This window comes from Prionailurus bengalensis, chromosome C2, assembly GCF_016509475.1.
Source record: "Prionailurus bengalensis isolate Pbe53 chromosome C2, Fcat_Pben_1.1_paternal_pri, whole genome shotgun sequence".
NCBI lineage: Eukaryota > Metazoa > Chordata > Mammalia > Carnivora > Felidae > Prionailurus > Prionailurus bengalensis.
In genome coordinates, this window is record NC_057350.1 from 15,961,016 (window position 1) to 16,065,252 (window position 104,237).

A 104,237-nucleotide genomic window follows, 5' to 3' on the forward strand; every position below is an offset into this window, starting at 1 on the left:
AGCTCAGAGCCTGGAGCCTGTTTCAGATTCTGTGTCTCCCTCTCTCTGACCCTCCCCCGTTCATGCTCTGTCTCTCTCTGTCTCAAAAATAAATAAAAGTAAAAAAAAAAATTAAAAAAAAATAAATAAATGTTAAAAAAAATTTTTAAAGAAGCATTAAGAGAAGGAAAAGAAGTTCTTTGAAAGTAAGAACATGAGAGGTGCTTGGCTGGCTCAGTGCATAGAGCATGTGACTCTTGGTCTGGGGTTGTGAGTTCAAGCCCCATGGGGGATCTATAGTTCACCTACCAAAAAATTAAGCACATGAAAGTCGAAATGAAAAACTTGATAGAAAGGGTGGAAAAGAAAATTAAGGGCCCACTGGCAAGTAGAACAAAAAGGTACAAAGAAAGAAAATGGAACACGGGAGTGGGGGAGATAAGGAAATTAGAGGACTAGACCCACTTTCAGAAAGGGAAAAAGTAGAAAACGTACTTCAAACTTAATGGCTTTAGTTAAGATCTGGAACTAATTAATCATGGGTGATTAAAGTACATAATGGCAGAGAAATAGGAATGTATGTTCATATAATGGATGTGAGGTTTTTTTATGAAGGAAAAAGATAGATTAATTTTGCATTTAAAGTAAAACGTCTGGACCCAGGTTATAATTTAAGATAGTAAAGGAAAGAAAGCTGAATGAGTACAAGTTGTAGAAGTTTTGAAGAAAAGTAAAAGTGCGCTCAAATTTATTGAATCAAGGAAATGTAAATCAAATACACAACATCGTGTCACTTTATATGTCATTGTCCTGAAAACCTCTTAAAAACAGCATGGCTTACTGGCAGGAGTGCAAGAAAAACACACAGCTGTGCATTGCTGGATTAATGTCTTCTTGGAGAGCAACCTGACAACATCAACTGAAATTAAAAATTCTGTATGCCCTTTCACCCGGAAGTCCCGCCCCTGGAAGTCTACCCTGCAAAAAATGAAAGCAACAGTACAGAGAGTATACGTACAAGATTATTTGTTGGAGGGGTGCCTGGGTGGCTCTGTCGGTTAAGCGGCCGACTTCGGCTCAGGTCATGATCTCACAGTTTGTGTGTTCGAGCCCTGTGTCGGGCTCTGTGCTGACAGCTCAGAGCCTGGAGCCTGTTTCCTTCAGATTCTGTGTCTCCCTCTCTCTCTGCCCCTCCCCCACTCAAGCTCTGTCTCTCTGTCTCAGAAATAAATAAACATTAAAAAAAAAAAAAGATTATTTGTTGGAGCATGGTACATAATGGCAAAAATGGAAACAAAATGAGGGCCCATGAGCAAGAGAAAGCTAATTCAATCACAGTACTGTCATACAAGGGATTATTATACAACCATTCAAAAGAATGAGCTAGAGCAATGCCTACGTGGCTTCGTCAGTTAAGAGGCCTACTGTTGATATTGGCTCAGGTCATGATCTGGAGGTTGTGATGTCAAGCCCCGAGTAGGGCTCTGCGCTGACAGCAGGGAGCCTATTTGGGGTTCTCTGTCCACCCCTCCCCTGCTCCCATACTCTCTCTCTCAGAAATAATTTTTTTTTTTTTTTTTTTAAAAAAAGGATGAATTAGAGCCATTGAAGCTGGCTTGGAGGGATTATTCCAGAGGTTGTTGAGTTAGAAAAACAAGATGCAGAAAAGCATGTATAATACAATTTCTTTGTGTAAAACATATACATACTCCTAAGTAGGCTTATACATAGCTATGTTTGAATATGATTATGTGGGCATGGAGAAAAATTTGAAAGAATGCTTTTATTAACATGAGTTGGTAGCAGGAACAGTGGGGAATGTGGGGAATCTAAGAATGGGGAGAGAAAAGGCCAAGCCAAAAAAGAAAGGAAATTTACTTAAATACGGAGGCAAGTTTTGATCATATTTATTCATTTATACATAGGTATATGAAGTTTTTTTAAGTTATATGGAAAAATATTGTTTTATTTTCAACAAAGGAAGAGCATTATTTGATACAATTAATTGTCATTTTGTGAAGCACAGTCTGAAGAGGTAGACGTGTTTCCAAAGACGTACGATGGCCAGCAGGTGTGTGAAAGAGAAGGCATGAACACCTCCAGGAAGACCGAGAACCATCAGCGAGAAAGGCCTTCTTGAAGCACAGAATTCCCCAGGACAAGCTCTACTTCCCGTGTTGGAGTCCTAGAGACAGAAAGCAAAAGATCTGGACTGGCCCAGAGGCTAATCTGTAACTTGGTCCCACCACGAGGCCAGGACCAGATACCTGTGTAAAAATCAAACGGCCCCTGGGACAATAAGAGGAAGCCAGTGAGAGCTCCTTCCCTTCTCTTCAAGAATCACGCACTTCTCAGCATGAGAAGTCCAATCTCCAGACCCCTGTGGGTGGTCCTTCATGGGACCCAGAGTTTGGCTGGGGAGAGCTGGTTATTCACAAATAACTATTAAGTGTATTGAGTCAGAGGCAGAGACAGGCCGGTGTGCCACCACGAGATTGATCAATGAGTCGCCAAGGCATGAGAAGACTGTAGGAAGCACCGGTTGAGAAGCCGCATGCAGAAAGAGAATCTCCACCTCGGTTAATGAGGATTAGCTGGAGGACATGGTGTGGTTCATAGCAGTCGTACTTTCGGGGTGATGCTTCCTGGAGTGCTGTAATTAGAGATGGCCACACACACATTCTGTCATTTAGGCAGGTCAACAAATACGCAGTCCTTTCCTGTGTGTGATTCCAAATACTCCCGGCTCAGGACAGTGTCAAGTTTCTACGCAGGACTTTTCTAATCCAGACAAGCTTTCCCTTTGAGCAAAGAAGGTTCTCAAATTCACGGTATGTGGGTAAGGCAGGTCAGCACAGAGTGGAAAACAGCAAAGCTCGCCTCCACGTGGAGGAGTTGATTATTGTTCAGACCGCTGTGCAGTTGGAAATAAAATGACCGCCATGGGAGTCCCAATGCAGACCACACACAATGGGAAGGGAAGAAGGGAACACACTTAACTGTGGAAAGGGGTATGTTCTGCTGGGACAATGAGAGTTTAAACATAAACCATAGCTCTTTGCTGAGAGGAGACCTGGAGGATGTTTCTGGAAGGAGAACAGAAAGAACCTCAAGGGAAAATAGTGTGCTGTTTTTAAAGGATCATCTGGCACAGTGCTGATGCTGCTGGTTCAAGGACCACCCTTTGAGTAACAGGTCCTTGGGGGACACAAGCCCTTGCACAAGATTGATTTGCAAAAAAGAAAAAACATGTGTCAGAAAGAAAAACATGTAAATACACAGCATCATGGCTGGAGTTTGTGCTGAAGGGAGCTCAGCACAGTAGGCCCGTTGGGCTGCAAAGCCATGAAGGATGAGGATAGAATGGCCCTTTTGAAGTAACTTGCCCCACAGTAATAAGTTCCTAATACAAAGGAATTTGGCAAAAGTTCTTAAGAGGAACATACAGAAATAGCCTCATTACCTTGATTTTGTCATCTGACCCACAGAACTCAGAGTCAGTTACCAAGAAAGCAAGCAAGAGATGCCCTGTGCAAAAGAAGAAATCAAGGAGCTGCTTCGTGTCAAAAACGAACCCAGAAATGAGAAGAGGAAGTACATAATACAAAGCCCACCCCCGACTTGGTCAATGCCAGGCTAACGGTGGGAGTGAGTCCCCGCAGCACAGTTTTGATCCCACCAGACCAGGCCCACTCTGTGCTCCCTGGACCACTCACTGGTCAGAATGGGGGCAGGCGACGAGGCCATCATGAAAGCAATGGACATTCCACAGGCAATCAGTGTGTTCTTTGGGCCCATTCTTCTTTGGGTCAGATCTTTAACTTATTGTGAGTGGCCTTCAAGGCACCAGGAATCCAGGGCAGTCCAATGTGTTCTGGCTCCCTTCCCTGAGACTGGTGCAGATTTGGAGGGGAGGAGGAAATGATGGAAAGTGGGAAGTGATTTGAGGTGGAAGCAGTTGGAGTTTTGTTACAAGGAGCCAAGCTGCCCTGACACATTCCCCAGTTGCCTTGACAAATTAATGTGCTTTTGAGAGGGTTTAGGCTCCTTTCGCTTGGAGAGCCACTTTGTACAAATATGCGGTCACATAATTAAGATGATTTTAGCTGCAAGTAACCAAAACCCCAACTCAGAGAACTAAAACAGTAAGAAAATCTGTTGGGTATAAGACAGAGTTGAGGTAGGCTAGTTCCAGTATGCGTTAATTCAGCGGCTTGATGACTTCATCACAGACCCAGTGTACTAATCAGGATGCTCCAGAGGAAAAGAACCACTAAGATTCACAGAGATATATAGAAAGGAATTATTATAAGAAATTGGTTCATGTAATTATGGAGGCTAAGAAGTCTCACAATCTGCCATCCACACGCTGGATGCCCATGGGAGCTGGTGATGTAGTTCTACTCTAAACCCAAAGGTTTGGGATCCAGGACAGCCAGAGATGTAAGTTCCGAACTCAGACTCAAGGCCCAAGAACCAAAAGCACCAGTGGCCAAGAGCAGGAGAAGATCCATATCCCAGCTCAAGCAAGACAGCAAATTTGCCCTTCCTCTAACTTTTTGTTCTATTCAGGATCTCAGAAGATTGGATTATGCCCACCCTCATTGGTGAGGGTGATCTTTACTTAATCTACAGATTCAAGTGCTAATCTCTTCTGGAAACACCTTCCCAGACACATTCAGAAATAATGTTTACCAGCTATCTAGCCACCCTACCCCAGTCAAGTGGACACATACAATTAACATCACACTCAGGTTTTTGCTTCTTTAAGCTCCCAGCTATTCTCACTGTGTTGGCTTTATCCTTCAACTGACTCCTGTCATGATCACAAGATGGCAGTAACTATTCCAGAGATCATAGCTAGATATGCCAAAATCAATACAAAGAAGAAAATGTCTATTTTTGTCTATCTCTCTTAGGAATCTCTTCTATATTCCTCTGTATTACATATCTACACTTGTGTTTAAAAAAAAAAAAACTAAAAACAAAAAACATTACTCCAAAAATTAACACTTATGGCAGAGATTGGCAAATTTTCTTTCTGTAAAGAACTAAATAATAAATATCTTTGGCTTTGTGGGTCACATAAGCTCTATCACAATTATTCAACCCTGCCATTGTAGAGGGCAAGCAGCCATAGACAATATGTAAATCAATACACATACTGTGTTCCAATAAAACTTTATTTACAAAAGCAGATAGCAGGATGGATTTGGCCTTCAATTTATAGTTTGCCAATTCCTGGCTTAAAACAACAAATATCTGTTGCCTCACACTGTTTCTCTAGGTGAGGAATCTAGTTGCAGCTTCACTGGGTGTTTCTGGCTCAGAGTCTCTCATGAGGTTGCAGTCAACCAGTTGGCTGGGACAGTGGTCATCTGAAGACCTAACCAAAGCTAAAGGATCTGCTTCCAAGATGGCTACTTCATATGGTTTTAGCAAGAGGCCTCATTAAATGTACCTCTCCATAGGGCTGCTTAAGTGTCCTCACAACATGGCAGCTGGCTTCCTCCAGAATGTGAGATCCAAGAGAGAGTAAGGAAAAAGCCATGATGTCTTTTTATGACCTTGTCATACATATTTTGCCATATCCTAGTCTTTGAAATTGAGTCATTTGCCCAGCCCGCACCCAACAGGCAGAGGATTAGTGTCTCCCTTTTGAGGGGTCAAAAGATAAAAACAAGATGATGGCATCGATTCAGTCTTGATGTCTCAGGCCAAGTCTGCTCCATTTCTAATAATTGAGAACTAGTCTTATTCCTGAGGCTTGTTTCTACGATGTACTTGATTTCTCTGTTCCCTGGGCCTCAGTTCATTTACATGTGCTCCTGGGAAACAAGCCACAGGTCTGCCATGCATGGTTGTACAGTTTGAATGCTGTGTAAAGGGCCCAGATGAGATTAAAAAAATTGGGGCTGAAATCCAGCCTGCACTCAGCTCATCAAGCCTTGTTCCCTGAAGGAAACAACTTTTGTCATTCTTTTGCTTGGAGGGGCCACCTCTGCAAGGATCTACATAAGGTGACTTACGTGCCTGGGATATTGATTTTGTACATGATTTGTCCCCAATCTTGGTATATTTGTCTGTTACTCTAGCCTGTTGAGATTTATTAGGATCCTGGCTCTGACATTCACCACCTTCCCTATCTCTCCATCACTTTCTTTTTTTTATTTTTTTAATGTTTAGTTATTATTTTTGAGAGAGAGACAGAGAATGAGCAGGGGAGGGGCAGAGAGAGAGGGAGACACAGAATCCTGAGCAGGCTCCAGGCTCCGAGCTGTCAGCACAGAGCCCGACACAGAGCTCGAACACATGGACCACGAGATCATGACCTGAGACAAAGTCAGACACTCAACCAACTGAGCCACCCAGGTGCCCCTGTCCATCACTTTCTATGTCAGTGGGTTATATATACCCAGAGAATACACGAGACAATCCTTTCAGGTTCAGGTTTAGACAAAAACAAACTTCTATTTCTAGGAATTGTTTTGTTTTGTTTTGTTTTTATGTAGAGAAAGAAAAAAATTAAACCTTACTATTAGTTGATTAATGTTGGCAGATGTTTATAAATTAATATTGGTAGATGTTTAAAATTTATAAATAAACGTGTATATTGAGGTAGATGCTGTGAAGTTTTTATAGATGCATGATCAAGAATTGCTTTGTATATCATCTAAGTCACTGATAAAATTTTAAATGAGGTCAGGCTGAGAACAGAACCTAGAGATGAACATTGATCCTATAGGCTGTCTGGGTAACATTACAATTTGACCAGCATCTAACCCAAATCAACCATTATGTAACCCTTATGTATGTACTGCATGCTGGGCAGCCTCTAAGATGATCCCCAGTGATCCAACCTCCTGCTTTCACACCCACGTAAATGACATTCTGCACAACATATCACGCAGCTTTGTAAAGACCCTGAGCCAGACGTGTCCAGCTAAGCCACCCCCAGATTCCTGACCCAGAGAAACTGTGAGATCAAAAATGTTTGCTGTTTTAAGTTGCTAAATCCAGGGGTTATTTGTAACATGCAATAGATAACTAATACACTTTTCTAAAGGTTTGTAATAGGTATCTCTAAACTTGCAACATCCAGCAGCCCCACAATCCAGATATTATCGTCCTGGTTTCACAGATGAGGAAACAGAGGCTCAGAGTATTTAAGTGACTTTCCCAAGTTTAAAACAGCTAGCAAATGACAGGATTCAAATGTTAAATCTGGTTTGGCTCTAAAATCCACACTCTCTCCACTAACAAGAAATGATTCCCTTATCTAGCTCTATGACCTTGGGCAAGTTACATCAATCTCTTATTTTCCTCATCAGCAAAATTAGGAACTGAAACAAATTCTTCATTTCTAATATTATACAATTTCATCCCCCTCCTCTGCTTCATGCACAGCCTAAGAAGCAAGCTAAAATAATTTCTATACTAAGGAATGCCTGGGTGGCTCAGTCGGTTAGGCGTCTGACTGGCTCAGGTCATGATCTCACGATTCATGAGTTTGAGCCCCACATCAGGCTCTCTGCTATCAGCACAGAGCCTGCTTCGGATCCTCTCTCTCTCTCTCTCTCTCTCTCTCTCTCTCTCTCTCTTTCTCTCTGCCCTTACCCCACTCATTCTGTCTCTCTCTCTCTCCCTCTCTCTCTCAAAAATAAATAAATAAATAAAAACATTTAAATGATTTTTATAGTAGATAATGTTGGGGGTGAGAGGCAACGGTTTGAAGGTCACTTGATTTAGCTGAAGAAATACATAGAAGTCAAAACCCACTGAGGCTTACATCTCCATTGTTTATGTAGCTGATGCCAGCAGCTTCTCTGATGTCCCAGGGCTGTCACTCAGAGGATAGAAGGGGGACGAGGTCTATTTCTTAGGAGGAAAGAAAGAGGCTTCTGCTCTAACAGAGATCCCCCAGCTGCAATAAATGTAATGAAAGTAATAAAACTTATACATTTGCTGTAACTCAGTGTACACATTCTTACTAGAGCGATGTGACAGAATGTGTGAAACAAAGCAGGGAAAGAAGCAGTGTGGTCTCAGAGAGGGACGCCATGATGAACAGTGTGATAACGGTAGATGTATTTACATGTTCCGAGATGCTGCTTTACCTCATCATACTTTGCTATCATTTTTACTGGCTTTTTCTGTGTTCCATTTTGACTCTTCCAATCTGTCCCAGTGTGCCTTCAAAAACCAATATTTTCAGCTAAGCCTCAAACCCCAAACTGTGGAAGCCACTGCCCTAAGCCCTAGGACAATGGCCCTACTTGGTCAGAATGGGGATCCTTCCAGGAAAAGCCACTTCAAAACTCCATTCACTGCTTTGGCATCTTTGAAAGTTAAAGGAATAGAAAACTTCTACTTTAACCCGGTGAGGAGACTACGGTCCTCATAGCTGAGGGTGCAAAGTCCAGATAAACAAACAGGTAGGTAAAGTTAGATAAAGATACATATAGTTCCTCTCTTCCTCGATGGAAGGAAGCCCAATAACAAATCTCTCTCAGGGTTCAATAGTATTTGGCAAGACAGTCTAGTTGGAAGTCTATGGACTTTGCTGTCTGATCATTCATTAGCTTCTTCAATGGCTCTGCCACTTAGCTAGGTGAACACAGACAAGTTATTTGCCTTCTCTGAGCCTTAATTTCCGCTTTTGCAAAAATGAGGGCATTACGAGACTTCCCTCATGTATCACTGTGAAGGTTAAAGAAGACAGAGCAGTGCACAGTGGTGCAAATAGTGGGAATTCAGTAAATGTTAGATTTTCTTCTTTTGCATGCTTTTTTTCTCTCAGGGAATGTAAATTTTTAAAATCACCATGACTGCTCTAGGAAACCATATATACATGCAAAGAATGGAAACAAGGAGATGAGTCGGAAGGCTACTGCATTTGTACAAAAGGGGTTATAATAATGGCTTGGACTCAGGGTATCAGTGGAAAAGAGGAGAAGTGGGTAGGTCTAGGATGTGTTTTAAGAGTTGATAGCGCTTACTGTAGGGCACAAAGAAAGAGAAAAACCGCTGTTAGAATTTATATTTAGCTTACTTCATCCCAAAGAAAGGGAACTTGACCCAATTCTGTCTAGATTAGTGTTGTCCAATAGAACTTTCAGGGATGATGGAAATGTTCTTTGCAGGCGCTGTCCAATATAGTAGACATTAGCCCATAAGCTTATTGAGCACTTGTGGTGTGGTTAGCATGACTAAGGAACTGATTTTTTTTATTTAATTTAATATTTTTTATTACTTTTTTTATTTTAATTCCAGCATAGTTAACATAACAGTGCTATATTAGTTTCCAGTGTACAATACAGTGATTCAACAATTCTATACATCATAACTCAGCGCTCATCAAGATAAGTATACCCTTAATCCCATTCACCTATTTCACCCATCCCCCCATCAGCTTCTGAACCCCCTTGAAATTAAGCATTTTTCTTAAAGGCACTATGGCCAAGTTTATGTATTTACCATATTGCACAGTGCAAGTCTAAGTAATATACTCCCCAGATGGTTCCCCCCATAATCCCTTCAAATTATACTGACACAATTTACAGAACCTACAATTTGCTCTCACATACACTCTTATGATCCTATCCAGTCTTAACTACTTGACTAGTTTCTACTGACTGAGGTAAAACCTAGAAAAAATTATCAAGATTCCACTACTTCTGCTAATCTCAATATTATAACATTAATAGGTAACCCATTTTTATCAACTGTAAGCATCATCATAAAAATTCTATCTTTACATGTTTTAATTAAGCTGGAATATTACTCTTCTGCCTAAATTATGTGAAATCAAATACTGTGGAAACTATGTATCATGTTGCTTGGCCATGGTGCCTCTAGGAAAAATGATTAATTTCAGGGGATTCAGAAGGACAGCTATGACCTAAACAAACTGGTAATAAATCTCACTGTCTTCTAGCCTAAGAACTGAAGTTGTCATCATATCACAGGTACTTACCAGGCATCTCAAGGTTGACTTACAGGGAATTGCAGTGGTGATTGTTAACATTGAGAAATGTTAATTTTGTTTACCTCATATTTTATTCATAATAGTAATATTTCCAACTTCCTTTTCTCCTTTCTTCCTTTCTTTTCTTTTCTCATTTTCCTTAGGTGAGTTCCAAATATCTGTTGGCTACCATTTAGTCCACATACACGCAATGTGTTCAAAATCAAACTTATCATCTAAGCTGCATTAAAAGTCCAAGGTCTTATCATGACAGGCACACTCCCTCCATGTTCCTACTAGTTGCTTGTGAATATTTATTCTGGTTCTGCCTGCCCCATATCACTTTGCCCTTTTTTTCTGCTAATTGCATCTCCTTTCTCTCTCAGATGATATCCCTGTCCCCCCCCTGTGATTTTGATGGTGCAGCCGATCACAGTACTCCTCCTATTCCCCAGCTATAATCAGTGGCCTAGAATGGTACATGATGTGATCAGAGTTCTTATCTGAGATTTTATACACATCCTAAAAAAAAGGGAGACCTCGCTTTTCTTCATAGTAGCTAAATGAGATGCTGTAAACCTTGAGCTAATCACGCCTCTACTCATTCCTTGTCATTCCCCAACCATCTGGAGGAAGATCCTCTGAAAGGGAAGAAGCTAAGGCCAGCACATAACAGGAGGTAGAGGACAATAAGAAAGCAAAGAGACAGGCCTGATGGTTTCATTCCTCTTGAGGCCAACTTCACTGATGGACTTCCCAACCCCATAAGCTGGAGGGAGGAAGATAGGAAGGGCTAGAAATGGGAAGGTGAGTCAAGAGAAGTGACTTAGTCAAGACAATAAATAGAGACATCTGAACTAGGAAGGCGGCTGTACATATGAGCATGGGGGAACAGGGGCACCTGAGTCCTTGAATGCATCTCCCTCCAGGAAACTGTAATGTACTGGCTGTGCCCCATCTCTGAGGTAGGGAGGCCTGCCAGGCCCCACATAGATCACACAAAGGATTTAGACCTGGAGCCAGACTCCTCGACTAGCTAATATGAACTTTGCACCATTCAACAAGTAAAGACACTGTTTTGCTCTATTGACTAAGCAAAGAAGCCTATCAAATCAACCAGTGCTTATTGATGGAATTGTTTCCAGAAATGGTTCTGAAAGTATGGTCCCTGGACCAGCAATATCAGCATCACCTGGGACGTTCTTAGTAATTCAAATTCTTGGCCATCACCTCGGACCTTCTGAATCAGAAAATGTGGGGATGGGGCCCAGCCATTTGTGTTTGAATAAGCCTCCCAGGTGATTCTGATGCATGCTTAAGGTTGAGAGGCACTGCTCTAGAGGAGAGTTTCTCCAACTCAGCACTATTGACATTTTAGGACAGAGAATTCTTTGCTGTGGGGAGGTGTGTGTTGTAAGATGTTTAGATGAGTCTCTGGCCTCTACCTGCTAGATTCTAGTACCAGCCCCCTAACGTGAGACTCCAAAATATCTCCAGAATAAATCTCCATTGCTAAATATCCCCTAAGGGGACACAATTGCCCCCAGTTGAGAACCACTGCCCTATAGTAACAAGTATGGCCTAGACTGGTCCAAACCTAAATCATGATATATAAACAATCATGTCAATAACATATACGTATTCAAGCGTTCACAGGTATGTGACAATGTGACATAAACTAAGGTTTGAAGACTTTATAGTTTACAAAGCGCTTTCATATGTATGGCATTTGTTCCTCACGTTAATCCTACACAGAAGATAATTATCGTTCTTGTATTAGTGGTAAGAAAACTGAGATTCAAAAATGTCATTTGATGTGCCCAAATTCACTGTCTACTAAGTAGCAGAGCTGGAACTCAAACCCAGATCTTTCCTTTTCATAGACAAAGAGAAATACCTTATTAGAAGGGTTATAAAGGGAATATTTCTATCCTTGAAAAATATTGCTTTTGGAATAAATTCAATATTAGCTGAGACATAATAGGTGTAGAAATACTTAAGCAGAATGTTCAATATGAAAAATGTGCTGTGTATGAACAAGTAGGGTAAGCCCATCCATAAACAGCATGGGCTGTTACTTAGAAATAAAATCCTTGTGACAGTTTGCATGAGCCTTAGAGATACTAGGGAGATTTACACTCAAATCAGAGAAGTAAAAAATAGTACAGCTAAACAAAGTCAGGAATATTCTTCCTCCCCTAAACCACATCTTCTAGGAGAAAGTGAAACAGAATCAGAATCATTGGCCAAAGGAGAAAAGGAAAGAGAAAGCCCAGAACACCAAAGAGCCATTGTCCCCCTGTGACCCAGGTCCTTGCAGAAGGAAGTGTTGTTCAACCAGCATTAGGTTCCTAGGGAGCAGTGTGCAAAAAGCCTGCAAAGCTCACAGCTTCCAGAGAGTGGATGTGATACTCATCCCTCAGCAAGCTGGGGATTTCCATGGGCACAGTAATAGACTTTGGCTTCTCAGTGAGCATCCAATCACCAACAGCCAACTCGCTGACCTTTGGACGGTCCTCCAACAAGGCCAAACTTGTTACAGAGCACAAAACTGAAATTCTAAATAAAGATCAAGGCCAAATCAAAGTCACAATGAGACAAATGACCCCAAAGAAACCTTTTGATGTCAGTTCTTTTTTGCTCTGAGAATTTGAAACCTCTTGCCTCTTCTTTAGAGAGGATTATTAATGGCCCTATAAACTGGAGTTTAAATCTGGAAATATTTCTAATCAGAGGAAAGAGCACTGGGCCTGGAGTCAGACGGCCTGGGTTCTGATCCTGGATGTTCAATGGAGAAGCCAATCAGCCTCCTTTAGCCTCAGGTTTGGGTTTTATTTTTTTCCATAAAGCAGAGAGATGTGATTACAGAAAGCCTAGGATTCCTTCCATTAGTATGATTCTCCTCTTTACCAACAGCGTAAACCTGCAGTTAATATGCCCACAACTTGGGAAACACCATGGGTAAAGTTTAAAAAGCCAGGCATTAGAGTCACTGAGACCTAACACGAAGTCCCAATTCTGCCATGTTAGCTGGGCCACACAGGACAACTCCCTAACCTTCCCATCCTCAGATACCCCATCTTTAAAATAGAGGTGATGGTAATAGTACCCAACCCAAAGGGCAATTGTAACCTTTAATGTTTATTTATATTTTTGAGAGAGAGAGAGAGAGAGAGCACTCAAGTGGGGCAGGGGCGGGGAGGGAGGGACAGAGGATCCAAAGAGGGCTCTGTGCTAACAGCAGCAAGCCCGATGCAGGGTTCAAAATTGAGAACTGCAAGATCATGACCTGAGCCAAAGTCGGACACTCGACACGCTGAGCCACCCAGCTACCCCCAGGTCTACTATACCTTTTATTTTTTTTTTCAACGTTTATTTATTTTTGGGACAGAGAGAGACAGAGCATGAACGGGGGAGGGGCAGAGAGAGAGGGAGACACAGAATCGGAAACAGGCTCCAGGCTCTGAGCCATCAGCCCAGAGCCTGACGCGGGGCTCAAACTCACGGACCACGAGATCGTGACCTGGCTGAAGTGGGACGCTTAACCGACTGCGCCTCCCAGGCGCCCCTATACCTTTTAAATGGAAGCCTACAGATAAACAATTAGCACACGATCCTTGGCACAGAGGGAGTATAAAATAAATGGTAGTTGTTTGAAAGTGGACACCCAGAAAAATAAAATCGAAGGCTTTGATTAAAATCTATACCTCATATTGTTGAGGCGCCTGAGGGGCTCAGTCGGTTGGGCATGTGACTTCAGCTCAGGTCATGATTTCGCACTCCGTGAGTTCAAGCCCCATGTCGGGCTCTGCACTAACAGTTCAGAGCCTGGAGCCTGCTTCAGATTCTTTCTCCCTCTCTCTCTGCCCCTCCCCTGCTTGCACTCTGTCTCTCTTTCAAAAATAAAGTAAAAACATAAAAAATTTTTTAAACTATACCTCATGTTGTGACAGAAGATATTAGAGCCACTTAAAAAGTGACTAAGAAATATTATTTACATTCTATTAAAAGTCTCTCAGAACTGGTAGATAAAAGTCTCTCAAAGGAGCACAGTCCATTCTCATGTTTCCTGCTTCCTAATTAGTAGATTATTAAACATAAAGGGTTCCTGCATACATAGCACCATTTTGTAATACACTTTTAGTTATGGATACCCCCCTACCCCTCCCTCACACACACACACAAGTGAGGAAAAAAGGAAGCCCCAAGGATGCAGCAAAATTTTTTTTTAAAAAGACTAAGTTCATGAGGGAGGATACAGGCTTGATGATCCTAGCTCCACGTAAGGAAAGGAAGACATCAAGATTGATTTTTCTATTAGCAAAAAGGTAATAGAGGTATGCCTTTTACATATTCCATTTTGTAATATTTGGTAGAGGAAAGAAAAGAGAAATTGTACCTCTCTCACCTCTTTTTATTGCATAAGTTTTCTTAATTTTTATTATTGAAGTTGAGTTCACATGCAATATTACATTAGTTTCAGGTGTACAGCCTAGAGTTTTGAAAATTCTACACGTTACACAATGCTCAGCACAGTAAGTGTAGCAGCCATCTGTCACCATATAGCATTATTATATTATTGACAATATTCCCTATGCTGTGCTTTTCATCTCTGTGACGTATTCATTTTATAAATTGGATATTTGTACCTCTTAATCCCCATCACCTATTCCACCCATTTTCCCACACGCACACCCCTCCCCTCTGTCAACCACCGGTTTGTTCTCCGTATTTATGAGTCCTTTCCTGGTTTTTGTTTGTACATTTGTCTTGTTTTTAGATTTCACATGTAAGTGAAATCATATGATATTTGTTCTTCTCTGTCTGACATATTCCACTTAGCATAATACCCTCCAGGTCCATCCATGTTGTCATGAATGACAAGATAACAGTTTTTCATCTTATAGAACAATTTGTTCTCGGTGGGTCAGGAAGTCTTTGAAAGGACATAAATTGAGGAAAGTGCGCCCTCTGCAGGCTGTTTAGTAGAATTTTAAAAGAAAAAAATAAGCCCAGGGAAGGAATCTGTAAAAATCTTGTAGAATGAATAAATGAATGAATGAATTACGTGTCACATTATTGCTTTTACAGTTTCCACCATGGATTCAATAATGATGAAAATAAAGGCAAGGGGCTCCTGGATGGCTCAGTTGGTTAAGCGTCCAACTCTTAATTTCAGCTCAAGTTATGATTCACAGTTGGTGGGATTGAGCCCCGCATCAGGCTCCGTGCTCACAGCATGGAGCCTGCTTGGGGCTCTCTCTCTCCTTTGTCTCGGTCCCTCCCTCTCTCTCTCTCTTTCAAAATAAATAAAATAAACTTTAAAAAAAAAGAAAAGAAAGGCAAGAAAAGAGGTTTGATAATGTAGAAACTAGTTATTAGGTCATGCCAACTCTTTCTACTTTTCTTCCCTCCTGCCTTTATCCCTCCTTCCTTCTTTCCTTTCATTTTTTTTTCTCTCTTTAACTCTGAGCCCTTCAGACACACCTTTTATATAAATCCTGTGTAAAGACAGAAGCCATAAGGTCAAATTCAACTTAGAGATGCATGCTGCTTATTTCTGTACAACGCCTTCCTGAGGTTAATACCTCATTCATGTTTCCAAGCCCAGCCACACAGACAAGGTCAAGACACAGCGAGACCACAAACATTCACCAGCTACAAACTTAATAGGGTCTAGTGCATCATGGTAAGCAGCCCTCAACTTAGGAAGGGGTTATCCTGTTCCAAAGGCAGCTTATACACTGGCCGTTTACAATTGCAAAACTTTTTCTCATTTGCTCAAGGGCAAGCTTGAAAATATACAAATACACATTACACTAATAACACCATTATTTCTACTCTGTCAAATAGTAGTATATCAGTATTTTTCTTTGGTGGGGGGAGACAAATATAAGGCTCAACTTGGTATCTCAGGAGCCCATCCTCCTTTCCCTGAACAGTATGAGCAGCTCTCATAGCTCTTGGATTTAGAGATGAGAGGTACATACCTCTGGGATACCTATGGCAGATACCTTGAGCACCAGTGTCTTGTTAGCTTTCTATGTTGCCAAAAAAGGGAGCTCACTCATTGGTACAACTACACCCCAAGATTTCTAAACTAGAGAAAAAAGGAAACAAAGGGAATTTCTCATCTTAGTGACATCAAAGAAAGCAGAACTACAAAGAAAGAAAGAAAGAAAGAATTACAAAAGGTAGATTGCCCTGCCTTCCCCAACACACACACACACACACACACACACACACTTTTCCTTGTGTCACCAAAATTCATCCATAAATTGGTCAATTGTAGGCTAAGACTGTCTGTAATGATAATAATAACTGGGCTTCAGTAGCCTCAAGAAATATAGCATTAGTGTTATGGAATATATTTCCTATTAGCATTTTTATTATTTGCAGTGTAATTTATTTTAAAACCAATTTAATTCCTTTTAACCTATCAAATAAAACTAGCATGGTTAAATTAAACTTTGCAGGGTGTGAAATAACTTAAGGAGAGCTTCAGAGAAGGAGATTGGGAGAGCCCAGAAATTATATTTATTTCTTACACATAATTCAAGACATGATGAAAATGTAACGCAAGGCTGCAAACTTGTACACTTTTTGTCAAATACAGATTACATATCTTAAAATAAACAAATGCAGAACAATGCAACAAAGATGTTAGCATTTGTTAGTTGGTGTTTCCTGTGCCTATATTTAAACTTCTTAAGCAAGAATATTTAGAACAGCCTAAATTGTGTGTCTGAACATTTCAGCTTTGCTTCCCATCAACTACTGAAAAAATGAAAGCATCTATCTTGATCAGAGTTATTAGAACATAAGTGAAATATTTTCACAGTTTTGCTCTCTTCTGAGTGCACAGTCTTGAAATCCAGCACTTTTGAGCAATATAGGCACTATTTAATAGTGGTTCAGAAAAAAAGTGCATAGCGGTTCAAAAAAGAAGCTCTGAACCCACTCAATTAACTTAGTAGATTAAAACACAACCAGAATCCCCCTCATGGGCATCTAAGTTTTGTTTTCACTATAACCTTTGTATGAGTCCAGGTTTGATGTAAAGAGATCTATTAATCCATGTCATAGCACAGTGGTTAAGAAAATGGGTTTTGGAATTAAGCCTGGATAAATCCTGCATGCGTCTTTACGATTTGTGTGGCCTAAGACAGATATCTTAACCTCTTGATGGTTCAGTTTTCTTACTCTGGAAACTGTAGTTCATTCATTTATCCAATACTTACCATGTGCCAAGCACTGTTGTAAGAGCTGGGAACATAATAATAAAGAGCATGTGTGGTCCAAGTTCTCAGGAAGTTTACATTAGAATGGGTGGGGATAGAGAGTTTTGAAATTATCATGAACATTGTCAGAGAGTATTTGGTGTTAGGATGAAAATAAAGCATAGTGACTTGAAGGATGTATCCAGAGGTTCTTTGGATGGAGTTGTTGAGCTAGCCCTCTCTGGGAGGTGAGATTTCATCTGGGACCTGAATGACAAGGTGAGGCCATCTGTGCTGAGGTCTAGGAGAAGAGATGTCCAGAGAGAAGAGCTGGTAGAAAAGCTCTAGGGAGGGAATGAGGTTGGCGTGTTCCAAGAGCAAAATGAGGCAGAATGAGTGAAAAAGAAGCAGGATGTGAGATAGAGACAGGGAAGATCATGCCGAGCCTTAGAGCTCCTGGTTTAGGGTCTGGCTTTTGTTTGAAGTCCAATGGGAAGTCACCAGAGGATTTGCATCAGGGTGGTTGCAAAGATTAAATGAGATAACCTCCATGAAAGGCTCCACGCAGCAAACTCAAGGCACGTAGTGAGGACTCACCTGGAAGTGATGTCGTCATCATCATTGTCACATGAATAACTCTGACACATGATACCGTAAGTGAGGCCCAAAATGTTTATTCCTATAAAAGTCAGGGTCAAGGCTGCAAACTTGTATACTTGGTGGCTCAGTCAGTTAATCAACTCTTGATCTCAGCTCAGGTCTTGATCTCAGAGCCATGAGCATTGGACTCTGCACTGGGCATGAAGCCTACGTAAAAAGAAAAAACAAAGTCGGGGTCAGTTTATTGTAAGATTAATTGAGAAAAGGGCCTGATCAGAGGGTAGAAGTCAATTGCCAAGCACCATAAACTCAAATTCTCATTATAATGAGGCTTCTCATTTTTGTGCAGCCTCTTTTACTGTACTGTCTTTCTCATCATGACTATCATCAATTAAACTGAGGTCCAATCTTAGGCCAGCACTTTTCACCATCCTTGACTTTTGCCATCTGGAGTGAAATGAAAATGTGTCTATGGCAAAATCAATCTGAAGGAGCAATACTTAATGCTATGAAATGACATAAACGTTCGTTAATTTCTTCCAGAGCATCGTTGGGTAAGTGGACTTTCTATTTCCCAGGTTTGGTGACAATGCTTCTACCCATTTCCCAGAGCTGGTAGGGAGCAAACACTTAACTGGGCTGGGAATATCAAGAAGTCCAGTTCAAGTTGCACACATGGGTGTGCCAAAGAATTATTTTTTTTTTCCTGGCCACACTTGACCATCTGTGCCCTCTCTTTCTGTGACACCACCATATAAAGTCATCCTTACTATGTGGACCATTTAGTTTACTAAATCATGGTTTATTTTTTCCTCAGGGTATCACATGCTATTTTAGAGAAGGTTTTCAAAAGGTCTTAAATGACTTGGCTGGAAACTGGTTTTGTATTAAAGGAAAGAACCTTAGAGTTTCAATCGGCACTTCAACAGACGACTAACCTCACGCAGATTGCCCACAGTTGACCAACAACGATAGTTGGCTATGAGACTTCTGGGTTCACTTCTCTCTGCTGCTTTTCTACATTTTTCATACCCTATTTTTGATGAAAACAAGACTGTGGCTGAGGGTCTTATGAGGAAGGGGTGGGGAGAGGTCCGCCATACGGTAAGGTCTGTTGTCACATCCCATCTGACTACTAAAGGTGCAATGATTGAACGACTTGGTCTCTTCACATGCAAGTGATGCTAACTACCCCAGTTGTCTTTCACAAAGAGTGGTAAAGAGTTAGGGGTCTACATCAAAGCCATCACAGCGCTGCTTCAAACAACATACTAACCAGTCATTAGCATTCGATACTGTTAACCATAGTCACATTTCACTCATATATAATATGGGGGGGAATGAGGTTTTCTACAGACATGAATTTTCCAGACAAGTGAATCTTCCCCCCATCAAGGATCAAAAGATGTTTTTTCATCATTTTTGATAGAATTTAAATGTATTTTACATATTCAACAACCACTTAAACAAGATGCAAGAACCATTATTTGTTTTGTCTTATTTATTTATTTATTTATTTATTTATTTATTTATTTATTGGAAGAGAGAGTGGGGGCAGGGCAGAGAGAGAGACAGAGAGAATCTCAAGCTAGCAGTGTGCAGCCTGATGTGGGGCTCGAACTCATAAACCATGAGATCATGACCTGAGCCAAAGCCAAGAGCCAGTCACTTAACCGACTGAGCCACCCAGGTGCCCCTGTTTTATCTTTTAACAGCCAGTGATCGCTGGAAGCATAACACACTGCTGCAAAGGGATGGCTTCACCAGATAGCCCCACTTGACCTCCTCTGTTCCTTCACGTCTCCTTTCAGCATATCAGCTCCTAGGGCGCCTGGGTGGCTCAGTAGGTTAGGTGTCCAACTTTGACTCAGGTTATGATCTCTGGGTTTGTGAGTTCAAGCCCCATATTGGGCTCACAGCTGTCAGTGCAGATCCAGCTTCAGATCCTCTGTCTCCCTCTGTCTCTGCCCTTCCCCCACTCGTGCTCTCCCCTCTCCCTATCTCAAATATAAATAAACATTTAAGTATGTCAGGTCCTTGTCCGTCTGGCTATTATCTGTCACTCCTCACTATTATCAGTAGGACTGACTATTAGCTTGTGCATTCTCACACCTGTTCCCATTTGCCGTGTGTTAGAACCTGGGCTATGGCACAAAGTTTATGGGAGTGAGTGGCATTTTGGGACAATAATTTTCAGTCCAAAAGGCCCCAGCTAAGGGCCTAAGAGTCATTTCATTTCTTAAATGAGAAGAAAGTGGTGGACTTGAGGTTGCATTTTCCTTGCTAACGTGTTTTCTTCTGTCCTTTGCAATGTTTTGGCACCACTGGAGAGTCATCTGGAGATAAGTGACCGTGTAGTATTGCATTTTCCAAACATATTTCCCGTATCTTTCATTTATGCATAAATTATCTTATTCATCTCAGAAACTTAATTTTGGGGCGCCTGGGTGGCTCAGTAGGTTAAGCATCTGACTCTTGATTTTGGCTCAGGTCATGATCTCACGGTTTGTGGGTTCAAGCCCCACATGGGGCTCTGTGCTGTCAGCTTACAATTCTCACTTTCTCCCTCTCCCTCTGCCTCTCTCTCAAAATAAATAATAAACTTTTTAATAAATAGAAAGTTAATTTCTAAGTGTTGTTAGGTTGCATTTTCCTAAGTTGTCAAAAAGATTCCTGTATGGTGATGTAAGGGGATAGATCTTTTAGAAGGGATTCTTGGTAGCCATTACCCTGCTTCTTCATCAGGATCTCTGATGTGATTTAACTCTGGCCTCAGTAGTACAATTTGGCACAGCCTGAAGAGTGAATATCTGTGAAGGAATAGAAAACAGTTAAATCAAATAGCAATGAGAACATGTAATTTCTCTAGCCAACCACTACATAAATAGACACATGGATCCGTTCTTACTTTTTTCTCCCTGAAACTGACCCTAATGAAAATCCTAGTGGAAATCACTGCAATAAAAATAGCCAAAACATTAAGAATAGGACAAGCAAGCATGACGATGGCTGCTAAGCATTTGAACCATCAAGCGTCCTTACTAATCCAACCACAAAAAATAAGTACTGCCTCATGGGCTAAGTACCCAAAAGAAACCAGGGACCATCTAATATGAATCAATCAGTGTGGGTACCTTGAGGAAAAGAATTCTACAATGTTCCTTTAGCTCCCCTTATTATTTTTAACAGAATCTATATATAGTAATGTGAGAGGTTCTCAAGCTTGTTTTATACCTTGGTATTGTCATACTCGTTGTTGGTTGTTTCTAGCAAAAATTGTAAATTCTTCTCCCTAAATCAGTGGCGAAAAAAAAATTCTGAAGTGAGACTTCTAACCCCTTTAATCATTCTCAAACCATGTGTAAGTTCATAAACTAGCACGTTAAATATATTTTTTTTATCCCATTTCATTCCGTAAAGGATTTGTCGTGGCTTATAAGAGCAAACAAAATCAATATTTTTTTTTTTGAAGTTGAGACAGTCTGGGCAAAAATAGAAAGAACAAGCAAGAAAATAATAAAACTAAGTAGTGGAGCACCTGGGTGGCTCAGTTGGGTAAGCAGCTGACTTTGACTCAGGTCATGATCTCACAGCTTGTGAGTTCGAGCTCCACATCAGGCTCTCTGCTATCAGCATCCTCTGTCCTCCTCTCTCTGCCCCTCCCTGCACTCTCTCTCTATCTCTCAAAAATAAACAAACATTTTTTTAAAAATTGAAAAATTGAATAAACAATAATCAAGTAGTAAGAGTAGTATACAAAATGGTGCACCATTGGCCCCTATGGTTGGCAAAGCCAGGTTACACGTCTGGCTCAAAAATTCCAGCAGTTTAACACAACAGTTGTAAGACTCATAGAGGACATAAAATAAAAACAATGGTTGAATAATGAGATAAGTTTTCCTGACAAGTCACATAAAAAGGAAATGTAATGGGACGCCTGGGTGGCTCAGTCAGTTAAGCATCTGACTTTGGCTCAGGTCATGATCTTGCACTCCGTGAGCTCGAGCCCCGCATCCGGCTCTGTGCTGACAGCACAGAGCCTGGAGCCTGCTTCAGATTCTGTGTCTCCCTCTCTCTCTGACCCTCCCCCGTTCATGCTCTGTCTCTCTCTGTCTCTAAAATAAATGTTAAGAAAAAATAAAAATAAAAATAAAGGAAATGTAATGAAATGTTTGACATCCACAAAAACAGGCCTAGAGAAAACAGTCCATTACATTTGGCTGTGCCTTTTGCTATTTCTTATTATAAGACAATGGCATGATACCAAAATGCAATTTGTCAAACTCAGTTCTCCAAAGAACTAGAATTTTGATGGTCTGGCTTGATCCAATGGCAAATTTATTATCTAAAGGAGAATGAGCTGCCTGGTATTCAGGGGATTTCTCTCAAACATAAATTTTTGCAATTAGGCTTCTGATAAGGATAAAGGATGATTAAAAGTTAGATTCTCAAACTAGAATTCCAAGGTGCAGATATTCTGTGTAGCAAAATAAAGCAGAGAAAACTGAAGAACTAACCAATACCCAAGTACCTTTAGAATGGACTAATGTCGTGCCTGCAAAAAATCTCTGAATTCACTTCAAAATATAAATAAATGGCAACGATACCAAGGCTCAACAACACAAAGAATGACCACACTAATTTTTTTTTAATTTTTTAATGTTTAATTTTGAGAGAGAGACAAACAGAGTGTGAGTGGGGGAGGGGCAGAGAGAGAGGGAGGCACAGAATCTGAAACAGGCTCAAGGCTCTGACCTGTCAGCACAGAGCCCAACGCGGGGCATGAACTCACAGACTGAGAGACTATGACCTGAGCCGAAGTCAGACACTTAACTGGCTGAGCCACCCAGGCACCCCAACCACACTAATTTTTAGCTTGAATCTTTTCAATACAGATATTACAATCATTCACTGTGGCTCAAGAAAAAGAGAGAAAAATCTGTAAAACACTGAAGAAAACTTTAGTTCAAGTAATAATGCTTTCTAGTGAATCCTACAAAACAAATTCATTCTGATATATTCCTAAGATGACTTTGCTGAGTAGAATTATTGAATACAAAGCCAATGAATGTTGGAAAACTCTTACCAAAAAAGATTATTAGAGTTTGAGTGGCTATGGTAGATTGACTGCACCGTTGTCCTCAGTTGTCAGACTTCTTTGCATCTACACTCTCTGATACTGTCCTTCCATACTGATTCTAGACTGGGCCATGTCTCCTACTTCAGCCAGTGAGATAGTAGCAAATTGGACAAAGTGCTTGCACATTTCTGCTTGCTCTCTTGGAACCCTCCATTTCAACGAGCACAAGCCCAGGTAGCCTGCTGGAGGATGAAGCCATGTAAAGCACAGCTGAATTGTTCTAGTTAACCTCTTAACCTGCTGACTCCCAGCCTACCCGCCAGCTGACTCTCTAGATACATATGCAGTCCTTGCCCTAATACAACAAAGCCTGGCCCAGTTCAGCCAAGGTGCCTAACCAGTCCTGTATGTGAGAAGAATGATAAGCGGCTATTGTCTTAAGCCACTAAGCTTTGGAGTGGTTTGTTATTGATAATGGATGAAGCAATCATTAACTGCTACAGTGCCTGAATTCGAGCTATTCTTTTATGTCGTATTAGAAAATAGGACCAAGAGTTGGTAAAGTCATTTCTTGAGCTTGGTACTATCAGTAGGTAATATTTCCTACTTTTATTCTCAATGGGAGTAGGGAGGGATTCAATTAGTTCATCCAAAAGCAATATTGAATATTAAGAAATGAGTAAAAAAGAGGGGCACCTGGGTAGCTCAGCTGATTAGGCATCCAACTCTTGGTTTCAGCTCAGGTCATGATCTCTCGGTTTCCTGAGTTTGAGCCCTACCTCGGCCTCGGCAGCTTAGAACCTGCTTGGGATTCTCTCTCTCCCTCTCTCTCTGTCCCCCCACTCACACTATCTCTATCTCTCTCAAAATAAATAAAAATTAACTTAAAAATAAAAGAAGGGGCACCTGGGTGGCTCTGTCGGTTAAGCGTCCAACTTCGGCTCGGGTCATGATCTCACGGCTCGTGAGTTGGAGCCCCGCGTCAGGCTCTGTGCTGACAGCTCAGAGCCTGGGGCCTGTTTCGGATTCTGTGTCTCCCTCTCTCTCTGACCTTCCCCCGTTCATGCTCTGTCTCTCTCTGTCTCAAAAATAAATAAACGTAAAAAAAATTTTTTTAAAGGGGCGCCTGGGTGGCGTAGTTGGTTAAGCGTCCAACTTCAGCCAGGTCACGATCTCGCGGTCCGTGAGTTCGAGCCCCACATCAGGCTCTGGGCTGATGGCTCAGAGCCTGGAGCCTGTTTCCGATTCTGTGTCTCCCTCTCTCTCTGTCCCTCCCCCGTTCATGCTCTGTCTCTCTCTGTCCCAAAAATAAATAAACGTTGAAAAAAAAATTTTTTTTTAAATTTTTTTTAAAGAAAAGAAAAAGAAATGAGTAAAAAGAAAAGAGGTTCTCATACATCGCTGCTTCACTCATCTTTAGATAATTGTTTAATTGATCAGGAAACTGTTCTTCCAAACCCAGATCTCTACATTGGTAATTAAGATGCAAATTCTATGGAAGATTCAGGACTGGGTCCAAGGTTGTACAGTTTAGACTACAACTGGTTCCTAGCCTCAAAGCCAAATACTGAGTAAGGATCAATAAGAGATGTGAATGATCTTATCTTGTTCTTGAAAGATTTCTGCATAAAATATACAGAAAGGAAAAATAATTTACTGTGGAATGGCCTTGCCATAAGCCTGTTCCTTCCATAGAATATTGGTCTGAGAAATCCAGATTTGCAATTTGTCATGAGAAACTAGCTAAAAAATTTTTTAAAGAAACACTAATCTAAAAAAAAAGAAAGAAACAGTAATCTGATAAATCCATAATTAGGAAGGAGTAGAGGATTTATCTTTTTTTTAAAGTTGGGGGTGGAAGGGTGGGACATACTATATTCTTGGTCCATCTGAGCAAAGTTACAGGGGCATCCGGGTGGCTCAGTAACTTAAGCGTCCAACTCTTGGTTTCGACTGAGGTCATGATCTCATGTTTCATGAGACCGAACCCTGCGTCTGGCTCTGAGATGACAGCTTGGAGCCTGTTTGGGATTCTCTCTCTCCCTCTCTCTCTCTCTGCCCCTTCCCTACTTGTATGCTTTCCCTCTCTCTCTTAAATAAATAAACATTTTTTTAAAATAACAACGTTACAAAGGCCAATCATCAGCAGACTGTAAACTATTTTAAGAACAGAAAACCTTCACCAGAGAACTCATTAATTTGATCTTTTAAATCAGCAAGACTATGAAAAGGAATGTTTTCTGAATATACTGGAGAGAGCAATTTATTTCAAACTATAAATTTGAGAAAAGGAGGACTTGGTCTCTTGCATCATTTGTTATTGGATCTTCTTCAATTATCCACACCAGGTTCATCTCAAAATCTCTCCTGACTCAGCTCCAACTGCCACGTCTGAGCCAGCCACAAGAAATTAAGTTTAACAAAACAAAAATTTTTTTAAATCAAGGGTAAAAATTGGATTTGGCAAGATCCTGAGTGACTTCTGAATTTCATTTGCTATATTAGATCACAAGGCTGGCCATGACTGCTTTTAGCTAAAAATCACATACACAGGAATTTCTCAATCAACATCCCATGTGAGAAACAGAAACCATTCCAGGTATTCTAAGCAGAAAGGCTTTAATACAAGGAATCAGATGCTTCAAACAACCGTGAGAGGATTGGCCTCTGGGAACCAATTCCAGATGTCACAGAACTGACTCAGCCTTAGGAGCTATATTTTCTAAATGATGTGAAAGTTGGGAATCAGGAAACACCACTGGATGGATGGACTGAGACCAAGAGCATCCCCACTACAGCTCTAATGCAGAGAGCAAGAGGCCAGGATGAGGAAGCTGTCACCCCACCACACATTTTGCATGAAGAGTAACTATGGAATCTTGATGCCAAAAATGCCACCCATCATGACTCTTGTCTGCTAAAGGACACACCAAGGACTTGTGAAAATAAACCGGGTTTCCTTGCCACCTTCCAGCCTCATATGAATGTGTCTAACTGCCGGGGACTCATTTACATCCAGAATCGTAACTGAGAGGGAATCTGGGAAATACAGTTGGCTTCCTGGCCTCTGCAACACAGGCCAGTCTCGCATGTCTATTAGGAAGCTATGGCAATAACTCCTAGTTTTTCTAAAAGAGGGACTGATGAGCACAGTTTTATTTTATCAACAATCTCTTCGTAAAAGCCAAAGGCAAACTTCTCTCCCAGTCCCCCGAGACAGAGGTTTCATCAATCTCCCGAGATCCAAAGCATCACCGATAGAATTTAAACATGTCTTGCTCCATTTCAAATTTCTAATCCCCATAACCTAACCAGTGTAATCCTGGCTAGGTACAAATTGGCCCAGGGACAACTAAGCCATCATTTAAAGTAAGGGGAAATGATCAGGTTCATAGCATCCAAGATCTCCATTCTCAGAATGGTAATAATCAGGGAGTGATTAACTATCGCACATTTCATTTCTTTATACTCTGCTTTGGATCCAGAAAGACTTTAGGGGAGCCATTAACTACAGCACTGCCTTGGACAGATTGACTGGCCTGCTTATGAAACTCTAAATTTGGATCACATGCACACCCCATTTTGGAACAAAACAGCCATAAAGCATCCTTTACACTAAAGTTAACAGATGATCCCAGCCCCTGGTCACCATTAAGTATGCCAGCAGTTGTTGCTGAGGCCAAGGCAGCCATAGAGGCTTATAGTATCTTTGACTTGAGAATTCAAAAGAACCAGAAGGCTTTTCTTTAGATAGCAATTAACTGAACCAACCAGATGTTCTCTTTTGGGATGTTTAAATATGAGACACACAGATACCCACCTGAGGAGGGCAGGGAAGCTAAGGGACACATAGAGGAAAGGAAACAAGCTGAAGTTAAGATGTAGAGAGAACAAAAAGTTAAAGGAGGTGAAGAAAGCAGATGCCACCTTGGTAGAAGCCATAAGAACAGAGATAAACTAAGGTATAAAAATAGTAACTCAGAGACACCCAACATGTAGCAGTATACATGGAAAGTCATCCGACTCTGGGACAGATGTACAATTTCTTACTTTTTATAATCCTTAATAGACACCACCCTCGGGTGGTTGGGGGGTCTCAGTTGGTTAAGCATCTTGATTTCTACTCGGGTCATGATCTCGCCGTCATGAGATCCAGTCCTGTGTCAGGCTCTGTGCTGACAGCCTGGAGCCTACTTGGGATTCTCCCTCTCCCTCTCTTCCTGCCCCTCCCCCACTTGCTCTCTAAATAAATAAATAGATAGATAAATAAATAAACAAACATTGAAAAAAAACACAAAAACATCACCCTCCAAAGTGGTCTTGGCATGTAGATTTTCTTTCCTGCAACCTCAGAAGCCTAACTCCTACAATAACCCTTCCCAGAATAGAGGGAAATGACTTCTCCAGGTTTATGCCTTGTGTTCCTGTTTAGAATGAGTAGCCTCTGTTTGAAAATGAAGTTGGTGGGAAATTTGCCATTCAACATCTCCTTGGGGGCCCCAGAGAAACGGCTCATGGGAAATTAAATCTGTCTTTTGATGTTTTGAGGTTTGAGGAATGTCTCCATCTGTTCTTTCACAGACCAGGTGTTTAAATGGTTCTTCCTGCTAGGGGATTCATAGAGTAAATGAACGTCCAAAGATGACAGAAATGTAGCCCAACACCCAGAAGATGGTGGGAAGTCTGCTAAGGGCAATATGTGCATTGAGGGGAATCTCATCTGATTTATCAGAGAAATTAATCAAGACAAAAAGTTTCTATAAGAATGGAGAATGCTACGGACTGAATTGTACCTCCCTCATAATTCATAGGTTGAAGCTCTAGCTCCCAATGTAACTATATTCGGAGATAAGCCTACGAGGAGGTAATTAAGGTTAAATGAGGTCAACAGGGTGGTGCCCTGATACAATAAGATCGATGTCCTCATAAGAAGGGACATCAAGGATCTAGCATACAGCAGGATGACAGCCACCTACAAGCCAAGAAAGAGTCCTCAGGATAAAACCTGCCTTGCCTGCACCTTGATCTTAGACTTCCCTGCCTCAAGAACTGTGAGAAAATAAATTTCTTTGGCTTAAGCTGCCCTGTCTGTGGTTATATTGTTATAGCAGCCTGAGCTGACTAAGAGAGAGCATGGGAGCAATATCCCTGTGCCTCCTGTAAGTTTGAAAAACGTGAGCATAAGTAGCACCTCCTTGTCTCTGTGAAAGTTTTTTCCCCCCTCAACTAGGAAAAGAGGGACCTAAAACCTTGGATTTAAGGCTTCCTTCCTTCAAATGACGAATAGTGTGAGAACACATATAGTAAGTTTACTTAGAAGTTTTTAAAATAAGGGCTTAAGGTCCCAATTATGCCACCTGCTAACAGAGGAATTTTATTCATTGGAAGGGAAACAACATCCAGCTAATAGAGAAGAGACATATTGGTCATGGTGTGGGGATTGGTGTCAGCAACAGCTGCCTCTGCCTGTGATAGTGCAGCATCGATCCAGCCCCCCTTCTGATTCCAAACATGGCCTCCCCCACAGCAATTGGATCAAAGGAAATGCACAGGCTCTCTGAACCAATAAACCATTCCTGCTGCTGAGCTCATGGGAGATTTAATCATCTGGAGAGGATCTCCTTTGACTGTCACTAGATAAAGTGTCAGGAGTGACAACTGAAACCATCTCAACCCACACAGTGTGACGTCCACATTAGCATGACTTTACTAGTCCCGATGTCTTCATCAACATAACTATTCCAGGAAACACTGACCCAGGAAGATAAAAACTGCAAATAGCTTTATTGTTTATTCCGGGAAGTTCCTGAAATACCCACCAACTCTTCAAAAGAAAGCATCAAATGACAGTTTATACTTCGAGATTCTTTGAACACCTTGCCTCAAATCCTTACCTTGCTGTGCTCATCAATCCTGTATCATGATCTTTATTCAGACCGACTCAAACCCCTGCACTGAAAGACCTTCATGACCCAGATTTCAAAAACTTATCAACATTCTAACTTTGCCACTCCCCCAACTGAGGTCTTACTAAGACTATCAAAGTAGTACTCTCCCTGACTGCAGGACAATAAACTGAGCTTTGTCTCATAAACATGTGGTCTTGGTGATATTGTAGGACGCCAGTAAACTACAGGCATAAGAAAATAATCAGGGGTATCCAAAGGCTATAAGATCTCTCACAACATGGAGCTAGGGAAGTGTTATTTCAGAAGAGCCGGGAGGAAGGATAAGCATTCAAAGGATGGAATGGTAAGATGGGCCTCATTGAGGACCAGGAATCCCAGCTGGAGTGAGCCCTCTAAGGATAGCCACAAGGAAAAGCAGTGCCAAGGAACTCTAGGGGAATGGCTCTGCCATGGCACCATGGCAATTTTGCATGTATCCACATAGACCACACAGGCTAAGGCTCATCCCAAACTAATCTGAGTCTTGGCAGTATGCCTTGTAATCCTTTTGGAACACAAGAGGAGGAGAGGCCTGCAAAGAGCTTCTCCAAGGCCATTTCCCTCTCACCTCTGTTTAAAAAAAAAAATTATTAAAGAAGACTATTTAGATGATAAAAACACACTTTATTTAACACTTCATGAAGCAGTCACCTTTATGAAGAACTGCAAAATACAGTGCAAGACAAGAAGCTCTTATAGGATACAGAATAAAGGGGCTCCTAGGTGGCTCAGTCAGTTGAGCACCCGACTTCAGCTCAGGGCGTGATCTTACGGTCCATGGGTTCGAGCCCCACGTCGGGCTCTGTGCTGACAGTTCGGAGCCTAGAGCCTGCTTCGGATTCTGTGTCTCCCTCTCTCTCTGCCCCTCCCCTGTTATGCTCTGTCTCTCTCTGTCTCAAAAATAAATAAACATTAAAAAAAATAAGAAAGAGACAAATAGAAAATTTCTGATTGTATTGTCTGGGGTCACAGATTCAACCTTGTTGGGGGTGAGAAAACCCAGGGTTGGCTTGACATTTGGGGACTGGCTGAAACTGGATATACTGAATTTCTGGTCAAGCAGAGCATTTCCAGGGACACAAGAGCAGTCTAAGTTTCAGGTTGCTGATATGCCAACCTGCACAGGAGTGGCTCCATCTTGGGTCTAGAAAGTTTACCACCTCCCCTCCCCTCTGGGAAGTTGTCATGAGGCACTTTCTCATCATCTCCAGCATTCTGATGAGGTATGGATCTTCCTATTCTACTCTCTGCAGAATAGAGGGGCAGAATATAAATCCAATTAGTCTAGAGTTAGCGCCTCAGCAAGTGAGTATCCCACAACCTCCCAGCCATTGAAATCTCCCAGCCCCTCTGTGGTTCCTTGTACCTTTATCATCCAAATCAGTCAGGACTTGGCCTTGACCTTCCCTTGCCTCAAGTGTGCTTGACAGAAACCGGAAAAGCCGTGAGATTGACTTGGTAGTCTGAGGCCCAATCTCGTGCAACCATGCCCCCAACCCATAGACAGAAGGTTAGGAGTTGCAGGTTTGGAGGGAGGTGAAGACCTAAAAGTAACACAGTGGGAGGAGGGTGTTTCTTTGCATTCCTCTGGGTTTCCCCAATCCCCCTGGCCTGCTGTTTCGCTCCTTACTTCCCCTGATTAGAGGGAGTGATCTGGTTTGATAGGTAACTGACATGGAACCACCTCTCTTGATTACATGAAATTAATCCATTAAGAGCTCGTCTTTTGTCATCCTCTTTTCTGCTTCTGCACTGCAATTCAGTGCAATACAGCAACCATGAACAAGCATGTCTGGGCTTTCACACCAAATCATATCCTCCAAAGTCCAGTGATGCTCCCAATCACAGTTACCTGACTCCCATGGGATTATTTCCAAACTTGGAGAGGGAACACAGATTCCCTAAGACCAAAGAAATTTGATCAAAACAGAAAAAAAAAGTTTTAATTTACAAAGGAAAATTAAGAGATTTTAACAAAGAAAAAAAATGAAGGAAAATAATAAGCCAATACAAAATGAGTCATAAAATCCCAAAATCAAATAAAAAGAATTAAATTTTAATAGAAAATAGTGAAAAGTAAGGTATAGTAACACAAAATAGATAATACAAATAGGTGGGAAGGGATAGAAATAAAGCCAGAAGATTGGAGACCTAATGGGAATCGGTAAAATTAAATAAGAATACCAAAAAAGAAAAAAGAAAAATCAAAACACACAGACAAAGCAAAAATGTTAAAACAAGTCTGAAGCAAAAAGGTTAAAACTTTAGGCAAACAAAGGAAAGAGGAAAAAATAGAAGTAGCCACAGGAAACAATTAATGACCTGAGTCTGTATCAAAGTTCTTAGATGGCTTAGACATCCCCAGGCCAACAGTGGAGTTCCTCCTGAATGGGGAGCTAAGGGGGAGGCCCCCCTTATCCTCAAGGCATCTGGATGGTGGAAACAATGTGTTTCCATTGCTACCTAACAAGAGGAACCTGGACTCTTAAATCAAAGCAGAAGAAACCTACAATCTCCTTGACCGTTTGCAAACTCCTGGGCAAACCCTTCTGATTGCTTTTTGTTGTTGCCTGGTTTTACAGCACATTTGTCCAGATGGGACAGATAGAGACTTCACCTCCACGTTCTTTGGTCTCCTATTCTTGACTTGCATTTGGTCATCCATTAGGTCTCTACGCCATGTCCAGTAAGGTGCTGGTGACACAGCACCACCTACTGGTTAGGAAAGATTATAACTAATTTTATCATTACAGTTATGATAAGGGTGGTCTGCCTGGGTGGCTCCGTTGGTTGAGCCTCAGACTTTGGCTCAGGTCATGATCTCTCAGCTCATGGGTTCGAACCCCACGTCGGGCTCTGTGCTGACAGCTCAGAGCCTACAGCCTGCTTCAGATTCTGTGTCTCCTTCTCTCCCTGTCCCTCCCTTATTCACTCTCTCTCTCTCAAATATAAATAAACATTAAAAATCTTTTTTAATTCTGATATGTGCTATGGAGGGGAAACACAGAAGCTATTAAAATAACCAATGGAAAATGTCTTCAGAGTCATCAAAGGCTTTCTAACTTGTGTCTGTTTACTGAAGTAGAATGAACTCAGCCAAAAGAGAGCAGAAGCACATTCTAGGTAGAGAGAACAGCAGAGGCTAACACCTGAGGCAGAAGTAAAGCAGACAGGAGGAACTATCCAGGCTGTTGTGGCCAAAAGACAGAGAAGAAGGCCAAGAGGGAGAAGATACATGTGAGATAAGCAGGGACCAGAACCTAGGCCTTGAAGCCACATTAAGAACCTATGTTAGGGGTACCTGAGTGGCTCAGTCAGTTAAGCATCTGACTCTCAATTTTGGCTCAGGTCACGATCTCACAGTTCGCGAGTTCGAACCCTGCATCTGATGCTGTGCTGACAGCGTGGAGCCTGCTTGGGATTCTGTCTCCCTCTCTCTCTCTGCCTCTCCCCTGCTCGTGCTCTCTCTCTCAAAATAAATTTTAAAAAAGAATTTGTTTCTTTTCTACCCCGAGTGAAGAATATTTGACCTGCTATTTGGATCCTGAGGAAATGTTGCCCTCGATGTTTTGATTCCATGCTGATGAATACACAGTTTAACCCAAATAATACAAAGGCAATGAATTTTCATCTAAAAAGCATTTTTCTTAGCAATTAAATCAATTTAATTTTTTGGTACATTACCATACAGACAATTTTAATTGATTTCAGTTATTTCCGTTTCCTTTTCAATTTACTAAAATTAATGTGAGATTGATTTTTTATTACAAACTTTCCATGGAAACTTGGTTCATCAATAGTTGTCCTCAAGTTTAATTTTCCATGGTCCTCATCAAATTTGATTCCTTAGTCATTTTTAATAACATTTCATCAGTGTCATTTTTAACCCCTTTCAGTTTTATTTTGTGTTGGTTATGTTTATATGTAATCCTCAGGTGCAGATGAATAAAATTGTCTATTTTATCTAATCCATGAGAAAATCTCAAATGGTTCTATTGCTCAGGACTGATATATTGCAATGGGCCTCTAACTTTTCAGTTTCAGGACCCCTTTACTCTTAAAAATTATTGAAGTTCTCAATGAGCTTTTGTTTGTGTGGATTATAGTTATCAATGTTGGTTGTATTATAAATTAAAACAGATAACTTTTTAAGTATCTTAAAATAACAGTGATACCCCATCACATGTTAACCTACAGTTTTTAGGTTAATCCATGTTTATGGATTGGGAGAATAAATATTGTTAAAATGTTGATACTACCCAAAACAATCTACATATTCAATCTACATATTCTATTTTTCAAAACCAAATAATCAGGAGTGGCATTGTTTTATATTTTTGCAAATCTCTTTTATATCTGGCTTAATAGAAAACTGGTTTCCCATGCCCTTTACATTCAAACTGTTTTTGGGGTGCCTAGGTGGTTCAGTCAGTTAGGCATCTGACTCTTGATTTCAGCTCAGGTCATGATCTCATGGTCTGGAGTTCGAGTCCCACATCAGACTCCATGATGACAGCAAGGAGCCTGCTTGGGATCCTCTCTCTCTCTCTCCCTCTCAAAAAATAATAAACTTTAAAAAATGCTTCAAATTGTTTTAATCACACACACTGTGTATCTCTGGAAAACTCCCCAATGAAAGAATGGGAAAGGAGATGTCATAGTCTTATGAAAATAGTTTCATCCTGATGGACCCTAAAAAGGTCTTGGTGCATCTCAGAGGTCCCTGAACCACACTTTGAGAAGCCCTGGTGTCTTGTAATGTTTCCCAACAGATGGTTCACAAACCATTTGATTTAAGGTGGGAAAAAGTTTTTATTTCAATAATTATGTATTTTTAAGTGTTTATTAGAAGTTATAACTGATAATACACTGGACACATCTGATTATTACATAAGGCACACCAAATCTGTCCCAATTAAAAAAAAAAGCAATTTGCAAGTGTCCACGTCAAAGAACAAATATTGAACCAAAACATTCTGCTTCACATTTTCTGTATTTTCTACAAGAAGAATGGATTACTTTCACAGTGTGAAATTATTCCTAAAAGAGATTTCTATTTCCAGGAAGAAGCAGAAGAGAGGAATATAGGTAATGGTTAAAAACTTGCATTTTGTGGATGAAAGACCTAAATCTATAGGTTTATGAAAGAAATCAAAGAAAACACCAAAAAAATGGAAAAATATTCCATGCTCATGGATTGGCAGAACAAATATTGTTAAAATGTCAATACTGCCCAAAGCAATCTACATATTCAAAGCAATCCCTATCAAAATAACACCAGCATTCTTCACAGAGCTGGAAAAAATAATCCTAAAATTTGTATGGAACCAGAAAAGACCCCGAATAGCCAAAACAATCCTGAAAAAGAAAACCAGAGCTGAAGGCATCACAATTCTAGACTTCAAGCTGTATTACAAAGCTGTAATCATCAAGATAGTATGGTACTGGCACAAAAACAGACACTCAGATCAATGGAACAGAATAGAGAATCCAGAAATGGACCCCCAAGCATATGGCCAACTAATCTTTGACAAAGCAGGAAAGAATATCCAATGAAAAAAAGAGTCTCTTCAGTAAATGGTATTAGGAAAACTGGACAGCAACATGCGAAGAATGAACCTGGACCATTTTTTTGCACTGCATACAAAAATAAACTCAAAATGGATGAAAGACCTAAACATAAGACAGGAAGCCATCAAAATCCTAGAGGAGAAAACAAACAACAACCTCTTTGGCCTTGGCCACAGCACCTTCTTACTAGATATGTCTCTGGAGGCAAGGGAAATAAAAGCAAAAATGAATATTGGGGCCTCATCAAGACAAAAAGATTCTGCACAGCAAAGGAAACAATCAATAAAACTAAAAGGCAACCCATGGGATAGGAGAGGATATTTGCAAATGACATATCTGATAAAGTTAGTACCCAAACTCTATAAAGAACTTATCAAACTCAATACCCAAAAAACAAATAATGAGTGAAGAAATGGGCAGAGGACACTAATAGACACTTTCCCAAAGAAGACATCCAGATGGCTAACAGACACATGAAGATGCTCAACATCACTCATCACCAGGGAAATATAAATCAAAACTACAATGAGGTACCACCTCACACCTGTCAGATTGGCTAAAATTAACAACTCAGGCAAGGACAGATGTTGGGGAGGATGTGGAGAAAGAGGAACTCTTTTGCACTGTTGGTGGGAATGCAAACTGGTTAGCCACTCGGAAAACAGTATGCAGGTTCCTCAAAAAATTAAAAATAGAGCTACCCTACAAGCCAGCAATTGCACTAGCAGACATTTATCCAAAGGATACAAAAAATGCTGATTTGAAGGGGTACAGGCACCCCAATACTTATAGCCATGCTATCAACAATAGCCAAATTATGAGAAGAGCCCAAATAGCCATCAACTGATGAATGAATACAGAAGATGTGGTACATATATATATATATTGGAATATTACTCAGCAATCAAAAAGAATGAAATCTTGCCATCTGCAACAACGTGGTTGGAAATAAACAAAATAAGTTATACTAAATGAAATAAGTCAGTCAGAGAAAGACAAATATATGATTTCACTCGTGCAATTCAAGAAACAAAACAGATGAACATAGGGGATAAAATAAGATAAAAACAGAAAGGGAGGCAAATCATACTCTTAGGTACTCTTACCTACTCTGAAACATAGATAACAAACAGGGTTGATGGCTAGGAGGTGGGGGTGGGGGGCATGGGCTAAATGGGTGATAGGCATTAAAGAGGGTACTTCTTAGGATGCGCACTAGGTGTTATGTGATGAATCACTACATTCTACTCCTGAAACCAATACTACACTATAACTATCTTGAATCTAAATTTAAAAAAGAAAAAGAAAAAAAAGAACTTGCATTTTGTAGTCAATCCATAAAGGAATCCTACGTTTAACATTAGTAGCGCTGTGATCTTGAACAAATTACCATTTATAAACTTTTCTATGTATCAAATGGAGATAGCAATAGTTAACTTGTAAGATCGACCCTTAGCTAAAATGTCGCACCTAAATAACACAGAGCCCGGCACATATGAGCATTCGGTGTGTAGTTATTCTTACAGATTTTATTTATCGCCTTTAAGTCGCCCGCGCTTCTCACAGACAGAGCAGATGCCCAGAGAAAGATTTGGGGGGGGAGGGGGGGGGAAAGGTGCTCTGCCTGGAGGTGAGGGGGGAAGGGCACACCAGCCCTGACGTTGTAGGTGGGTCTGGAAGATTTCGTGCAAGTTAAATCTTAGGAGGAGTGGGTTTCAGGTCACAGATGGCAAATATCAAACGTCCCGACCTTGGAGTCTTGGCAAAGGGGTTAAATCGGAACGAGTCATAACGGCCCGACCGCTTGCGCGTGCGCCAGCCAGAAGACCAAAGGCCCGCCCTGCGAGTGCCCTAACCGATCGACATGATCGAGGATCGTCAACTCAGTTCTGTCTGCGGGAACTGCTTTTTCTCGCGAGGCTTCTGACCAGGAGGCTAAGGAAGGGGCAGGCTCAGCTGGAAAGAAAGGAGGAGCGTAAGGTCGCCGCACGCTGCGTTCCCAGGAGGCTTTGCGTGCCCCTCGCTTCCTCCGGGATCTTCTGAGCGAGCGCGTGAACGGCGATTTGCAGAGGCCATGGCGCTTCACGTCCCCAAGGCCCCGGGCTTTGCCCAGATGCTTAAGGAGGGGGCGAAGGTAAGGAATGGAAGAAGGGAGAGGGAGGAGAGTCGACGTAGGGCTGCGGCGGCTAGAGGGAAGAAGGGCCTGGTAACTGGCCGGGTGTGCTCCCTGGGTACAGCGGTCGGAGGCAGAGAAGATTCCAGAAAGGGAGGTGTTCGGTGAAGTGGGGGCGAAGGAGGGGATTCGGCCACTAAGGCGAGCGGGCATTTTCTTTCTTCCCCGATGCAGGGAAGGGTCGACGGGCAGAAGGAGCAAGAGAGGCAAGGCCGCAGGATTCGTATTCTGTGTTTCCTCGCTGGGCAAAAGGAAAGCCGTTCGTGCATTTTCCCTCCACCCCTAAAACCGGGCTGACTTGCCACTCGACCCTTAAAGGGTGTTTTGAGGGTGAAGTCGAATAATGTAGGCTTGGGAATCGCGAAGCCAGTTGACACTGTTCAAGGAGGGGGTAATTCGGAGAGAAGAGGGACAGGGGCCAGTTCTCGACAGTTTTCCTTCGGATGAGAATTAGAGGGCTCCCCGTTTCGTTGGCAGCAGTGCGTTGTGGTAGGACAAACGTTACTCAATCCAAATGGATTGTATGCCAATTTAGGTTAGCTGGCTTGATGTAAAACCAACCCCCAGATCTTCCTTGCCTCATCTTTAAATTGACCAAAAGATGGTACCTTTGACTTGTAACTATCTGACTTTGTAAGTGTAAGAGACACCCTGGACTAATTAAAACGACTTCGTTTTATGCGCAGATTATGAATGTATTTCAAGAGCATAATTTGTGTAAAACATCTTAATATATACTGCTGATAAATTTGTCTCTTGTGTTCAAATCAAATCTTGGCTTTATTTACCCCCAAATTCCCTGTGCCTCGTTAAAGAGATCTAATTTATTGTCGTGCAGTTTACAGTAACAGTTTTAGGGAACTAGGTCATTGTTTGCAGAATACACTTTTGGGATAACAGCATATCACATATCAAGGTTTAATGTAAATATGGGCAAAACAGCTTTGCAGGTAATGACATGGACTGCTCACTTTAATTTTTTTTAACGTTTCTTTATTTTTGAGAGAGACAACGCACAGTGCAAGCAGGGGAGGGACAGAGAGAGGGAGACACAAAGTCCGAAGCAGCCACCAAGCCCTGAACTGTGAACGCAGAGCCCAATGCGGGGCTCGAACTCACGAGCTGTGAGATCATGACCTGATCCGAAGTCACTCAACCAACTGAGCCACCCAGATGCCCCATGGACTGCTTACTTTAAAAAGATTGAAACTTTTTCATAATTTTTATTTTGAGGCTGAAATAAACGATCAAATCAGGATAATTTCAAATAATGATAAAGGAAATAAAGACTACTGTAGTAAAAATAAATAAAAAGATTAGATAGCAAGTACTATAGTAGAGAATGAAGTAAACAAGTCTGCCTCCCCCAAAAAAGGGAAGAGTCAGGAATAGATAGAACCAGTAAATAAGATGTTCAAGGAAGAACTTTTAGCTTAGTCCTAAGTGACAAAGAATCAGCCAAGGTTAAAGAGGGCAGTATTCCAGGCTGAAAAACCAGTAAGTATAAAGGCCTTGAGGATGAAATGAGTTTGACCTGTTAAAACAGCAAGAGAGGTAATGAGGTTGAAGCTCATCAAGGGAAAGCAAAAATGGTGAGAGATGACTTTAGAGGAGCTGTAGGTTAGGACCAGAACATATAGGACCTTGTAGCCTTCAGGAGGGATTTACATTTTACCCTAAGAGTGACGGCAGACCATTAATGGGATCTGATTTATGATCACATGGCTGTTCCTCAGAGAACGGGTAAAGGGAAAAAACTAGAGTGTAAGCCAGGCCAGACTAAATGCTTTCATAAGAGTCCGTCAACCCTTGACTCTGAAGACACTACTTCTAAAGTAATGATTATTCACCTCGTTTGGATGACAGTTCCTTTTATGAGTAGTATAAAAGCCACATCTTATGGCCTAGGATAGAACTGTCTCCTAGAAGCTCTTCAATGATGGAAGTATTCTATATTCATTCTGATACAGTATCCGTGAGCCGCATGTGGCTACTGGACACTTGAACTGTGGCTACTGCAGTGGAGAAACCGAATTTTTAATTTTAATTACTTGCAATTTAACCACATGTGACCAGTGGCTCCTTTATTGGGCGTAGCAACTGTATAAAAATGTTCACATGAACAAACTGGAAGCTCATGAAACCCATCTGAAGCTACATGTAAATCTCAATTCTAAAAGAAGTCCAGTGTAAAATTTGAGAATTTTCGTATTGTGAGCAGTTCAGCAATTTTTCAATGTATACGCATTGGAATTGTGTTGCAATTCACAAGAGCGTTCAGCAGTCAGGATACTAAACATTTGGGCAGCAGGTGTGTTAAGTGGGATTTCCCAGGGATCGGAAAACTGATGGTTTTATGATGATCAGGCTCCTAACAATAAAAGAAATATACCATATTTCAACTTTTCAAAAAGTAATGATAAACTCTGAAGAGGTATTTTTACCTAAAATATCTTAATCTTTTGCTGATCGATCATAGCATTCTTTCTTGCACTTTTCACAACATTTAAAAATATGTACATGCTTTATATTTTATATATATATGTGTATATATATATACATTTTTATATATGCTTTATTTATGTTTTGACGTGTAAGTAGATACATGTGGTCTCTGAAAATGTCATTATATTCAACCAGTGAGCAAATTTACGGATCATTTGAAGCACCATGCTTTACATACATAAACCTTGCTTGATTTTTTTTTCAACAGTCCTGTGAGGTAGGTACTATTATTATCCCCATTTTACAGATGAAGAAGATTATTGTGTTTCACTGTTTTGTCTAATCAGAAGTGTTTTTGTTTTTGGTTTATTTTACAGCATTTTTCAGGATTAGAAGAGGCTGTATACAGGAACATACAGGCTTGCAAGGAGCTTGCCCAAACAACTCGTACAGCATATGGACCAAACGGTAATTTTTAAATTCATGTTTTAAAAGATACAATACTAGAATTTTGTGTGCTAGCTTCTTCCAACTTACTCTGTGAGAATATGATACATACACTGAGTTTTAGCCATAATACAAAAGTAATTGTATAGTTTATTGCCACCAGTGTAATGTTTTCAGTTTTTAATCAACAACTCATATCTCTTTAGAAAAATAGGAATCAGAATGTTAATTTTTATCATATTGAGAGGATAGAAAAATTACGGAGCTTTCACCATTGAGATATGGTATCTGATGTAAGGGAGGAAATCTCTCTTGCCTCCTACCGTCAACTGAATTTAATTGACACAAATGTATGGAAAGCAATAAAACTATACTTTTTTTTCTAATGTTTATTTATTTTGTGGGGGGAGGGGCAGCAAGAGAGGGAGAGAGAGAATCCCAAGCAGGCTCCACACTGTCAGCACAAAGCTTGATGCAGGGCTCGAACCTACAAACTGAGGTCATAATCTGAGCTGAAATCAAGCCAGACAGTTAACTGAGCCACCCAGGCGCCCCAAAACTAGATTTTTTTGGTCTTTTCTACATGTTAATGTAATTTACATTTATTGAACAAAACTATGGGAAGATTGACATCCTCCCAAGTAAACATTATAGGAGATTAGAAAGGACAGGAATAATGACGGGGGTTCCATTAGGGTGCCAGAGTAGATAATATGTGTTGAGTTTTTACAAAGTTACCTTAAGAAATAGATACAAGTTTATATTTCTTGACTAAATTTTGGGGGGTATTTGGAGACGGATTTGAGCGATTTTCCCCCCCTAACTTTTTTTTTCTGTGTTTTGTTTTTTGTTTTTTTAGGAATGAACAAAATGGTTATCAACCACCTGGAGAAGTTGTTTGTGACAAACGACGCAGCCACTATTTTAAGAGAGCTAGAAGTAGGTCATTACTTTGAAGCCAAGAAATGTTTTGGTGATGTCAAAAATTGAGTGTATATGTATATGTATATATTTTTTAAGTTTATTTATTTATTTGGAGGGAGAAAGAGAGAGCGAGCACACAAGCAGGTTGAGGGGCAGAGAGAAGGAGAGACAGAATCCCCAGCAGGCTCCATGCCATCAACGCAGAGCCCAGTGTGGGGCTCAAACTCAGAAACTGTGAGATCATGACCTGAGCCGAGATCAAGAGTCAGAGAGACGCTTAACCGACTATGTTAGCCAGGTGCCCCCAAAATTAAACATATTTTAACATAGAAGAAACCTCTTAGGCTAATAAGGGACTATTTTTTTCCCAACTTGAAAATTCATTATGTAGTTTTAACTTTTTAGCCGCTTAAATTTAAAAATCTCCCAAGTTTTAATTTACGGAGGCTTGCTTGTGATAAAAATACATTTGCTCATAATCATATCAAATTGAGTATGCTGTCTCGTTCTGTAGAGTATGACACCAAAGTGAGTTATTCAAAAATGCAGAAACAGCTGATACTTAAAACAGTGGTTTAAAAAAAAAAAAATTAAACCAGGTCTTTGGCTTTGTGAAAATGAAACACAAAAATGGAGGCATTTTGCTTTGCTTACCTGCAGTTTTGATATTGCAGAGTGTGTAGAATAGATTCTGCAGGCAGAATTATAAGTAAAGTCTGGCACCTGAACATCAGAGAACTATTCCTCGTCTAGCTGCTCTGTAGTTGAAAGATGTTTTCACCTTCAAGAAATTGTCCTGAACTTAGCTCTTAGAGAATTGTAGCTTAATCTTTTCAAATGAAACTATAGGTGTGTTAACATTTCTCTAACTGCTTAAATAACTAAATAATATTGTTAATGTAGTGAACAAAACAAATTTAATTCCACGAGGAGGAATTAGTCTTTGTGAGTGTTAATGTTGGACGCTGTGGTGGTCTCAGGAGTTACTCAGCCATGATGGAAATATTGGCTCAATAAAAACCATAGTGTCAACTTTGTAGTATTCTCACCGCTCTCAGTTGTTACTCCTTGCTTCGTTTTTAAACCCTAAATCCAAAGGATAGACTACTTAAAATCTTGATAACTTTTTTTTTTTTTTTTAAGAAACCTCTGTCTTCTAAAAAGCCACAATTGGTACTCCTTACAATAGAAATGTGCATAGGCATTGAGACTCATGATTAAATGAGGTGGTTATTTTTGTTTTTAATGCCTAGGTTTGGTTTTTGGAATTACTTTTTTAACTTAGTGGACATGTAATTTTCTTCACCTTATGTCCACTAAGGTGCAGAGATGTATGTACTGGGTGACTGGCCATCAAAAGAAGATGCAGTTTCAGGTTGTTTGCATTTGTAGTGATGCATTTGTGCTGATAGTCTCTGAGGGATAGGGACTGTCTTCTGGCCACCGCACTGAATAGTATGTAGCAGTGTGATTTTGGAGTTACCTGGCCCACAGGGAGATTGAAGTGTATTAGCTTAAGAAGAAATGGAAAATGAGGGGCACCTGGGTGGCTAAATTGTATAAGCATCCAACTCTAGGTTTCAGCTCAGGTCACGATCTCGCAGTTGGGGAGTTCGAGCCCTGCATCAGGCTGTGCTGACAGCTCAGAGCCTGGAACCTGCTTTGGATTCTGTGCCTCCCTCTCTGCCCCTGCCCTGCTCGTGCTCTGACTCATTCTCTGTCTCTCTCTGGCAAAAATATATAAATATGTAAAAATAAAAAAAAATTTTTTTTTTAAAGAAATGAAAATGAAAAACTTAACGTTGCTTTCAGGATCAAATGTTTTGCACTTCAAAATTCAAACCCCTTCTACCAGGTACAGCATCCTGCTGCAAAAATGATCGTAATGGCTTCTCACATGCAAGAGCAAGAGGTTGGAGATGGCACAAACTTTGTGCTGGTGTTTGCTGGAGCCCTTCTGGAACTAGCTGAAGAGCTTCTGAGAATTGGGCTCTCGGTTTCGGAGGCGAGTGTTCATTTTGTAATGTACTTTGATTTAATTTGTGCCTGTATAGAGTCATCGTTGTAGTAATAGTTAACATTGAGCAGTTTACTCTGTGCCAGGCATTGTAGTACATGTGCTGTCTATGCAGTATCTTACTCCATCCTTACAAGAATCGTGTGAATAATGAGAAATTAATGAAAATTAATTCTCTTTTATTTTAGATGAGGAAAGTGACACTTAGAAAAATCTTACTCAAGATCTTAACAGCTAATAAGTGACAGCATTCAATTTCGGGCCATCACAAAAGCCTACACTCGTGATGAGCACGTCCTGCCACGAATGCTGTTCTCAAAGTGTGCTTTGTCATTTTATATGGAAAACAAATACCCATATTCGTTGGGGTACCAAAATAAGCTATATTTTAAAGTCATGTCAAAATTGTGTCTTCTGAAGAAACACTTTGGCTTTTTACATTTAAGGTCATAGAAGGTTATGAAATAGCCTGCAGAAAAGCCCATGAGATTCTTCCGGATTTAGTTTGTTGTTCTGCAAAAAATCTTCGAGATGTTGATGAAGTGTCATCTGTGCTTCATACCTCCATAATGAGTAAACAGTACGGCAATGAAGTGTTTCTGGCCAAGCTCATTGCTCAGGCATGTGGTGAGTAAATCTCAGTAAATGAAAAGATCCAACCTAAAAATTTTTTTTTTTTTTTTAATTTTTTTTTTCAACGTTTATTTATTTTTTTGGGACAGAGAGAGACAGAGCATGAACGGGGGAGGGGCAGAGAGAGAGGGAGACACAGAATCGGAAACAGGCTCCAGGCTCCGAGCCATCAGCCCAGAGCCCGACGCGGGGCTCGAACTCACGGACCGCGAGATTGTGACCTGGCTGAAGTCGAACGCTTAACCGACTGCGCCACCCACGCGCCCCCAAACTAAAAATATTTTAATGAGACTAAGATATTTTCTTTGTTGTCTCCATGCATCTTTTGACGTGTCTCGTTTTCTTAAACAGTGTCTATTTTCCCTGATTCCGGCCATTTCAATGTTGATAACATCAGAGTCTGTAAGATTCTGGTAAGTTTAGAAAATGCATAAGTGTTGTCTAATAGGTCCATTATATTTTGCAAAAAAAAATGTATGTGTTTATCAAAACCCAAATTTTACCTCAGATTTTGAACATTTAGGACTTTGTTACATTTGTAACATTTTGGTATTTGGAGGTTGTAATACTACTATTAAATTTTAAAGGGTGTTTGATGTATTATCTCCTTATGAAATCATCATTTTTCCATCACAACTTTGAAGGTTGAGAATAATGCATCAAATATTATGTGTTTTGAATTCTTCATGTGTGCTGAATTAAAACCATAACCTTCAGAACCAGTTTTGAATGAGATGTTCTGTTGATCTACAATAATAGAACTCACATGTTACTGTTGTTAGTATTGAAATAAGAGTATTTTGTATTTAAAAAATTTAGTGCTTCCTGTAGTAAAACCTGTGATTGGAGTTGAGTTTAGCTTACGTAAATACAAGGGTGTGTGTGTATCTGTGTGCACGCTCATGCATGCATAGATGCTGTGCCTTTTCTGACACTTGTACTGCTTTGTTCCGTCTCCTGTCCCCAGTGCTAACAGCTGTGCCTAGTACATTGGCACCAGGTATTTGGTGAGTGAGTGAATGAATGACTTAGAAGAGTTATTCTCAGTCCTTGGTTGTTCCCGGTACCCTGAAGGCCCCCCTTTCATTAATAGCTCATTCTCAGAGTGGTTTGTACCTTAAGTAGACTGATGTGTTTTACATCCACCACCCCACTCCTTATTCCCAGGAGTCACCCCTTGGCATATTATGTTATGTGGAAAAAGTTATTTTTGGTACATGAAGAATTAACAACTGAGCCCTGATGTTATTTTCATGAGATCACTGATGATTTTGGTATTCAATTCCTTAGGGTTCTGGTATCTATTCCTCTTCAGTATTGCATGGCATGGTTTTTAAGAAGGAAACTGAAGGTGATGTAACATCTGTCAAAAGTGCAAAAATAGCAGTGTATTCTTGTCCTTTTGATGGCATGATAACTGAAACTAAGGTATGTAGACTTCAAAACCTTAAAAGTAAAAATTTGGGGTTGCCCGTTCGGATTAACATTTTATGATTTTTAAGTGGAGATTGTGCTCTTCAGTGAATACTACATAATTATGGAAGATTGTAGCATCACACACACATACGCATACACATATATACACTCATATGTATGTGTATATATACATGTATGTGTATATATATGTTACAGGAGTATTTATTTACTTATTTTGAGAGAGAACAAGGGAGAATCAGGGAGAGACAATCCCAAGCAGGCTCTGCACTATCAGCACAGAGCCCAACGCAGGGCTCGATCCCCTGAAACCGTGGGATCATGACCTGAGCCAAAATCCAGAGTCAGACACTCAACTGTCTGAGGCACCCGGATGCCCCAGGATTATATATCTGCTTTAAAAAAAAATTTTTTTTGACGTTTATTTATTTTTGAAGGAGAGAGAGAGACACAGCGTGAAGGGGGAGGGGCAGAGAGAGGGGGAGACACAGAATCAGAAGCAGTCTCCAGGCTCTGAGCTGTCAGCACAGAGCCCGAGGCAGGGCTCAAACTCACAGACCACGAGATCATGACCTGAGTAGAAGTCAGATGCTTAACCGACTGAGCCACCCAGGCGCCCCTATAACTGCTTTTTAAAGTCAGATTCCCTTTCTTTTCTGAATACTTAATTCAGATACTAAATTTGAAACGTGAAATGGTGGCAGTGTTATGTTCTAGTATACAGCTCTTCTTATACAGCATGTTCTTATATGCTCGGCAAGTAAAATGCTCACTGAATACAAATACTTATGTGCTCTTCCTTAATGTATTTTAATATTGAGGTCCTATAGCATCCTGAAACAAAATATGCCACTGTAATTTGAAATTGATAGGTTTGTTTTTAAAAATACATGTTACGAAGTTTGAAGTTCTTGTTTATAGGTCACTTCCGTCTTTGTCCCTAGAATTCTTAAAATCTGAGTTCATAGTTGTAAAAGTTCCACAGGTTGGAGACAGGCCAGGAAGAGTCATTGAGTCCATATTCTAGAAAAAAAATTCAGAACCAGTGTGGTTGTTTTGGTACGCTAGTTGATGTTTGTCAAAAGACAAATGCCAAGACACCTGCCCAATATATCTAAAATAGGTGTAAGTATTTCTCCCAACTACTCCATCAAAGTGCCTGTCAAAGAGGAAAATGCATCGGTTTTGGGAGTGGGGGGGGGTCTAGGAATAAGCTGAGTTTCATACATACTTTGTATTTCATAATGCATGTATAATCTCATTATTTTCCCCAAATATTTCTTCAGTAAAATGTTACCCCGTGACTTCGGACACCAAGGTACTAAAATGGTTCTTAAGAGCATGTTTGTCTTACTAGGGAACAGTGCTGATAAAGACTGCTGAAGAATTGATGAATTTTAGTAGGGGAGAAGAGAATCTCATGGATGCACAAGTGAAAGCTATAGCTGATACCGGTGCAAATGTCATCGTAACAGGTGGCAAAGTGGCAGACATGGCTCTTCATTACGCCAACAAGTACAATATCATGTTGGTGAGGTAAGACTGCTGTGTTCCATTAACCTGTATAGTAAAAGGCCCTTTGCTGGTGAAACACAAAACACATTCAATATATGGTGAATTCATGCCTGTTACAAAAGGGCAAATATAACATCTTGGCTCCAAAAGCAGGACTTAACTTGATCTAGAGAGACAGGAAACACCTGTGAGAAAGCTTACATTTGCACTGAGAGGTGGAGCAATCAACATGTTACTTGAAGAGGAAGAGGGAAAAGCATTCCAGACAAAAGAAACAACATTAGAGACCAGACGCAAGCCTGGTACACACTGTCAGAGTGTGGGATCAAGAATGTCATTTTTAACCTTTGAACCCATTTGTGGGGCACACCAGACACCTGACCTACCCGTTCCCACCTCCAAACCAAATCTGCAGCATAAATCACTCCTCTTCCTCACAGCTCATGCGCTTGCCCAGAGTATAGCAAGTTTTCTGTATACCAGGCCTTCCTTAATGTTTTAGAACTAGAACTTGTGACATTCTACTGAAACTTGAATTTTCCCAATTCTAGAACACTGCCGTATACACCCGTGTGTGGATTACACTGTGCTGTCCAGACCTGTTCTGAGCTTAAATTCAGGATCAAAAAAATGTGACTTTTGGGGACCAGTGTACGGTTTCTGTTTCATCTCTATTTTGTTGTGGCACCTAATGGTGTTAAAATTTTCATTAAGGTCTTCGGGTTTTTTTAAAGGTTGAATTCCAAATGGGATCTCAGAAGACTATGTAAAACAGTTGGTGCTACAGCTCTTCCTAGATTGGTATGTATTTTGGACAACATTAAAAGATAGTAGAATGTATTGGAATTACTTTGTTTTACAATAGTCCCTTTCTTACAGACTCCTCCTGTCCTTGAAGAAATGGGACACTGTGACAGTGTTTATCTCTCAGAAGTTGGAGACACACAGGTGGTGGTTTTTAAGCATGGTATGTGGAGATGGCAAAGTATGTTTATTTAAGTGGGGGCTGTTCATTTGCTTGTAGTAATATTTTTAAATTTATTGACAGAAAAGGAAGATGGTGCCATTTCTACCATTGTGCTTCGAGGCTCTACAGACAATCTGATGGATGATATAGAAAGGGCAGTAGATGACGGTGTTAATACTTTCAAAGTTCTCACAAGGGTTAGTATTAGCAGTGATCTTAATTGTAACTGTTAAAGGTAGTTTATGGTTGTTCTTGAGTTAAATATACCTTCAGTTGCTTAAGCATGTTCTTAGTGCTACATCTGTGGACATGCAGATGAGGTATTGTGTGCTGCTCCCATTCCTCACTTTGGTTCTCCTCTTTCATATACCAGACCCTACGTACAGTAAAGTAATTTGCCCAGATTATTCCATTTTTACAAAGTTTGTAATTAGAATTTGAGTAACAGTACCTCTAGTCTGGTTGGAGTACTGGAGTCTGAGAAAATTAGGAAACTATAAATTGCTTCTTAGTAAAAAAAAAAAAAAAAAATTTTTTTTTTTTTAACTACATATTGTAGGATAAACGTCTTGTTCCCGGAGGTGGCGCAACGGAAATCGAATTAGCCAAACAGATCACGTCATATGGAGAGGTATAGCTTTCTCTGTATAAATTGCCTTCCTTCATGTTCCTTGAATAAAATACAATACTAAACACGTTTTTCTTGTAGACCTGTCCTGGACTGGAACAGTATGCCATTAAGAAGTTTGCAGAGGCATTTGAAGCTATTCCCCGGGCACTGGCAGAAAATTCTGGAGTGAAAGCCAATGAAGTAATCTCTAAACTTTATGCAGTACATCAAGAAGGAAATAAAAATGTTGGATTAGATATTGAGGTATTTGGAAAAAAAAATGTGAATTTAAACTTTTATTTCATGAATGTGTAATATAAAAATAGAAGTAGTAAGTTTAAAAGAAAATCAAAAATGCTCTGATTTTTTAAGCAAATGATTTTCATAACAAAGAGCTCTGACAGAGTTTGTCTATGGTTTTCCTTAAAGTAGTCTTTATTTTATATTGTGTGTAGGAGAGGACTTTTGCCTGGCAACTTCAGGCAAAGAGCCCTGGGGTTTTGTTACTGAGTTAATTTTCACATAAGAATTTAGAGTGAAGGAGTGAAAATTGTTTTGTACCAACAGGCTGAAGTTCCCGCTGTAAAGGACATGTTGGAAGCTGGTATTCTAGACACTTACTTGGGAAAATACTGGGCTATCAAACTGGCTACAAATGCTGCTGTCACTGTACTTAGGGTGGATCAGGTGAGTTACAAGTGAAGTTTTGATCTTTAAAAGTACTAATTTTCATGTGGGTCAGTAGTGTATTTTTATGGAACCAGAATATAGCACAGTTCTCATTCTACTCTAAAGTGTGTTTCTAAAGTTCCCCCCCCACCCACTTATTTTTTTCTGTTACAGTTTTAAATTGTATTTAGTGTATTTCAACTAATTTGAAAGGATCTTTCCAGTGAAAGAAACTTCTGCCATTTTTAAACTGTAATCGTTAAAACAAACTTAAGGTTTATGGTTTTCGGACTTTTTTCAGCCTAAGGATCTCTTTTTTTTTTTTTTTTTTTTTTTTTTAATTTTTCTTTCAACGTTTATTTTTTTTGGGACAGAGAGAGACAGAGCATGAACGGGGGAGGGGCAGAGAGAGAGGGAGACACAGAATCGGAAACAGGCTCCAGGCTCTGAGCCATCAGCCCAGAGCCCGATGCGGGGCTCAAACTCACGGACCGTGAGATCGGGACCTGGCTGAAGTCGGACGCTTAACCGACTGCGCCACCCAGGCGCCCCAAGCCTAAGGATCTCTTTATACAGTCTGGAGAGGGAGTTTACTGTGTAATGTGGAATGTGAAAGGCCCATAAAGCCCTGAAACACATGTGTGCCACCAACTTTAAGGAAAACGAAACCTCTACTTGTGCATGGAGGTAGAATATATGTGTTTAAAGTTCTTCTGGGTGTGACAAATTATATCTTGAAGGAACTAAAAGAAAAGTGTTAAAAATCATAGTATTTTTGACCTTTTTGTTTTTCCAAGAGGGTAGTGGGAGGGAGATTGTGGCACAGAGGAAAATGGTAGGTTCAGATATAAGCTTGAATTCAAAGTTTTTCAAAAAGATGTTTTCTAGTAAAACAGTGCATTCCATTTTCTTGCAGATTTCTTGAACTGATTATTAAGCAATAAACTATTTGTAAATACTTAATGGAAAATTGCAATTGCAAGGGGCCTAGGGCAGATTCATTAGGTGGAAATCATGCCAAATTAATTTTGGGAGAAGCAAGTTGTAGGTAAAAACTAAACGAGAAGGAAATTAGACTTACTCTAGGCATAACAAGGACTAGTTCGTGGTAATTACAGCAAACATTCCATCTCAGTAAGAGGAAGAACAATTTTTTCCTAGGTTGAGATGACCAGAAAATGGAGCTGGATGTCCAATTTCAACCCATTGGAAATAAATTGGATGTTCATGTACTGGATTTACTAATGGGTGTTTTTATATCAGTAAATTTAGGTAATTTTCAGTGGAAGAATGTGGTTTTGGAGTTCTGAAATGATAATAGAAGCCTAAGGAAATGGTTGCTTTAAAAATTAGCATGTGGCTAATAGGGGAAACTTAAAATAGAAAGGGACAGGGGAAGCTGAGTATATTGAAGCATGAGGTAATCCGGAATTCTAATAGAGGAACTTTTTTGAATGTCCATTACCCAAATGACATAATAATTGTAATAATACAAGTTCCTTGATCACAAAGACACTTGTCAGTTTTGGTTTTAAACTGGGAAGTCTCTGTTTTACAGTAGAGGATGTTCGTTGTTATGTGTCCCTGGTCTTTGCTAAAATACATGATCTGAAGAACCCATGACTATCAATAACCAGTTTGTTAATAACTATAGTGAACTTGTACTCTTTAATAGTTCTAATTTTGCATAGTACATAGTCTGGAAAGGGACATGTAAATCAAGTTTTAAGTGTTGGATAATGTGGAGCTGGGTTCATCTTTGTTCGAGTGTTTATTTCAGTAGTTGTCAAGATATAGTCCCCAAATCAACAGCATCAAGATAACCTAAGAACGCGAAAAATTATATATAAATCCTCAGGCCCCTAAGCAGTCCCACTGAGTTAGAAACTCTGGAAGAAGGCCAGGAGTTTATTTTTTTATTATCTTTTTTTTTAATGTTGGTTTCTGAGAGCATGAGCCAGGGGAGGGGGAGAGGAAGAGGGAGACACAGAATCTGAAGCAGGCTCCAGGCTCTGAGCTGTCAGCACAGAGCACAACGCGGGGCTCGAACTCACGGACCATGAGATCATGACCTGAGCCAAAGTCAGATGCTTAACTGACTGAGCCACCCAGGCACCCCAGGAGTATGTTTCAAATAAGCTCTGCAATGATTGGTGCCTACCAGCTTGAGAACTGTTGTTCTGGCTGTCTTTTTTAATCAAGCTACACTTAGGTTCTAAAATTGTCCTTAGTGCCTTTAATTCAGTCTGAACTTAATCTCATTAGTAAAATGTTACTCCAAGGATTTCAAGGTTAGATTTCCTCCAGAAGCTTCTGAAAAGGGGTGCTGAATCTGTTGGAAGTGTTAGTGAAGATGTTTTACAGTTTAGTGTTGCTTGAGACACATCCCCAACCCCTTGATGTTGTACAGAAAGATCTCAGTCCTGTCAATTTGGGAAGCAAAGAATACTGTTTACAGTTTTGAGATTCAGAATGTAGATTAGAGTTTGAGAGTTCCACTTTGAGGAAGCTAATTTAGCTTCTCCCAAATTTATTTGAACCCAGAGTTGCCACCACCCGCTTTTTTCTCCAAACGAATCCTTTAAAAATGCTAGATGGTTATATTTGCAAAGTACTCGGTTAATGCATTCTAGGTAAATTAGAGGTTTCCTGCTGTGTTCTTTTAAGTTACCAGGGAAGTCTACCTACTTGGGTAACGTTTTTTGAATACACACTTCCTACCACTTGAATGGTTTTCATTTTACAGGTACTAGGAAATTTCAGTATTAAATTTTTATACATACTTGTTTATGTACCAACCACTTTAGATTATAATGGCAAAACTGGCAGGTGGACCTAAAGCTCCTAAACCACAAGGAAATTGGGATAAAGATGGTTGGCAAGACGAACTTCATATATAAGTAGCAAATCAGGTGCCGAGCTGACGGATTTATACTAGTAATGCATGCAGATATTTTTCACATTCGGCTCACAGGGCCATTGAGTTCTTGAAGTGCGTGTCTCAAAATGCCCTTTACTAACGTGCATGGATCGTGTGGCCATTCATGTCATAAAAGCAGGAAACGCTTTGCTGGAAGCTAACAACTTGATGTTGATAGAGCCTCATAAGCAGTTTATAACAGATCGCTTATGTTGAGATGATTGCTTCATCTTGAATCAGCCTCAGAAAAATATTTTCTCTTCATTTTAAAGGTTTAGTTTTAAGTATGTGCTTATGGTTTTGTTTTCTCAGATCATCATGGCAAAACCAGCCGGTGGGCCCAAACCTCCAAGTGGGAAGAAAGACTGGGATGATGACCAAAATGATTGACTGCCTTAGTTTTTACTGTAGGTGAAGACTACGTTTGTAGTAATAGTCTAGGAATTGCCTGATGTTTTCGTATTCTCCTTAAATTAAGAAGCGTTTTGTGTTTATATCCTCACCTGGATGATAAATAAAACATGTTGCTATCAAAGCCTCATAGTCTGATGAGCACCGTTCTTGGATGTAAATGACCTGTTTGTCTCAACCTTGGTAATGAAATTAGCTGTGGGACTGAAGGCAAGCCACTTAAGTAATTAGGGGCCTGTTCCTGTGTGTATCTGGCCTGCTGCCTGTTTGCCTACAGCCATGTTTCTGTATTTACATATAGTCTATGGCTGTTTCCTGCAAGGAAATGGCAATGAAGTAGTCATGATAGAGACCAAGTGACCTACAGGGCCAAAAATATTTGATATCTGTTCCTTTGCAGGAAGTCTGTCAACCCCCAGACTGGATTTCAGGGTTTTTTTCACATCTCTGCTCTGGGAATTCTAAGACTTGAGAGGACGTGTTTTTAATACCCATTTGTTGAATGGCTTAGTTAAAATAGTCGAGTAGTGTAGTATAAAGACAGTTGTAATACCACTGAAAACATATCTGCTAATAGAAATTCGGTTTTTGTAAAGTAGATCTTATTTTTTAAGATCAGTAAGGAGTTTTGAAAAAACTTATGAAAGGTCAACTGATTTTATGGGACGTGTGTTAACTCCTATGTCTTGGTCACGTAATAATCTTTGGTCTTTGAGTAACATTTTGAAGGTGCCTGGGTGGTTCAGTCGGTTCAGCATCTGACTCTGTATTTCTGCTCAAGTCCTGGTCTGTTTGTGAGATGGAGCCTCGGGTTGGGCTTGGGCTGACAGCACAGGGCCTGCTTGGGAGTGTCTCCCCCTCCCCCGCATGCACTCTCAAAATGAATAAACGTTAAAAAATAAAAAGTTACATTTTTTTAAAAAATGATGTTTTTGGTATTTGAAAGGAAATTTTGGAAGCAGTAAGACTCACTGGGTCTTAGGTAGTAAGTGTTGAGAGTAATGGAAGTTTAGAGAGCGGAGGCTGAGCCTTGAGGTTTAGGATTGCACGCAACTTCGAGATGCTGGCTCGCTTGGGTAAAAGGACAGTTCGCAGACTTTCTCTGGCATGCTGGCATTAAGGGGACCTGGTACTGAATTAAGAGTCGCAGGAGTGTCTACTTTGGGTCTGTTCACAGAGAAAGAGCAGTCAGGCCTACACCCCAGCTTATGTACACTGTATGGTGTCAGCAGAATTGTGGGTAAGAGACTTCTTCCAAGTACGTACTACTGCCATTATCTAATGTCTGCTTATAAAGTCAACACTTTTTTTTTTTTTAATTTTTTTTTTTTTTCAATGTTTATTTATTTTGGGGACAGAGAGAGACAGAGCATGAACAGGGGAGGGGCAGAGAGAGAGGGAGACACAGAATCGGAAACAGGCTCCAGGCTCCGAGCCATGAGCCCGGAGCCCGACGCGGGGCTCAAACTCACGGACCGTGAGATCGTGACCTGGCTGAAGTCGGACGCTTAACCGACTGCGCCACCCAGGCGCCCCTAAAGTCAACACTTTTTAAAAATACATTTAAGGGGCGCCTGGGTGGCGCAGTTAAGCGTCCGACTTCAGCCAGGTCACGATCTCACGGTCCGTGAGTTTGAGCCCCGCGTCGGGCTCCGGGCTCATGGCTCGGAGCCTGGAGCCTGTTTCCGATTCTGTGTCTCCCTCTCTCTCTGCCCCTCCCCCGTTCATGCTCTTTATCTGTCCCAAAAATAAAAAACGTTGAAAAACAAAAAATTTTAAAAAATAATAAAAAATAAAAATACATTTGAAGTTTCATTAGCCAAACGTATTTTAAAATGTTACGTGGTAGAGTAAGAACACAACTTTACATCTTCCAAGTAACAAAACAAGGTTTGGGGGTAAGTCGATTTATTGATGTGTTACAACCCATCAACCAGACATACTTAAGCACAGAGGACTGGGGTTCAAAATCCTTTCCAGAAACTGGAAGCAAGAATAAAAACCACTATGACAATACAAAACCATTGTAAATTTTTAGGTATTTTCCCTTCAATATTTTAATAAACATTTCTTCTGGCATGTATTTAAGTGAACATGATCTTAGAGTCTTCGCTTCTTTATTAAACATGATTTTACAGTCAGTCTTCGCTTATTATTAATTAGAGCCACTTTAAAAGCTATAAACTTGTTTGTGGAGAAAGCACTTTTTGAAACGATTATAGTACTCTCTCATAAAATAGGAGGTACGCCTGTGAGTTCAGGACTTTAGTTGTCGGCACAGCTTGCACGTGCGTGTCACTGATGTGAAACCACTGCCCTTTGGTTGACTGCATTTCAAAATCTGTCAGGAGAAAACATAAATGGGAAGTTCCGTTATTTTTTGGTTTGGCCATAATCCTCTGAATGCCAGAATTTCCCACGCCCTCCTACCTTGTGGAATATCACCGTGGAGAACAAGATTAGAGAGGTGACTGTTGGCAGCTCTTGCCTTTGCATAGGCAGTATAATGCCCTGACCTCATGGTGCCACTGTGTTCAACGACTCCATATAAGGAATAAAGTACCCTTGTGTTTTCTTCCGCGACATTCTTTCAAAATGAAGAGAATTCAGAAGTTAGTTCTAGTCCCGTTTATAGATGCCATGGGCAAGATAATTTAAGCAAAGGCTTTCTAACCTTTGAGAATGTAAGATCATTCATGAGTCTGACCTTGACTACTATTTTCCCCCTACAGAGTAGTGTCACACTTAGGTTTTTATTAGAAAGTCACCGTTGCGGTCTGCCAGAATCACAAACCAGAGGCCACTTGCCTCAATTGCAGCTTCCAGGCCCAGATACTTAAGTAACCGAACTTGCCAGTTTCCATAGGAGTCCTGGGCTCTGATAATTGCGAAATACCTTAACAGCTCTATCGTTCCAGTTCCTGCCGAGACTGTAAGACTTTAACAGCAAGAGGATCACGTTTAAGTCGTGCCCCAACCACCCCTTATGTTTACAAACGTTCCTCAGAGATTTGGCTTCTCAAGGGTTCACTTCCGCTAGCTAGATGGTGGAGGCCGCTTATTCTTTTAAGACCCCATATGCCACAGGGTTGACTGGTGACAAGGACAGGCATTCTCTGAGCTGGGGCTGCTTTCAGACAACTATTCCACTTAGGTTCTCTTGTAAAAAGTCCCCCTGAATGGGCATCATTATCCGTCAATAATACTGTCGTCTCTTTAATCTGTGGCCCCCTCTTCACAGAAGAACTCCATCCTTCACTCCAAGTCCTGTCTGCTTCCTTAGGGACTTCAGTTGTCCTTCAGTGAGCTTCTCAGGATTTCTCCTGCCATCCCACTTTAAGTGCCAGGCCTATATTCTGCAATCGATCCTCACCCAGAACTGTTCAAGTCTTCCCACTTTTCTAGTCTCCGTTCACAAGGCTTCCGCTCTTCCAGTTCTCCTCTCACCGATCTCCCCTCTCTCTAACCTAACTGGATCCTGGAGTCCTCACTTTCTCCTGGCCGAGGAAGCCTCTCTTGGCCTCATTCCCCTATCAGGTCTGTGTCTTCACTGCTCAAGATGGCAACAGAACGGCAGTGTCAGCATTTACCTGAGGGCTTATTAGAAATGCAGAATCTTAGACCCCCACCCAAGACCTACTGATGCCCAAAGGACATGCATATTAAAGCTGGAGAACTTGAACCATGTGTATCAGTCTTACAAATAATCTCTCTTAACACCCACCACTAGCCTTGCCAGCACACTGATCATAAAACTCCAGGGGCGGCTGGGTGGCTCAGTTGGTCCAGCATCTACTTTGGCTCAGGTCGTGATCTCACGGTCCGTGAGTTCGAGCCCCACATCAGACTCTGTGCTGACAGCTCAGAGCCTGGAGCCTGCTTCCGATTCTGTGTCTCCCTCTCTCTCTGCCCCTCCTGTGTTTCTGCTCTGTCTCTGTCTCTCAATAATAAATAAACATTAAAAAAAATTTTTTTTTAATTAAAACAAAACTCCTTTCTGAATCCTACGATGAGCCTTCCCAACCACACACCCAAACAGCTGCTATTGCCAGAAAGCAAAATTACATATCCCTGTAGATTGGTAAACTCACTGAGGACTCATCAGGGTCCCCCATGTGACTGTCTAATCTTGGAACCTGTTCCTTAGTTAGCTCCTTAGTTCCACAGCTATCCTTCATAGCAACAGGCCCAGTCTTTAACCACTCCTTATAGCCTCTCCTTATCACCTTTATTATTCTCTGTAGCTGACTTCACCTCCCACTTCAGGAAAACAGATAAAACCTACCCAACCGTAAGTTGCCCATTCTCAGGAAGATGAAGTATCCTGTCCCTTTTGTTCAGAAACAACAGTCCAACTTAGTGTCCTCATCCCCGCCCTTCTGGCTTCCTCCAGGGTCTTGCTCAGTCAAACCTCTCTTTTCTGTATCTTTAACTTCTAGATTTTCCTCTTGCTCTGCAAACCCACCTAAGTTTCCCAGACTTTAAAAAAAAAAAAAAAAAAAAAAAAAAAAATTGATCTACCACTTTTCCTTTTCAACAATGCCTCAAACGTACCTATATGCTTTATTTCCAATATTGTCATTCATTGCTCAATCCACTGAAGTCACCAATACTTCTTAAAAATTTTACCATGACCTCTATACCTTCTAATCCACAAATACTTTCTAGGTCTTTTTCTCTGATATGCTGACACTTGAGGCCACCCAGTCTTCTCCCTTAAGCTTGAGCGCAGGGCAATGTAGGCAAACAATAGATTCCTAATACCCTTGTGTTCAAACTAATCCAACCAAAGGTATTTCTGCTTACTGGCAAAAGTGGCCCTGCACCATGGTGATAATATAAAAACAATTACAATTCACTCTGCCCACCAGCTCTGAAAGACCTTTCTTGGAGAATTTTAAAATTTTAAGTTGGGAGGGAGGATAGGAGAATTTCTATCACTTCAAATTCTGCACACAAATTATTGTTTATACTGAAGCATTTGAAATCCGAATATAATCCTACAGCTTCTCCAATTGTCCAAATTCTTCAACACGGAGATCTGTCAAGATCGTTGGTGGTGTCCTCCTCTTCTACATATGCCTCTTACACCCCTATGCTCACCAGAGTTGTCATTAACCATCTCTTCTCTTTCTCCATGCTCTACACAGGGGATCCTAGCCTCATAGTTTTAACCATCACCTATGTACTGATTTCCAAATCTTTATCTCCAGACCTGACCTCTCTGCCCTGAGCCTCAGACATGCACATCTAAATGTGTCCCCCTGAGTATTTCAAAAATACCTGAAACTCAGTGTATCTAAAACCAAATTCATTATCCTTTCTCTACCTCCCAACCTGTTCTTCCTGTATTTCCTACCTCAATGAATGGTACTCCCATCTACCAAATGCCTTGTCACTCAATCCAGGCCTCAGGAATCATGCTCAACTCTTTTTTGTGTACCCTTACCATCCATTTCAAGGCCTCTTCCTCAGCTTCCAGAGCCTGTATAAGCCATGAGTCTGGATAATTTTACCCCATGAAATATTCTTTCAAGCTTGCCCTCTCCTATCCTAAATTAAGCTCTCACCATCTATTGACTAAATTAATTCAACAGCCTACAAACAGAGAGCTCCTGCCTAAAATCCAACTTCCATGCTTCAGCAAGTAACTCGTATAGTAACACAGATCTGGCTGTCACCCCACTGCTTTAAACTCTTCAGTGGCACCCCACTGCATACCTAATAAAGCCCAAGTTGCTCACCATGATAATCTTCCAAACCTCATTGCATCTCACTGCTCTGGCTTCACCTCCCAACATTCTCTAGCTTTGTACCAGAAGCTCTACAACTGCTTCTACTGCTAGTCCCTAGCCCCCACCATGTCATTTTACTTGTCTTTGCTCTGGTTGGTCCCTCTGCCTGGAAAACTGAATTTCCTCTTGACCCATCACACTAACTCTTACTCCTGTAAAGAGTGGTTAAGGTGTGGTCTACTTCAGAGCGTTTCCTGAACCACCAACATACTGGGTTAAGTGCATACCACCCCCGCTCTGTGTCTATAACACTCAACCATATTAAACTGAAATTACTTGGGGCGCCTGGGTGGCTCAGTCAGTTAAGCCTCTGACTTCGGCTTAGATCATGATCTTGCAGTTTGTGGTTCGAGCCCCACATTGGGCTCTGTGCTGACAGCTCAGAGACTGGAGCCTGCTTTGGATCCTGTGTCTCCCTCTCTCTCCCTCTCCCCTGCTCGCTATCAAAAACAAATAAACATTAAAAAAAAATTTCTTTTTAACTGAAATTACTTAATGTATCTGCTGATCTTTAGTTTTGTGCCCTCAGCTCCCAAGACAATGTCTGCCACAATTAATAGAGATTCAAAAAATTAACTGAAATTAACAACCTAATAATGTTCCAAATGATTCATCACAGATCTTGAAATTGTAATGGTACAAAGATCAAAGACCCAGTCTATTCATTCTTATCAACCTCGTACTTCAGTGAGTTACTGTTGGGAGTATCTGGTAAATAAGCTATGATTTCCCTTTAAAGGATTTTCCCAAAAAGACCACTTTCACCTACCTTACATTTAAGGGTACAAAAAGGAGCCAAATCTAAGATTTCTGGAAATTTTATGTGTTTGTTAACTTTGCGTAGGTTAAAACCAGCCTAAAAAAGAGAGACAACAGATTGAGTTATTTTCCTAGAAAAGCTGTACACATTAACTAAACTGTACTCCCACCCCAATGCACAAAAGAACACCAGCATCAAACCCTAGCTCAGTCTTCTCAGGAGACTCTTTTCTTTCTGACCACTAAATGATTTTTGCGAAGTGCACACCAAACACACACCCCACACCCCAACAGATTAAGAAAGCTGCTCCCAGGGCACATGGGCTCAGTCGGTTAAGCATCCAACTCTTGATTTCAATTCAGGTCATGATCTCGTGGTTTGTGGGTTCGAGCCCCGCCTCAGGCTCTGCACTGTCAGTGCAGAACTTGCTTGGGATTCCCTCTCTCTCTGCTCCTCCCAAGCATGCCTACATGCTTTCTAAGTAAATAAATAAACTTAAGAAAAAAAAAATCTACTCCCATGAGAAAATTCTCAGTGTTTCTGCTTTAGCCATCCAGAAAAGCCACATTAGACCAGAGGTTTTAAGTGCTTAAAACTCAACAACTGGAAAATACTTTCCTGTACAACACATCCTCTCGAGCCTCCCTCCCTACCCAAGCTTAGTGCTTATTTCAGAGACACCCACCCAATTAATCAAACCCATATAACAACCACAGGAGGGAATACATTCTTAAGGTTCTTTGGAAATTTGGAACTGAGTTTAAAACTTGTACTGCTTACAGTAAAAGTCTTCCAGAAAAAAACAGGGTCACCAAAATGATGAAAATCCAAGGTATCGATGTCTTTTTATCAAGGGTCAGTACAAAGAACGTACCACACACACAACAGAAAAATAGCACTAATTTCTTAACTGTGAAATACAGCTAGTACGCTGGGCTTTTTTTTTTTTTAACCTGAAATTAAGGATAGAGTGAGATACTAATTTTACTAAAAAGAGCAACATGAATTCTAGTAAAACTGAGGAAGGATTGTGCCTAAGTTTCTCCTCCACCTTGACGGGTATCTTCATCTAAGCTTTTGTCACACCCGTATATATTTCTTACTTCTCTACTTTTTTAAAGTTAGAATTAAGAAATAACAGAAAACCAAAGAAACACAGGAATATAGTGAGACAGTAACAAATAAAGCATTAAATATTTAAAACAAATTTGAGATAACAAAAGGGTACCTGCTGAAATCTCTTTAAATGGAGAGTGAGAACAGGAGGAGCAAGAGAGATTAGCATCTGCTTTTTGGCATTGGTATAAACATGTTTCCTTTCACCTAAAGAAAAAAAGAAATTTTAGCAGTGTGGAAATGGTTTTAGATTTCTAAAGCATTCACATTTACTATAAAATCATTTCAAACATCTCAAGCAATCATCTTTAAACTTTCTGGAAAGGGCCAGATAATAAATATTTTGGGCTTTGTGGACCAAGAGCCAAAATTAAGTATATGTTGTAGGTATCAGTAAAAATTTCCACAAATTCCCACAACTTTTCACTGATGTAATTCTAAATATAGTAACAAATGAGTACGACTACAGTCTACTGAGGGAAAAAATGAAATCATTTTTGGACAGATACCATTTAATTGGGGCTCATACTTAGTACTACCATCAGATCACTTTCAAATGTTCATCAATAAAAACATGTCTAGACCCCATACAAAAACAGATGGCAGACCAAACTTGGCCTGTGGACAACAGTTTGCCAATGTCTGCTCTAAGGCGAACAGAACTGCTATAAAATCAACACAATTTACTATTTGTATTGACATGCAAATAAATAAAAAACTAGACCTTTAAAATGTTTCAACAACTCTAGGAAGAATCCTTAGGAATCCACAACCCCGCCTTACCCCACTTACTCAAGCTCAAAAAAGGGGGGGGGGGTGTTGGGGAGAAAGGGAATTGTCAGTATTTTTCTGTTGTGTATTTGAGGGAGGTTAGAAGAAAGCGCTGTCCTCCCAGTACCTGGCACTGGGCATATCTCATGAGTACACTGATGAAGTGAAGCTTCCTGGATACAAAGGAGATGAGGGCCATCACAAATGCTGACAGGAAACTGAGGATGCAAAGAAGTAGCCACTATCTGTAAGGGTAAGGACCCTGTTGTGATAAATCCCAGGGGGATGATCTGGCCACAGAAAGAGGTGTTGGAGAGCGAACTGTCCCGCTCTATCTGCTGTCAGGCTGCCACACAGCATCAGCCACTTCAATCTGTTTGTCTATCCTTCTACCAAAATATTTACACAGGAGAAGGAACTTCCAGATGCCGTCCAAATCCTGCTACAACTACAATAGCAGTACTCTACCTATGCAGTGCAAAACGGGCCCCTGAACATGAATTTCACTTTCAGTGAGAGGCTCCAAATACCTTTTACGTTTGCCTTTGGTCCACTATACTGTCTCCGGGTGCATACTTCACAAAGCAGTTTATTTGCATCTCGAAGTTTCTCATTTCGGGTGAACTGATATAAACAATGTTGGATTGAACATTCATCAGTATGGAAAGCTTCCCTGTTTGCAAGAGTACAGAAAGCAGTTTCTGGATCTTCGTTTACAACTTCATATACCTTGGTCCCAGGAGAATGACTCTCATTCAGAATCTCTATATTTATTTCATCAGGTCGAAGAGCAGCATTCAAGTTAAGGTTTTTGAAACCACTGGAAATGTCCACTTCTCCACTGCTCCCTTCTGTCAGATAGGCACCATTTAAATTCCTAGGACATTCAGTGGGAGAAGAGGCCAGACCCTCCAAATCATTATCCATGTTGACATTTCTCATATCTACTTCCTCTGTGGATTTTTGATTGTCAGTTTTGTTTTCTATCATTTTTTCTTGGGCATTCAAATCTTTCTGATTAACGCAATATTCTTTATGTGTGATTTCCTCTTCTGAGATATGGTTGGACTTAACATCCACTTCTCCCTGAAGTGACATTTCAACCTCACATTCATTATCTTCAGGATGGTCGATGGTACAGATATCATTTAAATGAAGAACTTTTCCTTGAATTTTTTGTTGCCTTCGTTGGTTCTGTGCAAAAAGCATAAAACGTTTTTTAAAAATAGGAAGAGAAAGAGTATGCATGTACCACATCAGGTTTTCTTGCTTATCAATCCAAAATAAGTTTATAAGGAAGAGTTCATTCCCAGAATTCTGATCCTAAAAGTTCCTTTACGGGGCGCCTGGGTGGCGCAGTCGGTTAAGCGTCCGACTTCAGCCAGGTCACGATCTCGCGGTCCGTGAGTTCGAGCCCCGCGTCGGGCTCTGGGCTGATGGCTCAGAGCCTGGAGCCTGCTTCCGATTCTGTGTCTCCCTCTCTCTCTGCCCCTCCCCCGTTCATGCTCTGTCTCTCTCTGTCCCAAAAATAAATAAACGTTGAAAAAAAAAAAAAAAAAAAAACTAAAAGTTCCTTTACTATCAGGGATCAAAGAAATTATGAAGAAAGTTCTTTAATTTAAAGCAGGAATAAACCATCACCAATCATCAAAATACTATTACACAGGGCAAATAAAACTGTGCAAGGCATGGTCTGTGCTCTAAGAGAAGTGACCTAGACAGAGCAATGGATGAGACGGTAACTGTTACACCCAAGCAGACTAGTATGGAACCAAGCAGGGAGTCTGACTATACACACAACAGGAAGGGGTATACCTGTGCAAGTTATGATTATTGGGTCAAAGGTTCACTGAGGGAAGAAAAAGCAAACTGAAAACTCAAGGATGCACAAGTACAGGACTGCTTTGGGCAGGATGGAGGAGAACATCCCAGGAAACAAATAGCCCAAAATTAGGGAGGAAGCAAGGAAGCCTCATGTACAGAGGACGACAAAGGACTTCCTTCCTAGAAGCATTTTATTTCCCATTTGCAGCCCATTTCCACATAGAAGGGGAAGGCATTTCAGCACACTCTTGTCACTGGAATGCCTGAAGACTCTAGGTAAAATGACAGTCCCTGTGAGGCTAATCTGTAATTCCAGACGGCTGAAGGACAATACGCAGGACACATTTTCCAATGTGTTTTGGCTAAAAACAGTTAAACCATGAAAGAAAAATGGAGAACGGACAGAAGACAATACTGTAAAGGAAAGGGAACACAAACGACTCAAACATAAAAACATACTTCACTTATGTTAAACAAAATGGAAAATAAAACTGCACTGAGATAGTATTTTCCATCAGACTGGGAGAAGTCATAGAACATAACTGCTGTCGAGGATGAAGAGAAACAGCAAGTCTCGTATGCTGCTGGTGGGAATATAAATTGGTACAACCTTTGTGGAGGGCAGTTAGATTACAAATGCAATCCCTCTTCTCAAAATGTGCCCTACAGATGACAGGTGTATAGGATTATTCCCTGCAGAGCACAGGTTATTACCTAGCAAAAGACTACAAACCTAAATCAACAGAGGAGCAGTTAAATGAACTATGGTTACATCTATAAAACAGAATAGCATACAGCTGTTTAAAACAACTGACTCTCTGTATCCTGACGCAGAAAAATCTCCAAGAGTCTAATTAAGTAGAAACAAACAAAACACAAGGTCCAGAACAGTGTGTATAATTTTTTAAAGCAGGAAAAACCAAGACTACGTATTTGTATTTAATCCTATTTCCCAAAAAACTTTGGAAGGACACGTATGAAACTAAGTAAGTGGTCATCTACGTCGTAAGAGGACAGGCTTGGTGGGGGCCTCTCACTGTACATCTTTAGAGATTTTTAAATTTTTAAATTTTAAGAACTCAAAAAATTGTTTAAGATGAACTAAAATTCTTAAAAGTTCTCACAAGTAATGCAAGATAAAAAACAAAAAAGCACAACCTTTTCTTTCAGTCACTCAGACTTCAAACGCAACCGTTGCAGATATAAAATTAGAAAAGCATAGTTTTCTTCCCAGTTACCCACCTTGGCTTGCTTTTTGGCTTGCTTCTTTGCTTTTTTCTGTAAGTGCTTACTTGTTCCTGAGGGAATGTCATTCCTCTCTTTCATGTAACTGTCATTATCTTTCTCTTCCTCGCTGTCTTTATCTTCATCCTCCATCGTCTTTTTCAAATTTTTATCATTTATACTTTTCTTACCACTCTTAAAATATGGGCCAAAAATAAAATTTTACAACTACTATTTGGTGAAAAGATTTCATGTTACCTAAATATTTTTCTACTATTTTACACTACGTTTACTTTCCACAATGTTTGAAAATATATCCAAGACAAAATGCATTCATCTCAATTACTAGAAAGCAATCCTCACATACTGACAAAACAAGCAAACAAACAAAACAGTAAAAAAGACAACTTTACATGCAAGTTAACTAGAAAGGAATATAATGAATGTTATTAGGTACATGCTCTATCACACTGTGACTGTGTCTTTTTCTAAATGCACTTCGTGTTTATCAGTGATGTACTTGTCCCACTAAGGCAGCCCTTTTTATCTTTCTCCTTTCCACGTTAAAGAGTTTTAGAAAAAGAGAAAATAAAGTAAGTTTGGTAAGACTTTAATCACTAAGTAACAGTGATTAAAGGGACCCCTCATTCATATTAATTTGAATAATGATTTATCCAATATTCATAACGTCTTTTCTTTTCTCCAACTACTACTTGATAGGAACCAAATTGATATGGCTGAAAATTGAGATACTCTTATTAACGTGTATGAACTGAAGACTTTAAAGGATTTGTGTTTATTCTTAAATAATGAAAAGAAATAGTAACTTTTAATATGAAGAAAACACTTCCCTATATGTATACCAATCAAGCTAATTATCTATAAAGAATTCTAGACACACCAACTATCCTCTTTAAAAAAAAAGATATTTACCCTAATTTTTATTCAAATCTTTAAAATTCTTCTATCTTAAATATATGTTTAAAAATTCCTACAAGGGCTAATGTACAAACTTGGAAAAAAATTGAGGAGGCTTCCGTTATAAAATCTAACACAGGGGGAAAAAAATCTACTTACATAAAATAAGTTTAGTAAGTCTTACCTGATCATCTAAAACTGGTAGAGACAAATCAAGGAAAGATTCATGAACCAAAGAGACCTTAACCAACCCAAAAAAAAAAAAAAAAGTAAAAAGAAGAAAAAGATTCACTTTAGACATTATATAGTCAGATCACGGGGGGAGGGGGACATTTTAAAATAAAGACTTAAGAAAATGAAAAATTATACAGCATTGAAAACTTAGGGTTAGGGGAAATAAATTAAAATGTTAAACTAACTCCTTTCAGATCTAAGGGGCGGGTTCATAGTCCCAGGACAGAACTATGCAGATTTGGGCAGTTGAACCAAGAACAGCTTATAAAACTAGATACTTCTGTTTTTGAAGGACACAACTCACAAACTACACTGCATTAATCTTAATGCGTGGATCCAGTCCACACCACAGCAACTTACAGTTCTGCACTCATCACACATGATTGTACTAGTTAGTTCACCACCAAAGATGCGGTCCACAAAACTTGGTATGGATTTTTTCTTTTCATAATCTATAAAGGGAAAAATGTTTATCAATTACCCTTATATAATTAACTGAGTAAGTTAAAACTATTTACTTACCTAACTTTAAAATTTTATTTTTAATTCTGATCCCATAGGCTTTTTCTGTTCATAATTACTATAATTTTTATTTTTATGCTATCATCAGCAGGATATATTCCAATTTTGAGCATAAACACAATGTAACACAATCGTGTCTTGTAAAAAGAAAAAGTTCTCACCCTAGATCTAGTCAGTGCAAAATAAACCATGCAAGTCAGTGAGACTTTCTATCAATATCCCCACTAGTAAAATGAACAGATGGGGCTAAGCTACACGATATTCAAGACCACTTCTAGCTCTACCATTCTAATATTCAGCAGCAAACATAGGAGAAAATGCATGTAACTTGTTTTACGAACTCTAAGACTGAACTCCATTTAAAATCAAAACAAAACACAAGAAAACCATCAGGAAAATGTTTCAGACAAAATCTTTCTTTTGATTTTTCTATGTTCCCAGAAATAACCTCGGTAAGTTTTCTTGGTAAGTTAGTGTAAGGTGACAATTTTACTACCTGGTCACCCAATTTTCTAAACACAAGAAATGTATCACCCTTATTCAAATGACAGGTGTACCCATTTGTACAGAAACACACTTGATGACAGATAGTGCCAACAGGGCAGGATTTTCTCTGTCACTGGCCTGGCCCTAAAGGACACCAAGGAGGCAAACAGGTGCTATGTGTTGATTCTAAACTGTGATTTACAAGTGTGCCTGGCTGGATTGGTTGGTTGAGCATCCAACTCTTGATCTCAGGGTCGTGAGAGTTCAAGGCCCACATTGGGCATGGAGTCTACTTGAAAAAACAAACAACTGTGCTTTACAATATGGTAGCCACTAGACCTTGTGAATATTAAATTTAAATTAATATTAAATAAAAATAAAAATTTAGCTCCTCAGTCACCCCAGTCACATTTCAAGGGTTAAATGGCTACATGTGGCCAGTGGCTACTATATCAGACAGCATAAATATGGAAGAGTTCCATTATCACAAAAGTTCTATTGGACTGATCTGTCCTAAACCTTTAAATGCCACACAAAACAGTAATAATGAAGTTGGTTCCACAATTAATAAGCCAGCTACTGACAACTCACAGACAAGTCTAATTCACATATCACTGCTCATTAGAAATACAGTTGACCTTCGAACAACACGGGTTTGAACTGTGCGGGTCCACGTGCGATTCTTTTCAATAAATATAGTACAGTACTGAAAATGTATTTTAACTTTCTTATGATTTTAATAACATTCTTTCCTTTACTATAAGAACAAGAACACAGTACATAATATATATTACCCATAAAATATGTGTTACTTTACTGTTTATCAGTCAGGCTTCCAGTCAACAGTAAGCTATTGGTAATTAAGTTTTTAGAGTCAAAGTTATATAAGTAGATTTTTGACTGTGTGGGAATGGCCAGGGAAAGGACTGGTACCCTTAACCTCTGCATTGTTCAAGGGTCAACTGTGTCAGCTTTTGAAATATAAAACTGTGATGTCATCTTAGCTCTACCTTTAAAAATTTCACTACAATAGTGCATAAAAATACACCAAAAGTTAAATTTTTCCAAAATATTCACCCTTGGAATTCTGAATAATTTTTTTAAATCAATGGTGATAAAGAAAAATGTATGTTAATAACTGTGAATTTGAAATACACGTGCCAATATCTTGTCCTAAGATACAGAAGAATTCAACTATAGTGTTTTAGTTCAAAAAGTCAGACATTACCTTTAACTTTATTTTTTAGTTCTTCATCCAATTTTTCAGTAGAATTACCAAATGCTTTAAGAATTCCTTTACTCACTCTCTAAAAGTAATAAAATGGATATATATATACTATTAAATTTTTAAAGGTTTATAGTTTGTTTTCCTTAGAAAATATGTAATCAAGTCAAGAAAGTGATCAAGAATTAGCTCCCCAAACTTACTGCATAAAAAATAGTATTTCTAAAATCACATTTTCAAAATTAATTCAAGGAGCTAAAAAGAATTATAAAACAAGCACTAACCCCTGAACAAAGGCACTGTCTTACTTCAAGATTTTAATCTATTCAAACCAAAGCTTTTCAGCACATGCCCACCTCCTTTGGAAAGACCACTGAAATATCATGTCCTAGAAGCAGACTGTTTAAATGAGAGCTACAGGGGACTCTGGTCCTCAAAGCCAAGCGCCATCATTACTGGGTGACCCTCAACCAGGTAATGCACTTTTTCCACATCCCAGTTTCACAATCTATGGAATGAGAAAATGATTAACAGCATCTACCTCACAGAAAGGTTGTGAGGACCAAGTAAGGAAATGCACATAAGATTCTGAGAACAGTGCTCGACATAAAATAAGAGCAAACTAAATATTATCATTATTTATCACTTGTTATCACTAGTCTTATTATTACATTTATTAATTATACTCAACATCCCCAAATACTTTACTTTATATCCTGGCAATTTGCAGAAATTTCTAAATGTAACTATGCTCCCTGACTCTTAAAAGTGAACGCACTTCCTAGATTCAAAAAGCTGTGTTAAATCACACTCAGAATAAGAGTAGGAATGCGCTGCAACTGGGAACTGTTTTGGGAGAAACATTTTCCAACGCTTTGGAGCTCTCTGGTGTAGGCTAGTACGATAGAACTCCCAAAGAACAATAATGCTCTAACCAGCAAGGAAAACAGAGCATCATGAAAAGGAGAATCGTTTCTAATTCTCTTCATTCATTCTGGTGATAAAACATACTGGTTGAAAACACTGGTATAGAAAAAAAATTTTAAATACGATGGCCTCAGTGACTAGTTTTCATTGCTTTAACAATCCTTAAGACCTCAAATGACAGACAAGTTAATGAAGATGGGATCATAAAATATACGGGTCGAAATATGCTAACTTGTTGTTCTTCTGCTCTCATTCCATCCAATAAATAGCGAAGCAGCTCCTGGCTGTCTTGCTGCTGATAGCCTTTAAACCGTACTGCTCTACAGAAAATAAAAGATAAAGAAAGAAAACAAAACAGAAAAAAGAAAGAAAAAAAGCAATGATGAGTCTTTTAAAATATGAACTATTTTTACAAAAATCTTAAGATCATATCCAAAATCTCAGAGTGTTGCAGTTTCTCAAAATTTCCCTTTAGTTCACCAACATCCTTGGCAGATTTAATTCTCACATAAAGTTCATATTTTTTAATCCAAAAGAAATAAACCACACTATAATACATTTACTGGGTTGACTTCTAACGCTACTGAGTTTTTCATATTAATTCTCAGCATCTTACTGAGGCACTGAAAACAGAATCAAGGCAGATACTCACTTTTTACAGACCTGAGAAAAGAGTTCTTTAGGTGTCACAATTCCTTTTTTGGTCTCTTGCATCTCATTAAGAAACTGGCTCATGGCTAAAGTAAGAGGGCCTGGAGGCTCAAGGTTTATTTCTAAGGGTTCCTGAATATGGGAATAAAAATTGCTTTCTTCAGTCAAATTTTGGAAACATTTATTTTACGAAAATGTAGCTAGTATTGCCTGCATTGCCAGTGTTCCTGACAAAACTGTCCCATTTAAAAATTCAAAATGTACATCAGGAACAACAGAGAAAGTTCCCGGTCACTGACTATGGATGAAGAATTCAGTTCTACTGTTTTAGTTTTAGAGTATCAGGAGCTTACCACCTAAGAACTGAAAGAGTCAGAGCAAAATATGAATAATTAAAAAAGGGTAGGAGACACCTAGGCACCTCAGTCGGTTAAATGTCAGACTCTTAGTTTCGGCTCAGGTCATGATCTCACGGTTCATGAGTTTGAGCCCAGCATCGGGCTCCATGCTGACAGTGTGGAGCCTACTTGGGATTCTCTCTCTCTCCCTTTCTCTCTCTCTGTCCCTCCCCACTCGTGTTATCTCTGTCTCAAAATAAATAAACTTTTAAAAAAATTGATAGGGTAAAATTCATTTGGCTACACAGCATTTAAGTCACCTTAAAAGCTGTAAAAAAAAATAATGTATGCCTAGGGCTTCATGCATATCAACAACTTTCCCAAGAAGGACACTGAATGCTAGAACACAGCAGAATATGACATACACATAGCAAATAAATCTAAAAGCTAAATCTATTAGCCTGAAAATGTTTAACTCAGTAGCCTAAAACAAAAGCAAACAAAACAAACAAAAAAGGTGAAAATGAGCATCAATTCTTTAAAATAGCTTAGAATGGCAGGATGCCTGGGTGGCTCAGTCGGTTTAGTGTCCAACTTCAGCTCAGGTCGTGATCTCACAGTTCATGAGTTCGAGCCCCACACTGGGCTTTGCACTGACAGCATGGACCCTGCTTCGGACTCTCTGTCTCCCTCTCACTCTGCCCCTGCCCTGCTCATGCTCTCTCTCAAAAATAAATAAACATTAACAAGTAATAATGATAGTAATTTAAAATGTGTATATTCCGAGAGGAAAATTACTGACTGTAAAAGAAAATCCTGGGGCGCCTGGGTGGCTCAGTTGGTTAAGCGTCTGACTCCTGATTTCAGCTCAGGTCAAGATCTCCCAGCTCATGAGATCCAGCCCAACATTGAGCTCGGCCCTGGCAGGGCTGAGCCTGCTTGGGATTCTCTCTCTCTGTCTCCTCCTCCCCTGCACGCGCCTGCAAGCTCTCTCAAAAATAAATCAATAAACTTAAAAAAAAAAACAAAAAACTTAAAGTACGTACAGTTAGTGCCAAATCAGGTGGTTCAATTTTTACAATTGTCCCAGACATTTTTACTTCTTTTAGTAGTTCTCTCAGCACTGGTGTTTGTGACAAATTCTGAAACGTAGAATGGAAAAGAAAAGGAAAATTATTTAAAGGCAAATCAAATATTTATTTCATCATTCAAATATTTAAATAATTCAAGTATTTCTTAATGTTTATTTATTTTTGAGAGAGACAGAGACAGAATGCAAGTGGGTTAGGGGCAGAGAGAGAGGGAGACACAGAATCCGAAGCAGGCTCCAGGCTCCGAGCCGTCAGCACAGAGCCCGATGTGGGGCTCTAACTCAAAAGAGCTGTGAGATCATGACCTGAGCCGAAGTCAGACACTCAAGTGACTGAGCCACCCAGGCACCCCTAAATAATTCAAGTATTTCTTAAGTGTCCATTCTATCGAAACAGAAAATCACTATCAACACTGCAGCCTTTATTATATCTATCTCAGGAAACAAAAAGTAATGGCATGCTATTCTCCCTACTTTATTTGGCTCATAAGTACTTCAGTTTAGAGTTTACTCATCACTTCAAAAGGGCACTACCTACTACCCAACATGAAGTAGTTACCCTACCAAGTATTTGTTTTTGTACTAGGTTATCCTGTGTTTCCCCCACCCAAGTGGGAGAATTCAAGACCAGCATGGCCTCTAACGCACCCCAATACTTAGCACAGTGTTTTATTGTCATGCGAAGTCAACCTTTCCTTAAGTATTCTTTAAAAACCCAGAAATAAATTACTTGGGGGGAAAAAAAATACTGTTAAGTAACAAGCATGCCAAAACATCCTATATTATGAGGGGAAAAAATTTCTTAATACGGGAAAAATTAACATTGGCACCTGCATAACTGCATTGAAGAAACATGTATTTCCCAAATTACTGAGTCCTTTCACAGTTATTTGGGAAGCAGAATTCGTGGAAGGATTTTCTTTAGCCAAGTTTTCCTTTTTTTCTCGCTCTTGTTCATTTTTACTCTCCTTTTCTAATTTTTTATTTTCAAGTTCAATGTTACCATCTTTTGCTGCTTTAAAAAAAAAAAGGAAGAAAAAAGATTTGGCAAAATGTGTAGTACAACTATACCAAATGCAAAGTAATACTTGGGACAGAATACTAGAATTCGTGAATTTTACCCAACATCATTATTCACCAGCTGTTTCATTTTAAATGTTTTCTAACAAATATAAGTAAATTACCATCAAAAGAGAAAAATCAATGAAACAAATTCAGAAGTGATGTAAGCAACAGTTTGACAAATAAAACCAAACAGTTTATGTCTGGCACAAATCTTCCCTTTTTTACTTAACAGAAGCTTTTTGCAAATGAGCAAGCACATCCTACTTTATGAAATTAGAGTATGAAACAATCAAGTGAAGAATGCAGACATGAAATAAATTTTTAAATGAAATTCCATGGGTCAAAAACAAATACTGAAGTTAGGAACAAACAATTCTGGCTGTGCCAAAGATACTTCTGTGACTGTGAAAATCAAAACAAGCTTAAAGCAGCAGATGATGTATGCCAACCCAATTTAACTATGTATGAAGAAAATCTATGAAATATCTGGCCTTTTGAAGGAGTTACAAGCACTTCACTTGTATATCATCCAAATATAACAAAATACATTCAGTATGAGGCAGGTGTACCTCGAGGCCCCGACAGAAAGGGCATCACTGTTTGTTACTTACTCCAGACTCATCACAGACTCTCCATCACATCTGACTAGGTTGTTCCTCAGATTTCCTTCTGACACATACTTATCTCTATTCCCACTGTTTTACATTCTTAACCAAAAATAGTTTCATAGTTTGAAATAAACCACAATTAATGTTATTGAGGTTTATGTAATGCCAAGTAGTACGGTAAATTAATCCAAATACATTCATAAGACAGGTAACATATACAAGTCAACATTACAGAGTATATTGAGAAATAAATAATTTTACCTGATTTTGGAGTTGTAATTCCAGCTTGTTTTCTAACATAATCAACCACCTGACCCAATCTGTTTGAACTACAATACTGGACCTCATCATCACATAGGTAACACCTGTGTCCCAAAAGATCACAGAGAAGAAAAGTGACAAACTGTCAACCAAAAAAGGGGACAAATTATAATTCCTGGAACCCAAAGTGTGTAACAACCAATTTATCCTATTAAAGAAAGTGAAAATAAAAATTCTGTGTTTTCTTGAAGAAGACTATCCATAGTGTCCAAGATTTACTAATAGGAGACCATTAGTAAGGTTAGCCAGAACCATGGCTATATACAAACAGGGTGAAAAAAAACTCCAAATATTTTACTGAAATGGCTATTTACAATATTAAAGTCAAAAGTTTTTTTCTACACAGATTTCAAAATATAGATCCACATCATCAAAATTAACAAATCTTACAACTGACAGATGATGTTCAGTGTACACCACTGTGTAAATGGTTTTTAAAGATGTGAAAATTTGTTTTGATGATGTTACAATACAGGAAATATACACACCAGCCCCACATTGATTTTCACGCAAATTAACTGTCAAAATTTTACTATATTCTCGCTTCATCTGAAATTTGTTTTCAGTGTCCCAATTTTTAAATAATAACCGACCACATGCCATTTATAGTATCACAAGCAAGAAAAACAAAAGGATGAAAGATTTATGTCTTCTACACGCAACCATTTCTATGCGTGTACAATACTAAGCAAAAGGCACGCAAATATGACATTCTCTAGCCTTCTAAAAGTGATGGTATTTAAAGAAATTCTACAAAAATTTAAACCTTCTTGCTCCCGAAACATTTCAAACACTCCCATTCTCCAATACTTCAAACAGTTTCCAGTCAACCGACAGGCACAAGAGTTGAAACTTACCATACACTCCAGTTGTCCAAACTAAGAACCAGACAATGAGGTTCAGACCTTGGTGTCATATAGTGCTTCAATGCATGCTGCTCCTGAGAATCTCTGCCACAGCCCTAGAGAATCATAATCAGAAACCTCAAAGCCACAGTCGTTCACCAAGAGAATTCATAATCCCTAATGCACAAGGAAGTGGCCTGAGAAACTGTCATTCTTACAATTTTGGAAATAAGATGTTAGATTCTAGACAGAGTCCAAATTTTGTGAAAACTTAAATAGGAACAGGCAACTGAGGACAACTCAGGAAGAAGGTATTTAGGAACTGTGCACTCAAAGTACTCTTCGTCTCCAACTTGTCCTTTCTAGTCCCAACTACACCATGCTAATGAAGTCTTGAATTCACTAGGTATGGTGTGAGCAACTTAACGGCTTCCTAAGCATTTTCCTCACAATCATATTTTTCAGTTTATTGGTATCTAAAACAAAGTTCTGTTCATACACTCCATTCAAAAATTACAAATTGCTTTGAAACCCCTAATTAACAAACCTGATACCATCTGACCTCAACCTATGTTTCCAGGGTTAACTCCCATATTCTCCTGTATCAAATCCCACCCAGTCTTCAGGATCTAGCTCAAAAGCCACCTCCTCTCAGAAGCCTATGCTTATTCTCCCGGATGAGAAAACACTGTAGTCTTACTGTAAACAAATTCCTACAAAACATGGTGTAAATTCCTTGTGGCATTCTTTATCTTCCACTTTACATTAAAGTTACCAGTGTTTGTATCCTTTCCTCCCCTGGACCATAAATATTGAAAGTCCAGAAAACAGAATTAATCTTTCTGTTACCCAAAAAATGTAGCAAATGGAAGGAGGTTAATAAGCATTAACTGAACAAGTAAATGGGAGATTTCCACCTACAAGATGTAGAGGCCTATTCATAAAAGAACTTGACTGGATTTTCTGCTTTTTGCTGGTCAAATCACTGCTAAGATATATCTTCCCTGTGTATCTATCTGAACCAGGCCACCAACTAACTCCACCGGATTGCACTACAGAAGTGGTCCTGTTTCTATAATAACGAAAAATATACTTTGAAGGGGAAATGTTCGTCAATGGTTTCTAATCTTTTAACCACGATATCAACACTAACGATTTAATTTATCCCACTCAACATTCGATTCTAAAATAAATGAGTTGAAATTTGACATTAATTTTGAAAAATATAACACCATTTGAGATCACCTGAAACCTAAGAATGAGATGCCCTGTCTTGAGAGAATCACCTGCTAACAGGGCAAAAGGTAACTAGAGTAGGACAAAAGTTAACACTTGATAGTGATACTGTCTTACCCTTAGGAATTAAAAAGATAGCAAAATAAAATATATAATAAGAAATGTATTCTGGAAAATTTGAAGTAACAATTCTCACCTATATACTCACCTATATACGTAAGACCTTCAGTGAAAATCTTTCAAATACAATAAATATGTTCTTTGCTAACATTCAGATATCGTCAAATTGTCTGACCCATGAACTATCACTATTCCCCTTTTGGAATGGTTAAAATAAAGTCATGACAATACTAAATGCTAGCACGAATGAAGAGAAAGTTGATCACTCATACACTGCTGGTAGGAATAAAAAAACATTACTCTGGAAAAGTTTGGCAGTTTCTTAAAAACTAAAAATTCAATTAATACATGACCTAGTAATTGCACTTTGAGGACATTTTTCCAGAAAAAGGAAATCTTAAGTTTACACAAAAACTTGTACACAAATGTTCATAGCAGCTTTATTTGTAATCACCAAATTTGGAATGGGATCAGCCCAAATGTCCTTCAACAGGAGAGCAGTTAAACAAACTGTGATATACCAGGTATATCCATACTAGGAAACACTACTCAGCAATAAAAAAAAAAGAACTACTGATGCACACAACTTAGATGACTCTTCAGGTGATTAGGCTGAGTGAAAAAAGCCAATCCAAAATTGCTGTATACTGTATGATTTCATTCACGTAAAATTTTTGAAATGACAAAATTTTAGAAATAGGGAACACATTAGTGGCTGTCATGGGCCTGGGCGAGAGATGGCAGTGGAGAAGTGGGTAGGATTTAGAAAGGGCAACAAACAAATCCGTGTGATTTCAAACTACTTGGTATCTCGACTGTGGTGGTGGATCCATGAATCTACTTAGGTGACAAAACTCTACAGACATCTATGACGTTTGTAAAATGTTGCCACTTGGAGAAATGGGGCAAACTACATAGAGATATCTCTATTATTTCTTATACTGCATGTGAATCTAGAATTATCTTAATAGAAATTTCAACTGAAGAGGAAAAACAAAAGTTCTCTGCCTCATCTTAAAGCTTCATGACAGGAATGCCTAGCAGCCCAGTTGCCCAAAATATGAACCTGACTTGCCACCACTAACAGAAACTAAGAGTCTCTGACCTTCAGCACCATGGCAATATCTGTCAATTGTTCTGTTACTAGATACCCTCCATCCCCCACGATGAAGTTACCCATCCCCCAGCTGCCATAAATAAATGTGGCCTGCTAACAGCTCACAGCTCAGTCTGTTCATCCCCAGGAATTATCCTCAATGGAATGGAGTTGCCTTGCCTAAGGTTAGCCCCCCTTCTCAGGGGCATCCCGCATCCAATGCTTAGCCTATGCACAAGTACAAAAGCCTGGCCCCTTGCCTCGATTCAGAACCTCTCTGAAGGCCAGAGTTCATCATGGGATCAGGTGAGGCCCCATCACACTTCCACCTTAGTTCAACTTCTCCCTGTGCTTAATCCTGCTTCCCTAACTCTCCTCCAGGTTGTGGTACCAGGAAGCACTCTGCAGTAAACCACCTATACACAAACCTCAGTCCCCAGATTTGTTCTTCAGGGAACAGGGCCTATGCCAGCTGGCAGCCTACTCACCCAAACTGCGATTTTAGGTAATACCTTCTAAAATAAATTCAAAGAGTTTTACAAAACCCCATGTTGATCAAAACCTAAGCATACCTGATGGCCACATTTAAGACATAGCCAAACTGAAGGGTTTTCTTCCGTTTCTTCTTCAGATTTATCTTTTACTTTATTGTCCGTCTTACAATCTTGACAAATATTCCATTCCACGTTCAACAAGGCCCTTTTCAAATTACCTTGTTCCAATCCTTTTCTAATGTGTCTGCACGTAGGTTCTATTAAGACAAATAAAAAGGAGTAGGTGAGGTAAAATATGGCTTTCTGCGGTTAATCTCAAAACTTACCATTCATGTGAACATTAAAAATGAATTTACTCCATTAACAAACTGTTAGATAATCTAAAAACTTAAATTCCTGTTTGATGTTTGAATATTATGATTACGTGAGAAAGAGATTTTACACAAATCTGAAATTTTGTTTTTTGAACTCCTAGGTACAACCATCACCATTCCAATTCCAATCACTTCAATTTATTTAACTATTTCCTTTAAAATCAAGGCTTTTATCATATTAATTATCCCCTTTATCTTAAAAGGTTCACAGAGAAGGTCCTTCATTCAGTCAACAATAAAACTATCGCAGGGCCAGCACTGTGGTAAAGGCCAGGGAACCTAAAAAAGACCAAGTCGCAGCCCTTCTCTTTGAACAGCTTATATTCTGGCAGAAGCAGATAAATAAATAAACACATAAGAATCTCCAAAATGTGCTAGAGCAGTACAAGAAGGGCTAGAAATTAATAAAGTTTACATACAGGAGGTAACATCTGTACAGCCTTAATAACAGTAATAAAATGTTCTGATATTAAGTACTTACTATGAGCCTAATACTGTAGTAAATGTTTTGCATACACTATCTCATTTAATTATCAGATCCCCCCTAAAAGAAAGACACTACTATCCCCAAAGACAGATGAGAAAACTAAGATTTAGTGCCCAAGATCACATAACTACTAAGTGGCTATGCCAGAATTTGAGCTCACATCTTTCTGACTTCAAAGCTCACACTTGAAGCTATGAACTCATGGAGTGAAAAAACAACTGAAAAGGCCACATCCCATGAACAGAGTACGGAGGTATAAAATGTCATGCTGTCTCCTCAGACTGGCAGTCACACGTGAGTAAAAATGAGCAGCGGGACCTGAGACCAAAAACCCTGTTGGGACCAGATCAATAAAGGGCTCTGCAAGCCACTCTAAAGCGCTTCAGTTGTTTCAAGGACCCCAGAGGTTCAGAAACCAGTCAAGTGGCACATTTAGCTTACGCACAATGAACTTGCACCAAAAGAAAATAAATATAAATGAGATCATATTAAAAAACTACTAAATCCCAGCAAGTGGCCAAAGGAACACAAACTAAAAAAAGAAAATACTCTTTTTCAACTAGCAAATCAGCAGGTCTTTACAAATAATACTAGCCAGTATTGATAAAGGCTGGGGAAACTGGCACTTTATTTCACTACTAGCGGGCCTGTAAATTACTACAATACTTTTGGAGGGCATTTTGGCAACAGAACCAAAAGAGCCTTGAAAATACGTATGCCATTTATTTCAGCAATTCTACTTCCAGAATATGTACTAAAAAGAGAACTGGATGTGCACAGAGATTTAGCTACAAAAATGTTTAAGATCACTCCATTCATATCACTGAAAAGGTAAAGATTACCTAAATGTATAACAGTGGGGAATTACCTAAATTATGAAATCAGCACCCATGGTCCTTACATCAATGGAATATCATGCCATTAAAAATGTTGTCAAGGGGTGCCCGGGTGGCTCAGTCAGTTAAGCGTCCGACTTCAGCTCAGGTCATGATCTCATGGTTCGTGAGTTCAAGCTCTGCACTGGACTCTGTGCTGACGGCTCGGAGCCTGAAGCCTGCTTCAGATTCTGTGTCTCCCTCTCTCTCTATTCCTCCCCCACTCATGTTCTGTCTCTCTCTCTCTCAAAAATAAATAATAACCATTAAAAAAAATTTTAATGCTGTCAAAACTATTCAATAACATATAGATATAAACATTAAGTTAAAATGCAATTACAGAATGATAATGTACACTTTGATCCCATTTGTACATATTAAAATATATGTCCATTTAGGGATATAAACATAACTTTAAAGATTCAATTGGTGAAATATACCTAAAGATTCAGAAGAATCATCAATTGGAACAGTTTTTCCCTTTGTCCGTTTCTTTCCCATGTTGGCACTTTATGGATTACTTACTGACACAAAATAACAATCTAGAAAACAAGATAAAGTTAGCTTGACAAAAAAAAAAAAAAAAAAAAGTAGGTTTTATATTTCTCTAGGAGACGGTAATATAACTAAGCCACATACTGTGCATGTCCATCACACTTTGTAACATACAAAGACCATTCACATATTATCAGTAAGAACTCTGAAGGAGACAGGATAGTATTACCCCTGTTTTTCACAGCTTAGAAAACTGATTCTTAATAAGGTTTAGAGTTTGGCAATGAATGTAAAGGTCAGGAAAGAACCTGTCTTTCTTGAGAAATCTCAGCCCTTTCACACTACTGGGAATTCAATTTCTCACTACATAAATGTGGAATGGTGGTAGGCACTTTGAAACAGGATAATGCCCCTTCCTTCTAAACTATGCTTCTTAGGTCTGCAGTCTAAACTGATCATTTCTCCAAGAAAAGTTTAAAACAAGTCTGAAGATAATCTACTAAAGGGAGTTAGAAAATTTACAAATTTCAAAGCCAAATATAAAAAGCCGAAGCCGGGACACCTGGGTGGCTGAGTTGGTTAAGTGTCCGACTTAGGCTCAGGTCACGATCTCATGTTCCGTGAGTTTGAGCCCCGCATCTGGCTTTGTGCTGACAGCTCGGAGCCTGGAGCCTGGAGCCTGCCTCGGATTCTGTGACTCCTTCTCTTCTCTGCCTCTCTCCCACTCATGTTCTGTCTCTCTCTCTCAAAAATAAATGAATGTTAAAAAAAAATTAAAAAGTGATCCACTGTTCCGCATTTCCCACACCAGGACTTCCTATGGATAATAGCTGAGAATTTATTACAACCACATTCTCGACCGTTTACATTATTATGTTATTGCCAAAATCAGTTTGGACGACTATGACAAATCTAGCTGCACATCAAGTCTCCACCTCCTTAGTCAACAATTCAAAATTAGAAAACATCAAAAGCGCTGAAAGTACATCCAGGTCTACCTAACTAAATTATAATGATTTTAACAACTTGTTCTTCACATAGGATAACTTAGTGCCAAAGTCAATTAAATGACTATAATAGTTATTTTACCTGGAGTGCTTATTAAAATTCTGATTACGTAAGTGAAAAGTAGGACCTGGAAGATGTATTTTGAAAACACTTCCCAATTAATTCTGATACTTAGCTGTCATCCTGTCCTGGCTTAGCATCTTAGAAATATTCCTCTTCTAGCTCTTAATTGGTTAGTGTAAATATAGTTAATTCAAAATAGTGGAAAATGAGTGCCACATCAAGTAATTATTAAACTTTCCAAGGATCATCTAAAATGTAACAAGTTTCCATGTCTACAATATACGTGAATTAACTAACAACTAACAAAAGAACACAAAGTATATGGATATATATAAAACTAGGGTATACTTTGTGTACATTTTGTCACCCTAAAATAACATGTTACATAATTTAACTTATTCAGAATTGTAGATTTTAGGGGGGAAGAAAATAGTACTCAAGTTCTTGCCTCCAATCCAACTGCTCTAATCTGTGCTGCATCCCAGTACCAGATAGATCTAATAATACCATTTTCATCACATCCATGCTCCTGAGCTGTACATTCACAGTCCTTTATAAACTGTCCCAATGCTCTAGTAATCCTGACTCTCATTACTTCCCCCAAAAAAACCACTAAAGTGTAATTGCATGGTGCTTTCCATCTCCCAAGCCATTTCATAAACGTTATCTTATTTGATTTTCACAACAACCCTTTAAGTGGGGTATTTTGTTATCAGAAGGAACTCAGAAAGAAAATGATGAAAGATCACAGGGTGGCAGAGACGGATTGAAAACACGGATCTTTCGATTCTAAGACCACCACTATTTACATTCCAGTCAAGCCACGGTCTCCCCTAATGTCCCCTCCAAAACACCACGGCCCCACCTCTAGGCCTTTGATCTCTAGCTGGGAGTTCTCTCCATCCATCCAAATCTCATCAATCCTCCAAGCTGTCCCTTTCAATGAAACTGCAGACAACCATTCTACTCTAAATAAATCTCTCAACTGAATTTCCCCAATCTTTATAATGTGCACTACTCATTTTGTCCCCTAACCTGATACAATAATGGGCGGCTTCTTAAATATTTGTTCTGGACATGTGTTATTTCTGTCTGGAATCTAAAGTTCTAGGAGAAAAAGAAAGGTTTTAGGCATTACTTCCGAATTGCCTAAAGCATCTAATGATTGTTAGTACATAGTAGGTCCTCAGAAATACTTCTTGCATCGAAATAGAAAAAGAGCATAGTACCTGAGACATAAAGGTGATTACAAGGCGCAAAGGTAGGCACACATTAGAATGAAGCAAACAGGTTCCTGGGAAATCAAAAAGGTAAAGAATGAAGAAGTCTCCAGTAGTGAAGACAACAGAACTAGCAAATCTGGTTTGAGGAGTGCAGTAGCCCAGATTCCAAAGAAAAACTTCAAAGACTAATTGTAACTAGTACAGGGAGAGGACAGTAGGGGGTCACTGCAAAGCTGTGGAAAACGCTGCAGTAAATCTTTAGCAGCTATTAAAGGGCATCAAATGAGTCGAGAGAAGAGAGTGGTGAGTACCATCAGCTATAAAACATCAATAAACCTATTAAGTTTTTCAGGCGAGTCTTCAGAGAGTCAGCTTCTTAGCCAAATTACTCTTTGCAGGACTCCACACAAAATGTAAATCAAAGCTGGTCTTGCCAGCTCGCATATTAATCCAGTTCCCTTCCCTTCCCAGTCTTCCCATACCTGCTCGATTCCATTAAAAAAAAAAGTGGAAGTATTTGGGAAACTTTGTCAGCAAGTCTTAAATATGGCTTTCAAGTTTGGCACAGGTCTGACCTACCCTAGGTTCACTGACTCGGAGATGACAGATCCTGCTTTCCCTACTAACCACCATATGGACACGGCAGCAAACCCAACCGCAACCAGTAGGGTGCTCCGGGCCGCGCGGCGCCCATCACACCTCCCCTTCCCTTCCAACTGCTCCGCACCCACGGAGAAACCTTGGGGTCCGGGGTCGAACAGGGCGCCAGCACCGACAACTCATTGGCCAGCTCCTGGAACTGACAGGACATGAAACCAATGAGAACGCGGTACCGGGCCGAGGCCAGGTAACGTCCTTAAGGAAGAGGAGCCTTCGAGAGGAGAACGAGGTCAAGGCAGGAAATTCGGGCTCTCGGAACGCAGGACGTCCAGCGAGCGGTGAATGAGAGTCAGTGGGAACAGAACTCACCCACGGCGACAGCGCCCATAGCTGCATCCCCTAATGGGCCTTTGGGCTGGACAGCCAGCTCCGTCTTCCTCCTGGTGACAGAGAGAGCGACAGAGCCGAAGCCAGAGTGACCGCTAGAAAGCAACAACTTCCGGTACGCGGCATTATGGGAAGTAATTTATCCCCAGGGGCCGGCGGAGCCCACGCTATTTTATCGGCGCCTGCGCGCGGCTCCCTCCGGAAGTTCAGATTCAGCTGCTCGGAGGAGTCTAGCAGTTTTCCCCACTCTGGTTAACTATGGGGTTGTTTAAATGCTTCGGAAGCATAAGTACCTGATGGTGGTCAGAGTATTGGAATCTCCTTGATGGGTTACCTTATTCATATTACATCTGAAGGCTGGCTAAGAGGGTGACATTTACATTTCACGCAGTTCCCCTAATTCTGTCCGATCGACTTCTAAAGTTAAGTACGTATATTGTCTTGAACTAATCTTGCCGAGGGAGGGTAAATTTTTCAAACATTCACTGTGTTCGTTTTCAAGATATGTACGTGCCGAGCCCCTTGTGAAGTGAATTAAACAAACAGGCTCGCTGCCCTGGGGTTTATTTAGTCTTCTACAGAAGACACAGTAATCGCTTGGGAAAAAAAAAAAAAAAGATGCAAGCGCCAGTAGAAAAATAGGCAAGGGATATAAACAGGTAATTCACGATATAAAGGACACTTGGTCTTAAAAGATATGAAGAAATGTTCATCCATATTAGTGAGCAGATAAAAAAGTAGGTTAAGATAGTGGCGTCCTAATCTGTCTAATTGTCCAGAGTAACAATGGTTACATTTGGCTCTTGGCGCGAGAGGGGGAGGAATCTGGCTTTCCTGCTCTTTACTGCTGATACAATTTTTTAAGCTTTCTTCATTAAGGTATCTTAGCACACAGGCATTTTTATTTTTTCCATTCTAAAACACAGCCTTGGGAACATTGTACCACCTGCTCTCTCTGCCTAGGAATGCTGCTCCCCATGATATTCTGTGGTTGGTAATTGTAATTCTGTTCACACCTTAAAAGTCACTTTCTCACAGAGAAATTGGCTGGGCAATCTAGGTTATATAGCCACCTGATCACTCACATCACTTTATTTTATGCCACTACCCAGCAGTTGTCACTATCTAGTATTTTGTTCTCATGTTTACTTATATATTTTTCCTCCCCACCCCCCCCCCTAATTTCCATACATACACAGAAATGTGCAAATGTAAGCTTTGAGAGATGAAACATCTTTGTCTTGTTCACGGCTCTCTCTTGTACCAGAAGTGTTGGCAACATAGTAAATGCTTAATGCTTATTGAAGGTCATTAGAAATGAAAAATTTTACAAGAGTGTTCATAGTAGCCTTACTCATAATAGCCAGAAAACTAGAAACAGCTCATGTTTTGAACAAAAGAATAGGAAAACTGTGGTATAGTCTTATAATGGAATTCTAAGCAATAGAATTGATAGACACAAGAATATGGACGAATCTTCAAAATATACTGAAAGAAGCCTTATACAAAAATACCTACTAATTCCATGCATGTGAACAGGCAAAACTAATTATGGCAGGAAAAACTCAGAACAGTGGTTCCCTGTTGGGGGTTTGGAGGGGGACTGACTAGGAAGGAGCATTTCTAGGGTGCTAATAATGGTCTATATCTTAATAGGGTTTGAACTACAAAGTCGTATGCGTTTGTCAAAACTCAACCAATATACATTCAAGATGTGCATTTCACTTTTACCCCAAAATAAAAAAATCAAATATTTAAGTCTGTTATACATGCTGAAGTATTTAGGGAGAAGTGTGCTAATGTCTGCAAATTGCTTTGAAATGGATCAAAACAGATAGATGGGATGAATGGATTAGATACATGACAAAGCTGGTAGAATAAAATGTTATGATAGTGTCTAGATTCATGATAGTGTCAGTGTCTTAACCTTAGCACTACAGACAGTTTAAACCAGCAAATTCTTTGTTGTAGAGAGATGTCTTGTGCATTGTGGAAGTTGAGCAGCATGGCTAGGCCCTACCCATTAGATGCCCGAAGCACTCCTCCAGTTGTAACAACTCAAAATATATTCAGACATTACCAAATGTCTTCTGAGACATTTTTGCCCCCCCCCCCGGGGGGCAAAATCGCCCACCCTTTTTTTCCACACCCTTAAGAATTGCTCCTGTTTCACTATAAAATTCTCTCAACTTTATGCTTGAAATTTTTCATAGAAGTTGGAGAAAAAATACATTTAATGACATTGGGAAATGCCCACAAACCACCAAGTAAAAGATGACGCCATGAAAACACATGTACCAATCTTATTTGGGGGGGGGGGGGGGGAGTGCGAGTTATTAATACTAGTGAATATCAGCGTTTACAAAAAAATCTTGAGATTTCTAAAAATAAATAACATCACAAAGAAAAAAGTGCATTACCGATATTTAGACTGTGAAGAAAAATCTAAAAATTACTCTCATGGTGGAGTCGCCTTCAAACTACCCTTTTATTAGCCGAGATAAAGTTCTATGCATGCACATGGCATTTCCTAAGGTCGTCAGCCACAACCACCATCCAGGCTCACCTCTCCCTAATGCCTTGCCATTCAGGGGCCAACAGCATCCCTATTGTGTGGGAAGATGTTAGGAACGCAGAACAGGGGGCCCTATATCTACGTACCGAAACCCAAGTTACATTAAACCGAATGATTCCTACACAGGCTTGAATTTGAGGAGCGTTAGTTGCTTTAATAGACCATTCCTTGACCCAGGAAACAGTGCTAACACTTCTCCGTGACAGTGGCAGCAGCTGGCAAATCCCCATAGGGTAGAATAAGAAGAACTCTATGACTGAGAACAGAACGGAGCCAAGAATCCCAGCCACCCAGCAGGTGCCAGGACCAACCGGCCAGCATCACTGGGCTTCCGGGGCGCGCGGCCCCGAGCGCGCGCATGCGCCAAGCCGGGAGGGTGTCGTCTCACTTCCCGTAGGCCGCCCCGCTGGAGTTTGTGGGCTTCGAATTGCCTAGCTCTGGAATTCTGAGGCTCCTTCTGGATGAGACCTGAGCTGTTCGTGCAGCCAGAAAATCCGGGGTTCCAGCACGGAGGGGATCCATCGCTCCAGGTGAGGTTTCCGTCTACTGCCACCCAGCCGCACCCGGGGTTTCCCATGTTGCGGGCCTGTCTTACCCTAAGGCAACTTGGCGACCTAGTGGCACCGCCTTCCAGCGGGCTACACGCTGCTCATTGGTTAGAGCAATTCCTGACACCGCCCACAGCCAGGACCCCCCCCCCCCCCCCCCATCCTCGCCACTACCTCCCCGTGCGGGTCAGGTGTTAGGGGCGACGGCGCCTGCGCACAGGGCTTCGGTTACGGGCTCCAGCCGCTTGCCCAGTGTCAGGTCCTGTGCAGCCTGGCCCCCATCCCCTCTGTAAAATAAAAATTTGCGAGGAAAAAAGAATGACTCCACTTAGGAAACTCAAGTTTTATTCTACGTTTGTACAGCATTCATTGAAATCTTGAGTCAGAAAATTGTCTTCAAGATTTTTTTGTTTGTTTGCATTGAAATCTCATGTACGGAAATAAGTTTGACAAGTAAATTATATATTTGTGACATCACTCCCAGAGTTGTCCGCACACGGGTCTCAAACTTCTTTGCTGGTTCCATTTCATCTTCCAGACCTCCAGACTCTGTGGGACTTTCTCCCAACTTCACTCACTCCCTGAGTGACCAAACAAACATGCCTTTATTGTTTGTTGGTTACTCCCAAAATTACATCTCCACCTGGATACCTCATAAAGTGCATAATTACATCTAACTGTCTGCTGAACATCTCTACTGAATAGGTGTCTTAATAGGCACTTCATTCCATATTTTCTTTTTTTAATGTACTGTTAGAGAATTTTTTATTTTTATTTTTTTAATGTTTATTTATTTTTGAGAGAGAGGATGTGTGTGCGAGGGGGGAATGGCAGACAGAGGGAGAAAGACAATCCCAAGCAAACTCCATGCTGTCCGCACAGAGCCCCACACGGGACTGGAACTCACAGACCATGAGATCATGAGCAGAAATCAAGAGTCAGCTGCTTAACCAACTGAGCCACCCATCAGACTCAGGACTGTGAGATCATGACCTGAGCAGAAATCACAAATCACAGGCTTAACTGACTGAGCCATCAAGGCACCCCCATTCCATAGTATTTCTAAAACCAGGCTTCAAGTTTCCACCATTTTCCCTACCTAAATAAATGCCAAATCCATTCTTCCAATCTCTTAATGCTTTAGAGTCATTCTTCAGTCCCTCCCAGTCACTTCCTTGAAGTCACCTTTAGCAGAGAAGTGGTCCCTGACTACCCTGTGTACAGTTGAACAGCCCTCTCCTCCCTCCTACCCACTTGTTCCTTATCCCCTTCATCTTCTTCAGTCTTTATCCACTAGACATACATATTTGGTTTTTGTTGTCACGGTCTTCTCCCACCGAATTAAGTCTCAATGATAGCAGAGATTTTTGTGTGATTCTTGTTCACTGTTATAGTCTTAATGCCAAGGACAATGCTTGACACACAATAGGGACTCAAGAAACATCTGTGAATGGATAACAAATAACAATCATAGCAACCACTTTTATAATACTTGCTGTATCGCCACACATTGTTTTCAGCACTTTCCACACATCATCATTTAATCCTCAAGTGAACCTATCATTCCCATTTTAGAGATGGGGAGATCGAGGCACAGAGAAATTAAGCCACCTGCCTAAGGTCACACAGTTGGTACGGGCACGTTGGCAGTCTAAGTCACAGAGTACATCCTTAAGCCACTATGATAAAAAGCCAAAGTAAATTCATTTCCTCTAATAGCCATCTACCCAGTTGTTTCTTGGATTCCTTTTAAAACAGATTAGGGGTGCCTGGGTGGCTCAGTCAGTTAAACATCTGGTTCTGACGCACAGGTCATGATCTCACAGTTGGGTTCCTGAGTTCAAGCCCCATGTTGGGCTCTGCACTGACAGCACAGGGCCTGCTTAGGATTACCTGTCTCCCTCTCTCTCAGCCTCTCCCCTCCGTGCACTCTCTTTCCTCTCTCTCTGTCTCTCTCAAAAATAAACATTTAAAAAATAAAACAGACTAGAAAAGATATTCATGGAATTCCAGTGAGGTCAGGGATTTTAAATACTTACATGAATATTTTTTTTAATAACAGAGCAAATGCTTAAGGTAGCATGTCAAATGGAAATAGGGTATAAAATTATACGAAGTCACTAGTAAAGGAAACATTGTGTTTAAGGGAGGGAGAAGTGTTTGCTGCTCTAACAGTTTTTGAAAAGGCCTAAAGATGGTGAGTAGCGCTGGTAATATTTAAACTACTTAAATTGGGGTGGTTTGAGGACAAACCAGGGATTCCTGATCTGTGTAGAAGGTCTAGGGAAAAAAAATGTTCTGGGGTCAAATAGGTTTGGGACACTCAGTATCCTAAACTTCTTAGAAATTCACAATGCATATTGGAATGTAACAATAAAGACCGAGATGCCACACACAAAAAGTGTGCCCATATAATTTACTTTCCAAATGGGGTTATTTTTGTCTAAGATAAATGCTAAACTAAGTTGGTACAACGGCATGACTCATGGTCACCCTAAAGAAGCTTGTTAAACTTTGTGTCATTCAGCATTTCCAGAACTTATTTAAGCCCAAAATGCTTTGTGTAATTTTTTTTTTCCCCAGCATGGCAGTGACACCCTGATAAACCATGTTTTAATGACTTTAAGTTGAAAAAGCATTGGGATTAGGAATGATGTGTTGGCATTGATTTATGCTCTGATCTGTGGAGATAGCCCATTGTGTGCAAGAGTGCCTCACATTTTCCTGATTCCTATCCAGTTAATCCTAATGAACTTAACACCCCACCACATTTAGTCATTCTCATAATCCTTGAAGTGTTTGTGACACAACCCATTACTGTTACTGATCTGCCACCTGTGAGTAATCGACATTTCTCTTTAGAACTTTTTTGTTCTTTAAAAGTACCATACAGTGAACTAGCTCAATTGTCAACCAAATACCATTTTCTGATATTAAATAAATGATCAGTTATATTGGATGGAATAAAGAAGATTTGAATAACGGAAGAGACATGTTGCTAGAGGGCTTGATAATGGATCATCCAAGGCACCTTCGTGACCTGGATCCCCTCTACATGTGCTGGTGTTTTGTGCTACCAGTCTGTGAAACTAACAGCCAGATCACCAACTGGGATGAATTCACTCCGCCAAGTGGCTGTCAGGGTCTTGGGCTAGTTTGCCATCAACTGAGGGAAACCTAACACACCCGGACCCCTCCTCTCAGACTGCAACCCTCTCACTCAATCACAAATTATGTGAACATTTCTCTATTAGATAGTCGGTACTCTCTTGAGTGTCTTCAGAGACCTCTGTTAGACACTGCATACAATATGTATAATGACAGTTTAGAGCATGAGTTGATGGAGGCAGAGTCCAGGTAAGAGGAGTCAAGGTTCTAAAGGGAAATAGATACACACTCAACTTTGAAATTTTAAAGAGACTGCTTAATGAAGGGGCTGTTTACAGAGGTATGGCCAGGTTTAAAGAAACGCTTACTACCCTGAGGCCTGAAAGGTCTGCTGGCACTGAGGAAGAAGGACTGACCACAAAAGCTATGGTCTGAAGGGGTCACAGCCATTGTTAGAATCCCACCCAAACAGGAAAGGGGTAGTGAAGAAATACCCTAGCCTCTTTCTCCTGCTATCCTCCTCCTTCCTGACGGGGTATTAGCTGAACCTAACCATAAGAAAAGCAGAAAAGTTGAACGGTATAGGCTGCAGAAGTCAGTTTTTCAGAGTCCAGAGCAGGGAAAAGAAGGACCAAGCATGTGTTTAGGGGACAAACAAAAAGTAACTAGCACAAGAGAAAATTGTCCAAATGATGAGCCCCTAACCAGGCCTTGGTGGTCAGGGTTGTGAGGAAGGGACAGGTTCAGGCCCATACCAATTTAATTGTGCTTTCCTGCCTCACAGACCTTTCTTCTCTCCCCACTATGTCTCCTTCTCCACTGGTCTCAGCCTCTCTTCAGGGTTCGACTCAGATCCTGTCTTCTTCCTTGAATCTTTCCTGATGGCCCATTTCACTGATCGTGCACTCCTCTTAATCCCCACCATAATGCCTATACTGGTCATTTAATGCTTAGCCTTTTTATCTTCATTGTTATATATCTTATTAGATAATACGTCCTGATCCTCAAACTAAAAAGAAAACCCCAGGAAGGAATGAAGGATGAAGCTCTACATATAGTAGTTACTCAATAAACGTTTTTCAGAGGTGAGAAGAATTCCATGAAGACAGACAGGATTAACCAAGATAATGGTGTTTGATTTCACAGAGTAAATTCTCTTGGAGAAGGTAAGCCATGTTTCCTTTGCAGCAGTGGGACTGAGCTCTGTTTTTCTTTTCAGATGTGTAACCTTTCTTTTTTTTCTGAATTCAAAATCACTAAATAGTAATCCTAAAACTTCAAACAATACAGAAACATACAAATCAGTCCTTCCCTTCTTCCCTCTACCCACATTTATCCAACTGTTCATAGTTTGGTAAATTCTCTTTCTGACTTTGTTCATGTATGTGTAATGACACAACAAGAATAGTAAGACCATAATTGTTTATATCCTTCTACAATCTACTTTTTTTAGGTAACCATGTATCATGAACATCAGTGTTAATATACATTTTTTTTAATGATCTCATGATTTTCTACTATTTAGATACATATTTATTTAACTGATGTATTGTTGAACACTTAGGTCATTTCTGATTTATTGTAAATAATAAGCAGTGAACATCCTTACAAAAAACTTTTTTATATAATGTCTGATTTTTTTCCATAGGTCACCTTCACAGAATTGGAATATTTAGACCAGTTTTTCCTATAGCAATTTTTTCTTCTGTGACACTTACCAGACATTAACTACCTTTGTGTGTGTGTGTGTGAACACATGCCAATTTGATAAGTTAAAATTATCATGTTGGGGGGACTTCCACTTTTGGAACAACATAATAGGTATACTTTTCCTAATTTGTCCTGCTAAATATAACTAGGAGTCTTGAACATTATTTCTAAAGCAAACACAAAAGAAGTGGAGAAGAAGACAGATCAACTAGGGACCTTGGAACCCAAGGAAAGACACAGTGGTAACTTCCTTCGGTATTCTTTTTTGCCTCAAATATCCCAGACTTGGTTAAAGAAGCAGCAAACCAGAAATACCAAGGGTACAGACCAAAAAAGAATTTTAAAGCCCCCAAAAAGCCTGCTCTCTCTAAAGTACCAAGAAAGATGCAGCCAAGCAAGATGGAAAACATTTAGATAGTTAAATGCTCTATACCAAGCAAATAGCACAGAAAACACTATAGCCTCTACCTGACCCACACCAGCAAAATGAGCCTTGATTCAATCGTCACTGAGCTGTCATAAGCACTCAGTGCCCACTCCTTGTCAGGATGGTACCAAAAACAATCTGACTAGGGACCCAGGACTTTCCTCCCTGCCTGGTGATAAGAAGGACCTTACCACAGTTGTGGTGTTAGACCTGTGTCACATCCATGTCAGACCACATGGGGAGCCTGTATTTCCACTCTGATGCAGTGATAACAAGGCATCTCTCCTTCACCCAGCTGCAGTGATGTCCAAAAGGCCTAGTGGGGAGTCCAGACTTTCACCACCGCCTGTCAGTAACAAAGGATCCCCTCAACATGGTGTTAGCAGAGGCCACATGGGTAGCAATAAGGAGGCACTCCCACCCCTCCCAGCCATAAGTCCCCCATTTTTTTACCCTCCTTTCTGGAGCAGTATCAGAAAAAGTATGCTAAAATGGAAGATTTGAGTAGTGTTCAGTCTCACAATACCTAAAATGTCCAGATTTCGATAAAAAAAATCACTCACATACCAAAAACAAGGAAAATCTCAAACTAGGTGAAAAAGACAAAAAATAGATGTCAATGCCAGGATAACAGAGATGGTAGAATTACCTGACAAAGATTTTAAAACACCCATCCTAAGTCTGCCTAGCTGGCTTAGTTGGAGGAGCACAGGACTCTTGATCTCGGGGTCATGAGTTCAAGCCCCACAGTGGGTATAGAGATTAAATAAATAAATAAATAAATAAATAAATAAAACTTAAAAAATAAACGAAACACCTATCATTAAAATTTTTCAGTGAGCAATTACACACTTCAAGCAAAAAAAGCAGGGGGTGGTGCAGCTGGATGGCTCAGTTATTTGAGCATCTGACTCTTGATTTCAGCTCAGGTCATGATCTCACAGTTAATGAGATCGAGCCCTGAATCAGGCTCTGTACTGTCAGTGCACAGAGCCTGCTCAAGATTCTCTTCCTCCCTCTCTGTCTGCTCCTCCCCCCCCTTCTCTCTCTCAAAATAAATAAACAAGAGTCTCAGTAAAGAAATAGAAGATATAAAGAAGAACCAAATGAAAATGTTAGGGCTGACAAATGCAATAACCAAAATTAAAGACACAGTAGATAGACTCAACAACAGAAGGAAGGAGACAGAGGAAAGGATCATTTAACTGGAAAACACAATAACAGAAATTATACAATCTAAACAATGGAGTGAAATAGGCCAAAAATAAACAATTTTAATTTTTAGATATGAACAAACAATTTTAAGAACATGTGGGACTATAACAAAAGATCTAACATGTCATTCCAAAAGGAGAAGATAGAGCTGAAAAAGTACTTGAAGAAATGATGGCTGAAAATTTCCGAAATTTGTCAAAAAGCATAAACAGATTCAAGAAATTGAATGACTGTCAAGCACAAAGAACTCAAAGAAATTCAAATCAAGACATCATAGTCAAACTTCTGAAAACTAAAGACAAAGAAAAGGTCTTGAAAGCAAGCAAGACATGAACCTTAGCTATAAGTTTCAAATAAGAGAATATTTCTTGCCAGAAACTGGGGGCCAAAATAAAGAGGCATAATATTTTCAAGTGCTGAAAGTAAAGAATTGTCAACCTAGAATACCACATCCAGTGAAAATATCCTCAGGAATGAAGGGTAAGACAATTCTAACATGAAGGAATTTGTCACCAGCAGACCTACCCTAAAAAAATGGCTCAAGTAAGTTCTCTATATGGAAAAGAAACAAAAAAGGAATTATTATGGAGGAAATGTCATGAAAAAGGCAACAGTATGGTCAAATAAAATGGGTTTCCCTTCTGTTGAGTTTTCTAAGTTATAGTTGGTGGCTGGAGCAAAAAGTATAACACTCTTATGGTTCTAAATGTATACAGAAGAAAGTTTTAAGGTCCTTATATTACAAATGGGGGAAGGTAAAGGAACATAAAGTAACATAAAGTTTCTGCACATCAAACTGTTAAAATAAGACACTGGTGATGTTTTACGTGTGTGTGTGTGTGTGTGTGTGTGATGTTTTATATAGGTGTGTGTAGAATAACCACTAAAAGAGTTATAAAAAGAAATGCAAAAACATTATACATTAACCAAAATGGAACTCCAAAATATCTTCAAGCTACAAAAGGCAGGGAAAAGAAAACAAAGAAATGAAAAATATAGAAAGCAAACAGAAAATAAAATAGTTGACTTAAGCCTTAACATATCAGTAATTGTATTAATGTAAATTGTCTAAATGCAATAATTAAAAGGTAGAGATTTGCCCCCCTCACCCCCACACAAACCCATACATACAAAGAATTATCTGGTCTGAAATATCAATAGTTCCAAGATTGAGAAATCCTAAAGTAGAATCTTGTTAAGTCTAGACTCTAGACTTTCAACAAATTCATGTTTTCTAGCTGCTTTCTAACGTACCTAGTGCTGGTTCCTGAGCCTTCCTAAAGTTCTGCAACTTCCCTACCCACCTGACCAAGCAGCTAATAGAGGAAAGAAAGCTGAAATCTAAGTTAGTTATAACTCACTTGCCACTTTCCACCTTTCAAAATTTTGTTAATAGCTTTTGTTATTCCCTTTCCCTTTGTCTTTGAGAATTTATCCTTTTACTCTCATTTTAATGGGTTCACAGAGAAAGGGAAATATTTATACAAGGCTCATCCTCCATGTTTTATCAGAAGTCCCCACACTTTTTCGGGAAAATGCAATTAAATTATCTTTTAAAAAATCCTACTTGGGGGTGCCTGGGTGGCTCAGTCAGTTTAATGTCCGACTTTGGCTCAGGTCATGATCTCACGGTTTGTGGGTTCGAGCCCCAGGTTAGGCTCTGCGCTGACAGTGTGGAGCGTGCTTGGGATTCTCTCTCTCTCTCCCTCTCTCTGCCCCTACCCCACTTGCTCTCTCTCTCTCTCTCTCTCTCTCTCTCTCTCTCTCTCAAAATAACTAAACATTTTTTAAAAATCCTATTTGATTAGCATCTCAGTAACCTTTATAAGCCTGGAATGAGGAAGACTTCTCTAACAAAGATTCAACGTCCAGAAGCTATGAAAGCAAAAGTTGATGAATGTGCCTACTTAAAAACTCATGAGTGGTACACACAGACACAAACAAAATACCACAAAAAAAAAGACTATTAAGAATTTTCTTAGGGTTGCCTGGCTTGCTTAGAAGAGTGTGCCACTCTTGATCTCAGGGTCGTGAGTTCAAACCCCATGTTGGGGATAGAGATTACTTAAATAAATCAAAAAAAGAATTCTTTGTTTTTAAACAGGAGAGGGGTTACTATGTAAAAACTTAAGCTTTAGTATGGCAACTTTTGGAAGACAACTTGGCAATATCTACCAAAATTTTAAATGTTGTACCTACTGCTCCAGCAAGCCACCTCTACAAACTTACCCTTGAGTACACAGTATTAACAGTTTGCCAAACTGTATATCTAAAAAGAACTAATATTGTAGAAGTGTTCATAACAGCAAAAGTGTGGAAACAACACAAGTGCCCATCAATAGGTAAAGAATGCAATAAATCATGACATGTCTGCATGATTCAGTCTGACAGTCAACCACTAGAAAGAATGAGACAAACCCCTATGTACTGACTGTGAATAGATCTGCAACATATATTTGGAGGGGAAGAAGCGGGGGGGGGGGGAAGATATGTATATGTGATCCCTGTGGGTATACTTTGATTATATATCTCACTTTTTATATACATTTAAACTTTATACCACCGTCTATTTTCTATAGAGGTATATATGTCATGCCTAAAATGTTTTGTTTCTGAAAAACCAAAACTCTTTGCCTTGGACGGGAGACTTAGGCAGATAGAGGAAGAGATCACCAGCAGAAACTGTATCTTCATTTTTCAACCTTCTACCATTGGACTTTTTTACCTTGTCCTTTTGTTTGTTTGTTTGTTTTGTTTGTTTGTTTGTTTAATGTTAGTAGGGGTTACTTGCACTGTGGATTATTAGCATTTATTTTCTCTTCTTCACAATCTTCTGCTTTTTAAAAACCAGTAAACACTAATATTAAGAGAAAAATATTTACCATCTACATAACTAACTCTATTCATTCTAGGTTTCCAAAGTAACCAGTCATAGCCTCTCTCCTGGCTATATCATTGATATGACTTTTGACTACATAATTAGTTTACTTCAAGGAAATTGCTCATTGTGGTAGCTCAAGATGCCAGATCAACTATCTAGATACAGAGGAATTTGGTGCCTGGTTATTATTAGAGTTTTATGGCTTTCACTGGATTGGCCTATGGTTTGGATCCTTAGTATATTACATCTGTTTAAATTTCACGTTTTATGAAGAAATCAAATACACTTTCAATAAGTACCTATATTGATCTATTAAGTTCTCCCAAGATTGTATTTATAAATTATCTCTCTTATCCTCACCTCCTTAGAATTTTACAGATATCCAAAAATGATTGAGATTGAACAGGCAGAGGCCCAGCTCTCTGAGCTAGACCTGCTCGCCAGTATGTTCCCCGGTGAAAACGAGCTCATAGTGAATGACCAGCTGGCTTTAGCAGAAGTGAAAGATTGTATTGAAAAGAAGACAATGGATGGACGATCTTCAAAAGTTTACTTTACTATCAATATGAACCTGGACATATCTGAGGAAGAAATGGTAATTCAGTTTGCTTTTGGAAGAACTAAAATATATCAAGACTTAAAACAGCTCTTAGGACATGTTCTTCCTTTTTTATCAGGTGATGTTTTCTCTGGCCTGTATTCTTCCCTTTAAATACCCTGAAGTTCTGCCTGAAATTACTGTCAGGTATGTTACAGAAATTGGCCAACATTAGACTTCAAATTTATCTGAAAATGAAAGCAATTCTTAAGTTTGTTTTATGTTGCAAGAAAATTGATTTAGTTTTTGTATTCCATATCTTTTCCATCAGATCAGTATCACTAAGTAGATCTCAGCAGACTCAGCTGAACACAGATCTAACTGCATACCTGCAAAAGAACTGTCTCGGAGATGTCTGTATATTGAATGCCACAGAGTGGGTTAGAGACCATGCTTCTGGCTATATCAGCAGAGACACCACACCTTGCCCTCCTCCAGGAAGTACAGTCCAGCCAGTTGATCTCATTCTCACAAGACTGTGGATCTATAGCCATCACATCTACAATAAATGCAAAAGAAAGAATATTCTAGAGTGGGCAAAGGAGCTTTCCCTCTCTGGATTTAGCATGCCTGGGAAACCTGGTGTTGTTTGTGTGGAAGGCCCACAAAGTGCCTGTGAAGAATTCTGGTCAAGGTTTGCTTTCACAAATTTTGTATGCTGGGTCAATAATTTTAGTAGTAAACAGGATACTAGAGATGTGGGAATTAGTATATCCCTGGGATTGTACCTTACGGGGATTCAGTCTCAAGTCAGTGGATAAGACAGAATTTACACATGGTTGGCATCACCCCCCTTCCCTGACACAGTGCACATAGGAGATGTTCTATAAATAACTGTTGAATTGAGCCGCTGCCCAATATGCTATGATCCCCTCCAGTTCCATTGATCTGATTCTTCTTACTGATGTGACAAACTGTGCATACCTATGAAACAAAGGGATTTCTAATCTTCTCATTTCTGTACTGACTTCCTAAATGAATTTCTAAGACGTCCTCTTGAGAATCTGAGAGCAGTTTCCACATTTCTAAAATGTTGATATGAGGCGGTAGCAATAAATGAGTTTGGGGATAGGATGGTGACCAGCATCATATTTGATTAAAACAAATCCCTGTGAGATAAAAGTAGGTTTCTTTACTTCCAGGAAGAGGCATTGCTAAGTCTGTTATATAACTTGTATTTTCAGTGCTCTAGAAGGCAAAACAAATTCTCAGTATTTCTACTTTGAAACTTTCTTTTCAGACTCAGAAAATTAAACTGGAAGAGAATTTTAATTCGCCATCGAGAAGACATTCCTTTTGATGGTGCAAATGACAAAATTGAAAGAGAAAGAAAATTTTCATGTTTTGAAGAAAAAGTATTCAGCGTGAATGGAGCCCGAGGAAACCATATGGATTTCGGTCAGCTGTATCAGTTTTTAAATTCCAAAGGTTGTGCAGATGTTTTCCAGATGTTCTTTGGTGTGGAAGGACAATGACTGGGCAGAGGAGTAGTTGAAAGTATTTTGTCACTGTTGGCCTTTCGACTTTTCCCCCCACTGTCTCTTGAAAGATGAAGTAATTCTTTTTTAGCCCCCTTCCAGAATGTTAGGGGGGAAAAAAGAGGGAAAAAAGGTAGTATAGCTGAAATGTATCTGTTAAAAAGACGTCATAACTGAAAGGAGAACTGTTTTAAGTATAATCTTAAAATCGTTGATAGAAAGTTCTTGACATAGAAATTACCCATTTTGAAAGAGAAATTAATCACACCAGAGGGAGAGGCAGGTCCAGCTTGCCATCTGCTCCCACCTGTCCCCCCAGCCCTGCTTCCACTAAGAACCTGGAAAAGCTAGATGTTCACTCTCCCAGCCTCTCTTCCGCTAGGGGTGGTCTCAACACACGGCTTTGGGTGGGGGACTACTGGGGAAACTTCTGCTCTCCTGGTCAAAAGCGCAGATGCAGCGAGGGCACCTCTTCTTCCCCTTCCTGCCACAGACACTACAGAAAAGGCTGAAGCTGCAGTAGGGCAGGAAGGGCCAAGAAAACCACAGAGATGCCCGTCCCCACGTTGTTGAGCTGCCGATCCAACACCAGCCCCTGCCTATCTCTAGACAGCTTGTTATGAAATAAAACCAGTTTCGTTTCATTTTCTGTGCCTGTTACTAGCAGCTGAAAGCCAGATTGCCAAGTAGACTTTTCCCAAAGTCTTAGTTTTGCATCTACCCAGCCATTTGATACACAAACAGGTGGAAGTTTTTCTTGAACAGAGTTGGCAGTTCCTCTCTATTTTGGTATACTTCCCTTGTCCCTGTCCCTGGGCTCGCCTCACAGAAGGCTGAGGCACCAGAGCTCAAACTTTTTAACAGATTTCAACAACTCATCAGATTGGTAATTTACAAAATTTGGTCTTGGCAAACTGGATCAACACATTTTTCATACTGGAAATGGCTTTCTATAAATTTAGTTTCAGCAATTTACCTAGAGTCAAATAAACACACTACCTGGTTTTTGTGGCCCTCCATAAGTCAGTTCCCAAAATACTTATTTAATACTTACTAGCTGCCAGCACTCCAGTCAGTACCATGCAATGAGTATTCCTTGAAGATTCAAACTTGGTTAGAGGAATGGGTGGGGGCGGGCGGGGGCAGACACAATACATTATTTATCTTAGTAAAAAGTTGGAGGCAACCTATGTGCCCACCACTAAGTGAATCAGTAAGTGTAATATGATACATATGATGCAATACTATGTAGAATTCAGAAGGAATAAAGTAGAACTAATAAGGCAATGTGAGTAGATCTTAAATATAAAGGTGGTTAAACACCATTCTGTAAAAGGAAGGGAGGTATATGCAAAATGACCTCCAAAAACCAAGGCCCTAAGACTGAAAAGGCCAATGAGTCCAGCTTGACAAGAAATGGTTTATTAGGGGGACTTAAGGACAGAAGGGACAGAAGCGTGTCTTGGATGGCCACAACATGAGTACATCTCCACAAGTCCATCTTTCCTAGGACCTACTTTTTTACAGCCCTGGAGGCTGGGAGTATATGCTGCAGGACCACTCAGGAGGAAATACCTGAGAACAGTTGTATCTCCAGAGGACATCAAAGATGTTATGCCCCAAGGATCTACCTAAGGGTGTAGTTAGATCAAGAGAAAGAATGGGGAAAGGTGGCCTGTGCTCAAGAAGGCTTCAAGTCACAGAGTGGTCATCATGGCAGATTTGTCCAAGATGTCTTAGTCTGCTTCACACAAACACAAATAAGAATCAGAAAGGTATTTATAGCACAGGGCCTATATTGGATGAACACTTATGCACCTCTCCAGATTCCACCCCTACTGCCCATTGTTGTGTCAGTTGCCCTGTAAATACCAATCCTTCCTTTGCTGTCACAACAGTCAGATGGACCAGCTGTTCATGTAGAGTGAGTCCTCCAGTCACTTCCAGATGTGAATGAAAAAGCCTATAGAGCAAAGGATCTGACATCCCTAGAAGCCTTCAAAGGGGCCAGATGATGCAGTTACTTTTAGCAGGACCAAAATGCTGAAACTTTTTCAGTCTTTGTACATTATTTTAATTTACATACCACATTTCTAGGTACAGATAATCTCAAGTGTAACATACAAACAATGAAATGAAGTAGCTTTGTAAGTTCTCTTCCTTGAGACCTTCTGTCAAATTTAGACATCAGATTATTAAGACATAGCAAGAGGGATGCCTGGGTGGCTCAGTCAGTTAAGCAGCCCACTTCAGCTCAGGTCATGATCTTGCGGTTTGTGAGTTCAAGCCCCACATAGGGCTCTGTGCTGACAGCTCAGAGCCTGGAGCCTGCTTCAGATTCTGTCTCCCTCTCTCTCTTCCCCTCCCCCACTTGCACACGTGCTCTCTCTCTCTCAAAAATATTACAGAATTTTTTTAAGTAAAAAATGTTAGAGGCATAAGAAACATGGCTTCCTTAGACTATTACCAATAATTACATACTTGATATATAAACATCCTTAATAGGAAAAATTGCTTGTACATTTATTCCACAATGACAATCTATCACTGTATTAATTTGATATATATCTTGAACCGGACATAATCTACAAAGAAATAACGTCAAATTCTGAAAAGAAACTATTAGTACCAAATCAAACTAAGGTTAAAAGTTCAAAGGATTATTAGAAAATAAAAGTGTGGGCAGGAAACATTGTCCACATGTCCACTTTTACTTGTAAAAGTAATTCCTGTACAAAGAATTCTTAAGTAATTTTTTTAAAAAATTGTGAATTGTAAAATTAATCCCGTCAATCCTAGTTTAATTTGCACTAACAAAGTCAAAGTCACTGTTGTCATCTGCACATTAATTTGATAAACTGCATTTTAACACAAAACTGCATCTGCTGCTGTGCAGAACTGATGACCACTTTTAGCACTAATATAAAAACTTCCAGACCTTTTTTTATGAAAGCTGTAGAGTAGGATATGAGAGAAACCCAAAAATATGTCATTCGTGAAACTCCATAAAGACTGTAAGGCAGCTAAGAGTTTATGGCATTTCAGGACTGATGAGTGTTGCTTCCTAGGCACCCACCCCCTGCAACAGCGATTACAACTATTTAGAACCAGCTGAGCCCATAAAAATTCTGCAAAGGGACACAATAAGCCTTCCGCGCGCGTAAGCACAATTTGGCAACCTGCTCCCGGCAGGATGGGGGAGGGAGGGAGGCACGTCTTTTGCCATCCCCACCAAATATCAAACATCAAAGTCGTAACACTTCGAGGAGCACGGAAGGCGAGCGACTGGCTACCTGCCGACACCCAGATCCCCAGAGGGCTTCAAATGCTCCGGGGCTTTGACCGACTCCGTGGCCTTCCACTGACCCTGCACCTGGAGCGCGCGGCTCACCTGGAGCGCGGCTGGGACGGACCTAACGACGCTTCGCGCAGGCGCCCCACCCTTTTACCGACTTGCCTGGAAACTGCTGGCCCGGTGTCGGGGACCTTAGTGAGTGTGGGAGCCCGTGGGGCCGGTCGCGGAACCTCAGCTACCAGCGCTGCCTTGCGGCTGTGGGCGGAGGCTTTGGACCCAGGGCTGTAGTCCTAAACTGCGGGCTCACTCTTCTGGGGATCTCGCAGCCAGACGGGGGCGGCCGTGCTGCCAGATGGGGTGCTGTTGTTATTGTCGTTGTTGTTGTTGTTTTGTTTTTAGCACTTAACTATCTTTGGGAAAAGAGGTATCGGTCTGCATTCTTCTTCTGGGTTTCTCCAGGTTGCCGCAGCCGGGAGAATTGGTGGAACGATGCTCTCTGGGATCCGGGCCGTGTGCAGTCGAGGTCCACCATGTCTCCAGATTTTAACCAGGGAATTACCTAAAGGGAGGTTTAATCCACCTCCAGCCCCTCACCCTACCCCCCACATTTGGCTGTTTGGATTTTGTAAATCTCTTCTGTCTTGCTCCCCACCCCCATATATAAATGCGTATGTAATACATTTTTATTAGAAAAGATGATCATTATAGGAAATGTAGAGATAACTGGATATAAAACCCGCCCTAAGGGGCGCTTGAGCGGCTCAGCCAGTTGAACCTCAAACCATTATTTCTGCTCAGGTCGTGATCCCAGGGTCGTGGGATCAAGCCCTTCCTTGGGCTCTGAACTGAGAGTGGAGCCTGCTTGGGATTGTCTCTCACCCTCACACTCTGCCCCTCTCCCCCACTGGCACATGCCTGCATTCCATCTCTCTCTCTCTCTCTCTCTCTCTCTCTCTCTCTCTCTCTCTCTCAAAATAAATAAAACCCACCCTAAGTCTGCCCCCAAGAAGACAACATTTTCTATTATATATATATATATATATATACATATATATATATATGTATATATATATTTTTTAACTTATGTGTATATGTAGTGTATATATATATATATATATATATATTTTTTTTTTTAGCTTATTTAGTTTTTGAGAGAGAGAGAGCGCGAGCAGGGCAGGGGCAGGGAGGGAGAGAGAAAGAATCCCAAGCTGGCTCTGCACTGTTAGCATTGAACCTGATGCAGGGCCCAACGGCACCAATGCTGAGATAATGACCCCAACTGAAATCAAGTAGGACTCTTAACTGACTGAGCCACCCAGGCACCCATGTGTTACTTTCTTTTTTAAGCAGTTAAATTATACTGCACATACTGTTTTGTATTGCCTTCTTTCATTAAACAATAGATTTTGGGGCATCTGGGTGGCTCAGTGGTTAAGCATCCGGCTTCAGATCAGGTCATGATCTCCTGGTTCGTGGGTTCGAGTCCAGCGTCTGGCTCTGTTCTGGCAGCTTGGAGCCTGGAACCTGCTTCAGATCCTGTGTCTCCCTCTCTCTCTCTCTCTGCCCCTCCCCAGCTCATACTCGCTCGCGCTCTCTCTCTCTCAAAAATAAATGAAACTTAAAAAAATAATAATTAAAAAATAGATTTTAGATGTCCCAATGACATAGATTTTTCAACAACATTGTCAAAGAGAATTGTATTGCTGAGTGTACTGCAATTCAGCAGTTCACTGTTATGTTATGAGGTCTTAACCTTTTTTGGTTTTTGTTTTATTTTTGTTTTCCAATCAACAAAGGTATGGGCATCTATTTTCTCTTCGCCTTAGATTTCCAAAAGTGGAAATTCACTCTTAAGCCTTGGATTTGTCTTGTTAAATTGTACTTGTGAAAGATTAACAAATGAAAATTGCAATTGTTCTGAATTTTCCTTTCCTCTAGATTTTTGTCAACACTGATTATTATTATTTTATCAATTTTATAGATGAAAAATCTGCATTTTATGTTATTTTCATTTAACTCAGGGTGGGTCAATTATATATCTTTTGCAGTAAATGCCTGTTTATGTGTTACTTATTTTTACTTAACTGGGCAGCCTTAAAATACTTATTTGTAAGAATTTTTTTAACAGTAAGCATATTAGCCCCCAGTTAAAGTTGCAGATTTCCTCATTTGTCTACTTGTGTTTTCTGACATAGGAAAAAAAAACACTTTTTAATTTAATGTATTTAAATCCATCAATAGTTTTCTTTATGGTTTTCTTTCTTTGGGTTATCAACTGAGAAGGCTTTCTGTTGCTTCAAAACCTTGGGAGCTTTCCAGATGTAAACTCCCACTGGGGGGGCAGCGAGGGAAGGAAGAGACAGGCCACTCTAGGGTAGTAGGTGGTACCTGGTTTTTGTTCGTTTTGTTTGTTTTATGGGAGAATCATAGGGCATTTGTCTCACAGTCATGAGATTGAATCTCCGGTCAGGCTTGGGATTCTCTCTGTCTCTGTCTCTGTCTCTGTCTCTCTCTCAAAATATATAAATAAACCTATTTTTTAAAAAATGCTTATCTGGCTTTGTGCCTTTCCAAGGACTCTTTACAGCAATCCTTTTGATGGATATAGTATATAGATGTAGTATTATCTCACTTCACAGGTGATAAAACTGAGGATCAGTGAAGTTAAGTAAGATGTACAAATTTGCACCGTTAGTAAGTAGAAGAGCTGGGCTAGAAAGTCAGCATGAACCCAGAACTTGTCTTTTCCCATTATTTCATTTTTCAGGCCAGAAAGAGATATCTTTCCAATTATATTTTATGCTCCTCAGTACATTTTCATGGTTCCCCCCCCCCCACGTAGGAAATACACATTTTATTATTTTATTCTTGTTTTTTTCCATTATATTTTCCATTATTATTAGTCAAATCAATACCTGTACTAGTACTGGATATTTATTTGAGATCTGACTGCATTTGTAAAGTGTTTTTTGAGTACTTCTTTTATTAATATTCTTGTGTTTTTCAAATAGACAGACATAATTTGCCAACAATCCTCCAGTGGCGTATTTTCCAATATTTATACTACTTATTTGTTTTTGATATATTTTTGTGGTAGTTGGAACTACAGAATCAACAATCAAGTAATTGAGTGCTGTTTGTTTCCCCTAAGTTTATGTTAATACTTATTATTTATTCGATAACTGTTTACCCACTCTGGAATGGATAAAAGTGGACCCAGTCCTCATCAAGTTTGTATTCTGGTTTGAGAGTAAGGCATTTGACAACTATTGAGACTACTATTTCTTTCCATTTGATAAGTAGAGCAATCCATGAGAATGCATACAACAGAACCTGACCCGGCTGAACTTAGGAAGAGTGGGGGGTTTTGGACAGAGGGAGTGGCAAAGAAACTTTCACCCCAAAAGAGTAGCCTTAGTGAAGACCCTGAAGATGGAAAGTCTGTGACATGCCTAAGAGATGAAGTAGGCTAGTGGGGCTTGTGATTGACAAGTACTGAACAGAGTGGCGTGACAAGTTGGAGGGGTGGGCTGGGGCCATGTAATGCATGATCTTATAGGCCATTTTTATTTAAAAAAAAATCCTTCTAGCTGCAGCATGCATCCTAGGTTGAAGAGGGAAAATGCACGTTTATAAACCTGCTAGGAGACTATTGCCAAGGAATGATTCTTGGCTTAGACAGTAGAGATGGTGATGGAGTTTGAAATGCAGAAACATTTGGGAGGTATTTAGGAGGTTAAGTTGTTAGGATGCTGAGGGGTTATTGAACAGAGGGAAAAGGGAGAGAGGAATAGGAAGGTTTATTCCAAAAGTGTAGTTTGTGAAAGTGAATTTACTGTGGTGCATGTTACCAAGATAAACAATACAAGACACCCAAGTTTGGGGATAAAATAATTCCACTTTGGGGAGCTTGAATTTGAGTGTCCAAAAGACTTCAAATTAAGCCCTTTTTATTTTAATTCTTTAAAATTTTTTTTAAACATTTACTTTTGGGGCGGGAGGGGCAGAAAGAGGGAGACAGAGGATCCAAAGCAGGCTCCACCTTGTGAGCACAGAGCCCAATTTGAGGCTTGAACCCATGAACCATGAGATTATGATCTGAGCTAAAATCAATAGCCACCCAGGCACCCCTTAAAATGTTTTCTACTGTTTATTTTTGAGAGAGAGCACCCATGACCTGAACCGACGTTGGTTGCTCAACCGACTGAGCCACCCAGGTGCCTAAGCCTTCCAATAGAAATTGCATCTGTAGGTCTGGACTGGATATAAATTTGGGAGAAAAGTTGTGAATATGGATGGAATTTCTTAAGCAGAGACCAAGAGTGAAGAGAGCAAATGGCCTGAATGGAATCCTGAGGGACTCCAATATTCAATATTTGAAAGCTCCGTAGAGGCAAATGAGTCATCAAAGGAAACCAAGGAAAGGAAGATTATGAGAAAAAGTCTGAAAGTACGGTATCAGTAACCTAGAGAGTATTTTATAGATACACTCAAATTTCTCCTCCTACCCCTTACTCCACTGGACTTGTTGAAGCAAATCCCAGACATCATAACTTTTTATCTGTACGTTCCGATGTGTGTCTCTATAAAGATATAAACATTAAAAAACATTTTAAATATATCTTTATAGAGACACACATCGGAACGTACAGATAAAAAGTTATGATGTCTGGGATTTGCTTCAACAAGTCCAGTGGAGTAAGGGGTAGGAGGAGAAATTTGAGTGTATCTATAAAATACTCTCTAGAGTATTGAGAGAGAGAGCATGGCTGGGGGTTGGGGGCCAGAGAGAGAGGGAAACACAGAATCCGAAACAGGCTCCAGGCTCTCAGCTGTCATCTCAGAGTCCAACTGGGGGTTCAAACTCATGAACCGTGAGATCATGACCTAAACCAAAGTCGGATGCTTAACCTACTGAGACACAAAGGCACCCCTCTATTTTTAAGTTTTTGAGGAACCTGCATACTGTTTTCCAGAGGGCTACACCAGTTTATAGTCCCATCCAGTGCAAAAGGGTTCCCCTTTCTCCACATCCTGGCTAACATCTGTTGTTGCCTGAGTTGTTAATTTTAGCCAATCTGACCGGTGTGAGGGTGTACCTCATTGTGGTTTTGATTTGTATTTCCCTGATGATGAGTGATGTTGAGCATCTTTTTATGTGTCTGTTAACCATCTGGATGTCTTCTTTGGGAAAGTGTCTATTCGTGTCCTCAGCCCATTTCTTCACTAGATTATTTGTTTTTTGGGTGTTGAGTTTGATAAGTTCTTTATAGATTTTGGGTACTAACTTTATCTGATATGTCATTTGCAAATACCTTCTCCCATTCTGTCAGTTGTCTTTTAGTTTTGCTGATTGTTTCCTTCTCTGTGCAGAAGTTTTTTATTTTGATGATGTCTCAATAGTTCATTTTTGCTTTTATTTCCCTTGCCTCTGGAGGGAAATACCTGGTAAGAAGTTGTTGCGGCTGAGGTCAAAGACATTGTTGCCTATTTTCTCCTCTAAGATTTTGATGGCTTCCTGTCTTACATTTAGGTCTTTCATCCATTTTGAGTTTATTTTTGTGTATGGGGTAAGAAAGTGGTCCAGGTTCATTCTTCTGCATGTCACTGTCCGGTTTTCCCAGCACCACTTGCTGAAAAGACTGTCTTTATTCCATTGGATATTCGGTCCTGCTTTGTCAAAGATTAGTTGGC

At 40.0% G+C, this 104,237-nt stretch overlaps 3 protein-coding genes across 14 annotated transcripts; 2 read left to right on the forward strand and 1 right to left on the reverse strand.

Annotated features, from left to right (window-relative positions):
* Positions 1-36,312: 36,312 nt before the first annotated feature.
* On the forward strand, positions 36,313-51,654 carry CCT8 (chaperonin containing TCP1 subunit 8). Of its 2 annotated transcripts, XM_043593779.1 has the most exons (16): positions 36,350-36,499; positions 39,361-39,451; positions 40,290-40,369; positions 42,210-42,359; positions 42,818-42,998; positions 43,356-43,417; positions 44,295-44,432; positions 45,796-45,974; positions 46,688-46,754; positions 46,833-46,920; positions 47,002-47,117; positions 47,480-47,551; positions 47,630-47,794; positions 48,098-48,217; positions 51,007-51,111; positions 51,432-51,654. In XM_043593779.1, the coding sequence occupies exons 1-15, from the start codon at positions 36,440-36,442 to the stop codon at positions 51,097-51,099; spliced, it is 1,662 nt and encodes a 553-aa protein (XP_043449714.1). In that variant the 5' UTR covers positions 36,350-36,439; the 3' UTR covers positions 51,100-51,111; positions 51,432-51,654. The 2 variants fall into 2 exon arrangements, with proteins under 2 accessions (XP_043449716.1, XP_043449714.1); XM_043593781.1 differs by lacking the exon at positions 51,007-51,111 and having other exon boundaries at positions 36,313-36,499.
* A 1,767-nt stretch (positions 51,655-53,421) lies between these two features.
* On the reverse strand, positions 53,422-80,803 carry USP16 (ubiquitin specific peptidase 16). Of its 10 annotated transcripts, XM_043593783.1 has the most exons (19): positions 80,691-80,803; positions 79,728-79,792; positions 77,373-77,474; positions 75,275-75,453; positions 72,263-72,366; positions 71,346-71,449; positions 70,242-70,426; positions 69,368-69,463; positions 67,985-68,115; positions 67,565-67,652; positions 66,409-66,487; positions 64,533-64,624; positions 64,123-64,179; positions 63,039-63,215; positions 60,503-61,166; positions 59,314-59,408; positions 58,095-58,181; positions 53,961-54,117; positions 53,422-53,871 (listed from the first exon to the last, which is right to left on the reverse strand). In XM_043593783.1, exons 3-19 carry the CDS (start codon positions 77,431-77,433, stop codon positions 53,747-53,749), a joined length of 2,481 nt encoding a protein of 826 aa, XP_043449718.1. In that variant the 5' UTR covers positions 77,434-77,474; positions 79,728-79,792; positions 80,691-80,803; the 3' UTR covers positions 53,422-53,746. The 10 variants fall into 10 exon arrangements, 9 of the variants coding, with proteins under 9 accessions (XP_043449718.1, XP_043449720.1, XP_043449717.1 ...); XM_043593785.1 differs by lacking the exon at positions 79,728-79,792 and having other exon boundaries at positions 70,242-70,423; XM_043593782.1 differs by lacking the exon at positions 79,728-79,792.
* RWDD2B (RWD domain containing 2B) lies at positions 80,718-95,892 on the forward strand. Of its 2 annotated transcripts, none has more exons than XM_043593793.1 (6): positions 80,718-80,823; positions 87,927-88,105; positions 93,541-93,767; positions 93,850-93,917; positions 94,042-94,404; positions 95,011-95,892. In XM_043593793.1, the coding sequence occupies exons 3-6, from the start codon at positions 93,561-93,563 to the stop codon at positions 95,243-95,245; spliced, it is 873 nt and encodes a 290-aa protein (XP_043449728.1). In that variant the 5' UTR covers positions 80,718-80,823; positions 87,927-88,105; positions 93,541-93,560; the 3' UTR covers positions 95,246-95,892. The 2 variants fall into 2 exon arrangements, with proteins under 2 accessions (XP_043449728.1, XP_043449727.1); XM_043593792.1 differs by lacking the exon at positions 80,718-80,823 and adding an exon at positions 83,043-83,813.
* The last annotated feature ends 8,345 nt before the right edge of the window (positions 95,893-104,237 follow it).

Bases quoted from the DNA above. Each gene is read 5' to 3' on its own strand.
- RWDD2B (XM_043593793.1), top strand. From the start codon at position 93,561: ATGATTGAGATTGAACAGGCAGAGGCCCAGCTCTCTGAGCTAGACCTG. The intron at 93,768-93,849 runs GTAATTCAGTTT...CTTTTTTATCAG, and splicing joins ACATATCTGAGGAAGAAATG to GTGATGTTTTCTCTGGCCTG. The intron at 93,918-94,041 runs GTATGTTACAGA...CTTTTCCATCAG, and splicing joins CTGCCTGAAATTACTGTCAG to ATCAGTATCACTAAGTAGAT.
- USP16 (XM_043593782.1), bottom strand. From the start codon at position 77,433: ATGGGAAAGAAACGGACAAAGGGAAAAACTGTTCCAATTGATGATTCT. The intron at 70,427-71,345 runs GTAAAATTATTT...TTTTTTTTAAAG, and splicing joins AATTACAACTCCAAAATCAG to CAGCAAAAGATGGTAACATT. The intron at 58,182-59,313 runs GTACCCTTTTGT...TCTCTTTTTTAG, and splicing joins ATTTAAAGAGATTTCAGCAG to GCTGGTTTTAACCTACGCAA.
- CCT8 (XM_043593779.1), top strand. From the start codon at position 36,440: ATGGCGCTTCACGTCCCCAAGGCCCCGGGCTTTGCCCAGATGCTTAAG. The intron at 40,370-42,209 runs GTAGGTCATTAC...CCCTTCTACCAG, and splicing joins CTATTTTAAGAGAGCTAGAA to GTACAGCATCCTGCTGCAAA. The intron at 46,755-46,832 runs GTATGTATTTTG...CCTTTCTTACAG, and splicing joins CTACAGCTCTTCCTAGATTG to ACTCCTCCTGTCCTTGAAGA.